The following is a 114,871-nucleotide window of genomic DNA, read 5'->3' on the forward strand; positions in this document are numbered from 1 at the left end:
TCCTCAAAGGTATCTCTGACCTGACCCGTTGGTCAGGAAGCGATCCGGGAGGTCCTTCCTTCCGGTCGTCACTAGTTACCACAGCCACAAAGCCCCCCGCCTATTTCTACAATTTATCTCTTAAAATTGCATTTTAAACCTAACCTTAACGACACTGCTAACCTTATGCCTAATCTTAAATTAAGACCGAAAACCACATAAATTATTATATATATATTTTTTTACCATATAGCCAATTTGAACATTGTGATTCTGGTAACTTTTGCAAACCCTAAAGGAAAACCCCAGATCACACGGATACTAGTGGTGGAGGCTCGTTTGAGGCAGGAGCGTCAACCTATTTTTACAGTCCGCAGGGATCATCTGCAAGATTTAGCAGCGGGACGATTTTTTGGTTGATGGTTGGTGACCAGAACATAATTTGTAGACTGCAAATTGACTGCAAGAAGCCCAAGCAGATATCATATTTGACAACAAAAAAATAGAATCATTTCAAACCTTGCTTACATTTATTTGAGATCAAGTCTCTCTTTATTATGTGTGGTAATTTGGGAACAGAATTCCAAAATTAAAATCACTTGAAGCTGATTTCCTGGTGTTTATAATATTGTATGTCCAACAATTAGAACAAATAATATTAGTATAACATTTGTAACAGAAATAATATAATATAAATCGGGCCGCGGGCCGCTATTTGGGGAACCTTGACTAGTAGAAGGCAAGTGATGGAGAGAAGGCCAGCCTCAGTTGGACCGATTGCGTTAGCTACCCACTCTGAGCCCATATGTATGTGTATTGATTCATTTGCAGACGTAAAACTTTAAGTCCGTTATATTCTTACTGACAGAAACAGTGTGGGTTCGCGTTAGCTAATTCATTATCGTGATGGATGCGCGAATATCAGGCGGGACTGGCGTTGGTACAGTCGCTAACGTTAGATCAAATTTGCCTAACGTTAGATCTAATTTGCAAGGACCCAGTTCAGGTAATGGGAGAAGGATGACGTCCAAAAAAACGCGTTCAAAAAAAGGGAAGAGAAGAAAGAGACGGAGGAATAAAAAGACAAAGACCAACAAAACCCCACCGTATTTACCACCGGAGGTAAGTTGGCTAGCTACTACTGTAGCAGATGTACAGCTACTGTTAGCTGGAGCTTGCTATCAAGTTCATGTTAGTTAGCTAGCTAGCGATGTTATCCAATGCTAGACTAGCCAGAACCTAGCTATTTCCAAATTCGGACATTATTTTAGCTAGCATCTGGCAGATGGTGTCGCCTGAGCTTTTCCATGGTAAGAAACTTTTTGGCTATATGTAACGTTGTTATAAGCAGGGAATGGACATTTGTTTGTTTGTTGACATCAACAGCTGGCGTTCGCACATAACAATGGTGTGACTAGCTGCAAGAGAGCAGCTTGGCAGCTCCATGATGTTGCAAGATACATTGTTCCCCTGGTGGTGCATAGATGTAAAATACTGTAGTGATAGCTTGCTGTGGTAGAAGTACATTAGTCAGGGGTGTGTGCTTGTCTGTCAAAATACAGTACAGGCACACATTTTCAAAACATGTCCATCCCTCTGTTTCTCTCAGGCTGAAGAGGGAAACATTGAATATAAGGTACTAGTATACATTCCTTTCTTTTTGCATGTCATCTTCCCTTTCACCTGTAGCTAGTAATCAAAAGTCAAAACACATCCATGTATATGCTCTCAAACACGAGGTTCACTTGTTGGTGGTGAAGTGCTGTCCCGTGCTCTACCTTCACTGCAGCTGAAGCTGGTGAACCCCACACAATACCGCTTTGAGCACCTGGCCACCCAGTTAAAATGGCGTCTTCAAGAGGGACGGGGCGAGGCGGTGTATCAGATTGGGGTGGAAGACAATGGCCTGCTTGTCGGACTGTCAGAGGGAGACATGAGAGCCTCGCTGAAGACCCTACGGAGGATGGCAGAGAAGTATGTCACTACCTGGTTTGCAAACAACACCAAAGGCACAATCTGGGATACTTTCTTCAGCTCCATGGTCATTTCAATTATACCCATTGAATCTTGAAGAAACTAGTTTATAAATGTCTAATTTGACAGTTTTCCATTGTTACTGTATTTAACAGTTGCCCCTCAGTTTGGTGGGTGTTGGTTAGAAATGTGCTATCTCTGCCTCACCAGGGTTGGTGCTGACATCACACTTCTACGAGAAAGAGAGGTGGATTACGACTCGGACAGAAACTGCCGGAAAATCGCAGAGGTTCTTGTCCGAAAAGTTCCAGACGACCAACAGGTGAGATTAAACAGCACCTTGTCTTATTTAAGAGACAGTTCACCCAAATTACAAATCTCAAAAGTAAAGCTAGCCTATGGACTACAGAGTGAATAGAGTAGAAGGGCTGACTGTGTGCTGAGACGTGATCCAGTTGTAACACTCCTGGCTCCTTGCACATATGCAACTCCCCACTGGAGTCTGTGGTTCCATTCACTTCTCACTGTCTCCTCCTCATCTATCTCCCATTGTTTATTTTCTGTCAGTCAATTAAGCATTAAAATGCAAAAATCCCTTGTTTTGCACTCAATCAATGGTCAATGGTAAGCTGTACATACAATGAAGGATTTCTGCCACGTCAATCTGCTGTAATTTCACTGCAGTGTCTCTTGTGTGTGTATGAGAGCAGTTCTTGGACCTGCGTGTGGCGGTACTGGGAAACGTGGACTCAGGGAAGTCCACACTGTTGGGCGTGCTGACGCAAGGCGAGCTGGACAACGGGCGAGGCCGGGCACGCCTCAACCTCTTCAGGCACCTTCATGAGATCCAAACGGGCAGGACATCAAGCATCAGCTTTGAGATTTTGGGCTTCAATAGCAAAGGGGAGGTGGGTAACAGCGTCTTATAGGTGACAAGATAAAGAAGGAAGGATAAACACGCATGAGTTTTCCCTTCCTTTGAGCAGAGACTATTAAAAAAAACAACGTATTCCTCAAAAACTACACTGATATAACAAAAAAGTGTAATAACACAAAAAACTGTGTAACAGCACACAAATGTTTTGAACACCTTCCATTTGTTACTAACCCATAAAAACAGTGTAACAACACACAAGTTAATTGAACTTCCTCTCATGTGGCTTTTGAAGGTGGTGAACTATAGTGACTCCCGTACAGCCGAGGAGATTTGTGAGAGCTCTTCTAAGATGATCACCTTCATTGACCTGGCCGGCCACCACAAGTACCTGAAAACCACCATCTTTGGCCTCACCAGCTACTGCCCAGACTTCGCCATGCTGGTGGTCAGCGCCAACACAGGCATAGGTAAGCCTCGTCACATAGCTATAATAACAGTGTAGATTGTGCCGGGCTTTTTAACTTCTACAGGATTTGTTTGGCCCAGAAAGCTATGAAAAGTGATGTGCGTTTGACTACTTACAGTATGTGACCACTGACTAGTGTTACAAAGAGGGTGTTAATTGCAAATGAGGTCCTTGTTGATTAGATGTTTTTCCATAAATCTTCTCCTGAACCATATGGTCTATTTACTAGAAACTCATGGACAACATTGACACCATTTTTTTCTACTCAAGTATAAATGACCAAAGTTACCAACATTTCTGAAGTCTGGTAACTTTGAGAAATTACTGGGAGTTTTGCGACCCTACCACTGACCCAACCAGATACGATTTTCTCCCCCTTAGCTGGCACCACCCGGGAGCACCTGGGCCTGGCCATGGCACTAAAGGTACCCATCTTTATCGTGGTCAGCAAGGTGGACCTGTGCGCCAAGGGCACAGTGGAGCGCACAGTACGCCAGCTGGAGCATGTCCTCAAGCTGCCTGGCTGTAACAAAGTGCCGATGGTGGTGGCCAGCCCGGATGACGCCGTCACAGCCGCCCAGCAGTTCGCTCAATCCTCCAGGTAGCTGCTGAAAAGGAGAAAAGACCTATAAGGAAACTAGAATTGTACGGCAACGTTGTTTGTATTGGTGGGTGGGAAATCAATACAGTTACATATTGGGATATTATTTTTGACGATATATCATATTGTTTTGACAATATCTCAATATTATTGTTTGCGATAGCTGCACCAAAACTCCAGTATTTTTCCTTTTTTGTTCTCCATCTTTTTAAATAGGGAGCCAATTTGTTTTAGCACTTTTATTTCCATGATTGATCAAAACTTGTTTTCTCATGGCTGTCGCTTGTCCCTCTGCAGGAGACATATGGTGAGAAATATGTTTGGAACATCGAATCACAATAAAATTGCTGCATCACATCGCAATACATATAGAATTGTGAGAATCGCAAAACATATCGTATCGGCACCAAAGTATCATGATAATATCATATTGTGAGGTCCCTGGCAATTCCCAGGCCTAGTTGGGTGTATACACCCATTTAAGCATCAAGGGACTAACTATCTTAGTGGGCAGAATTTGGCATGGGACATCATAATGATGCAATTTTCCCAGGTGTAAACACATTTTATGGAAGTCAGATAATCAGGTGAGAAGTTTTTTAGACATCTTTTGAGCAACCATTAACATATGTCTATCTGGTTGTTATTTGGTTATCTGACCAGATAAAATCCAAAATATGACATTTTTATGACTTGATGTAGCCATGAAAAACATGTCTTTACCTGGTTGTAATCTGGTTATCAGATGTCTCCTCAACCAGATAACCAGTTGACACCCAGAGAATGACGTTACAATTACCCAAGCCAATTTCTTTACACTGAATGACACCATTATGACGCCTTTTCTGACGTTATGCTTAGGTTATATACTGGTTGTAAAAGTCATGTCCACTCTTTATGCCGTAGCATCACACCCATCTTCACCCTGTCCAGCGTGTCTGGAGAGAGTCTGGACCTGCTTAAGGTCTTCTTCAACATCCTGCCTCCTCTCAGCAACAGCAAGGAGCAAGAGGAGCTCATGCAGCAACTCACTGAGTTCCAGGTACTACACCCAGACACATTAACGGATACAATTATTGTGTGAATGATGTGTGTGCATGGACATTGTGTGTGTCCACGCACACTCACAACTAACACAATATTACACATGCACACGCGTTTGTGCACAAACAACTAATATATTACCCACATACACACACTCTTTACAAACCCATCCGAACGCATACATGCATTCATGCACACGCATAACAGAACATACACCCACACATACATTGCATACATACGAGATGTGAACATGCACTTTCACACATTCAGATTCACACCCTTATTCTGCATCAACGCTTGCAAAATAGACGTCCTAATTCCTCTGCTTGTGAATATAGGTAGATGAGATATATACCGTGCCAGATGTGGGGACAGTGGTGGGAGGAACTCTCTACAGGTCAGTTGGCCATAAGTCATATTGATACTCATGAATGAATGATAATGGATTGATTTAGCACTGTTCTAGGGATTGTTCACCCAAATTACAAAATGACATATTGGTCTCCTTACCCTGTAAGCTGTCTATGGACAAGGTCTGACAGCAATCCTGCTTTGGGTTAGTTTCCCTGGCACTGTTTCCAAGTGCTAACGTTTTAGCATTTGTAGCACAAATCCCATTCATGTCATGTTACCGATTATTATTCATTTTTCGTGCATCATGTTCACATCTATAGGTGACTTTGTTGGGCTTTTTTAAAAAGATACTTTTAGAGGATTTGCTCAATTAAGCTTTTAGCTAATCAAAAACCAATAGAAGTCGATGTACTGCAAATGGTATAACCCTGAAGCGCTGTTAAAAATGATTTGCCCTGGAGAGTTCCACTTTGACATATAATGTTTTTCCTCCCGTTGTCCCGCTGACAGTGGGGTGTGTCGCGAGGGGGAGAGGCTGGTGGTTGGCCCGACGGACGAGGGCCGTTTCCTGAGGCTGAAGGTGGGCAGCATCCATAGGAACCGCTCGGCCTGCAGGGTGCTGAGAGCCGGCCAAGCCGCCACACTGGCCCTCGGCAACTTTGACCGCTCGCTGCTCCGCAAGGTCAGAGGGTTCAGCCACAACACACCCGCACCATATGTGCCCAGTTGTGAATTTTCACGACTTTTATCAATAAGATACTAGAGTTTCCCCTCCCATTTTCTATTTTCTGCCAATCTCATCCCTTAATCTGACTGAACATTGCAGGGTCACATTTGGAAACAAGACGACTGCACAAACTGCTCATGGTTATGATACTGTCATATGTCCTCTGTTTTGTGTGTTACATGTGAAATCTCAAGTATAGGTAGGAGGTCTGTGTAGCCTACTATATTTTTGTTCTATCTCTCTTCTATAAATAAAGTTATTATTTTAAATTGATAGCTGTCAGTGAAAAACACATTTTGGTCCTTGAAACAATCTGACACAATGTCCATGCACACTCATAATACAATATAATACACACGTACACTCACAAACAACTCACAAATCATATGTAGTCTAAATGCAGTGTACTGTTTTCTAAAATCACTTCCACAATGGTTGTTCCTTTCCCATCTCCCAAAGTACTTATTGGTGAGTGTGTGTGTGTGTGTGTGTTGAATAGGGTATGGTGATGGTCAGCCCGAAGATGAACCCCACCATCTGCTGGCAGTTTGAGGCGGCCATCGTCCTTCTCTTCCACGCCAAAACATTCCGTCGGGGCTTCCAAGTGACCGTGCACGTGGGGAACGTAAGACAGACGGCCACCGTGGAGTGCCTGCATGGAAAGGTTAGTTTAGTAATAATAATTATAAACTGGGTAGTTAGAGTCCTGAATGCTGATTGACTGATTGGCTGACAGCCATGGTATATCAGACTGTATACCACGGGTATGACAAAACATTTATTTAAACTGCTCTAATTACATTGGTAACCAATATATAATAGCAATAAGGCACCTCAGGGGTTTGTGGTATATGGCCAATATACCAACGGCTACGGCCTGTATCCAGGCACTACGCATTGCGTCATGCGTAAGAACTGGCCTTAGCCGTGGTATATTGGCCCTATACCACACCCCCTCGGGCCTTACTGTTTAAATATACCACTGGTATGATGCAAAACTAGTGGTTTACTGTTCTAATTACCTCAGTAACCTATTTATAATAACAGTAAGGCACCTCAGGGGTTTGTGGTATATGGCCAATATACCACGGTTAAGGGCTATATCCAGGCACTCTGCCTTGCGTTGTACATAAGAACAGCTCTTAGCCGTGATATAAGAACAGCCCTTAGCCGTGATATACTGGCCATATACCACACCCCCTCGGGCCTTATTGCTTAAGTATACGCTCCTTTTTCTTTTATACAGCATCCTTCATACATTGTAGTATTTAGACATTTGTACAAGGTCAATATTTTTTTATACCAGAAATGAAACCTTGTGCAATGTTCAGATAGAGATTTTATTATATAGTACAAACATGCCACTCTGCCATGTAGAGGAAGAGGAATCAGGTCAGCGCTATCAGCAACGTCTACCTACTGATTGTGGCCCTGCTGCTTTATGAGTCAACACAAACCGTTTGGTGTGCCCTTCCCTGTTTTCACCACCAGGAGGAGCTGCGCACAGGAGAGAGGGCCGTGGTCTGCTTCCGCTTCATCAAACACCCAGAGTACCTCCGCATGGGCGCCAAGCTGCTCTTCAGGGAGGGCGTGACCAAGGGCATCGGCCACGTCACCAGCCTCCTGCCCGACTCGCATGACCAAAACCAGATCCACGACCAGAACCAGAGGGAGATAGAGAAATAGAGGAGGAGGAGAAAGGAGGGAAGGAGAGGAAATTACTAACTCTCCTGAACATGCGCCCCCCCCCCCCCCCCCTGGACGATGTGGAACATACTCAGCATACCCATCCTTTGGAGGTTTAAAGGGATAGTCGACTTACCTAAGGCAGGGTTTCCCAAACTCGGTCCTGCCCCCCCGCCCGGGTGCACGCAAAGGTTTTTGCCCTAGCAATACACAGCTGATTCAATTAAACAACTCATCATCAAGCTTTGGTTATTTGAATCAGCTGTGTGGTGTTAGAGCAAAAAACAAAGCGTACACCGGTGGGGGGAGTTTGGGAAACCCTGACCTAAGGTGTTGTCGTTTTTAAGTTTGTTATTTAGCAATGTGCAGAATGGCTAGCATTTTTGGAGCATGTAGCGATGCTAGTGTAAATAGGTTGTATCAGTTAGCATTGCTTTCAAAAGCATGTGGAAAGCAGGGAAGTCGACCAGTGGTGATCCTGTCTGCAAAAGGAAGAGCTCTTCTACCATGCTTTTGAATGCAAGTTTCCTTCCATACTTTTTCTAAAATATTGTGGTTTACTCTCTGCACTTCATTCGTCTTGATTAGTATTAAGGAAAAGTAGACTACGTGCTGCCCATTTTGGCGACGCAAATAAGTGGCGACCGTAAATGCTGCCATGCTAATTTTCTAAATGTTAAATTCAACTAAGTCTGTGTAGGGCAGCAATAATGTGTGAGGGTTGAGAATGAGCAGAGTCGAGATGCTTGGCGTAGTCAAGTGAATGTTGCATTGCAAACCCGTTCTGAAAGAAATGTAGGGGCAAGTATCAAGTGATGTTTTCCATAGTAGAGACGCCGCTTTTGTTACCCTGTTATGTCAACCCATTGAACCCAATGCTGTCTATGTCATAGCTTCAGGCTTGTCTGTGTACAAGGCAGCTTTGTGCAGCTAGATACCCATGTGGAGTCTGCATGCTTAATAGGGACTTGTGAAAATCTAAATATCAGACTAAATGGACTCCTAAATGACAAATATTTATTGAACTCTAGACTTTATCTCTCACCCTTTACGAGGTTGTGTGCAATTATAACTAAAGCATTGAATGTAATGTACATCCACTTCTAAATACCATTTTGAAGCACAAACATTTTTGTGAGAGTTGTCGATTTTGCACTTTGTATTTTTGGAATAGCTTCTGCATGTTTGAGTCCGCCAGAGGTTCCCGGACTACGTCCCGTAGAGCTGTAAGGTGCTCTGTAGTGAAACACGGGATTCAATTTATCATGGTGTTGATGCATAGAGGTCTCGGTGACCACTGCTATATGCTGCTTATTCAAGTATCAGCTGATCTTTACATGTTTGCGGTCATAAGAAATATACAGAAAGCATGCAGAGCGCTTTTCTTTTAGATGATATAATAAATATAATATTACAGGTATTAGCTTCTTTGGTTGAGACACGTGGCAAGTTTGCAGTATGTGTATGCATTGCATCAAGGTTGTGTAAATACTATTAAAACATGTTTTATCGTGACACCTTCCCCCATAAAAAACATCAAAAGACAAGTATTTTTTGCATATTTTTATTGACTTTAAAAGCTGAACTTATTTGGCTTGATGGTCAACACAGGTTGTTCACAGAACACATTTAATGTGCATTTTGCAGCTTAGCTAAAAGCAACGTTTTGAAATGTCACTGGTTTAAATGACTCAATTCCATTCATAAAATGTGTTTACACTTTTATAAATGACTTTCATGAATAAGCTAAAGATGTATAAATAGTTAAAGGGTCTACATACTATTAATATGACTATTTACATGAATTATTAGGCATTTATAAAGGATTATAATGGCTTAATCATGAAAGTTATAACGTGTAACCCAAAAAAATGCTGGTCATATTCTGTCTGGTCCACGTGCAGGGCGGCACAACCGTTCCTGGAGAGCTACGCTCATGTATGTTTGTTTTCGCTCCAACCGCAGTTGTAACTAACCAGCTTCAGCTTATCAACCACCTAATTGTTATGAATAGGATGGGCTAGATTATGGTTGGATCAAAAACACACAGGACAGTACCTCTCCGGGAATAACATTGAGCAGCCCTTTAAGATATGAAGGATTGGATAAGGAGATGATGTTGAGCAAAGGCCCTTGAAGCTTGTGCTTTTTAACATTCATTACTAGCACAGCATGCCAGGCTACATACAGTACTCACACACACAAAATGTTTGACAAAAATATTGAAAAATAGACATTCATAGGAAAACAAAGTAACTCCACCACAACATTAGAGAGCTTCAAATCCAGGTGGGACTACGGTACCTTTAGAAAGTGATCACACCCCTTGACTTTTTCCACATTGTTGTGTTACAACTTGAATTTAAAATGGATTAAACAGATTGTGTCGCACACACGTCAAAGTGGATATTATTTTAATGACAAATGAAATACAAATGAAAAGCTTTTCAGCTTTTGAGTCAATAAGTATTCAACCCCTTTGTTTGGGCAAGCCTAAATAAGCAGATTTTTTTTTGTGGCAAAGAAATTAACTTTATGTACTGAATACAAATCGTTAGGTTTGGCAAAAATCCAGCACCTCACTGAATGCCACTTCATATTTTCAAGCATGGTGGTGGCTGCATCATGTTATAGGTATGCTTGTCATCGGCAAAGACTAGGGAGTTTTTTGGGATAAAAATAAACAGAATAGAGCTAAGCACAGACAAAATCCTAGAGGAAACCCTGGTTGAGTCTGCTTTCCAACAGACATTGGGAGACAAATTCACCTTTTAACATGACAAAAAAACTCAAATACAAGGCCAAATATACACTGGAGTTGGTTACGAAGACATCAAATGTTCCTGAGTGGCCTAGTTACAGTTTTGACATAAATCGGATTCAAAATATGTGGCAAGAATTGATAATGGCGATCTACAAATGATCAACCAACGTGACAGTGCTTGAAGAATTTTTAAAATAATAAATGTGCAAATATTGTACAACCCAGGTGTGCAAAGCTCTTAGAGAGAGACTTACCCAGAAAAACTCAGATGTAATCGCTGCCAAAAGGTGATTCTTTCATGTATTGACTCAGTGGTGTGAATACTTATGTTAATTTGATATTTCTGTATTTCATTTTCAATACAAAACATTTTCTCACTATGGGGTATTGTGTGTAGATGGGGTGAGAAATAAACAAATGTAATCAATTTTGAATTCAGGCTGTAACACAATGTGGAATAAGTCAAGGGGTATGAATACTTTCTGAAGGCACTGTATACCCACAGCAAGATTGTTTGTGATAACCTGATAGTAAGATTATGGAAAATGCCATGACGTAGAAAAAGCTTTACATTTCCAACTGCCACAGTTACAAACCCTAACAAATTGATTCTGCTCAGAAAATCACACGTCTACAAAAAAACACTGTCCAGAAGTGTCCATTACAAATGTTGCACGGTGTATACATTCCTGCAGTGAAAAGGAAACAGCATGACCATGTGTATATTATCCATACATGGGTTGAAAACCATTTAGCATGATATGGTCCTTCACAGACAGGTCCAAAAGATTGAAGTGTAATGCTTGACTTTGACATCCAAATGACCAGAAGCGTGAAATGTAGTGCTGGACTATTGAAGTTCTTCATTCTCCTTTCTAAAGTAACTTCTTGTTCTTCAACTTCTTCAAGTTGGAGTTGTTGTCAGCGAGTAGGGTGGAACGTGAGCCGATATAATTTAAGCCAAGCTCCTCTGCCGTGGCTTGATCCTCAGATACAGCTAAGAAGAAGAAAATACCATTTTTAAAGATCATACAACTATGGTAAGCAGGGGGCTGAGATTCTCATTTAGATGGTCTCAATTTAGATTCAGCATTATTACATAATATTCTTAAGTGACAGTATTTCCCCCACTAGTTAAAGAAATCTATTAATTCTTGCCAGATAAAGGATTATCTCCGTTATGTGAAATGGCAGAAAAGGTTTTGTCAAGGGGGTTACGCAAGGAGCTGGAAGGTCTTCACAAAGCATGCGGGACTAAGAAATGTTAGGTCTTCACCAGTCTTCTAATCAGAGAAGTTGACCCTGAAGGGTAATTTCATCCCCAAATAGATTGAAAGTTATACTTTTCCCCAGGGGCACAACTTCAGTTTTAGAAGTGGGGGTGACATAATTATTATTATAAATATTTTTTCGTATTGGATAAACACACCAAATAGCCTACTGGACCGCTCAGTGAAAGTTGCATCCCTGCTTTTCACTGAACATATTCTTTGACCCCCCCAGCACCGGGGCCAGGATTCACAACATCTCAGAGTAGGACTTTTGATATTTAATTTGCCATAATGGAAAACTTTAAGCGCCCAGGTGTTTATTTGCTTACAAACGCAGAGCTCACACTGTTATAATCAGGTTTCCAGGTCTACAAGTTGATAAAAAAAAGCTACTGTCATTAATAAGTTCACCGGCAGTCCTGTTTGCTAATTAAAACACATACATTTAGAACACACTGCAAATGTTAGGCTACAAAAGCAGCAAAGTGGATTGTGGTACAGTTAGAGGTTGGAAGTTGGATATACAGTACCAGTCAAAAGTTTAGACACACCTACTCATTCCAGGGTTTTTCTTTATTTTTTACTATTTTCTACATTGTAGAATAATAGTGAAGAAATCAAAACTATGAAATAACACATATGGAATCATGTAGTAACCAACAGAGTGTTTGAGATTCTTCAAAGTAGCCACTCTTTGCCTTGATGACAGCTTTGCACACTCTTGGCATTCTCTCAACCAGCTTCAAGAGTTAGTCACCTGGAATGCATTTCAATTAACAGGTGTGCCTTGTTAAAAGTGAATTTGAGGAATTTATTTTCTTCTTAATGCATTTGAGCCAATCAGCTGTGTTGTGACAAGGGTGTGGTGGTATACAGAAGACAGCCCTATTTGGTAAAAGACAAGGCCATATTATGGCAAGAACAGCTCAAATAAGCAAACAGAAAAGACAGTCCATCATTACTTTAAATTTCAAGAATTTTGAAAGTTTCTTCAAGTGCAGTCGCAAAACCCATCAAGCACTATGATGAAACTGACTCATGAGGACCGCCACAGGAAAGGAAGACCCAGAGTTACCTCCGCTGCAGAGGATAAGTTCAGAGTTACCCACCTCCGAAATTGCAGCCCAAATAAATGCTTCAGAGTTCAAGTAACAGACACAGCTCAACATCAACTGTTCAGAGGAATCTGTGTGAGTCAGGCCTTTATGGTCAAATTGCTGCAAATAAACCATTACTAAAGGACAGCAATAATAAGAGACTTGCTTGGGCCAAGAAACATAAGCAATGGACATTAGACCGGTGGAAAACTGTCCTTTGGTTTGATGAGTCCAAATGTGAGATTTTTGGTTCCAACTGCCCTGTCTTTGTGAGATGCAGAGTAGGTGAACGGGTAGTCTCCACATGTGTGGTTCCCACTGTGAAGCATGAGGGAGGAGGTGTGATGGTGACACTGTCTGATTTATTTAGAATTCAAGGCACACTTTACCAGCATGGCTATCACAGCATTCTGCATCGATACTCCATCCCATCTGGTTTGCGCTTAGTGGGACTATTATTTGTTTTACAACAGGACAATGACCCAACGCACCTACAGGCTGTGTAAGGGCTATTTGACCAAGAAGGAGCATTATGGAGGGCTGGGAACTCCTTCAAGACCGTTGGGAAAACATTCCAGGTGAAGCTGGTTGAGAGAATGCCAAGACTGTGCAAAGCTGTCATTAATTCAAATGGTGGCTACTTTGAAGAATCTCTAATATACAATAAACTTTTTGGGTTACTACACGATTCCATATATGTTATTTCATAGTTTTGATGTCTTCACTCTTATTCAACAATGTAGGAAATAGTACAAATAAAGAAAAACCCTTGAATGAGTAGGTGTGTCCAAACTTTTGACTGGTACTGTATCTGTCTAACTAGCCCCATAGAGCCGAATGTCTCTTGAATATCCAACCTCTATCTAGGTCGTCATTCTAAATAAGAATTTGTTCTTAACTGACTTGCCTAGTTAAATAAAGGTTCAACTAAAAACAACCCGGTGGTCAGTTTTTTTCGCTGGCTAACAGACAGAATTATTGCACTTTGACAGGTTGGGATCAATCATCCAGCACAAGGTAGAGAGAGAGGTTTGAAAAACAATTCTGAACTCTTTGGTAGAGATGCTGTGAAAACCCAGTGGAGCAGTGCGAGAGAATGCGTGCATGCATAACCTACTGGTAAATTACCCTGTTTTGACCCTACATTTAATAGAGACTGGCATTTATTTTGCGATGCCCGGCCATTAGAAGAGACAGGCGTTTGTTGGAGACCCTGAGTTTAATGGAAGTTTTACGGTATATGGACAGATCCTAGATCAGCATTCCTCCTTTTAGACGCTTTGTGGAAATGGCCCCTGGTCAAAACCAATGGATATGTGTATGTCCACTTTTCCTAAACTAAACCACTGCTCTGAATACAATATGGAGCTGCAGCCTCCAGACAGACACTACTGCTGAATTCCAAAATTGACTACTCTTCACCCTGCCATATTTCTACACCGATCCCATCATTTCAGATCTACAGGAGTGCCTAGGACTTAGGAACTAGGGATGGAGCACATGTGTGGCCAGGCTAGTGTCCCCCCTCTCTCCTGCTCACCCCTAGCAGGTTCCTTGGAATGTAGCCCTCTCTGTCTCCGCAGCGGGCCCACCACCACTCCATCTCGTCCTTGTCCTCGCGCCGCAGAACAGTCATGCAGTCGCCTTCCTGGAAGGCCAGCTCGTCGTCGTCCTCGGCCTCGTAGTCCCACAGGGCGTACACCACCCCACGGTTCATGATGCCTATCTTCTCCTGTACACCTGCATCAACACAAAATCCCACCCACCTTGTCAGGAACAAGCTGTTCAAATTCAATATCCGCTAAAGCATGTTATGGAAGGACGAACGTCAGTTAGAGTAGGTGAGGGTAGCTACATTTTGTAAACAAGCAGAGGGGTCGAGTGCAAAACGGAAAAAGAATAAATAGGCGCACAGTGTTTTGAGCAAATAATGTTTGTGCTTTGCCTCCAGTCAGAGTACACCAGCGGTCTCACCGTAGAGGAACTGGGAGCACTGTGCGTAGCCCTCCTCCATCTCCTCGCACTTGTCTGCCGCTGTCTGCATGTCACTGTAGGTGGTGGCGAACACAGCAGCCCCGGACTCCACCAGGAACTTACACACCTGCACGTTGTTACAGGAGGCCGCGCAGTGCAGCGGAGTCCTGGGAGAGAGACACGGAGAGGAGAGGTGGGGACAGAGGGAGGGAGGTAGAGAGGAGGGTAGAGGGAGAAAGAGATAAGAGGGAACAAGGTGGGAGAGTTGGAGGATATGAGAGCAAGATGATGGGTGAGGGAGAGTGGGGGAGTGAAGGAGGGGAGAAATGAAAAGAGAATAACCGGGGGTGACAACAGCTTTGATAAAGCTACTGTAAAGTCACATTGGCTACTGTAAAGTGACAACAACCACTGTAAAGTTACTGTAAAGAGACAACAGCAACTGTAACGTGACAATGGCCACTGTAAAGTGACAATGACTCACCAGCCATCGCTGTCGGCGGCGTTGGCGTTCACGCCAAACTGCACCAGGAACTTGACGATCTCGGTGTGGCCGGCGCAGACTGCGTTGTGCAGGGCTGTGATGCCCTCGTCATTGGGCAGGCTGGGGTCATCCACCTATAAGGCACAAAGTTAATATGCTTCAAGACATTTCCTAGACAAGGTCAGTTATCTGTCTTTACCCCTTACGGTTGATGTTAGGATTTGGGGAGGGATTAGCTAATCTTAAATATGTGCCTAAGTGCAACATGGTTGAGGTTAGGATTTGGGTATGTTTTAGCAGGTCCTATAAATGTGCTTAAGGGCAACTTCTAAGCTAAGCGTTTTGATGGACGTAGACCAGCGTTTGTAGTTGCATAAGCCTTCGCTTATGGGACGTCTGCTTGGAAGAGTCGTCTGAGGTATTGACATTGAAATTAGGAGGGCTAATGATGTAAAACTCACATCACCGAGTTCGAATCCGGCCAACAATCCTTTGACTCCCCACCCTACTTTTCTTCTCAACACTATACTATCTCTTCAATTAAAAGGAGTGGGACTACTCACGTCATAGATGACCCTCTGCACCAGATCATACTCGCCCTCCAGTGATGAGTCCAGCAGCAGGGCCAGGGGGTTGAACTTCACCCGCATGCCGTGGTCGATGCGCTCCGAGTCGACCTTCCGCAGGTTGGTCCTCTTGCCCTGCAGGAGGAGAGGAGCGAGGGCTGTCGGTGTTTCACAATATGATGCGGTGACATCTGTTAGCTATGGTCATCGAAATTGCTAAAAGGTTTTAAAATGAATTATAATAAAATGTAACACTTGGACGAAGATCCTCTAAACTTTGTTGAATTTGTATTATCCATCAGATATTGACTGAATTAAAACACATAAATCATTTTACTGGCTCGGACAAATAATGAAGGCAGTTCAGTTATTCAATTTGTCCAATATACATTTTGTATCAGGTATTTATTTTTGGATGTGTTAAGAAAATTAATGATATGTGCATAATTTGAATAAATACACTGGGTGTACTTGCATATATGCAACATTAACATAAAGGGGTGGAACAGGGCTGAAACCACCAAACACTTGCTCAGTCTAGCCTACCTGCACTGTCTAGACTGCTTCATTAATTACTGTGGTCACGTACTCTTGCATAGTTCAACAAGTCTGTCAATAGCAGGATACCCTCGTATAAAAAAAAAAATCAACATGCTTGGCTTTAGAATGCACCCATCTAAACATACTTTACATTGCTTGCGAGATCGGACATAATATCACTACAATCCAAATATTCATTTTCGGAAGTTGCTTTCGTTTCAGTGCATCTTATTTGTTATCATTTTAACTTTCTTTTTGACCTCCCAACTGCATTAAATGATTACTTTTCAATTCCACAAAAAATGAACACCCATCCAAATAAAGTCATATTTATTTACTCTTTATTGTGATGTAAGTGTTGAGACGGTGTGTAAATCCCAGATGAAGCTTTAGTGTTCTTATAGAGTCAACAGAAAGACAGTGTATTCCACTGAGCCCATTTCAGCCATTACCGGGGTGTGTTTGACAGGTCATTACAAACATTTCCACGGTCGTAATGCTAAGAGAAAAAAAAACTACAGGCACAAGCATGAGTATGAAAGAGTTGCAGGAGTAAAATGAAAACAATAAATCCAACGGGATTTAAGTGACAAGTAGGGCTGTGGCGGTCACGAAATGTTGACAGTTATTGTCATGCAAATGTCTGCAGGTCTCACGGTAATTGATAGTTAATTAACAAGTTTAGCATCTCCAGGCCTCCAAGTATACAAGCCGCTGATGTGGCTTATGAAGAAAATGTATTTCAGAAGAACAGAATGAGTTGGTCTATGCATGTTATCTGGCTATGCGACATAGGCTGTCATTTAGAAAACAAGATATGCTTATAATTCCCATGCTATTATTTTACACAGTATTACATGATTTTATAGTAAGAAGAATAACATTTACAGTGCCGTCAGAAAGTATTCAGACCCCTTGACTTTTTCCACATTCTGTGGAATATATATGTATTTTTTAATAAATTAGCAAGAATGTCTAAAAAAACGTTTTTTGCATTGTCATTTTGGGGTAGTGTGTGTAGATTGAAAAAAAATCTATTTTAGAATAAGGCTGAAACTTAAAATAAATAAAATAGAAATTATATTTTTCATTTTCCGCGCATATGAAGTGGCTATGTTGAGCGTAGAAGTGAATATGCACTAGATTTAGAGTTATTTGATAACTTTAGTTGTGAATGATACAAACCTTAATGTCTTAGAAATCAAAACATAGATGGGCTGCATGATAGGCATATGATGATTTGAAAAAGTTGCAAATAAAGCTTACGCTCTGTTCTTTGCCTCAGACTGCACATGCTGTTCTCTCATCAAATGATCATATTTTCACCCACCAGACTATTCTCAATTTAATCTCGTCTTTACTAATACAGTACCAGTCAAGAAAGTTGACACACCTACTCATTCCAGAGTTCCTTTATATTATTACTATTTTCTACATTTTAGATTAATAGTGAATACATCAAAACTATGTAGTACGTAGTAACCAAAAAAGTGTTTGAGATTCTTCAAAGTAGTCACCCTTTGCCTTGACAGCTTTGCACTCATTCTCTCAACCAGCTTCATGAGATAGTCACCTGGAATGCATTTCAATTAACAAGTGTGCCTTATTAAAAGTTAATTTGTGGTATCTATTTCCTCCTTAAAGCGTATGAGCTGTTAGAATCTGGGTTAAACTTGGAACATTGTTATACTAGAGACATGATACATCAGGAGTAATACTATAGTATCTGAGGAGTGATATAGACTGTTTTTTTACATCAGATGTTAATGGTTATCTGTAGGAGGCAGATGGCTTTGGAATGTGCTGGGTAGAGGGGAGGCAGTCACGGGAGTGCTATAGGTGATACGGGTGGAGAGCTTTGGATTAGGCATCAAGGGGGTTGAAGTCAGGTCACCATAAGTGAGGAGGAGCGGTTTATTACCCCCATCACTTTGTCTTCCTGTCGAACCATAACAGATGTAAGGGTTGGAGAGAAAGAGTGCATCTAAATTTAAATATATATATATACATACACACACACACACACACACACACACACACACACACAGTCCATATTTATGCAAGAACAAATAAGCAAAGAGAAATCATTACTTTAAATGTCAATAACTTTGAAAGTTCATGAAGGTAGAATAATAGTGAAGACATGAAGGTCAGTCAATGAGGAACATTTCTATTTGTTTAACACTTTTTTGGTCACTGCATGATTTCATAGTTATGATGTCTTCCCTATTATTCTACAATGTAGAAAATAGTTTAAAAGGCTTCTCTGGATTTATGGTGGAGCATGTGCTTAATATGAGCAGCTGAAAATAAATATAGTAGCAGCTGGGAACCTCCTATTTTTAGTGGCAACCATCAAAACTCTGCTTTCACACAGGACTGCATATAGAAAAGTCTGGGCTTATAACACTTATTTCAGTCCACGCATCAAACACTATTTGAGGAGCATGCAGCCTCTCGCTGCGCAACAGGTAATATTCCACCCAAACTCCGTATGCCATGACCTCTCCAACCCTGTTCCTTCATTTGGGAAACCAATTGGAAACCGATTAAAAGATCGTAACACGTTTTCACACTAAACACATTTCTGTTGACAGCCCTCTGCACGCTTGAGAAAGGAATGAGGTGGGGGGTGGGGGGTGGCTTGGGTTCAAGTCATTAAAACTCGTTTTTCAACCACTCCACAAATATCTTGTCAACAAACTATAGTTTTGGCAAGTCAGTTAGGACATCTACTTTGTGCATGACAAGTCATTTTTTCAACAATTGTTTACAGACAGATTATTTCACTTATAATTCACTGTATTCACTTCCGACTTCAACTGTACATAAGCTCTAATAAGCGTACGGGGGATTTGAATTCATCATCACCTCAGAAAGAGCTGTCGATTTTGTTGTGTTAGGCTTTGAAACAATATCCAGAATGACCATGTTTTCCAGTCAATTTGACCGGTTGTTGAACTCCTTCAAATTGATCATCACAGTGAGGTGAATTTTAAAAGCATGATACTGTTTTGATGATAAGTGTTTGATGTGATTTTCCATTGATGTCAGAGTGGTTAGAGGAACATAGCGCTGAGTACCAGGCCATTATGACTTGATGGTCGTTAGGGAGTTGGGTACTACCAACGCATGTCCAGAGTGCATTACCATGACTCAACGGTCACATGGAATTTTACTGCCATCATGACTGCCGGTGTGGAGGTAATATGGTCACCGCAACAGCCCTAGTGACAAGTGGATATTACACCCTTCAAACACAGATGGCTGAAAAAGACAGATCCTCAGGTGGGTGTATACAGTTGAAGTCGGACGTTTACATACACCTTAGGCAAATACATTTAAACTCAGTATTTCACAATTCCTGACATGTAATCCTTGTAAAAAATTACCCGTCTTAGGTCAGTTAGGATCACCACTTTATTTTAAGAATGTGAAATGTCTTAATAATAGCAGAGAGAATGATTTATTTCAGCTTTTATTTCTTTCATCACATTCCCAGTGGGTCAGAAGTTTATATACAGTCAATTAGTATTTGGTAGCAGTGCCTTTAAATTGTTTAACTTGGGTCAAACATTTTGGGTAGCCTTCCACAAGCTTCCCACAATAAGTTGGGTGAATTTTGGCCCATTCCTCCTGACAGAGCTGGTGTAACTGAGTCAGGTTTGTAGGCCTCCTTGCTCGCACACGCTTTTTCAGTTCTGCCCACAAATTCTCTATAGGATTGAGGTCAGGGCTTTGTGATGACAACTTCAATACCTTGACCTTGTTGTCCTTAAGCCATTTTGCCACAACTTTGGAAGTATGCTTGGGGTCATTGTACATTTGGAAGACCCATTTGCGAATCTTTAACTTCCCTACTGATGTCTTGAGATGTTGTTTCAATATATCCACATAATTTTCCTCCCCTCATGATGCCATCTATTTTGTGAAGTGCACCAGTCCCTCCTGCAGCAAAGCACTCCCAGAACATGATGCTGCCACCCCCGTGTGCTTCACGGTTGGGATGGTGTTCTTTGGCTTGCAAGCCTCCCCCTTTTCCTCCAAACATAACAATGGCCATTATGGCCAAACAGTTCTATTTTTCTTTCATCAGACCAGAGGACATTTCTCCAAATCTTTGTCCCCATGTGCAGTTGCAAACCGTAGTCTGGCAGTTTTATGCGGTTTTGGAGCAGTGGCTTCTTCCTTGCTGAGCGGCCATTCAGGTTGTGTCGATATAGAACTTGTTTTACTGTGGATATAGATACTTTTGTACCTGTTTCCTCCGGCATTTTCACCAGGTACTTTGCTGTTGTTCTGGCATAGATTTGCACCAAAGTACATTCATCTCTAGTAGACAGAACACGTCTCCTTCCTGAGCGGTATGACGGCTGCGCGGTCCCATGTTGTTTATACTTGCATACTATTGTTTGTACAGATGAACGTGGTACCTTCAGGTGTTTGGAAATTTCTCCCAAGGATGAACCAGACTTGTGCAGGTCTACAATTTTGTCAAGCGAAGAGGCACCGAGTTTGAAGGTAGGCCTTGAAATACATCCACAGGTACACCTCCAATTGACTCAAATTATGTCAATTAACCTATCAGAAGCTTCTAAAGCCATGACATAATTGTCTGGAATTTTCCAAGCTGTTTAAAGGCACAGTCAACCTAGTGTATGTAAACTTCTGACCCACTGGACTTGTGATACAGTGAATTATAAGTGAAATAATCTGTCTGTAAACAATTGTTGGCAAAATGACTTGTGTCATGCACAAAGTAGATGTCCTAACCGACTTGCCAAAACTATAGTTTGTTAACAAGAAATTTGTGGAGTGGTTGAAAAACAAGTTTTAATGACTAATCTAAGTGTATGTAAACTTCCGACTTCAACTGTTTGTTATACATGTCACACAAACAATACATCAATTGAAATGGTTTCCCCAATACCAAATATCTCACCATCCATGTACCCGAAATATCTACACCAGCACATCTTTTAGTATGTTTGGCTAAAATATGAATTCATACTATGTAGTATGCTAGTATGGGGCATTTGGACACAGTGTGTGGGTGTGGCTACATACCGGTGGCAGAGTGACTTGTCCCGTGACCTCCGGAGCCTGCATGCTGAGGGTGTCCTCCCCCAGGTCCTGCTCCCCTGCGCTGGGGTATGGAGGGGGTGGGTAGGGTGGGTACTCCTCCAGGTAGGCTTCTGTCTGATGGGGGGGCGGGGGGCAGGGCTCTGGCTCTTCCTCCTCCAGCGACTGGGGCAGTGTGTGGCTGGAGGAGGAAGAGGGCTCTGGGATGGGCGAGCGGGGCGGCTGAGGTGGAGGCACTTGTGCGTCTTTCTCTGTCTCGGCGAGGGACGCTGCGGCGGCAAAAACTTGGGACATAACCGTGCGATCTCGGGATCCAACGGCACTGGCGCCCTCCTTCCATGTTCCTCCACCTTCACCCTCGTAGGGAGACGCCACAACAGTCTCCATGGCTGCCAGTGTGGTCTTCTGGTAGAGCAGCTTCTGGATGTTGGGCCCCGCGGGGCCCTCAGGCTCTGTAATGGAGCTGCGCTTCTTGAGGGGCCGCGGGGCATGGTGCAGCCGGCGGCGCAGGGCCTCCAGGTCGGCGTCGCTAGGGTGCCGGTGGGGGTGCGAGATGAAGGGGAGGAGCTTGGTGGGGCTGAGGGGACGAGGGGCCCGCTCTGTCTCCTGGCCCCCCTGGCTCTCAGGGGCCGGAGGCGCCAGACCGGGACCCCCCTGGTCCACTTCGAAATCGCCGGCCCCCGAATAGATGGAGTCCTGAAGGAGCAACTGCTGCCCCCCACTGCCTGGGATGACTGGCTTTCCATACACTATCAGAGAAAGAGTGAATGGTCAATGCGTGTGAATGGGATCAAGCAAGCTGCTTCATAGCAATAAAACAATCGAGCACGCTAACACAATCCCCATTACATCTTTTAAAAGAGTAAGGCTGTAAGTAGGGACATTTAAGGCAGGTATTTTGCAAAACAGAAAATGCAGAATGATTTTAACAAATTACTCAGTTTAGTAACCGAGTAAAGATCCAGGAGTCACAGGAGTAGCCAAGACACTACAGTAGCCCATGGCTCCTTCTCTCACCTCTGGGCTGCGTGCGTGTCAGAGTGCCCCCGCCTGTCCTGGGCTGTTGGGTGTACATGGAGTAGATGGAGGAGGCCGCCACCGTCTGTGGCTTCTGGAGGACAGGCACGGCCACTGTGGACTCTGGAGGATCGGGGGTGAAGGGGCGCACCGTGGCCGCCGGAGGAGCCTCCTGCTTGGGGGGCAGAGGCAGGGTGTGGCTGTGGATGGGGATGGGAGGAGGTGCACACAGATGGAGGGAGGCGGATGGTTTTGCCTTGCCCGGGAAGGTGCCCGTGCTGTAGGGCGGTTTGCCAAAGGTCGGGGGCTTGGTAGGGATAGGAGGTGGCACCTTGCCCAGAGCCTTACCACCAGCCTATTGAGTCAAGAAGACCGTAACATACATAGTATGATGAAAATGAAATGCATAGTAATATCACTGCAACAAATGTCAGTTAACAGCAGTTTTTATCCAATGCAACTGCCAGTTCATACACATATCCGGTATTACATATGTGGGCCATAAAGGAATCAAATCTCCAACTAAAAAACAATTCAACCCTGTATATCAAAATACATTGAAGCTGCTTCATTGACTAATCAGGCATTTTTGGAAAAAGCTAAACAATGGAGAGTGGAATAATCTATATCTCTCTGACCACATTCTCTGTGGGTCTGTGATCATTTCTAGCAAGAAAGGAAGTCCGGTAGGGAGAAACATAGCAAGGGAGCATCTTTTAAGTATAGTGTATGACCCTTGAGCCTCTGTGGATACTGTATGGGCTCCCGAGTGGCGCAGCGATCTAAGGCACTGCATCTCAGTGCAAGAGGTGTCACTACAGTCCCTGGTTCCAGGCTGTATCACATCCGGCCATGATTGGGAGTCCAATAGGGTGGCGCACAACTGACCCAACGTTGTCTGGGGTTTGGCCGGGGTAGGCCATCATTGTAAATAAGAATCTTGTTCTTAACGGACTTGCCTAGTTATATATAAAATAAAATAAATGTTCCTAAAAATGCTTCTGAAAATCAGTGCAGTACCTGGGCATCCCTCAAGAGGTCCTCGCTGCTCTGATTGTTCCGTGAGGGGACGGGAGGCGGGGCGTCAAACATAGAAATGTGACGCCCCTTTTGGTCCTTGAGGGTCTCGGCATCTCCTGCAACCACAGAGGAAACCACATCCGAACATTATCTGAACCATATGACATTTACATGATCAAAACCATATAACATCCATTCCATATTAGAACATTATACAAACCATATGACATCCACATAAGAACGTTAACCGAACATTATCAAGATGCTAAGAATCAAATACACATCACAATCACTGTAACCAGTCTTTATTTTGAATATATTCCCAGCATCAGTTTAATAAAACACTATGCTACATCTCAGGGGGTGACCTGACATTCATTTCGAAATAATATGGCCTTTGAAAGAATTCCCTTCTTTAATTCAATATTGCCCATTCTTTTCTATTCGGATTTGTTCATTCATGCAGTGGAACTGACCCCAACCCTGGTTCCTAGCCAAGTCTAAGGAAGATACCTGAGCCCTGTGAGGAGAGGCTGGACATGCGAGGCAGAGTAGAGGACATGCCATGATGACTGCCGCTGGACTCCGCACTGGAGCTGGACCAGTCGGACAGCTTGGACATCTTGGATGACTGGAAACCTGTCAGAGCGTGGAGAAGTGTTAACACTTGAATTGCAAAAGGCAAATAGATGTACACAATCTACTACTGCACAGTTACACACACTAACACACAGCCAACGCATTCACTTGCACAAACACACAAAATCGCAATTGAACACACAAAGTAAAATCATCCATAACGAAACAACGTTTTTACCTGAGTAGGGTTTAAGCGGTCTAGGAGGGGCCTTCATGGAGGAGTCTGGCATTGGTAAGGTGGTGGTGCCGTCGGGGTAGGCAGGCTTGATCAGGAGCTCCTGTCGGCTGGGCACCGGAGGCCCTGGGGCCGCGGTGGAGGACAGGATGTAAGGGCCCACGGCCGCCACCCTGGAGGGGCCACACGGCTGCAGGGCCTGGCTCTTTGTGGGGACCTGGAGAATGTTTGGGTAACACTTTATCTAAAGTTAGCAGGTATGATGCTTTATTAGTATGAGCCTTAATAATATCCTATTATGAGTCTTATAATATGTAATGTTACCCTATGTAGGCCAGGGATGGGTGGCCCACGGTTTTGTAGGCCCGCGGATCATTTTCCATTAAAAAAAGATATATATTATAATAATAACAATAATAATAACAAAAACAACGTTTTTAGGAACTCAGTCGGGGTCTCATCTTACTGCTGAGAGTTAAGGGGGCTGCTAAAACGTTTTACTTGCATGGCGAGAGGGGGCAACAAAATTTCACTTAAGTGCCCCCAAAAGTATGGATTTGGGTACTCGACACTTGAGCCACTGTGGACCCTCGTGATAAGTTTGGATTTTCTGTGGCCCCCACCCCCATAAAAGTTGCCCATCCCTGATGTAGGGACGCAGGAGTAAAAGATTCCTCCTGCACACATCACATTGATCTCGTGGACTGCTCGGTCTATGTATTGGTGATACATTTCCCTGGCCCCACTCCTCAGCTTAGTTCCAATAAACGTGGAGCTGATGTGGTCTGTTGAACACAGCATTAAGGGAACAATAAAGCTTTTGAACTTTTAACCTCGTCTTGACTCACGGGCAGGTTCTCCTTCTGCTGTAGCGCTGCCTTCTTCTTCCACAGGCGTTCGCGGAGTTCGGCCACTCGCTTGTCCATGGTGGCCACCTCCAGGTTGCGCTTGCTCAGGCTCTCACGCTGCTGTTGCAGCTTGGCACTCTGGTCCTGGTTCAGTTTATTCCTCAGCTTAAATCGAGAGGAGAAGAGAGAAAGAGCTAGATTCAGCTTTGTGTGTGTATAGAGCTTTTCCCACTACTGAGCCGAACTAAGCCGAGGAAAACCAAGCTCTACTGAGTTCTGAGAAAATCTCTAAGAAAACTTCAGAGACAGCAGTTTTATTCTGGGGTATACACTATATATACAAAAGTATGTGGACACCCGTTCAAATTAGCGGTTCAGGCAATTTCAGCCACACCCGTTGCTGACAGGTCTATAAAAGCGAGCACACATGCCATGCAATCTCCATAGACAAACATTGGCAGTGGAATGGCCTTATTGAAGAGCTCAGTGACTTTCAACGTGAAACCATAATAGGATGCCACCTTTCCAAAAAGTGATTGTCAAATTTCTGCACTGCTAGAGCTTCCCTGGTCAACTGTAAGTGATGTTATTGCAAAGTGGTAATGTCTAGGAGCAACAACGGCTCAGCTTCGAAGTGGTAGGCCACACAAGCTCACAGAACGGGACCACCGAGTGCTGAAGCACGTAGTGCGTAAAAATCAATTGTCCTTGGTTCCAACACTCACTACCAAGTTCCAAACTGCCTCTGGAAGCAACGTCAGCACAATAACTGCTCGTTGGGAGCTTCATGAAATGGGTTTCCATGGCCAAGCAGTCACACACAAGCTTAAGATCACCATGCGCAATGCCAAGCATCGGCTGGAGTAGTATAAAGCTCCCTGCCATTGGTATCTGGAGCTGTGTAAACGCATTCTCTGGAGTGATGAATCACGCTTCACCATCTGGCAGTCCGATCAATGAATCTTGGTTTGGCAGATGCCAGGAGAACGCTACCTGCCCGAATGCATAGTGCCAACTGTAAAGTTTGGTGGAGGAGGAATAATGGTCTGGGGCTCTTTTTCATGGTTCGGGCTAGACCCCTTATTTCCAGTGAAGGGAAATCTTAACACTACAGCATACAATGACATTCTAGACGATTCTGTACTTCCAACTTTGCGGCAACAGTTTGGGGAAGGCCCTTTCCTGTTTCAGCATGACAACGCCCCCATGAACAATGCAAGGACCATACAGAAATGGTTGGTCGAGATTGGTGTGGAAGAACTTGACTGGCCTGCACAGAGCCCTGACCTCAACTCCATCGAACACCTATGGGAATTGGAATGCCAACTGCGAGCCAGGCCTAATCGCCCAACATCAGTGCCTGACCTCACTAATGCTGAAATCAGTGCCTGAACTCGTGGCTAAATGGAAGCAAGTCCCCACAGCAATCTAACATCTAGTTGAAAGCCTTCACAGAAGAATGGAGGCTGTTATAGCAGCAAAGGGGGGACCCAACCCCATATTAATGACCATGATTTTGGAATTAGATGTTCGACAAGCAGGTGTCCGCATTCTTTTGGTCATATAGTGTATGTTTCTCGTCCCGCTGTGTTCATGATGTATTTTTGCAGAGTCTACCTGTAAATGCCGCAAAAAGAAACTTGTGTGGAAGCAGGCTAATATGATCTTTTCTTACCTGCAGCTCCTTGTAAAGACGCTCCAGCTCGCCGGCGGAGCTCGGCCCGTCATGAGAAGACTCCACCTTGACGCTTTTCACGGTCTCCAGCTGCCTGCTCAGCTCCTCCACTCTGGAGACGGCCACCAGGAGCTCACGCTGCTTACTCTGAAACAGCCCGTTCATCTGCTCTATCTCCTCCACTATATGGCCAGGCACACACACACACACACACACACGCAAATCAACAAACACACGCAAGCATGCACATACACAGACAGAAGGACACGCATGTTAGTCAAACTTGAAAAGTAACATTTAGAGAATGCTAATGATGTGTTAGTTCAAACCAAAATCGAAATGTTCCGTTAACTTCAAGATTTTATCTTAAACATGTTCTGCGAACGTCTGGTATGGCACATTTTCTTTTAAATGATTGAGAAATGTTTTAGCTAACATTTCCCCCCAAAATTGCACCTTCAGGTTCAATAGTTTTTTGATGTCCAAATAAATAACCTTAATACACAACGTTCCCATAACTGTCTGGTGTACATTCTCGGAATACACAGAAAACTGGACAAAAAAAATATTCTGGAAACTAAAACCTGGAATCTTCTTTTGACCCAAAAGTAGTTAGCTGGGTGTACGCTGTAGGCCAAAGCCAACCATCTAAAACAGTGGCATTTCGTGTGAAGCAATGTCGAGTGTGTCAAGTTGGGGGAAAAAAACCTCTTCATCGAGTGTCCTCGACTCCTCCCCCCTTGGCACTAACCCAGTTTGCTGTTGCTTTGCCGTTTCTGCTCCACTTGACCCTTGAGGGCCCGCACCCGCCGCAGCTTGGTCTCCTGGTTCTCAGCGTTCTCACGGAGCTGACGTAGTCTCTCCTGCTCTGACGCCTGCTGCTGCCGCTGCTCTTGCAGCCTCAGGTAGCGCAGACGCTGCTCCTAGCCGACCAAACAAGAAAACACTTACAAGTTCAGATTCAAGTTTTTAATAATACCCACGGTGTATTAAAGTAGTCAAAGTAGTAGTATTTGGTCCCATATCCCTGGCACACAATGACCACATCAAGTTTGTGACTATATACAAACTCAGCATTTGCAGTTTGTTTTTGGGTGACTTTTGTATCATGTCTTGCCCAATAGTAACTAAATACGGAATATTGTATTGTCATTCTGGAGTCACTTTTAGTGCATGCGAGAATAGAAGATGTTTCTGAACACCTATACAGTCACATGGAGAAGCACAAAGATGATAGCCCCCTCGCTCTGGATAAGAGCGTTAGCTTAATGACTTAAATGCTAACCTTCGCTGTTACCGGTAATGGCGAGAGGTTAGCATTCTCTATTGTAGCCTTTGTAAACTTCTAACTCAGTGTAAGAGGTCACACAGACGTTCCAATGTCTTTAAAGAAAAATACTTGCCTTTATTATTAGAGCTTAATAAAGAGAAGGCGGAGGGGACCGTGTGAAGAACTGTCTAGGAGGAAACCTCGAGAGGAACCAGACGCTAGAGCAAGGCTATTCAAGTGGAAGCCTATGTCAAGCTAATAAGCATTGGTAAGAAAGGGAAAGAAACAACTTATTTTTTTATTTTTTTATTGGACATTGTCTCATCTAGAGCCCTGCCATACAGGCCTATCTGCCTCACGCTGGTCTCGGCATGAGACGAGGTAAAGAATGACATGTCTTGACCTTATTTAGTGGCGGTGCTTCTCTGCCAAACGAGTCAATGGGCTTGTTTGACATCGACTGCACGGATCTACAAATCCCCTTACATCATAAATAATTACTGATGATTATTTATAGCCAAGTCGGTCAGTCAAAATTTACCCACAACGTATCATGCTCTCCAACATGGCCAATGTCTTGCCCTACCTTTGAGGCCAGGAGCTGCTGCTGCGAATTGATCTGCTGCTGTTGCCGTGACGCCATCTCCTGCAGCTCCGAGAGGGTGATGTCCATGCGAGGTGGTGCCACCTGGGGGGGGGGGTAAATAATGACAAAGAACCTGTCACACCACACCATTAAACCACCAGCTTCCACCTTCCTTCATTGTAATGTTGTACAATTGTTTCACTCACCCCATTTTCCATGCATCGGTCCACAGGGACCATGACCATGTTCCTTTTGGCTGAGTGATCGGAAACCCTTGATCCACCTATACAAGACAAAATACAGCTGTCTTGGGAGTGTGTGTGTGTGTGTTTCTATCTAACTGTTGGAGAGGGACATGCATTTGCTTCACAACTGATCATGGGAAGTGTAGAAAGAGGTGAGAAGCTAATTGCTATTTTGGGAAAATTCCACATCCGGGGGGGGAGATCTCTGTTAAAAAGGGGACTCCAATTTGTTTGTGTACTACAGTCTGTTTATGACCAAAGACGGAACAAACATGACCCGGAAAACCGACACAAGACCCCCGAGCACTGCGCCATGAATACGGGTCATACTCTGAAGATACAGGATGAAAAGGACAAGTATGAGTTGTAGAACTGCTCATTATGTAATAACTGGTGGAGCAGCCAAAAGAACCAGGCCTCGTCCACACAGTTGCTCTTCCCGTGCCAGTGTCTGACGGTTATGCAATGCTGTTTTGCGAACAGCTTATATGGGTAACCAAAAAAAGTCAGAACAACAAGGCCGATCCCTTTAATAAGCTCTTTGGGGGTCCACAACTCAGGCTTATTAGTTATACAACCCAAATCCTACACCTTATACGGTAATAACAGCACAAGCAAAACAGGGAGCCGAGCCAGACTGGTTGTAATTGACTACAATCGTGTCCCGAGAACAAATAATAAAGCCTTTGTGCTGTGATATCCCTTGCACTGCTCTGTTGCGTAATACGGCTTAGTCCTGCGTAGGGGGCCCGTCATTCCAAGCAACTAGAAACCCAAACACATGGACCTACACAAGGTTCTCAAATGAACAGAGAGCCTTGGGTTAAGAAAGAAAGGGCTTTCTGTTGTTTTCAAGTGACATAAAGGACTAAGTTATGAAGGGGCATCACATAGTGGTACCATTGAAAAGAACATGACCTTGGCTAATCGTCTCATGAAAACGCAACGCAGATATTTGAGGAGAAATAACAAGCACAAAACCTAGATCACAGCAATGAAAGTAAAGTGTATTGTTCCCTTTGGGCTCACTTTAACCATGAGGATGGACGTATTCATGACACCAATTCTGTTGCAAAGCGGTTCTTAAATGGAAGCAAACGGAGAGGGACCTACCTGAATTTGGCCAATAAAAACATGTTTTACTCTGTTTGCTTCCGTTTGGTTCTTAAAATGGTAAATGGTTTCCATAATGAATACACACCAGCTGAGAGGGCGGTTAATGGTTAGCATGCTCTCTCAGACTACAAGGTGCAGTTGTTTAAAAAGGTGCTTACACATGTGGAATCTAGGTGAATTGCAACAGCACTAGGCTGCATTCAAAACAAATGTCCCCCCTCACCCGTAACATGGCGGAGACTCACGCTTGAGCCGTTTACTTTCGGCCGTGGTCCACCAGCATCAAACAGCTATAAAAACTATAATTTTTTTGTTATGAAATATATTTCACAGCGATGTAGATGGTACAATGATTCCCTACACTATTCAGTGCTTGTTTTCTCACAAACTGAAATTGAGTGAACAGTGTCGAATTTTGGCACCCAGGAATTGACAGAGCAATTCCCTACATTGGCCGCTTGACCTGATTTCCGCTAAACACAGCCACAAAATCAAAACAGCTTTCCCATTTTGACAACAGATCCCTGTCCCTGTCAGGAGAAATCAATAAGCGAATATCACAGCTAGGGTTGTAAAGGGTCGGAAACATTCCGGTAAATTTAGCCAATTTTGCTTAAATTCATCAAAAAGCTTATAACAGTGAACCTTTTTTGTGGGATACACATAAGGCAATACTAGGTATTGTGGCATAATTGGGTTAGACTTTCCCCAAGTCAATGGAATTTCAACCCTCTGCATGCACAGTGTATTCTTCAACCATATGTACAGCTGATTCTCAAGATCTTGCACACCAATTAGATGCTATTGATCCCACACTACTATACTGTCTGAGCCAAAGACTACTTGCTTTCTGGTAAGTTTTGATTACAATACTGGGTGGGGTGAATATATTTTATGACATACATGAATTTTTGTAAACTAGTAAATAGTTGCCTACAGCAAAGTGTGTAACAAATTGTCTAACATGTTAACAATTTCTGCTAGTTAGTTTCTGCTACCATGTGGGTTTTAGCTTGCTTGAGCCTGCTAACTGAGGAGTATTAATTCACCAGTATCTTACAAAGGAGTTGTTTAATCTAAGTGCTTCATTATTTATCTGTACCTGGAATTCTGTGTTTTTTTTAACTTGTTTTTATTCTCATCTTTACAGGAAAATGCCACAGGCACTATCTGATGTGTGGAGACATTTCACTGCAGCTAATGTAGAAGGAAAAGCTGTGTATTGTGCCAAATCATATGTGAAGAATGCAACACAGATGCAGAATCATCTGGCCAAGTGCATAAAGTTACCTCAGTGCTCACAACAAGCAACCTCTGACAAAAGTCCCTCTACTTCTATTCGAGGTGAAAATTATGAAATCAGACACCTTCTCGATAGCAACAGTTCACGGTCATCTTGGAATCAGAAGTTTTTAAGACTCAATGGAGGAACGTAGTCAGAGAAATGCTGTTTATGCAACTGGTTCATCTCTGATGCTCACAGGCAATGTGTATTGAAAGAGATTTCTGAATGTTCTTCGCCCAGCATACACCCCTCCAACCAGACATGCTTTATATACTCATTTGCTGGATACAGAGTTCAAGTGAAGGTCAAGCAAATCATGGAGAAAGAAGACTATTGCAATCATCTCTGATGGGTGGTCGAATGTTCGTGGGCAAGGAATAATTAACTACATAATCTCCACCCCTCAACCAGTATTCTACAAGAGCACAGACACAAGGGACAACAGACACACCGGTCTCTACATTGCAGATGAGCTGAGGGAAGTCATCAATGACCTTGGACCACAGAAAGTATTTGCACTGGTGACAGACAATGCTGCGAACATGAAGGCTACTTGGTCTAAAGTGGAGGAGTCCTACCCTCACATTACACCCATTGGCTGTGCTGCTCACGCATTGAATCTGCTCCTCAAGGACATCATGGCACTGAAAACAATGGATATACTCTACAAGAGAGCCAAGGAAATGGTTAGGTATGTGAAGGGTCATCAAGTTATAGCAGAAATCTACCTCACCAAGCAAAGTGAGAAGAATAAGAGCACCACATTGAAGGTGCCCAGCAACAGCCGTTGGGGTGGTGTTGTCATCATGTTTGACAGTCTCCTGGAGGGGAAGGAGTCTCTCCAAGAAATGGCCATATCACAGTCTGCCGATATGGACAGCCCCATCAAGAGGATCCTCCTGGATGATGTATTTTGGGAGAGAGTGGTAAGCAGCTTGAAACTCCTGGAACGTGTAGCAATAGCTATTGCATGGATTGAGAGTCAATGCCATCCTGTCTGATGTTTAAACTCTGCTTGCAGATGTAAGAGAAGAAATCCGTACTACCCTGCCCACTTCACTGTTGCTCCAAGCAGAGGAAACTGCAGTTCTGAAATACATCAAAAAGCGTGAAGACTTCTGCCTGAAGCCCATACACACTCCAGTGTACATGTTAGACCCAAGTATGCTGACAAGAGCATCCTGTCTGGTGCAGAGATCAACAAGGCCTATGGTGTCATCACTACTGTGTCTCGCCACTTTGGCCTGGATGAGGGCAAGGTTCTTGGCAGTCTGGCGAAGTAACACTTCCAAGCAAGGGCTTTGGGATGGAGATGGAATATGGTAGTTGTGACAACATCTCATCAGCCACCTGGTGGAACGGACATTGTGGATCTGATGCTGTTTCCCCTGTTGCCTCCATCATCCTCCAAATCCCACCAACAACAGCTGCCTCCGAGCACAACTGGTCCTTGTTTGGGAACACACACTCCAAAGCACGCAACAGGCAGACCAATACAAGGGTTGAAAAATTGGTGGCCATCCGGGCAAATTTGTAGCTTTTTGAGCCTGACAACGAGCCATCCTCAACAAGGTTAGAAAGTGACAGTGAAGATGAGGCCTCAGTGTCTGATGTTCATTGAGGAGGTCCAAAACATACAGATGTATGTTGAAAACTTTATGGGATCATTGGAGATCATTCAATGTTCCCTTTCTTTTGTTGTTCAGTGAAATCATGTGAAGACTCTATTCATTTAATTAACGTTCAATTCGTAACTAAATATTTTTTTTTTTATTTCTATTGGAAGGATGGAATAATTTGCAATTATTATAATATTTTTTTATTTTAATTTTACCCCTTTTTCTCCCCAATTTCATGGTATCCAATTGTTTTTAGTAGCTACAACTCCCGTACGGGCTCGGGAGAGACGAAGGTTGAAAGTCATGCGTCCTCCGATACACAACCCAACCAAGCCGCACGGCTTCTTAACACAGAGTGCATCCAACCCGGAAGCCAGCCGCAAAAATGTGTCGGAGGAAACACTGTGCACCTGGCAACCTTGGTTAGCGCGCACTGCGCCCGGCCCGCCACGGGAGTCACTGGTGCGTGTTGAGACAAGGATATCCCTACCGGCCAAGCCCTCCCTAACCCGGACGATGCTAGGCCAATTGTGCGTCACCCCACGGACCTCCCGGTCGGTTACGACAGAGCCTGGGCGCGAACCCAGAGTCTCCGATGGCACAGCTGGCGCTGCAGTACAGCGCCTTTAACCACTGTGCCACCCTGGAGGCCTGTAATTTGCAATTATGTCTACTTATGATGAGGTAAAAGGTTTATGTTTCTGTCTCCATATGATATGGTAAATATATCCCAATGCAAAAAAACATCTACATTTATATGGAATTAGTATTAAATTGCATATATTCCCGTTAATTCCCAAAGTTTCCACCTCTGAATATTCCCCAAAATATGCAACCCTAATCACAACACTGGCAGGTCAGTATACTGCGAAACTGTCATTTCACTATTACTGCAGATATATTATGTACATTTTCTGAAATTACAATGCAAAAATAAAATACAAATCCTATGTGTAGCACCTTTAAAGTGTGTTAAAGTGTTCCATATTCTACATCATATGGGGGGGGATTGTGTTATTACAACCAACAACCACAACAGACGCTGTGACAATAGTGCCACTGGGTTATGGTAAGTTCCTTTAAAATATACAAAATAGAGAAGAGAACGCAAAAGTAGCAAAAGAAGGATTAAGGACAGCTGAAGAATCTTTCTGCCAGGCATTTACATATGTCTTGGTATGTGTGGGCCATGTGGCACACAGGGTGGCATGGCATTGCTTAGGTTAGTCACAGACAGTGCCCGTGGCATATCATCATCACCACACACAGGCTGCATCATGAACTGCATCCTATTCCTTATAGTGCACAACATTGGCCAGGGCCCATAGGCCATGTGGGACGCAGTCAGTCAGAAAAATCCTGGGTGACCTTTGGGCCTGAGAGAATGCAGGCAAGACATAAAATGAGAGTGTACCCTGTTAAATAACGATGTCCCCAGCAGCCGCAAGAGATCAGAGATTTTAATTATCTCAGCAACGTTTAGAATGCTTGGCATTGTGCCATGGTCAAAACCACATGCGTCACCAAATAACAGGAATATATACAATCTTATCACATATTTTCTCTTTGTTATTTTGAGTTTTTACTTCACATGTGACATAGTTCAAATCCAATTGTGGCCATGTAGCAACTCTAATATGGTAACAATTGTATTGAAATTCATCATCCCAACAATGGGGACAACGAAATGTGTCTGCCAGTTAGAATAGTAGCCGGCTGTATTAACTTTGGCTCAAATGTAACGGAATATAGGACGAATAGAACATTGTGTACACCACACACATAACAGTCAGTAAACACACCTGACTACCCAGGCTTCCCTATTTTTCAGGCCACACTTGACACATTCAGTTACCACACTATTTAACATCCAGGGTACTGGTGGGGGATGGGCATTGATAAATGTGTGTTTGTGGCTCTCACCCGACTCTCTGCAGGGTGCCCGTTCGTGGCGCAGGAGGAAGCGAACCTCCCCCCTCTGCTGTCCCCAATGCTGGAGCACGTCCAGCATTCGCTCTCCGTCACTAATGGCGCGTTCTGGTGTGACAAAGAAAGATGCCTGAGTAAGCGGTTCTTGAGTCCAAGGCACGGTTCCATTTTGGTCCCTTGCCTCTTACCCTTCAGGTGTTCACATCTGACGGGATAGTGGTACTGCTTTCACCTATTACATCACTTTTAAGATTAGTGAACATCGAAGCTGTAGGGGCTAGAGAGTGAAATGGAACAGTTTTTGTTGGGGGGGGGGGGGGGGGGGGGGGTTACTCCTACCCACCACTGAAAACTTTGCCCTACGATTGGTTTCTTTCAGTTCAACACTGATGAGTGCAGCCCTCCTTAACATAAACCTAGAGTTAACACTGCCGTTAAAAGTTAGCCAGGATATGTCCTGGCTGGTCTAGCAGTAATACCACAGTCTCACACATGACTACGGTGAAGGGCCCATGCCCTTCTAGCACTCCTCTCCTACTTACTTCAATGTCTCATTTTTACTGCAGCAGACGGAGTAAGAACAGTTCTGAAACTCACCTGAACCTCGCCACATTTCAGCTAGGTAGCATTCTCCCTCCCCGGGCTCCTTGCACAGCTCCACCACATCACGACACAGGGTTTCCGGGGTAACGGGCACCTCTGTGAAATGCTGGTCGTTATTGCTGAGGTACACGGTGAGGAACATCTAAGACACAGTGAAAAATAGACCATTAGAACAGTGTTACTTGACATTGGTGCTATGTACAATATGATAGAATGAGAAACCCTGTTAAAAAGAACATCTGGGTCCAACCCCAGACAAATCTGGGTCCAACCCCAGACAAAGACTGAGCCAATTCAGAAAACCCATCGCAGTGGGGGACTCGCAAAAATAGTGAGAACAGAGTAAGTAGCACATTAGGTACCTGTTCTATTCGAAAACAAACAGATGGTCAATGTCTATTTTGGATCCAAAAATCTTACAGGGAGTCATTTGTCAGTGTGGTCTTTTTTCCTAATAGGGGCAATTCCACAGTAACGGAATTGGGCTGAGACTCATATTTTTTACTTAAAATGTACGCCAAACAAAAACCATTGATTTAAAAGTTTACAAACCATACAACTCTACGCACAATGACTACTTTTAAGAAATTACAATGAACATAAAAAATAAAACATTTACTGGAAGTTTGGTAACAGAATTTCAGTTAAATCTCCCTCAGTTTATGTGACCACATTTCCAAACACTTAAAAATCTGCTCCGAATTAAGATTCAGAGATAGCTGACATCCCATTCTTTCTGCAGACATGACATGACACCCTGAATTTGAAAAAAAATCTATTTTGGTTATTGAACGTGAAGTGGATTTACACCCGGTAACAGAATTGAGGCAACAGAATTTCATCATTGGTCCTTGATCTATACTACACAGAAATGCATAATTTTGGATATGAAGGTCATTCACCCTAAATACGTATACAAAGGTGCAATATCCTCGTTTGCATATGGAGGTATTATTCTACACACTGGCTATTATTTTATTGAGCTCCACCACCAAACAAGACCAAATGTGGTTGGTCTAGAACAAATCTGAACCAATCAAAGACGTCCATTTTTCACACGTTTGGACATCAAAGTACAGCACAGTAGAGATATGTAGAGTACAGTACACAGTAAATATAGTAGAGTATAGTACATTATAGGGTAATGTACTGTACCTTACTCTACTGAACTATATTCTACTTTTATTTACTGTGCTGAATTATTCTCTACTTTTGTTTACTGTACTGTGGTGTCCAAACGTATGAAACATGGGTGTCCGTGACCAAATAAAGAATTTAAAGAGATGGGGCTCATGGGGAGGTGTCAATAAGAGCCGGGAGAGGTTACGTTAGAGATAGAGAGTAGAGAGGTTGTCCTGACTTTTCTTTTTCTTTTTCTTTCTCTTTCTCTGACAACAGAAGGAGAAAGGAAAACATTTATCAGCTGAACATAGTACGCCAGCAAAATGGAGAACAGTAGCAACTGTTTGTGACTATTATGATTTCCCATTGTACCATTTCAAATGCAGACATTCCGTTACCAATCGTTCTGACATTCTGTTACCGATTTGGTAACAGATTTGAGTTTCAATCCCTTAATAATTCATGAAACAAATTCGATATCAGTAAAAACACTAATTAACTGGTGGGGCCTATTTAAAAAACAAAGCGTATGATTTCTTAATCTATCCCTGCTCATGAAGGAGAGAAATCAGAAAATATCTTAAAGATATGTGGGTTTTTGGAAACAGAATTTTAAGGCACATGGCAATGTTTCTTAAACTTACAGAAGACAGAAAAAGGTTATCCTAAACTATACTGAACAAAAATAAATGCAACATGTAAAGTGTTAGTCCCATGTTTCATGAGCAGAAATAAAAGATCCCAGAAATGTTCCATATGCACAAAAATATGTTCTCAAATTGTGTGTACAAATTTGTTTACATCCCTGTTAGTGAGCATTTCTCATTTGCCAATATAACCCATCCACCTGACAGGTATGACATATCAACAGGCTGATTAAACAGCATAATCATTACACAGGTGCACCTTGTGCTGGAGACAAAAGGCCACTAAAATGTACAGGTTAAACAACAGGTATTTCTGTCTGTAATAAAGCCTGTGCCCTCCCAGGCCCACCCATGGCTGTGCCCCTGCCCAGTCATGTGAAATCCATAGATTAGGTTCTAAGAAATGTATTTCAATTGACTGATTTCCTTTTATGAACTGTAACTAAGAAAATAGTTAAAATTGTCACCTGTTGCATTTTTTTTTGTGTTGATATCAGTTGGCAGGGGTCTAATTCAACATGATTGTGTTTTGATGTATTTCTAATACCTTTTAAGACTTTCTGGTAGATGTTTTCTAAGACCCCTTTTCCATCTGTCTGACAATTTGTTTATTCCTAATTTTGAGGATGGAAAATGGTTGAAACGCATATATGCCTTAATTTCTCAAAAATATAGACTTGTGGCTTTCATTTGTCAACCAATTTGACATGGTCCTATGAACTTCACATGTTGTGCTTATGGGTCCTTTTACATAGAAGTTACCACAGGGAATTCCACAAATAATAATGGCGTTGCTTCAACATCTGGAGTGAGCCAGCCCAAAGACAGAATGGGGACAGTCTGGGAACTACTCCAGAACCCCCTCTGGAATTATAAAGGAGCAAATGCAGTTCTGAAAATTTTTTCAAAGAGAAAACTGGGTCTCAAATTCCAATAGAGCCAAGCTCCAGTCTCTGAAAAGGAAAACATGATGAAGAGGCAACACTGTCAAGGACACTGGTCCTCAAGAAACGGGGGCAGGCTCTGTGAATTTGACCTTTCACAAGATTCTACATAGGTCAATGGTTTCATTTCAAATGCGCAAACGCTGCAGCCAGCCACTGTGACAACTGTATATGGGGGACATAAGGGTTATAGAGCCAAGTGCAAGTCAGCAATTTCTTCGCACCATAAATAGCAGGCCAAGCCAAACACGCTCCGCTGCCCAAAGGTATAGAGGATGCAAGAAGCGATCATTGACTTGTTGCTTCGTAGTGGTGGTCTGGCATGGGGCCTGAAAGGTCTATATCACTGAGGTAACAGATGGGCTTTAGACTGAAGATGCATCCCAAAATGGCACCCTTTTCCCTAGTGCATTACTTTTGACCAGGTCCATGAGGTGCCATGTGGGACACATCCTGAGAGTAACATGGAAGCTGTCCTGTAGACTCTGCCATTGCTGCAGCACTACGTTCCCACTAACAACCTACAGCACCTACCATTCCGGAAACCTCTGCCTAAAACCAGTTATAATTTGGAGAGAATCCATATAAAATCAGGAGATTTAGAACTTACTAAACTATCAATCTGATTGGTTTTCAAATTATTTGTCAAACTGAGCTGTCCACCAATTTCCTGAAATTTGTCAAAGGTGTTCAAGCCTGAACCCATTCATGATAAATCTATGATGTCAAGCACAGTTGGATTATGGAGAGAAACATAATTATGCCGAGGCAACAGTATAAAATAACAAAGCCTTCCACATCCGCCACAAACATCTGGCATTTAACAGAAGTGGCTGAGAGACACGTAACAATGCTAAACCATAATAATGCCGACTGATCCTACATTTGTGAAACCGTGGCACAAGCTTGCCAGCTGACACTCCACGCACCAATTCAAGTATCCGGTTTGAAGCAGCTGTGCACTAAAGGTTTAAAAAGAGGCTTTTTTTTTGTTCTCTTTTAAAATATGCTCTCAATCTGGGCACTGGATCAGACTACAGCTGGGGATATGACTGACTGCCTTTCTGTCCTAGTCACGCTAGGAGTACAAGAAATCCACAGACTGGCAATTAGAGTTAGGATAACATCATGGCCATGTGCCCTCTTAAAGGTAGACTCTGCCATATGACATCATCATGCAAAGCCAGAGGACTTCCTGTTTGCAGAAAACAAGATAATTCATGTCCGCAAAAAGACCACTTCCCAACTTCCCGGCCTCCCTTCAGACATGCACACATTGGGGAGTGGCAAATACCCATTGTGACGCACAGATGTTCCAAACTCAGTTTTAGACGAGACTGACTTTATGACCAAAATGTGCGTATTTACATTTTGTAGTCAATTTTGACACTAGAATAACTGTTTCTGACTCCTATCAATGCCACATAGGGGATTTGCAAGGGGATTCATTGCTTTTTAAAAGGCAGTCGCTCTTTAACAGTATATAGCTGAGTTGAATCCTATTTGTGTCTTTGTAAAGCTGCATAAAGAAACATTTGGATCCCAGCTTGTTCCTCTGTATACCACACTTCTCAACAGCAAATATATTTAAACTAACGCTGTTCATCAACCAAACCACACGTACACTAATGTACTAATTTATTGAGTGGTAATATGAAAACGTTGGACTAAATATACATCTTAAGGAAACCCATGCTTCAACCAGTACAGAAGTGGGGCATGGTGTCAGAGGTTGATAAAGTGAAGAGAAGTAGGCTGTCATTTTCTGTTTCACTGCACTGGGCCGTCATTTTATCACATAGGGCAAGGGCTATGGGAAGCAGTAGGCACATTGGGAGATCTGAGTGAGCCTTGAGGCCATCTAGGACAATCAGAGATGAAGTGCACCCTACTTGGTAAGGCTCATTAAAAAAAGTTGATGTCTAAAAAGGCCTAAAAATGCTGTGAAAATGCCCAAATATCATTAAATAATGAGCAAAAGATAATTATACTTTATTTACAACTACAATTCTGAAAAAAGGGGCCGTGAACATTGGGGGCTTATGCTAATTCCTTGGCATGTCCCTGTTTGCTTGGCACCACTCACTGAATGCATGGCTTTTGTAAGACTTGTCGAAAACAATTCGGCCGAATATCAAATTACATGCAAAGTAGCACACTTGTATTTCCATACACAAATGTATAGGGGAGCTATCATTGCTGGCTCTTGGCCTGCATCCGAAATTGCACCATATTCCCTATGTAGGGCAATACTTTTGACCAGGAACCATAGGGATCTGGTAAAAAGTAGTGCACTATGTAGGGAAAAGGTTACCATTTTGGATGCATCCTTGCAGTGGATGATCAAGCCTTTAACAGAACAGGGGAATGTTCTTTTCCCCTCAGAAATCTTTTCCCCTTTGCGAAATTATATAATTGTATACATTTGCTTAAAGAAAGAGATTTTGTATAACAAGTCTCAAAAAGGTAGGGGTTAAAATGATTGACACCCCTAAAGATTCTTAGAAATAAAGTAGTCAGAAGTGTAGTAGTACTTGGTCCCATATACCTAGCAAGTTATGACTACATAGAGCTTGTGACTCTTCAAAGTTTGTTTTGGTTTTGTTTCAGATTATTTTGTGGCCAATAGAAATGAATGGTGGGGCCTCCCAAGTGGCACAGCGGTCTAAGGTACTGCATCGCAGTGCTTGAGGCGTCACTACAGACCCGGCTTCGATCCCAGGCTGTGTCACAACCAGCTGTGACTGGGAGTCCCATATGGCATCGCACAATTGGCCCAGCGTCGTCTGGGTTAGGGGAGGGTTTGGCCGGGGGCGGCATTACTTGGCTCATCGCGCTCTAGCGACTCCTTGTGGCAGGCCGGGCGCCTGCAGGCTGACTTTGATCGTCAGCAGAGCTGTGTTTCCTCCGACACATTGGTGGAGCTGGCTTCCGGGTTAAGCGGGCGTGTGTTAAGGAGCGTGGTTTGGCAGACGCCTGACTTGACCTTCACCTCTACTGAGCCCGTTGGGTAGTTTCAGCAATGAGACAAGATCGTAATGAAATTGGGAGAAAAAAAGCTAAACAAAACATAGTCATTAATGTATTGTGTCATTTTAGAGTCACTTTTATTGTAAATAACAATATAATATGTTTCTAAACACTTTTACATTAGCGTGGATGCTACCATGATTCTGAATAATCAAATAAAATGTAAATCTTATTGGTCACACACACATGGTTAGCAGATGTTAACGCGAGCGTAGTGAAATGCTTGTGCTTCTAGTTCCAACGGTGCAGTAATATCTAACAAATAATCAAACAATTCCCAACTACCTACAGCTGAAGTCGGAAGTTTATATACCCCTTAGCCAAATACATTTAAACTTGGTTTCTCACAATTCCTGACATTTAATCCTAGTAAAAATTCCCTGTCTTAGGATCACCACTTTATTTAAAAATGTGGAACATCAGAATAATAGTACAGAGTGTGATTTATTTCGGCTTTAATTTCATTCATCACATTCCCAGTGGGTCAGAAGTTTACATACACTCAATTAGTATGTGGTAGCATTGCCTTTAAGTTGTTTAACTTGGGTCAAACATTCTGTGTAGCCTTCCACAAGCTTCCCACAATAAGTTGGGTGAATTTTGGCCCATTCCTCCTGACAGAGCTGGTGTAACTGAGTCAGGTTTGTAGGCCTCCTTGCTCACACATGATTTTTCAGTTCTGCCCACAAATTCTCTATAGGATTGAGGTCAGGGCTTTGTGATGACCACTCCAATACCTTGACCTTGTTGTTCTTAAGCCATTTTGCCACAACTTTGGAAGTATGCTTGGGGTCATTGTACATTTGAAAGACCCATTTGGGAAGCTAAAACTTCCTGACTGATGTCTTGAGATGTTGCTTCAATATATCCACATAATTTTCCTCCCCTCATGATGCCATCTATTTTGTGAAGTGCACCAGTCCCTCCTGCAGCAAAGCACCCCCACAACATGACGCTGCCACCCCCGTGCCTCGCGGTTGGGATGGTGTTATTTGGCTTGCAAGCCACCCCCTTTTTCCTCCAAACATAACAATGGCCATTATGGCCAAACAGTTCTATTTTTCTTTCATCAGACCAGAGGACATTTCTCCGAAAAGTACAATCTTTGTCCCCATGTGCAGTTGCAAACTGTAGTCTGGCTGTTTTATGGCGGTTTTGGAGCAGTGGCTTCTTCCTTGCTGAGCGGCCTTTCGGGTTATGTCGATATAGGATTTGTTTTACTGTGGATATAGATACTTTTGTACCTGTTTCCTCCAGCATCTTCACAAGGACATTTGCACTTTTCTCACCAAAGTACGTTCATCTCTAGGAGACAGAACCCGTCTCCTTCCTGAGCGGTATGACGGTTGCATGGTCCCATGGTGTTTATACTTGCGTGCTATTATTTGTACAGATGAACGTGGTACCTTCAGGCATTTGGAAATTGCTCCCAAGGGTGAACCAGACTTGTGGAGGTCCACAATTTTTTCTGGGGTCTTGGCTGATTTCTTTTGATTTTCCCACCATGGGAGGTGCAGTTGCCATACCAGGCTGTGATACAGCCCGACAGGATGCTCTCGATTGTGCATCTGTAAAAGTTTGTCAGGGTTTTGGATGACAAGCCAAATTTCTTCAGCCTCTTGAGGTTGAAGAGGCACTGTTGCACCTTCTTCACCACACTGTCTGTCTGTCTGTGATATATACGCCCAGGACCATAAAACTTTCCACCTTCTCCACTACTGACCCTTCGATGTGGATAGGGGGGAGCTCCCTCTGCTGTTTCCTGAAGTCCACGATCAACTCCTTTGTTTTGTTGACATTGAGTGAGAGGTTGTTTTGCTGAAACCACACTCCGAATGCCCTCACGTCATCCCTGTAGGCTGTCTCGTCATTGTTAGTGATCAAGCCCACTACTGTTGTGTCGTCAGCAAACTTGATGATTGAGTTAGAGGCGTGCATGGGCACGCAGTCGTGGGAGAACAGCGAGTACAGGAGAGGGTTGAGCACACACCCTTGCGGGGCCCCAGTGTTGAGGGTCAGTAAAGTGGAGATGTTGCTTCCTACCTTCACCACCTGGGGGCAGCCCATCAGACAGTCCACTGAAGTGGGTCTAGGGTAGCTGGTAAGGTGGAGGTGATACGATCATTGACTAGCCTCTCAAAGCACTTCATGATGACAGAAGTGAGGGCTTCGGGGCAGTAGTCATTTAGTTCAGTTAGCTTTGCCTTCTTGGGTACAGGAACAATGCTAGCCATCTTGAAACATATGGAGACAACAGACTGGGATAGGGAGCAATTAAATATGTCCGTAAACACACCAGCCAGCTGGTCTGCGCATGCTCTGAGGATGCGGATAGGAATACCGTCTGGGCCAGCAGCCCTGCGAGGGTTAACACATTTAAATCTATTTCTCATGTCAGCCACTGAGAAAAAGGGGGAGGGGGACACACGCAGTCTTTGTTAGCAAGCCACATCGGTGGCACTGTATTATCCTCAGAGCGGGCAAAGAAGGTGTTTAGTTTGTCTGGAAACGTGACGTCGGTATCCATGACGTGGCTGTTTTTGTAGTCTGTGATTTCGTGTAGACCCTGCCACATACGTCTCGTAACTGAGCCGTTGAATTGCGAAGGGATGCCTGTACCGGCATTTCGTTTGTTTGATTGCCTTGCGAAGGGAATAACTACACTGTTTATATTTAACCATATCCTCAGACCTCTTTCCATGGTTATACGTGATGGATCGCGCTTTCAGTTTTTCGTAAATGCCGCCATCCATCCACAGTTTCTGGTTAGGGTAGGTTTTAACGGTCACAGTGTGTACGACATCTCCAATGCAATTATTTATAGTGTATAAATCAATGTTGTTCTCCGAGGCCGACATATTCCAGTCCGCGTGATCAAAACAATCTTGGAGTGTGGCTTCCGATTGGTCAGACCAGCGTTGAATGGTTCTCATCACTGGTACATCCTGTTTGAGTTTCTACCTATAGGTAACATTGATCTCTAATTTGCTTTGGTAAAATTCCCAACTACAATAAATGCAGCCTCCAGCCCCTCTAATATTCTCACTCATCATTCATGATTTATTCAGGATTATGCATAATCATGGTAGCATCCACATTAATGCAGAAGTGTTTAGAAACATATTCTATTCTTATTTATAATAAGTGACAATACATTATTTTCCATTAATTCCTATTGGGCACAAACTAATCTGAAACACAACCAAAACAAACTGCAAATGCATCCAACATGTTTATAGTCACAAGCTTGATGTAGCCATTGCATGCTAGGAATATGGGACCAAATACTAAACTTTTGACTATTTGTATTTATAAGAATCTTTAGGGGTGTCAATAAACTTCACCCCTACCTAAAAAATAACGTATGACTTGTTAAACAAAATCACTTTCTCTAAGCAATTATATTAGTACAAATTATTTTATACAGTTATTATTGCTAAACTTTATCAAGGGTGTCAATAATTTTAGACCCCACTGTATATCTTGGAGAACCAGAAGTAGAATAGAATACTTTACTTCCTGTTAGAGAATTTGTCCTATAGGCTACACTGTATTCCAGGTAGCCCCCACATACTGATATTTCCAGTTTTCAGAATAAGACGTGTGCATAGGCAGTAGTTGTATTAATAAAGTCACGATGGAATTGAAAACAATCCATTCTAATTCTATGGATAGATTCTATATAAACACTTCTGGCAGGCGGCTTGATTGAATACAATTCCCCTGATTCACACAGGGGAAAGGCAGAGCACTTTGACTTTGCATGTGGGAGCAGCCCTAATAACACAACATCGCCCTTCTATTCAGACAGATCAGACAGCTTGGGGGTGAAGTTTCCCCTAAGTACATATGTAGGATCAGCATCCCCTCCCCCAATCCTAAAAATGCAAAACTGACCCATGATGAGTGTCTGGGGCAACTTAACACTATTCTGATCAGACATTGGCCTGCGAGGTCTAGTCTGTGGTAAAAAATAAAATAAAAATGTTTCACAGTGTGGGGCATCTAATGAGATCGGTGAGGCTAAGCTTCTCATTAATTGCGCATCAGTGTGACTGAGAACAAACGTCATTAGCAAAAGGGATTCTAATTGGTAGAGAATAAGGTGATGAGCTAAGTGCTATGAGATCTTTGGAAAGATTAGCTGTAATTGCAAATTGTTCCTCTGTTATTAGGCGACATAAACATAGGTGTCAGGCATTTGACCACGATGACTCGGACTAGAGAATCTATAATCTCTTAACAAAATTTAAACTAAAAGGTTGTGTATTTTATCATGTAATCATGAATAAATCACTGTTGATAGGGATAGACTAAATGAATCGTGGATGGTGGTCTTAATCCGAAATCTAATTACTGACAAAGCCCTTCTTGCGCCTGTAAATTTCTTCCCAAAAAACAACTTTGCCTTGAGGAAATCAAAATAACCTTTTTTTGTGACTTATTGTGCTGTGGTGCTATAAATGCTGAAGTGCTCAAAAGTAGGCATGGGAAGAGAACAAGTTGAAATGACACACGCAAGTTGTTATCGGACCAACTGACCATTTCATTTGGTTAAACAGGTTGAGTGAATTGTCGATATAGCATGACGGACACAAATTGAAAGCTAATTAATTGGAAATAGAGAGTTAAGTTTGCTGTGACGGCAGTTACAAGCTACAGGAGTAATCCAACCCACTGGAGTCATTCATTATTCATGCCAATAACAGCATACAACAAATGAGCATCTGTCAATACATGCATCATCGGGGCAAAGCCATCCTACGGAGTCCAACTTCAAAGAACTGTTGTGTTCCCTCTTGAAACAGGGACCTTTTCAGTTAAAGCGGTATCCTTTTCTCCATTCCATGTTTTAAAAAAGATATTAGCACTAACCCTTGACTTGTGGTTGTGTGGATCTTTAATAAAATGTTGGCAGATTGGGATAGGCTTGCGAGCCGCCACCGCCGGTCAGCTCCCACTGTTTTTAAGCTGCGGCCTGGACCCAGGCCATATGGCCAGGCTCACGTGACTTGACTATTGAATCAGCGTAGCAGTAGCAACCCTCCCCCTGTTCCCAACCCCCACTGTGCTGAGCTTTACTCTGGGAGCAGAAAAACAGTACTGGGTGAAAGCAAACACAACCCAGTCGCTGAAATGTTTACATTTTGACATAGGCATTTGGGACAATGGGAAATGTCATTGTATATCTCCACCACAGCCATGGAGCAGTACTTTTGAATAATCTCCTAATGAATTTAGAAATAGCCTAAATGTAGCAGCAGAAAGAGTGTGTGTCTGTGTGTGTCTGTCTGTCTGGTTGCTACTGGTCACAGTGGTAACAGTTGCAAAGGCACTCTGTAACCTCAGGTGTGAGATGAGTTTAACAATAGTAATCAATGATATTTGGAACAAGAAAACAAAGTTAGGTCTAGCCTATAAACTAATCTATTATTTACCCCTATTTGTACCACCCCTGACCATGCTAAATAATCACTTGAAGATAGGAGGTCCTTGCAAGTTGAGTAAAAATCTATTCTCCGTTCACATAACCACATGATGGAACAGCCTGAAATAGATTTAGCCTAAGCACCACATTTATGAGTTCCACCAGGGCTAACACTAAGTTTCCAGGATCTCAACCTATATAAAGAAACACAAGATGTTGGGCCAACACTATAGGGCTCCCAAGAGGAACAAACAGACATGCTGAGTTATATTTCGCTCACCGTCATTACAGTTTAACAATGCAGGGTCATTGTTCTTCAAATAGCTGTACTTCTTGTTTTGTGTCTACTTTCCAACCCATGTTTAACTAGCAAAATTACACAACTGATAAGGCAACTGTATTCGTCTTCACTAGGTTCAACTGTTGTCAAGATATGCCATCCACTCATTAGTCAAGATTGCTTTTAAAGATCAGTGTCTGGTTGAACAAGAAAGGGGAAAACGTTTAGATGTTGTTGAGGATGACATGTTGGCTCTAATTTACACATCACTCGGGTATATTGTTACACAGTAATAATCATGTACTCTACCATGTCCAAGGACTAGAAGGACAGTAAATCCTCACTTGGAAACACCGGACCTCAAGGGAGCCAAACAAGTGACACACTCAAGAGCTTAGATAATATCTGGATTTACCATTCTGCAGACCAGCTAATAATAGAATACCATTGTGCCCATTGTGTGTGGAACGCTGCACCCACCTCACGGAACATCTAAACATAGAAACCTATCCAGGTTACGACTGACAAAGATTAGAGCAATGCAGGAAAGCCTGTTCAAATTTGTACGAATGTTAGTTTGTATTTTGTTTCACATAGTACAGTTTTATAAACAAATTCAGTCACACTTTCTTGCAGCACACAAAGAGGATCTTGTAAGTCTCAAACCCAAGAGTGGTTTTTATTTTTATTTATTTAACTAGGAAAGTCGGTTAAAACACATTCTTATTTACTGGTTACAGCAGTCGTGCTCTGGGTGTGGGGTAAGATTTGAGGCTCACACTACCTCTCATATGACTATGCATTGTATACATTCTACTCTCGATGTAAGGGCCTGAGACTGCTATGAATGGGTGCACTCAACCAAAGTATGCATCATCTGCACCTAAACAGTTTGCACTCCAATGTGCATTTACCTGGAGTCAATGGCAAGTTTATAAATTGCCTGACTGGGCAGATGAGACAGTGGATTGCGCAGTCAGATGGAACCACCCGTTGTATAAAGAAAATCCCAATAAAGGTTACATTTTGTAAACTGGGATGTTCTATATGAATTCAATCACTTTTTGACAGCACCCCTTATGATTTGAACGAAACCTTCCATTCACATTTTCCCACGGTAGAAGTGGTCAAAAAGTGACTTTTTGGACATGAATGACAAAACATTCAGGCGATAGAGGCGCTCGAAATTGACCCATGTTGCATAATTTACCATGAGACATCCATATCTTTATCACTGAAAAATATCAACAATTGAGTTTGATATTATTTCAAAGCTTACCGATTTGTCAAACTATTGTTACATTTATTTTCATACATTTTTCAAAAAAATTGTCTTATTTGCTTTTTTACCTTTAAAACTAGAATCTGTAGTTGAAACGATAACAAAGCGGACACCCTGTCTCTGTTTTGGTGAAAAGCTAACAGATGGGCATGGAGAAATGATAGACAGAGATATGGATTCAAGGACTGACTATCCATGATATTGTGGCCTCCCGGGTGGCGCAGTGGTTAAGGGTGCTGTACTGCCAGTTGTACCACCAGGCTCTGTCGTAACCAGCCGCGACCGGGAGGTCCGTGGGGCGACGCACAACTGGCCTAGCACCGTCCGGGTTAGGGAGGGCTTGGCAGGTAGGGATATCCTTGACTCATCGCGCACCAGGGACCACGCATGCAGTGCACGCTAAGGGTTGAATGCACTCTGTGTTAAGAAGCATTGTGGCTTTGTTGGGTTGTGTATCGGAGGATGCATGACTTTCAACCTTTTGTCTCTCCCGAGCCCGTACGGGAGTTGTAGCGATGAGACAAGATAGTAGCTACTAACAATTCGATACCACGAAATTGGGGAGAAAAAAGGGGTCAAATTCAACAACAATAAATCCATAATAAAATGATAGTTTGATCACGACACGCAGGTTGTAGTATCAAAAGCTCTGAACCAATTATATTAATTTGGGGAAAGGTCGAAAAGCATTAAACATTGATGGCAATTTAGCTAGCTTGATTGGTGTTGCTAGCCAATTTGTTCTAGGATATAGACATTGAGTTGTTATTTTACCTGAAATGCACTCCGACAATTAATCCATAAAACGGTCAGCCGAATCGTTTCTAGTCATCTCTCCTATTTCCAGGATTTTTCTTCTTTGGACTTTATATGGCGATTGGCATCTAACTTCCATAGTATTACCACGACGACGACCGACCTCAGTTTGTCTTTCAATCACCCACGTGGGTATAACCAATGAGGAGATGGCACGTGGGTATATAAACCAACAAGGAGATGGGAGAGACAGGACTTGCACCACGTTCAGCGTCACAAATAGAACTGACTTCTATTTTAGCGCTTGGCAACGCAGACGCTCGTTGGCGCCCGCGAGCAGTGTGGGTGCATTGATTGAATAACATGTATGTGTACATTTATTATGCGACGCGAGCGGTGTGGTCAGCATGTAATGATGAATTATGACTTTCCATAAGTGAAATAGGCTATTCTCAATGGGCACAAACAGTTTAAATTTTTAGGTGCTTTTTTTCTCCCCAATTGGTAGTTACACTCTTGTCCCGTCGCTGCAACTCCCCTACAGACTCGGGAGAGGCTATGATCGAGAGCCATACTTCCTCCAAAACATGACCCTGCCAAGGCGCACTGCTAACTTAACCGGAAACCAGCCGCACCAGTGTCTTGGAGGAAACACCATCCAACAGCAGACCGAAGTCAGCTTGCAGGCACCGGCCCACCACAAGGTGTCACTAGAGAGCGATGGGACAAGGAAATCCTGCCCAGCCAAATCCTCCCCTAACCTGGGCCATTTGTGCACCACCCTATGGGACTCCCAGTCACGGCCGGTTGTGTGACAGCCTGGGATCAAACCTGGGGCTGTAGTGACCCCTCAAGCACTGTCTTAGACCACGGTGCCACTCGGGAGGCAGGTTTTTTATTTTGTCCATACACAAAAAGGCAATGGTCAAAAACATTATCACCATGTTATCAACAATGTTGTGTATGGACAGAATACACTTAGTTTTTGTCAGACAACCACAAACCTTTAAATTGGGATTTTACTTGTGTGTGGTCCATTGAAGTTTTTCTGGCTAAATAAGGTGTAGTAGCCTAACTGGCAGTTAACCTCATATGCATACTGCATAATTTTAAACCATTCTTTAATTTCTGAAATGTCATGAGGTATGATAAGGAAAGCAGAACCTGATAGCTAGACATTCAGAGAACACATGGAATTTCTGAACTACATTAGCATGAGCAACAATAGTGGTATCGGTGGTTCACCTTCAAAATAAAAGTCTGCCATTGAAACTGATGCAAACAGATGAAACTAGAGAAAATAAAGTCCCACAATAAGCGCTACGACACTAATATTTGTGCATACTCTTTAGAATTGTAATCTGTGGGTGTCACAGAGTAGGCTGGAACCCCATTTCATGAACCCAGGATCCATAGGTAAGGCTGTACATGTTCAATAAACAGATAGTAGGTTGACTGGTGAGATTGGAGTGGATTTTTCCTTCCAAACCACTCATTCCTTTAAATTTACAGTTTTCAAAAAACAAATCTGTGAAAACAATATTTTTGTGAACAAATGTCTAACTTTGGCATTATAGTAAGGTTGGTAGCAATAATGAAAATCATTAGTGGAAATCTGTGGCATCTCAAGTCGTTTATAAAATCCATAATGCAATGCTCTCTATGGGCTGACTGTCTGGCTAGATAGCTAACTAGCAAACGTAGCTACACACAATTAATACCAAAGAAATATCAGCATGTAAAGAAGCTAGTTCGCTGTAAAATTGCCTAAACAAACTGCACTATCAATTTAGGAGTCTACAATCTTAACCTGCAGATCGATGTGCCTCACAGAGTGGAGTTTGACATTCGCAACGGCAGATATACTTTGAGATGGGAAACGTTGCCCATGCTACGTCAATGGGCCGTGAGGTGCATTCTGGGCGATTCTGGGACAAGAAGCGCTCTCAGTCAAGGAATGAATGAGTCTATAGGCGGTAAAAACTCAAAAACTTAACATTAGCACGAATTTCATCAACAAGAAGTACAACACTACACATCTTTTCCGAGATATGAGATAATTAACTTGCTATCTGTAGTATCGTATAGCTTTGGAATCCAAACATTACAGCAGGTAGCCTAGTGATTAGAGCATTGGACCAGTAACTGAAAGGTTGCAAGATCGAATCCCTGAGCTGACAAGGTAAAAAAAAATCTGTATTTCTTCCCCTGAACAAGGCGGTTAACCCACTCTCGTCATTGTAAATAAGAATTTGTTCTTAACCAACTTGCCTGGTTAAATATTTAAAAAAATATGTATGCCCCCAGTGCAATTCTGAAGTCTAAACATCCGCAGTGCAATTTCAACTGATTTTTACTTTTGTGTCAAATGAACTAGTTATTGTATTTTGTTGAATTTATATAACACTCCATCTTTGTTTAGCAGTATCTAGTACAATGATTCCACAATGTTTATCGGTTTTCATCAGTTTCAATTGTGGTCTTTTATTTTGAAGGCAAACCTACGATTCCACTATTGTTAATCACCCTAATGTTGCATACAACACTCTGGTCAAGGAAGCCCATAATTGGCCAAGATGTGGGGTATTCAAACAATCCTGTCCTGTATTATTACCCTGGATTGGAAGACTGGGTTTACTGAAAGTCATTAATGCAGCCAGGGATTAATTGAAAAGTGAAGGCTACAAGCGCGGCAGGTAGTTTAGCGGTTAAGCGCGTTGGGACAGTAACCGAAACGTTGCTGGTTCGAATCCTGACATGACTAGGTCTAAAATCTGTCGACATTGCCTTGGTACTTAACCCTAATTGCTCCCATAAATCTGCTAAATGACAAAAATATACAGTATTTACAGAACCTGCTATTGTTTACACTGTATGCCACTGTTGCCAGCAACATGTTGATTGTCAGTGTGCTAAAAACCTACTCAGATTTTGTGTGGAGATCCTGCCTTTGTCTCAATATAATAGAGAACTAGATGCTATAGGCTGAGGAACTAGATAAAACATAGCCTAAGGAGAGAGGGCACATTCTAAACAATTCTGTCTTGTCTAATCAAAATATTAATCATAACATCAAAGGAACATGTAGTCTGTTAAAATAACTCACCGGCATCATATTGGCTCCGTATCGCATGCAACGTCGGCTATTGCTATCTTCGATTCGAGGATATCAAATCCCTCACGTATTCGATAACCCAACAGATCAGTGACATAAGATCAAGTTTATTCCTTTTTTCTGTCGCCCCCGTGTATTATACGCACGAGTGCCTCTCTAATTTACATTCTCCTGTTACACAATTATTGATGTCTTCTTTACTGGAGACCTGTTGCAGGGGTATTGTAACAATGCCCTTCTCAATGACAACGATCTATCTATCCCTTGAAATAATTTCTCAGGATTAGTCCGGTGGCCACCTGATCGAAATGGCCATTTGGCCCAACAAAGGTTTTGTACAAATGTGCAGCCGTGAATAATAGAACGGCAGAAATAGTCCACTGTTAAATCCAATTTTCAATCCATATTTAATCTATCTATTAAAGACTAACATTTTTAGACGAATGTGTATCTTTACGGGCATTTGCCCACTAGGAAAGCTATCAATTGAATTAACAAACGACTGCAACCCAACCCAAACTCGAGTGACGCGATCTGCGAATATAATAGTGCTGCGTTCATAACCAAGAGGGAAGGTGGTAATCATCAGTTGTGAAGCGGTAAATAGGAGTTGTGTGCGTTCACATGCGTTCAACTCGTTGAGAAATTAAAACTAGAGCTATCATGCACATTGGACTACAAAAAATATATGAACAGATTCGTTTTTATGAATACTAATTTGTTGTTGCATGTAACTGCCGAACATGCTATTATAGTGGCCCGGTCTTATTAAACTATCCGTAACATTGTAAACTTACAGTCAAATGAGTATGAAATGTTACGTTTGGTATATATGGTTATGTAAGACTTTTTGGGCGACCAAATTCCGATTTTTCACGTGGCAAATACTGTGAAATGTTTACTTACAAGCCCTTAACTCTTATTTTTCTTAAAACTGCATTGTTGGTTAAGAAAATATTCACTAAATATATATATATATTTTAAAGTAACACAATAAAATAACAATAACGAGGCGATATATACAGCGTCAATGTGCGGGGGTGACTATGCATAGATAATAAACAGCGAGTAGCAGCAGCGTAAAAAGAAAAAGGGGTGTCAATACAAATAGTCTCGGTAGCATTTGATTAGCTGTTAAGGAGTCTTATGGCTTGGGAGTAGAAGCTTCCAAAGAGCCTTTTGGACCTAGACTTGGCGCTCCGGTACCGCTAGCCGTGCGGTAGCAGAGAGAACAGTCTATGACTAGGGGGGCTGGAGTCATTGGCAATTATTAGGGCCTTCTTCTGACACCGCCTGGTATAAAGGTCCTGGATGGCAGGAAGCTTGGCCCCAGTGATGTACTGGTTTTGTACGCACTACCCTCTGTAGCACCTAGCGGTCTGATGCCAAGCAGTTGGCATAACAAACTGTGATGCAACCATGTTCTTGATGGTGCAGATGTCAAACTTTTTGAGAATCTGAGGACCCATGCCAGATCTTTTCAGTCTCCTGAGGGGGAATAGGCATTGTCGTGCCCTCTTCATGACTGTCTTGGTGTGTTTGGACCATGATAGTTTGTTGGTGATGTGGACTCCAAGTAACTTGAAGCTCTCGACCTTGCTCCACTACAGCCCAATCGATGAGAATGGGGGCGTGCTCGGCCTTCCTTTTCCTGTAATCCACAGTCGTCTCCTTTGTCTTGATAACGTTGAAGAGATTGTTGTCCTGGCACCATACTGCCAGGTCTCTGACCTCCTCCTTATAGGCTATCTAATAGTTGTCGGTGATCAGGCCTACCACCGTTGTGTTGTCAGAAAACGTAATGATGGTGCTCGTGTCGTGCTTGGCTACGCAGTCGTGGGTGAACAGGGAGTACAGGAGGGGACTAAGCACGCACTCCTGAGGGGCCCCTGTGTTGAGGATCAGCATGGCAGATGTGTTGTTGCCTACCCGTACCACCAGGGATGTCCCGTCAGAAAGTCCAGGATCCAATTGCAGTGGGAGGTGTTTAGTCTCAGGGTCCTTAGCTTAGTGATGAACTTTGAGGGCACTATGGTGTTGAATGCTGAGCTGTAGTCAATGAACAGAATTTTCACATAGGTGTTCCTTTTTTTCAAGTGGGAAAGGGCAGTGTGGAGTGCAGTAGAGATTGCGTCATCTGTGGATCTGTTGGATTTCTGAAAACTTTTGGTATTGTGCAAGTTTGAAACTGGGAATTTTTTTTTACCAAAAAAGGAACATAATGGCAAGGATAAAGGAGAACAAAAATAGGGAAACAGAGAGGAAAATAGGGGAGACTAGACCCACTCCAAATTGGAGTGGGTCTAGGGTTTCTGTGATGATGGCATTGATGTGAGCCATGACCAGCCTTTCAAAGTGCAACAGGTTGGTAGTCATTTGGGCAGGTTACCTTGGTGTTCTTGGGCACAGGGACTATGGTGGTCTGCTTGAAACATGTAGGTGTTACAGACTGGGTCAGGGACAGGTTGAAAATGTCAGTGATTGCATTTTTGGTCAACACATGCTCTGAGTACACATCCACGTAATATGAGTTATAGATCTGTCATTCTCATTGAAAGCAAGTCTAAGAAGAGGTAGATGGGTTTTAAGTGCGCTATTTCGATGCTTCCCGTTCATAATTTTTTTGTATCATTTACTTTCAGTTTTTATACACCAGCTTCAAAAAGCTGAAAATACTATATTTGGGGTTTTTGAAAATATATTTCAGTGGTTTAGATGTCAAAATGATTCTCTACATTGCTTGTTTTGTCACAAACTGAAATTAGAAGAACTATTAGAATTTTAGCATCCAGGTAAAGGCGGAGCGATTTCTGCATATTGCACCTTTAAGGCAAAAACTAAAGTAGGGTGGATGGGTAGGCGTATACCGAGAAAGTCTCGCAACCGTTCAAATATCATCACGGAAAACTTTAACATTTGAACTAATTAGCAACTTTGCAACAACTTTTTAGCTACTTAGCATGTTAGCTAACCCTTTAACCTAACTCGTAACCTTTTAACCTCTAGCCTAGCTAACGTTAGCCACCTAGCTAATGTTAGCATTAGCCACATCGGCCACCTAGCTAAGGTTATCAACAACAAATCAGAATTCCTAACATATATGTTTTGTGAAACGTAACATATCATATGAATTGTAATTTGTAATATATCATACGAAATTGATGATGGACATCCACAAATGAATAGATTACATACTAAACGTAACATATAATAATTGGAATGTTCCGGATTTACATGTACTACCCCTGAGTGCAGGTTGGTTATAGAGGTCCTTTTCCTTTGTCAACAACATCAGAGTTGAGCATGTTAATTTTTTATTTTATTTAACTAGGCATGTGATAGAAGTGGGTGCTTATGCCGCGTTCACATGCTAGTCGGAACTAGAAAACACGGACATTTCCGAGTTGCTAATTCGATGAAAGCAGCATATGTATAACTACAACCAGTTAGCAAATCGTAAATTTCAGCGTTTCCTAGTTCCGACTAGAATATGAGAGGCATAAGCATCCACCCACCCATTGGCGATGATAAACGAGTTTCCCAGTAATTACCAGTTGGAGGGCAGTTCAAATGGATTCATCCAATCATATGTTAAATACCAATTTCCCACAAAGTTGTGACCGCAGCTTAATCCCACCTGGCAACAATAAACTCCTCCTTGTTTCACCGTGCTGGGATGTGGCTTCTACCACCCCCCTGACAGCATGTTGAAAAGAGGGATGTCCACAGTAGCATCGAAATCCAGGTACAATGTAATGTAGTTTAGGGAGGTTCAATCAAAAAGGCTGGTCTGAATGCTTGCTTTAACTTAATACAGTTAGCACAATATAATTTACTTAGTTTCCTATTATACATGCACAGTGGGAATGTATATGCTAGAGGTTACAAACGTTATCAGCATAGAGCCCCAGTGGTGTCATAATACCCACAAAAGCTAGAGGTGAAACAGGGAAATGGTTCAACCATTGATTTTTTCCATAGGGGATTTTAGAGAAACTTAAAATAAGTGCTGTGTTTCGTGTAGGCTTACCCTGGCGTGTCGTTTTGATAACCATGGAAATGTCTCTCAGACAAGGTGATTTTTATGGATATGACTCACGCTGTGGTACTCTATAGTGTCATATCTCTCCCCTCGCTTAATGTCACGCGGCATTCGTGTGCTAGTTGGAACTAGGAAACTCTGAAATGGTTGGACTGGTTGGGCACGGCACGTATATACAGTACCAGTCAAAAGCACGTATATACAGTATATACAGTACCAGTCAAAAGCACGTATATACAGTACCAGTCAAAAGCACGTATATACAGTACCAGTCAAAAGTTTGGACACCTACTCATTCCATGGGTTCTCTTTATTTTTACTATTTTCTACATTGTAGAATAAGTGAACATCAAAACTATGAAATAACACATATGGAATCATGTAGTAAACAAAACAAAAAGTAAAAAATCAACATATTTTATATTTGAGATTATTCAAAGTAGCCACCCTTTGCCTTGATAACAAGCTTACCCATGTTCTCTTACTTGATGTCATCCACATCGTCTCGTTCATTTACAGTACACTGAACAGAAATATAAAACGCAACAACTTCAAAGATTTGAGTTCAAATCAAATTTTATTTGTCACATGCACAGAATGCAATAGGTGTAGGTAGACCTTACAGTGAAAAGCATTTGTAATGTAGTGAAGCCGTCTCTATAGCAAAGCAAAGGTCTCTCATAATCATGTGAAACGTCAATTGCTATGGAAATGCTGTGTAATGATGCAACTATGCTGGTGATACGATATAGATTACAATTATTATCCTGAATATTAAGGCAATACTCACTTCATGTTACACACATACACTCAGCCACAGAAATTGGCCCGGGTTATTATTTATTCAGACATCACACATTATATATTCTTACTCTTATCCAGAATTCATACACACTCTCACATCCAATATCACAACTACTACACACATAATATCTTGACTTAATTTTCTAACATCTGTGGCATTGGCTCACAGGCAAGGGAATAAAAATATATATATAGCTAGAACCTGTTTCTTGAATTCTAAACATCTGACATTTGAAATATCATACCTCTAATGGCAGTAACTTTACAAGCACTAATTATGGTAAATGTAGACTGAGAATAGTATCTAGTTATGGTAAGGTGTGAAATAAGTATAGCCAGTTATAATTGTAAGGGCTTAGCACATAAGAAAAAAGATCAGTCTTTACATAGCTAAAAGAAAAGGAATATAACATACTGTTTACATGAAACTCACTCTACATACTTAGATGAAGTTGCGTGGAAAAAGGAACAGGGTGGTGAACATTTTCTGTCATGGACAAAGGAGCTCAAAAGGTGTGATATTAATTAACAGAAATGTTGATCCGAATGTGCAAATAGTCAGGAATGATTCGCAAGGAAGGTGGATCCTTTTGAAAATTAAAGTGGATGAAAAATAGATTTGGCTCATTAATCTATATGGTCCAAATCAGGATGATCTATAATTCTTTGAAAATATTTACACCAAATCATTACGGTGGGAGACTCAATGGACCGTAAAGGAAATCACTGTACTAACTATCATCACCGTGCCCTCAAGGATATCACAAATATTATGGACACATTAGAAAGAGGGGATATTTGGAAACTAAGAAACCCTTACTTACCTAATGAGATACACATGGAGGAGACTTAATCAAGCTAGTCATCTTGACTACGTTCTTGTCTCTTTCGATTTTGCATCAATCAAACATTAAATTAGTATTGATAGGAGAGAGAATCGGATCATCATCTAATTGGCCTACACATAACTCTTACAATTTCCACGTGGATGGGGATATTGGAAATTTAATCAAAGTCTACTGGAGGACAATATGTTCTTAACTAAGACAAAATAATTTCTAACTGAATTTTTCCCAGTACAGTAGAGATTCAGCAAATCCACTTATTGTTTGGGATACCTTTAAAATTTACCTTCAGGAGGTCATTCCATTCAATATTCATCAATAATAAAAAAGCAGTTTCTGTCTAAAGAGACGAGACTAACAAGGGAAATACATTAACTAATAGTACAGGTACTGTAGATAGCAATAGAAATGATACTACAGCCAATTTAACAGGTGGAAATATTTGTATGACCATAACAAGATTCAACAACTGAGACAAACTGGACAAATTCCACAGACATGTGACTAACAGAAATTGAATAATATGTCCCGGCTCAGTCCGATGATGCTGTGACCCTCCACCTCCAAAATCGATTCCACTCCAGAGTACAGGCCTCGGTGTAGCACTAATTTCTTCGACGAAAAACTGCGACTCGTCAGTGAAGAGCACTTTTTGCCAGTCCTGTCTGTTCCTGCGACGGCGGGTTTGTGCCCATACGCGACGTTGTTGCCGGTTATGTCTGGTGAGCACCTGCCTACAACAGGCCTACAATCCCTCAGCCCAGCCTCTCTCAGCCTATTGCGGACAGTCTGAGCACTGATGGAGTGATTGTGTGTTCCTGGTGTAACTCGGACAGTTGTTGTTGCCATCCTGTACCTGTCCCGCAGGTGTGATATTCGGATGTACCGATCCTGTGCAGGTGGTGTTATACTTAGTCTGCCACTGCGAGGACAATCAGCTGTCCGTCCTGTCTCCCTGTAGCGCCGTCTCACAGTACGGACATTGCAATTTATTGTCCTGGCCACATCTGCAGTACTCATGCCTCCTTGCAGCATGCCTAAGGCACGTTCACGTAGATGAGTAGGGACCCTGGGCATCTTTCCTTTGGTGTTTTTTAGAGTCAGTAGAAAGGCCTCTTTTAATATTCTAAGTGTTCATAACTGTTACCTTAATTGCCTACCATCTGTAAGCTGTTAGTGTCTTAACGACCGTTCCACAGGTGCATGTTGTTTATGGTTCATTGAACAAGCATGGGAAAGTGTTTAAACCTTTTACAATGAAGATCTGTGAAGTTATTTGGATTTTTACAAATTATCTTTGAAAGACAGTGTCCTGAAAAACGAACTTCTCTTTTTTTGTTGAGTTATATACACATACAGTGGGGCAACAAAGTATTTAGTCAGCCACCAATTGTGCAAGTTCTCCCACTTAAAAATATGAGAGGCCTGTACCTGTATTAATGGCACCTGTTTGAACTGTCCACAACCTCAAACAGTCACACTCCAAACTCCACTAGGGCCAAGACCAAAGAGCCGTCAAAGGACACCAGAAACAAAATTGTAGACCTGCACCAGGCTGGGAAGACTGAATCTGCAATAGGTAAGCAGCTTGGTTTGAAGAAATCAACTGTGGGAGCAATTATTAGGAAATGGAAGACATACAAGACCACTGATAATCTCCCTCGATCTGGGGCTCCACGCAAGTTCTCACCCCATGGGGTCAAAATGATCACAAGAACGGTGAGCAAAAATCCCAGAACCACACGGGGGGACCTAGTGAATGACCTGCAGAGAGCTGGAACCAAAGTAACAAAGCCTACCATCAGAAACACACACCGCCAGGGACTCAAATCCTGCAGTGCCAGACGTGTCCCCCTGCTTAAGCCCGTACATGTCCAGGCCCATCTGAAGTTTGCTAGAGAGCATTTGGATGATCCAGAAGAAGATTGGGAGAATGTCATATGGTCAGATGAAACCAAAATATAACGTTTTGGTAAAAACTCAACTCGTCGTGTTTGGAGGACAAAGAATGCTGAGTTGCATCTAAAGAACACCATACCCACTGTGAAGCATGGGGGTGGAAACATCATGCTTTGGGGGTGTTTTTCTGCAAAGGGACCAGGACGTGATCCGTGTAAATGGAAGAATGAATGGGGCCATGTATCGTGAGATTTTGAGTGAAAACCTCCTTCCATCAGCAAGGGCATTGAAGATTAAACGTTGCTGGGTCTTTCAGCATGACAATGATCCCAAACACACCACCCGGGCAACGAAGGAGTGGCTTCGTAAGAAGCATTTCAAGGTCCTGGAGTGGCCTAGCCAGTCTCCAGATCTCAACCCCATAGAAAATCTTGGGAGGGAGTTGAAAGTCCGTGTTGCCCAGCAACAACCCCAAAACATCACTGCTCTAGAGGAGATCTGCATGGAGGAATGGGCCAAAATACCAGCAACAGTGTGTGAAAACCTTGTGAAGACTTACAGAAAACGTTTGACCTCTGTCATTGCCAACAAAGGGTATTTAACAAAGTATTGAGAAACTTTTGTTATTGACCAAATACTTATTTTCCACCATCAATTGCAAATAAATTCATAAAAAATCCTACAATGTGATTTTCTGGATTTTTTTTCTCATCGTGTCTGTCATAGTTGAAGTGTACCTATGATGAAAATTACAGGCCTCGCTCATCTTTTTGACTAAATACTTTTTTGCCCCACTGTATATACAAACACACACAAAGCTCTTATTAGCTTGTTTTAACTATTCCTATAGAAATGGTAGTCTGTCAGGTACTCAGCAGGAAGGTCTGATTTCACTATTATTAAAACAAGACCCAGGTGGCAAAAATAAAGATCCAGTCCATCTATAGAAACTGGAGGCCTCTTACACATCAATGTTGTGATGCAAAAATACTAGCGAAATGTATAGCACTCAGAATTGAAAAAGATTTTTACCAGGTATTGTTCATTGCTGATCAGGCAGTTTTTTTTTTACATTGACAATACATTGGAGATAATATACAACAACTACTAGAAATAATAGAACATGAAACATCTAAGAAGCCAGGCAAGGTATTTATAGCAGATTTTGAAAAGGCCTTTGATAAAGTAAGACTGGATTGTATTTATAAATGCCTGGATTTTTAAAATTCAGATGAGTCTCTTGTAAGATGGGTAAAAGTAGTGTATAGCAGCTACTTCTCAAAGTTTTGAATTGTCAAGAGGAGTTAAACTAGGGTGTCCGCTGTCACCATATGTATTCGTTATGGCCATTTAAAATGCAAGCTATTAAAATCAGATCAAATAACAGAGGATTAGAAATAAGAATGAAAAACAAAAGAGTCCATGTATGCCGATGACTCAAGTTTTATATTAAGTCCGCAAGCTAGATCCCTGCAATGACTCATTGAAGATCTAGATAAGTTTTAGTCCAGATAAGTTAAGTGTACAATAAATTCAAATCATTTGAGCAAAAAAAAATATTTTGCTTTATCTGAGATGCTAAACCAGGCAAGATAAAGCGTGCCTATCTATATAATAAATATGAACTGGGTGGGTAGAGATGATTAAATATAAAAGCACTAAACCACAATCTAAAAGCTTCACTTACAAGTTTTACTTGAACCCTAAATAGTTCAAGTAGATTACTATGAAAAGCTTATCCATAGTTTAAAAAATGCCTTTTGTGCAGATTGCCATTTCTCATTTTTGATTAATTGAAAATGTCATCCTTTCAAAGTGTCTCTTTTTCAAACAAGCATTGCAAAGCTGGTTACAATTTCAATTTCATCCCCCTGAAAAGATAGTTCTCACATCAAATATTATGGCTGAACTCAATTGTTTTGGTTGATAAAATACCTGTATTTATGGAAAAGGTTATTTTATTTTTAAATTATATTGTAAATTGGAATAGTAGAGTAATGTCTTTCATGGAGTTTTCAGAACTGTATGGGAAGGTCTGCTCAATCCAAGATTACAACCAATTGATTACAGCATTTCCCCCAAAAATTGAGGTGGCAGGGGGGAGGAGGTAGGGAAATGGTCTGTCTGCTCAATATAAATCATCAAAACTGTCAGAGGAATAAAAATATCATAAATAGGAAAGTATACCAGTTTCATTTGGGGACCAGGATTTTGACAGCTGTGCCATACAGACAGCAAAATAGCTGGGAAGAGATTTTTGATGTACCGACTTCATGGTACAGGGTGTATGAGTTGATACATAAAACTACAAGATTAGACACGTCATGCTTTTCAGTTACAATTATTATATAAATTCTTGCCAACAACAAAATGTTGAATATTTGGGGCATACAATCAATCGCAGCACCGCAGAGGATACAGAATCAATAGACCATTTGTTTTGGTATTATCCTCAAGTAGCCCGTTTCTGGTCTCAGGAATGGCCGAAAAAGCATAGCAATCTAAAATTGGCCCTAGAAATATCATTGTTGGGAGATCTGGAGAGACCTGGTCAGTCAATTACTAATACTCTTAGTAAAAGTATTTATCTTCAACGCGCAATCTGTAGATTTTATTCTATTACATAGATTCAAATTGTATGTTAAACATCACAGCATAGTTGAAATACATATGACGCGTAGAAATCAGAAGAGGTTGGCCAGCACAGATAGGTGGGATGGACTGAGGGAAGCCGAGGGTTGGGATGTGAATTTGGAGACAAGTGGTAGAGTTGCTGGGTGGGGGATAGAATGATGGCTAATTTAAATTTAAAAAATGGATGTTTGAATGACAGTGAGGGGCAACGTTGTTACACGTAAATGCCTGGTTGCCTGAGGCTGATGCCACGCAGGTTTTGTACGCGCGTACACATGCATATACACACACTTGGATTCAAACCCACACACACATGTAAATAAGGGGGGTTCAGGGTTTAGGAGCTCTCGGGGGAACTGTGGGGGATCTTGGAGGGCTGGTGGCCTGGCAGTTGGGAGCTTGGGCCAGTGGCTGATCGGTCGCTGGTTCGGGTCCCAGTTTTTGAACTTGAGCAGTTCCTTGGCCCAGGCTGCTTCTGTGGGTCGCTCTAGATGGCTGAATGTAATGTCAAATGTTGAGTGGCTTCACTGCTAGTAGATTATATGTTTTAATGTTCAATTATGTTTTTGGTTTTAATTATATAATAAAAAGTAAAACAAAATGTTGTCTAGTGTCAACCTTTCTTTTGCAGGAAGTGCACAGAGATACATCCAAATCTTTAGGTAATTAATTAATGCTTATATCGATCTGACAACATTCATTGTTACTCATCGTCACATTCTTTAACAGTCTGCATGCAAAGCATAGGCCTAGTGATTATATTATAGCTCATCGTAATATAACACTGCCGGTGTGTTACATGAATAAATTCTTCAATACAACAATTATATTTCCATGTTGAGTGCAAAAGCCTAAAGCTAACCAGATGGATAATTACACTTGAACTTGGATCTTCCGTTTCTACATTTCCTGACACTCCATTGCCGGCAAGCATGGATAGGTATTGTATAGCAATCAGTAAAACATGTATCCTGAAGTCTGCAGGCATAGCCTGAGTTTAAAAACTCTGATAAAGCCTTGCGTTCCTATTTATTTTATTTGTTTTGCGCCGTTAGCGGTAGGTGCACTTGATTCAGCAGCCCTAGTGCCGGGAAGGAAAAGTGGGCTACATTTATGCATGTAGGCCAACATTATAATGTAATCAAGTTCACTATGCCTACAGACTTTAGGATACATGTACTTGTTATTACTCATATTTGACCACAAAATGCTCTCAGCCCTCAGATGAAGTTGTTTCACCCCGTATGTTCTCTCGGTGCGGTCTTACTCCTGGTTCCCTATGGTTTACAACGTCTCTTGGGCCTTTTGTCCCTTCCCGCAACATATGTTTGGCTCATCTGGCTTTCCACACTTCTTGTTACTACCTTAACTCTCAAGCATCCTTAACAGGTTCTGCTGCACTATCATTATAGCTTGCAAAATTGTTTTGCAAGTTCCATTTCTTTCTGAGAAAGAGGCATACATAGTTCAAAATCTTGAATTTAAGGGGATACAGGTCATTTTAGATAGTTGGTACATAACCTTTAAATAATAGATCTAGTAAATAAGGGAAATATCACTTCTATGTGAAGGGTACAATTACATTTGTTAAAACAGCTGTATGACCATTTGCCACAACAGATGGTCTACAAAGTGGTGTAGACATAGTGTGGTAGAAAAAAATGTCTACACATGTAAAAACAGATCTAGGAAGTATCACATCAAATTGCTTCCAGTCACCCAAAAAAATTATATTTCATACATACAAAAATCTATCCACCCTATTATCCTGCGATTGTTGCAATTCCCCCCCTAAACTTTAGATTTCCTAAATGGATGATTATGGTTAAACAGTTTCCAGTAGAGTAAAACTTGTTGGTGAAAAGAAAGCTTAAAAGGCTATACAATTCTGAAAAGTGAAGTCTCAGCGCAAAACAAAATCTATACCTTAAAACATAATCTGAAAGTTAAAGTTAAATCTTCAAAAAGTTAAATTCTGGACTGTTGCCTCATTCATCTTAAATACAAAATGCTGGAATATAGAGCAAAAAAAAATGTCAATCTTAGCCTCAGTGTCAAAAAACATAGTCCATATAGATATGGTGAGGACTGTATATCTTGGCAAGCTCTCCGTTTGTGTATAAGACCAAAACAATGTCGCTGGTAGGAAGTAAAACTGAAGTGTGTCACTGCCTTGACTCAGTGAGCCTATTTGACATCTCTTTCTGTCCATTGAAGGTTTTCAATAACTTTTCAAGGAACTATCAGTGTGCTGACAGACATGATCTCGCGCAAAGATCGTAAGCTGTTGTTTGTGTACTTTTCCAATGTACCAGCCTCCTAGAGAGAGAGAAAAAGAGAGCGAGTGATAGAGAAAAGTAAGCCAAGTATCAACAACAGGTTGAGTTATGAGTACAACTTAGCTATTTAGCAAATATTAAAATGTTACGTAATTATGTTACGGGGGGAAAAAAAGCAAACCTGGCACAGTCGGGGCAGCATTGATGAAAGGTAATTGAACCCCATTGGCTCCTGGCTATACCATATTCTCTCACTGGTGAGGACCAACTTCTTAGGATGGAGGTAGAGGGAGGTGGCATCTGATGGGATCTTGCTCAGATACTTCTCCAAGGAGGCGATTGGACAGAGGTCACTACCAGGGTTCTGAAACATGATTCCACAGCGATTCTGCCAGTTCTGCTCTTCTGCATCTTTATGATTCTGTCTTTCCTCGCTGGAAGTCATCGTTGCATATTTTGCTCCGTTTTCATCGTACTTTATTACAAACGACTGTGGCGTTAGCCGCCTATTGCCCTCCTTTCCTCTGGGGCCAAAGTGTAACTGGATATCAAACCACACTTTGTTGACTAGCCCTCTTGGTGTGTAGGGGCTTAGCACAGGAGAGTTTTGAAGAATCTCAAGGTCTTGTGCTTTAATCACCTTAGGATGGGTAGTTTTGTCCCTGCCCTCTCGTCTGATTTTCTTTAGTACCCCAATAAATACATTATTAGAGGAGGTAAACTCACTGTCCTTCATCAAGCACCAGGCTCTGCTAAGGGGAGGGAGGTTAATGAATCTGTTCACGCCAGCCCGGATTCCGATATAGCTCGGGATACAATACTCCCCACCTTTACCCCTTCGAACAGAACAGTAAAAATCTCGCAAGAGCACATTCATTTCAGATTTCTCAATGGTTGAAAAATCCACTATCATCTGTTTCTCTGCCAGCCAGTCTTTGAAGCAGTTTATAGCCCACAAAGTTTGCTTGTTGGTTGCTTGTACAATGCTGCTCTTTTCTAGTTGATCTAATACTTCAGTGTCTACCTCTGCATGTCTTGACACCGTGGGCCTATCCGTATCCATGTTCAGACACTCTTCTATGAACAGATCAAATTAATCAAATGTTATGTTCGCAAATTCATCCATGAGATAACTCTGACAATGTTTTGTTAAGGCATCAGCATGCTTCAGTTCGGCTGGTGGCTAGGCGAACTAGAGTGCTCGCATACTCCCTTAAAATGACCTTTGCTTGAAAACCGAGAAAACACGGCAAAAGTACTGTTTGGCGACAGTACAGTTTGTCCATTTTGAGATGCCATAGCCAGTATACGCTTCCTCAAAACAGTCAGAGTGAATCTAAAATAACTCAAGAAATCTCATTCATTTTGATGTTTTTGCAGCGATCTTAGTCTCACAATTTGACATCTAACTAAGACGTTTGGTGCAGTATTTCTTAATGAAAAGTTTTGCATCAAAACGAGTCGTCTCTCGGTGAATGACTAAAGAAATACTTTATTGAAGAATCCCTATTGTTGACCAATCACCGAAGGGGCGTAGACTTCAGCTACAAACTTCGGCTTGCCTTAATTAAAAAAAATTAAAAAAGTGTGCCCCCGAACAGCTGAAAAAACCCTCACCGAAGTTCAAATCAAACAAAAATGTCAAACTCTTCTGAACTGTTTTGACTGGGAAGCATGCGGACGCCTTTACAATGTTGCAGAACGTAGAAAATGCACACAGTGATACCCTTTAGAGTGAAATCAATTACCTTTGTGTTTTTCTAGCTGATCTAATACTTCAGTGTCTACCTCTGCATGTCTTGACACCGTGGGCCTCTCCGTATCTATGTTCAGCCACTCTTCTATGAACAGATCAAATTAATCAAATGTTATGTTCACAAATTCATCCATGAAATAACTCTGACAATGTTTTGTTAAGGCATCAGCATGCTTCAGTTCGGCTGGTGGCTAGGCGAACTAGAGTGCTCGCATACTCCCTTAAAATGACCTTTGCTTGAAAACCGAGAAAACACGGCAAAAGTACTGTTTGGCGACAGTACAGTTTGTCCATTTTGAGATGCCATAGCCAGTATACGCTTCCTCAAAACAGTCAGAGTGAATCTAAAATAACTAAAGAAATCTCATTCATTTTGATGTTTTTGCAGAGATCTTAGTTAGATGTAAAATTGTGAGACTAAGACGTTTGGTGCAGTATTTCTTAATGAAAAGTTTTGCATCAAAACGAGTCGTCTCTCGGTGAATGACTAAAAAAATACTTTATTGAAGAATACCTATTATTGACCAATCACCGAAGGGGCGTAGACTTCAGCTACAAACTTCGGCTTGCCTTAATTAAATAAAAATAAAAAAGTGTGCCCCCGAACAGCTGAAAAAACCCTCACCGAAGTTGAAATCAAACAAAAATGTCAAACTCTTCCGAACTGTTTTGACTGGGAAGCATGCGGACGCCTTTACAATGTTGCAGAACGTAGAAAATGCACACAGTGATACCTTTTAGAGTGAAATCAATTACCTTTGTGTTTTTCTAGCTGATCTAATACTTCAGTGTCTACCTCTGCATGTCTTGACACCGTGGGCCTCTCCGTATCCATGTTCAGCACCTCTTCTACAAACAGATCAAATAAATAAAATGTTATGTTTGCATATTCATCTATTGGGTAGCCGTTACAATGTTAGTTGCGATGTTACAGAATGTAAATAATGCACAGTGATACCAAATATACTTTTAACTAACACAAGACTCTTCATCTGCGTTAGTTACAATGAGAGTAAATGAAGCACAGTGGGCAGAACAAGCAAGGAGATGGGCAGAGCTAAGCACGAGCTAGCAAGATACTATTAGCACAGTTTGTCATGTATTTGCATATTTCTGTTAGGGAAGTGTGTGTGTGTGTGCGCAAGAACTCAATTCGCCCTTGGACTCCTTCTAAACAACGTTTTTTGAAACTTTAGGAAAACCATCAAGTCTACAACATTTAGTGCAGGGGAGAGTGGGGTAAGTAGAGCCAAATCGATACTATGAGCCACCCTTGTTTCTAGGAAACCATACCAAAAAAACTAAATTGTCATCCTGTCATGGAGTCTGTCAGACAGCATCCCCTGAAAAAATCTGAATAAAGCAAATATTTTCAATCGAAATGAAAGGTTTTTAAAAAAGTGTGCACGGCCCTTTAATAGTCATGTATTAGCAGAGTGATATAGCAGTCTGCAGCGAGTGCAAAACAAATTCTGCGCTCAAGATACTGCATATTCTTCAACATATTGGTGGTGAGTGGAAGTTCTAAACGGATGCTTCAGATTTATACCACCAGTGACGTATCTGATATATTTTGTCTGTGGTGATACTTTTGAGAGTGAAAGTGATGAAGTAGCCTTGAGGTTATTCCATATGAACTTAATCACCTTTTTGTATTGAAATCAAACTTTATATGCACATGCTCATAGTAGAAATGATGAGGATGTGAATATTGGACCTGAATGACCAACCACAGTGGATAGAGGTGCTCAGTTTTCCCATTTTGGACACCCTAGTCTATCATGAAATACCCCTATCTCTGTCACTAATAAAGCTAATACGTTTGTTTTCAATATCATTTGAAAGCTTAAAAACACAGGACCGTAAAACTATTTAATATTGTTGTAAATGAAAATGTCAATTTTATAATCTACATGTCAAAGCTATATGATAGCAAATTATTGATACAATCCTTATTTTATGTTTCAGCTCCAGTTATAGTATTAATTGAATAATCCACTCAAAAAAAATTTGTTGCTTTTTTTCTTCTTCATTGGTGCACTGTTGATACAGTTCCAAATTGTTTTGCATGTCAGCAATCAAGTTGTCAAAATATAGCAAAGTGTGTTGTGCCACATCATCATGATGCATTTTACATCACCACAATACAAAACTGTACAAAACTGTAGATTTTGATTGTACAGAACCTTAAGCCTAAATCAATTTAAATATATTAGTTATACCTGTGGTTTTTATTCTCTTTTGTGCTTGAGTGGTTGCAGCTTCAGCTTCGATTAGATCTCCATCTGTGTGATAAATGGCACATGGGTGAGAACTGCAAATATACAATGTGACACTTCCCCCCCAAAAAAAAAAAAATAAATCGAGCCCCTTTCCTTATCCGGGACTAAAAAGCACTTTCATTAGAGATTCCCAAGGGAGCATGCTTTTTAGGCCCAGATTACTCTGTCAGGGTAACCGGCTCCTAATGCTTACCTCTCCACATTTTTCTTTTTGGCCTTTGCATTTCTTGGTCCTGGGGCTCAGAGGAGTCAGAGGTTTCATCCATTGGTGTAGGGGTTCCCACTGGATTGTTTTGTGTGGAGGGTTTGCCTGGCTGTATTGGTGAGGGGATTTTGGGCTGTATTGGTCTGGGGATTTTGGGCTGTATTGGTCTGGGGATTTTGGGCTGCATTGGTGTGGGGATTTTGGGCTGCATTGGTGTGGGGGTTACGTTCATGCAGATGGATGTGGGGATTCCGTTCAGGCAGATGTATGTGGGGATTCCATCTAGCTTGGTTGGTGTGGAGGGTTTGCCTGGGTCTGTTGGTGTGGGCAGTCCGTCTAGCTCGGCTGGTGCAGGGGTTCCCACTGAATTTATTGGTGAAGGGGTTCCAAATGTTTTGGTTGATGTGGAGTGTTTACCTGGCTTAGTTAGTGTGGTGATTTTGTTCAGGCTGATGGATGTGGGAATTCCGTCTGGCATAGTTGGTGCAGGGGTTCCTGATGGATTAATTGCTGTAGGAGTTCCCACTAGATTGGTTGGTGTAGGGATTCCCACTGGAATGGCTGGTGTGCAGGATTTGCCTGGCTCTGTTGGTGTGGGGATTAGGTTCAGTTGTAAAGATATGGGGATTCCGTCTAGATTGGTTGGTGCAGGGAATCCCACTGGATTGATAGTTGTAGGGGTTCCCACGGGATTGATAGTTGTAGGGGTTCCCACGGGATTGATAGTTGTAGGGGTTCCCACGGGATTGATTGTGTTGGGTATGCCCGTTTCTGTTGGTATTACGTTCAATTGGATGGAGATGGGTATTCTGTGTAGCTCTGTCGATGCCGAGGTTCCCACTGGATCGACAGTTGTAGGTGTTCCCTCTACCTCGGCTGGTGCGGGGGTCCCATCTGGCTCTGGAGACACTGGGGAGCACTGACATTGGGACTCGGTGCCGAGTGTGACTGCATTATAAAGAATGATAGTTATTCAAATAATCACTACAATGAGCATCAGAAGCTTTTATTTCCATGTCAAATAAAGAAACATGAGGTACACTACCGAGAAACCCAAAGCTCATCTTCAAGCTTAACTACAGTGAGATGGTTACAAAGACTAAACAAAACAGAGATCTGGAAAATACTGACTATACATGGGGTTCATTAATGCCATAAAAATGGTTTCTCTTCCCAGGTTCCTTTAATCTTTTCTTACCTCTTAATTTTTTACATTTTAAAAACATTGGACTCCACAATCATGTAATTTGCCTGGTGTAATAAATCCCATCGTATTTGTAAAGCTCACTTACAAAAGCCCAAGGAAAATGTCGGCCTAGGACTACCAATCTTTAAAACATTAATACTGGGCTGATACATTTCCCCGATAAATTGGACACTAGTGCCCCCCTGTGGCAAAATATTGATGTCAAGACCGCAACAAAATCCTCTCTTCCAAGCCATGCATTTTTTTTTTTTTAAACTAGGCAAGTCAGTTAAGAACAAATTCTTATTTAAAATGCCGGCCTACCCCAGCCAGACACCTCCCTTAACCCGGACGACGCTGGGCCAATTGTGCGCCGCCCTATGGGACTCCCAATCACGGCCAGTTGTGATACAGCCCGAGATTGAACCAAGAATCGAACCAGGGTCTGTAGTGATGCCTCTAGCACTAAGATGAAGTGCCTTAGACCGCTGCGCCACTCGGGAGCAAAGCAGAGTGCCTAAACAAACTGACAGGCAATACCTTTCGTTTGAGAAACGTATTAGGCACCATAAACACCTCTGTATACACATCAATATGTTTTTATTATTATTTTGTTCCATCCAGGTCTGATAAGGTATTTGTTGAGTGGGGGGAGAAGGGACTGGCCACATTATAACATATAGATAAACAATTTGCATCATTCAACCATTTACAGAACACATTTGAACTCTGCCATTTCTTATGCTATTTACACGTAAGACACTAAGGGAAGAATAAACATTTTGAAACTCTCCCCTCCCTGTACAACATTTATTTTATTACCCGCTAAAGTTCCCTCTCAACTCAAAACACCTCGTCTCACAGTCCGTCTCCTTTTTCTCGAACTATACGGAGGCCTCTACTAGTCACCCCAAGGAGACCTAGGGTAGCTAAAGAGTTAAATATTGAGATCTGTGGATCTGGGGAGAAGCCCTGTCTAGAATTTCACTCTTGTTCCATCAATGGCAGATATAAATTGATACAAAGTAGCGCATACTTTGCAAAACCAAAATACATAGAATTTATCCCCAGGTCTTCCCACTGTGTGACAGATGTAAAGCCTCAGAGGGTTCATGACTTTTGTGATATTCAGAAGGTATAGAAGAGGGCCATTGAACCGAACCTAACCCAGAACTTGCTCTCGTCGGCGGCTCAGAGACTGTTTTAAAATCATCCTACGGAGAAACAACAGGCTCTGATGTTTGGTATGGTGGCTGCCCCCCCCCCCCCCCCCCCAAAAAAAATCACAAAACGCAAGTCACCCACCCCCCCTTGCTTCCAAAGATGGCTATCAAAAATTATTAACACCAAAACATGGAAAATATTTGTTTTTACAAAGACTATTCCCCCAACAGATCTCTCAATAAACGTATGTAAATTGTAAAGTATTTTGTCTGTAATGTCTTTTTTGTTATGTGTTGGATCCCAGTAAGAACAGTTGTCCCCATTGGCGTCGGCTAATGGGGGGATCCTAATAAATCAAATCAAGATATAGTTTCTGTTTCTGGATAGATAATGGTTATTGTTGTTGTAACTGTCATAGTTGTCACTTAAAGAAAATATTCACAGATTTCTAACGTTATATCATCATATTGCATAGCTCAGATACACATGAAAACATGAAATGACCCCGGGAATTGATAAAACAGCATTCAGATGCACAAATACAAAATAACATTCAACATGGGTGAATCTTTCCTTGATGCAATATTCTACTTTATGTCTGGCAGCGGAGTTTGAGTAATAAATTGTCAAAGAAAATCCTTCTAAAATTACATATTTAAAAAATAAAAATAAACATGGAACATGAGGTACACTTACCATTCAGAAGACCTAAATAAATGTTTCTCAATGTTTCAATAGAGCCCGTTTCTTTTATGACTTGGGGGTGAGGGCAAAAGGAATCCATATCGATATGTTTTGTTCCCTGTCTCCTTTTTCCAAGCAGGAGAAGGGGAACAAATCCTAGAGTGTGTAATTTGTAGAGCTGAAACACAGAATCAGACATTCAGATTTAAAGTAATAGCTAGCCTAGAATTGAAAAAATATTATTATTATTGTTTAACATTTTTATATGGGGAGGGGGAACACTTACCAATACTTTTGTGGAAGTCAATATCTGAGAGCTATTATTATAGTGGGCGCAATCATTGTGTCCCCATTCGTAATCATACTTCTTCATTGCTTGTAACAACTTCTTCTCTTTTGGGTGGTTAAAGAAACAACTGTTGCAGGTCTTACTAAACACAGTGGTTTGTGTCTGACACTGTATACACAGTGATCCTGACATTTCATCCCTTTTAAAATCTGAAGAGAGAAATGATAAGCAGTTTAGTCATGCCCACTACCACAATTAGCTAGATAGAGTGACATCTAGCTAACAAGCCATGTAAATACTGTAAAAGGCAACACAGTAACTGGGCAGGGGGTTCTAACTTCAGTCCAGGGGAACGTCAGCTAATTAGCAAATATAAAACTACAAATTAGATAGCTGGGCAGAGCACTGTCATCCAATTGAACCAGGCAAAGGTACACATCACATAGGATAGGATATCCTAATAAATGGCAATGGAAAAAATGTCAAACAAACGAAAAAAAATGAAGAAGACTGCTAGCAGCCAGCAACATTTGGAGTCTATTCAGCAGTCATAACTGAAAAAAACCATTTTGCAACGGGAAACGTTTTGCAACAAAAACTAGAGTTTCTATTGGACGAATTCAGGTAGGCCCCTCCCGTTTGGTTCCTAGTGAAAACATTCCATGCTTTTGTAGCATAGCAACAAGGTCTTTGTTTTGAACAGTTCTAGGTCTAGCAAACGCGCTCTCCAGTGGGCAGATTAATAAAATAAAAAAGAATCTTCGTTTTTTTAAATTGTTATCTTTAAGGTAGATGTTGTTCACATTTCATAGTAGTACACATATGACCGTGCAATATGATGAATATAGTCACAGGTAAATGGATGGCCCGACGCCATTTTCCTGTGACTATATTATTGATATAGCACGGCCTGTCTTAACGTTACTGTTCTTCTAAAACCCTTTAGAACATGTATAAAACGCAACATAATCAATATTTCTTACCGTCTCGAAATGAAAATATAGTTAGTTACTAGCTCAGAGATCTAGGAGTTGACTTTGCCCCTCTACTGTTCTTGCTGAAATGATTCGAATTTTCTAAACGTTTACTGCCTGCTGCTGGTAGTAATAAAACAATGACTTCCGGTTTTGTGCCTTCAAAATAAAAGCGCTGCTTTGAATAAAAGTTTAAATTATATTTTAATTAGTACCGCTGTCTGAAATTGTTCAAATTCAATACGTTTTCCTCATTGGCCATTTTAACAAGCTACTGCTACAGGGCTACACAGTAAGTGAGCACGGTTACATGCACACCATAATATGTGCATGTGACTGTGGATAGTCAGATTAATATAGGGTAATATAGAGTAACATGGGGTAACTCCCCCGAGAAATTACCAATTGCTGACACACAAAAAAGCACATTTTGGTAAAAAAAAAAAATTGGTATGTGGATGATAGTTTGTTTGCCTAAACATTACCATGAAGGGAAATAAGTAGCTACAGCCCCCCCCCCCCCCCCCCCCCCCCCATAGATTAGTGTGTTCAAATCTATTTTATATATTTTTTGTAATTAACTCTTAAAAGCGAAAGTATAGGTCTCTTATTTTCATTAAAATAATTAAACAAAATGGAATAGCACATCTCACTAATACAGTGGTGATTTTAGCATGTAAATGTCGGTGGGGCAAAATCCCCTTTTTTTGATGCATGGCAGCAAAGCCACTAAACAACACAATATAGGAATTGCACTATAACAGTGACAAACGGTGCCCAGGGCCTACATAAAACTGTCCCAACAGCAGAGCTTTCTTTTCAGCACCATGGAATGAATCCTTATCATTGCTTGGTATAGCTGATATGGCTGACTTGTTTAAACAAATGTGGTTTCTACTGACAATTTAGATGTACCAACTATGGGCATAACGGGACAACGAGTGGATAAGAGGCAATCTGTAATTTCGATTAAAACATTAATGAGTGAGCTAGGATGGGCTTAGTCAATATAACTATTTTTTCAGCACTTTTGAAATGTACAGTGACAGAATTCAGAACATGGACCGTTCTTACAGTGTTCTCCCAGTACACCAAGTCAGAACCGTAGGATTAATAAAGGGGCCATACAAGCAGACAATGAAAGCTCTTACAATATTTGATGATTACATTTCTCTAAAACAGGCTAGAGGCTACATATGTTCCACCAAATCAGAACAATAGGCTAAGGTATGAGGGGGAAAGTGACCAACTTATTAGGTTGAGGCACATGGGCTACTAACAGCTTACTACACAAGATACACTTAGTATTACTTTTTTTCCAGCTACAGTATACACTACCAGTCAAAAGTTTTGGACCACTTACTCATTCAAGGGTTTTTCTTTATTTTTACTATTTTCTACATTGTAGAATAATAGTGAAGACATCAAAACTATGAAATAACACATATGGAATCACGTTGGCACCAAAAAAAGTGTTAAACAAATCAAAATATATTTTATATTTGAGATTCTTCAAATAGCTACCCTTTGCCTTGATGACAGCTTTGCACACTCTTGGCATTCCCTCAACCAGATTCACCTGGAATGCTTTTCCAAAAGTCTTAAAGGAGTTCCCACATATGCTGAGCACTTGCTGGCTGCTTTTCCTTCACTGGATTGACAGCATGGCCAATGTATTCAACCTTCTCTGGCACATGGTGTTGAGTGTTTATCCTTTTAAGCTTGGAAAAGAGACCCTTAAACCCAGACTTCGATCACACACCCACCCCACTGAATAGCATGCTAGTGATTGCTTTGCAACTCTTGCAGTTAGCCAATGATTCCTTCCAAACCACTCATTGTTGAATTTGCAATTTCCAACTTGTTGTGTAATGTTTATGTCCAATGGCAGATGAGCACTGATACGTTTTAGCTATAATTTATCTTCATATGACAAGGATTGAAAAGGATTTGCCAGTAGATTGTCGACGTGATTCGTGATGATGACTGCTTGTCTAGCTTGCTAGCTGAGATTTTGAAAGTATGATGTTGACATGATCAGTCCAATCAAGCTACGGTAGATAACGTGATTTGACGTAATTTTATCTGTGGCCAATGACCTTGAGCCTTCTTGGATGGGTCCTTCTAATGTAACACTATAGCAGCACTCAAGGCGCTTGAATTTTCGAGCTCTCCCCGTAGATTTTGCGGTGAAGTAGTGTCCCCATGAGTGACAGAACACTGAGCCAATCACAAAATAACTTTACCAACCCCTATGCTCTGTATTTTCCGCTGGCTACGCCACCACCACAGAAAGCACAGAGCTAGGCTGAAACACCTGCCTTTTGGAGCTGCCTTACTCAATCAAGAAAGCAAAAAAGAGACCATGTTTGTATGCAGCTTTAGTGACATTTTTTATTTTTTTACAATGTATATGTGACACGCATTAATGCCAGAATGACATGCAAAACAGGTAAGCCCCCCCTCCACCAAACAAAGGTCTGTTCTTATACCACAGCTAAGGGCTGTTCTTTGTGGTATCTGGCCAACATACCACAGCTAAGGGCTGTCTTGTTGGCCAGATACCACAAAGAACAGCCCTTAGCCGTGGTATATTGGCCACAGTGTTGTCCCGTCATTCAGGGCAGGTGGGGCAAAGCTGTCATAGAGGCAAAGGGTGGCTATTTGCAGAATCTCAAATATAAAATATGTTTTAATTTGTTTACCATTTTTTTAGTTACTACGTGATTCCATATGTGTTATTTCAGAGTTTTGATGTCTTCACTATTATTCTACATTGTAGAAAATAGTAAAAACAGGTGTTCTAAAACTTTTGACCGGTAGTGTATATATGAGTGAATTACATAACGTGTAAAACTTTAAAACTGCAACATTTTCTCTCTGCCTCATGCCAAAATGTATAGAATTGCATGAAATTAACTCTAAAACGTAAATTGTTTTCTTCTGAAAAACACAATACTGAGAAACACTTAGGCCCCCCAAAAACCTCTGACTGCATGTGTGGTTATAGAGCTCGTCAGCTTGTAGTCCTAAAAAAACAGAAATGAGTTATCAGGGTGTGACAAGCTCTCTTTCACCTTTCTTTGTGCTTGTCTCCACCCCCCTCCAGGTGTCGCCCATCTTCCTCATTATCCCCAGTGTATTTATACCTGTATTCTCTGTTTGTCTGTTGCCAGTTCGTTTTGTTTCATCAAGCCTGCCAGCAGTTTTCCCGTGCGCCTGTCGTGCTCTAGTTCTGTTCCCTAGTTTCTGACCATTCTGCCTGCCCTGATCCCGAGCCTGCCTGCCATTCTGTACCTGTCTGACTCTGACCCGTTTACGAACCTCTGCCTGTCCTGACCCCGAGCCTGCCTGCTGTTCTGTACCTTATTGACTCTGCCCTGGATTACGGACCTCTGCCTGCCTTGACCTGTCTTTTCCTGCCTCCTGTTTGGGGCAATAAACATCTGTGACTCTAGCTGTCTGCATCTAGGTCTTATCCTGAGTTCAGATATACCTCTGGTTCGTTCAGCTATTCATATGGGGAAAATTAATGGGGGAAAAAATAGGATTTTGGGATAAATGCCAAAAATAGGGTCTGTGGTTAACACAGGCTTAGGAGATCTGTGAGATGACATCAGTCAGTTAACATCACCTTTATGAATTATAATTATTAAGCCTTTAGGTGCTTTTTAAAATTTCATAAATGCTTCAAAATTAATAAAAAGTGACATTAGCTAATGAAGATTCTCATAAGACAAAACGTATAAGATCTCCTACGCCTGTATTTTCCACAGACCTTATTTTCAACGTTTATCAAAAAACCCTACAATAATAACATTAATTTCCCAATAGGCTTGTCCAACTAACCATGGAAGAGATAGTGCCTACAAAAAGACACCATTACTATTTCTCTCTATAGTTGTGGACATGCAGACCTGTGAGCCACTGCGGCCCCTCATGATAAATTCAGATTTTTTTGGGGCCCTCACCCCCATCAAAGTTTTCCATCCCTAAACTGTCCAGCAGAGGGCAGTGTATTGCTGCTTGCCTGTTTCCGGCCTCACTGAAAAATATTGCAAAACATATTTACTTGAACTGTGCAGATGCAAAGAAGGCAAGTGTCAAATGTCCCTACAGACACAGTTGGGGGCAGAATATTTTTTCACCCAAATAATAATACTAATAATTTATTCAACTTCTATAGCACTTTTCATTGCAAAAATTCTCAAAAGCGCTTGAAAAAGTGAAAAACAAACAAGAATCGAATAAAACTCCATGATAACAGTGACACTGAGACTCAGATTTTTCTCTTTAAAATGTATACAAAAAACAATGATTGCAAAGTTGAACAAACCATACAACTCTATGCACAATGACTACTTTTAACAATTTCCACTGAAAAGTGAAAATATTTACTGAAAATATTGCAAGACATATTTACTTGAAGAACTGTGCAGGTGCAAAGTTTGGTAACAGAAAGACAGCACAAACCGTCATTATGTTACCAATCTTTGCATCGGCACTGTTCTTCAAGTAAACATGTTGTGCAATATTTTCAGTAGGAATTGTTAAAAGTAGTCCTTGTGCATAGAGTTATATGGATTGTTTAACTTTGCAGTTATTTGTTTTGTTTAACATATACACTACCGTTCAAAAGTTTGGGGTCACTTAGAAATGTCCTTGTTTTTGAAAGAAAAACACTTTTTTCTCATCAAATTGATCAGAAATACAGTGTAGACATTGTTAATGTTGTAAACTACTTTTGTTGCTGGAAACGGCTGATCTTAATAGGCGTACAGAGGCCCATTATCAGCAACCATCACTCCTGTGTTCCAATGGCACGTTGTGTTAGCTAATCCAAGTTTATCATTTTAAGAAGGCTAATTGATCATTAGAAAACACTTTTGCAATTATGTTAGCACAGCTGAAAACTGGCCTTCTTTAGACTAGTTGAGTATCTGGAGCATCAGCATTTGTGGGTTCGATTGCAGGCTCAAAATGGCCAGAAACAAAGGACTGTCTTCCAAAACTCTGTTCTTGTTCTGAGAAATGAAGGATATTCCATGCGAGAAATTGCAAAGAAACTGGAGATCTCGTACAATGCTGTGTACTACTCCCTTCACAGAACAGTGCAAACTGGCTCTAACCAGAATATAAAGAGGAGTGGGAGGCCTCGGAGCAAGAAGACAAGTAAATTAGGGTGTCTAGTTTGAGAAACAGATGCCTCACAAGTCCTCAACTGGCAGCTTCATTAAATAGTACCCGCAAAACACCAGTCTCAACGTCAACAGTGAAGAGGAGACTCCGGGATGCTGGCCTTCTAGGCAGAGTTGCAAAGAAAAATCTATATCTCAGACTGGCCAATAAAAAGAAAATGTAGAAAATAACAGAAATTGGACAGAGGAGTGGCCAACACGGTCAGCAGATCTCAACCCTATTAAGCTGTTGTGGGAGCAGCTTGACCGTATGGTACGTAAGATGTGCCCATCAAGCCAGTCCAACTTGTCGCAAGTGCTTCAGGAAGCATGGGGTGAATGTCTTCAGATTATCTCAACAAATTGACAACTAGAATGCCAATGGTCTGTTAGGCTCTTAATTGCTGCAAATGGAGGATTCTTTGACAAATGCTAAGTTTGAAGGACACAATTAATATTTCTATTTTTTTTTAATCATTATTTATAACCTTGTCAACGTCTTGGCCATATTTCCTATTCATTTTGCAACTAAAAACTATAAACAAGGACATTTCTAAGTGACCCCAAACTTTTGAACGGTAGTGTATATTTAAGCAATAAGGCCCGAGGAGGTGTGGTATATGGCCAATATACCACGGGCTGTTCTTATGAACGACGTATCGCAGAGTGCCTGGACACAGCCCTTAGCCGTGGTATATTGGCCGTATGTCACTCCCTGACCATAGAGAGCTTTTATTCTCTATGTTGGTTAGGTCGGGGTGTGATTTAGGGTGGGTCATCTAGGCGTTTATATGTCGATGTTGGCCTGTTATGGTTCCCAATCAGAGGCAGCTGTTTATCGTTGTCTCTGATTGGGGATCATATTTAGGCAGCCATTTCCCCTTTGTGCTTTGTGGGATCTTGTGTTTGTGTAGCTGCCTGTGAGTAGTCCAGAATGTCACGTTTTGTTTGTGCTTGTTTAGTTTTGTTTGGTGAGTTTCTATTTATTAAAATATGTGGAACTCTACGCACACTGCGCCTTGGTCCATTCCTTATGACGCACGGGACACCGTATATCAAAACCCCCCGATGTGCCTCATTGCTATTATAAACTGGTTTCCTTCATAATTAGAGCAGTAAAAATAAACCTTTACAACATCAGTCGTAAAATGTCTATGCCCCAGTCAACTGTAAGTGCTGTTATTGTGAAGTGGAAATGACTAGGAGTAACAATTGCTGAGCCAAGTTCACAGAACGGGACTGCCGAGTGCTGAATCGCAACACTCACTACAGAGTTCCAAACTGCCTCTGGAAGCAAAGTCAGCACAACAACTGTTCGTCGGGAGTTTCATGAAATGGGTTTCCATGGCCGAGCAGCTGCACGAGCCTAAGATCACCTTGTGCAATGCCAAGCGTCAGCTGGAGTGGTGTAAAGCCATTGGACTCTGGAGCAGTGGAAATGCGTTTTCTGGAGTGATGAATCACACTTCACCATCTGGCAGTCCGACGGACGAATCTGAGAACGCTACATGTCTCTATGCATAGTTACAACTGTACAGTTTGGTGGGAGGATGAATAATGGTCTGGGGCTGTTTTTTATGGTTTGGGCTAGGCCCCTTAGTTTCAGTGAAGAGAAATCTTAAATATATATCGTACAATGACATTCTAGACGATTCTCCATTCAGAAATCGTTTGTTGAGATCGGTGTGGAAGAACTTGACTGGCCTGCACAGAGCTCTGACCTCAACCCCATCTAACACCTTTGGGAGGGATTGGAACGCCGACTGTGAGCCAGGCCTAATCGCCCAACATCAGTGCCCGACCACATTCCTTTTCTTGTGGAAGCAAGTCCCTGCAGCAATGTTCCAACATCTAGTGGAAAGCCTTCCCAGAAGAGTGGAGGCTGTTATAGCAGCAAAGGGGGACCAACTCCATATTAATGCCCATGATTTTGGAATGAGATGTTTGACGAGCAGGTGAGCACATACTTTTGGTCATGTAGTGTATTTTCCAACACATTTTGATGTTAAATTTTTCTTTGCATTCATAAACATTAGAAATGTTTTTTTACATAGTAAAATAGTAATTTCATTTTAATTATTAAAACATTTTTTGTTTCTGTGGGGTGTATAGGAACAAATACCACAACCGTCTGGCACCGAGCCAGTGATGGTAAAAAAGGTTGTTTATTTTAGACTGTCTTGCCTCAATTGTTTCTCCTAAATCAGAAGAGCCGAATCCCACCCTTGCGTGACAGGGCCGCTGGGGGCTCAAAAACATACACTCCCAAGAGAATACGCTCTTCCCCATGGCTGAGGGTCATCATGCTGTGACTCAGAGCCCCTGACCCTAAGTCCATTGTGTGTGTGTGTGTGTGTGTGTGTGTGTGTGTGTGTGTGTGTGTGTGTGTGTGTGTGTGTGTGTGTGTGTGTGTGTGTGTGTGTGTGTGTGTGTGTGTGTGTGTTGAGTGTAACAATAATGGTGAGGTCACCGCTGCTGTGGAGAGACTGTCCATTACAGTAGAGAACTTCATGGCCATGCGAGAAAGCCCACATAAAAAAATACTAGTTTACTATAGAATACTATAGTACTTACTATAGAATTAAACTGTAGAATCCTATACTCTACACTGTAGTATCCCTCGATCATGTAATGCTTACTATAGACTTTTGTAGTAAACTATAGAATACTACACTACACACTGTACTATTCCTTGATCATGTGTAGTACTTACTTTATAATTTTATAGAATACTAAACACTGTAGTATCCCTCAATTGTGTAGTGCTTACTATAATAAGTTGTAGCATACTATAGAATACTATATACTACACACTGTAACATTCCTTGATCACATAGTGCTTACTTTAGATTTTTTTAAATCGATTTACTACTGTCTTTGTTGATGCCGTTTTGATTTCAATGTGCTGTCCTTGGGGAGCTCATGTTGGGGATTTCCTCTGAGGTTCCCCCTCGTGTACTATAGAATTTTGTAGTATACTATACTTAACTTCACACTGTAGTATCCCTTGATTGATTGATTGATTTCATTTGACCATTTAAAAAATAATACATCCACATCTGGATAATACATTTAGAATATTTGTTGGGAATAACAATTTATTTCCATTGTGGTCCTAGTTTAAAACATGTTACACATTTACAGCTAACCCACATGTAAAAATAAATACTATAGTATACTATGGTCCAAATACCACAACCGTCTGGCAACCGTCTATTACTATATTTTTTATTATAGTATTCACTGTAGTGTTTTTGCAGACTTCACTGTAGTATTCACTGTAGTGTTTTTACTGACATGACTAGTATACTGTAGTATTTACTGTAGTGTTTTTGCGGCCATGACTGTAGTATATTGTACACCTACAGACCAGGGTTAGCTCAAATGACACAACTACCTGACTATGCCAGTTACTGTTAGATCAGTGGGAACACCTCAACTAGAACAGGTTGTGCCAGTGAATACTATAGTATAATACAGTAAATTCTGCAAAAAGTCTCCAGTGAATACCATAGTATAATACAGTCATGTCTGCAGAAACACTGCAATGAACACTATAGTATATTACAGTGAATACTGCAGTAAAGTCTGCAAAAACACTACAGTAAATACTACCAAGGTTATCGTTTTGTAATTTTCTATTCGTTTTTATTTCTCTTCATTTTTAGATTTTTGTTTGAAAATCAGTTTAGTTTCAGCTCGATTTCTGGTCTGCTTATTGCCCTCGCACCGACCAGAAAAGAATAGCCAGTGAGATGTTTTGCACTGGGGCACCCCATCCTCGGGGCGGGGGCAATAAGCAAACCATTGTGGGCCCGTTCAAAAAGATTTTTGCGGGTGTCTCGCTTTCTCTACTATCTCTGCCTCGGATTTCTTCCCTGTTGTTAGCTGGTGATCGCAAAGATGATCTACTATATTGACGATCGAACAATGAAAATGCTGTACATGTCTTCAAGGCAGGCGGGAGGAGACATGATCAGGTGGGACCATTCTAGCCAATGAGAGGGCAGATATGTGTGAACAATAGGCGCAATTAAGTTGTTTTTCTCAAAGTTGCAGAATACCACGTGTGTCCACTTATTTACATTTTAGTCATTTAGCAAACGCTCTTCTCCAGAGCGACAGTTGGGGCATTCATCTTAAGATAGCTAGGTGAGACAACCACATATCAGTAATAGTAAGTACATTTTACCTCAATAAAGTAGCTATCAGAAAAGTCAGAGCTAGTAAGGGGGGGGGGGGGGGGGGGGGGGGGGTGAGTGTTCGTTAATGAAAGACTTAAAAATATATATATTATATAGAATTTTTTATTTCGGGCCAAGAGACCATAGGTGGCAGAACGGAGTGCTCGGGTTGGGGTGTCGGGTTTGAGCATAGCCTAACGGTAGGGAGGGGCAGTTCTTCTTGCTGCTCAGTTATGGTGTCAAATCCGATCCAGAAGTTGAACGTGCACTAGATGGCGCGCGCCAGCAAGATGAAACATTGCGCGAGCAAACACTCAGTCGAGAGAGAGAGAAGAAACCCTACAAAAAGAAATTGAACTGTATTTTAATACGGTTAAATGCTATACTAACTGCTCGAGCTGGTCCCGCCTCAGTCAAGAGCGCAAATTACATTTGGGAGCTTGCAAGTGTGGCTTTGATTGAGCAGAAGATCATTGTCACAGAAAATGTCTTAAACAGTACATATAGAACTGTAAGCAATATGATTCAAACTTGTCCCCAAAAATTGGAACACATTACATTGTCCACCAGCTATAGTCACTTGTCATTGTCAAGCTCTCAATTTCTCAAATTGCTCTCTCTCAAGTCTTAGAACCTTTGGGTTTGGATTTCAGGCAGATGGTGGGAATACAGGCGTTTGCGTGTCTAGAAACCTACGATTAGTCACTTTTACTGGAGTGATGGACGAACAAAAAAAATCCTGCCATTGACCAGTCCAGTGTTGCGATTGGCTATTAATAAGAGCCTTCTGTGTTTCATGTTTATCTAGCTAGCCGGGTTGAGCAGTAAGCGCAGAACGACTTGTGAAACCCAGCAGCTTGATACTATACCTTGTGTTGAGTGGAATGTACTTGCTAAACTTAGCTAGCTTATTTGACTTGTTAGCCAGCAAAACGAAAAGTAGACAGTCAGCTCTAGAAAACACCATAAAACGAGTCCACTAATTGCAGGCAGGAGCCAATATTTAGGGGATGAAACCCACACGCAGTAAACTGGAGATTTTGAATTATATGAAGACACAAAAGGGAGAATCTGCTATCTGCTACCGTTAATCCAGTACATAACCAGTCCAAAATAAAAATATAAACTGACATATGATAAACGAGCTAAACACAGGTTGTCAGAATCATCTTCATTCACCTAATAAATTTGCATGTACAGGAATTTCACTGTGAAATGGTGCTGCCACAATAAACAGAATATACAGACGATAAACACAATATATATAGACAAAAAGTATATATAGATGCAGAATTTCCACAGAACCACATATGGTATGTGTATACACTATGAGCGGCAGGTAGCCTAGTGATTAAGAGTGTTGGTTAAGTAACCGAAAGGGCGTTGGGCCAGTAACCAAGCCAAATGTGAAACATCTGTCAAGCCCTTGAGCAAGGCACTTTACCCTAATTGCCCCTGTAAGTTGCTCTGGATAAGAGTGTCTGCTAAATTACAAAAAATGTAAACAAATAAGCTAAATTATGCATATAAGAGATGTGCAAAGAGCAATGTGCAGTTTTGGGATGATAGTGCAGGGTGCATAGTCTGTTGAAAATGCAGAGTGCAAATGTAACCGATTTGAAATGGCTAGCTAGTTAGCGGTGGTGCGCGCTAATAGTGTTTCAATCGGTGACGTCACTCGCTTTGAGACCTTGAAGTAGTGGTTACCCTTGCTTAGCAAGGGCCGTGGCTTTTGTGGAGCGATGTGTAACGATGCTTCGTGAGTGTCAGTTGTTGATGTGTGCAGAGGGTGCTTGGTTCGAGTCCGGCGAGGGGACGGACTAAATTTATACTGTTACATTGGTGCCATGACCCGGATCACTGGTTGCTGCGGAAAAGGTGGAGGTCAAAAGGGGGGTGAGTGTAACCGATATGAAATGGCTAGCTATTTATGATGACCCAGGATGCTCTCGATGGTGCAGCTGTAAAACTTTTTGAGGATCTGGGGACCCATCTTTTCAGTCTTCTGAGGGGGAAAAGATTTTGTCATGCCCTCTTCACGACTGTCTTGGTGTGTTTGGACCATGATAGTTTGTTAGTGATGTAGACACCTAGGAACTTGAAACTCTCTACCCGCTCCACTACAGCCCTGTCAATGTTAATGGGGGTCTGTTCGGCCCGCCTTTTCCTGTAGTCCACGATCAGCTCCTTTGTCTTGCTCACATTGAGGGACAGGTTGTTGTCCTGGCACCACACTGCCAGGTCTCTGACCTCCTCCCTATCTCATTGCTGTTGCTGATCAGGCCTACCACTGTTGTGTCATCAACAAACTTAATGATGGTGTTGGAGTCATGTTTGGCCATGCAGTCGTGGGTGAACAGGGTGTACAGGAGGCAACTAAGCACACACTCCCTGAGGAGCCCCAGTGTTGAGGATCAGCGTGACAGATGTGTTGTTGCCTACCCTTACCACCTTGGAGCGGCCTGTCAGGTAGTCCAGGATCCAGTTGCAGAGGGAGGTGTTTAGTCCCATGGTCCTTAGCTTAATGATGAGCTTTGTGGGCACTATGGTGTTGAATGCTGAGCTGAGGTCAATGAACAGCATTCTCACATAAGTGTTCCTTTTGTCCAGGTGGGAAAGGACAATGTGGAGTGCGATTGAGATTGTGTCATCTGTGGATCTGTTGGGGTGGTATGCGAATTGCAGTGGGTCTAGGGACATTATCATTATCTCGGCTCATCTTCATCCAGTTCGAAGTGAGTAATAACTGTTCTGATGTCCAGAAACTCTTTTCGGTCATAGGAGACGGTAGCAGCAACATTAGGTACAAAATAAGTTACGAACAATGCAAAAAAAATAAGACAAAAAATAGCACAGTTGGTTAGGAGCCTGTAGAACGGCAGCCATCCCCTCCATCGCCATTATCATTATCTCTGCTCAACTCCTCACTTCCTGTCGCATCCTTCACAAAATCCATCGGAGGGGGTCTTAGGCGAGGAACCTTGGGTCGTCTCCTACAATTGGGTTTTAGGAGGAGGCTTGATGGTCAGTCCTTGTATCCATAGCTCCGTCTATGAATTTGAGAGTGGTTACATTTCTCCAGACCTGTCCCCAGCTTTTTACGAAACAGGGGTGAGGAGAACGCTTTATTATTGTTTCAACTGCTGATTGTCACTTTAAGAAACACATCAATTAGCATACAAGTACGTTTAAGCATACATGACTGTTGGGCGTGCGGTGCCATACCTTTGGCTCCCAGGTGCAGCAGAGCTGACACACGAAAGATGAAGTTGCGGCAGATGTCTTGACCACCCTCTGGCTGTTCTATATACAGTGGTAGAGCTGGAATGTGTCCCAGGTACTGTTTGTGGCCACATCACCTCCCTCAGAACCAGTGAAGATCTCCAAGTTTTTACAGTCGGGCATTAGCATAATCTATAGAGAGGGCAGAACAATACAGGAGATGCAATTAGATTTAGTATGAGTAAAAGTCCAATATTACCATCCTTGTACAATCCATAGACATAGTTGAAAAGGTAAACTAAAGTATGGTACCTGAGTTTGAGGAAGGTGGAGCGATACGTACAGTATCAGTCAAAAGTTTGGACACCTACTCATTCCAGGGTTTTTCTTTATTTATACATTGTAGAATAATAGTGAAGACATCAACACTATAAATTAACACATATGGAATCATGTAGTAAACAAAAAAAGGTTAAACAAATCAAAATATATTTAGCCACCCTTTGTCTTGATGACAGAGCAAGATGGCGTCGACAGAGAGGGTCACCTCGCTTTTAGTCCTTAGGAAACTATGCAGTATTTCGTTTTTTTATGTATTATTTTCTTACATTGTTAGCCCAGAATATCTTAAGTGTTATTACATACAGCCGGGAAGAACTATTGGATATCAGAGCGACGTCAACTTACCAGCTCTACGATCAGGAATACGACTTTCCCGAAATGTATCCTTTGCTCAAACCAACCAAGGCATTCAAACTGATTCTAGAGGCTGACCCAAAACATTGTCACCGCAGAAGAGGTAGACGGAGCAGCCTTCTGGTCAGACTTCGGAGGTGCTCACACCACCCACTGCTTACGAGTATATTACCCGCTAATGTCCAGTCTCTAGATAACAAGATAGACGAAATTCGGGCAAGGGATGCTCTCCAGAAAGACATCCGGGATTGTAACATACTCGGTTTCACACAAACATGGCTCTCTGGAGATATGCTGTCCGGGAAGAAGAAGGGCGGGAGTGTATGTTTCATGATTAACGACTCATGGTCTAATTGTAACAACATACAGGAACTGAAGTCCTTCTGTTCACCTGACCTAAAATTCCTCACAATCAAATGCTAACCCTATAATCTCCTAAGAGAATTCTCATCGATTATTGTCACAGCCGTGTATATCCCCCCTCAAGCCAATACCACGACAGCCCTCAAGGAACTCCCCTGGACTCTATGCAAACTGGAAACCATATATCCTGAGGCTGCATTTATTGTTGCTGGGGATTTTAACAACGCATATTTGAGAACAAGGCTACCTAACTTCTATAAGCATATTGATTGTAGTACCCGGGCTGGCAAAACACTGGATCATTGCTACTCTTAACTTCCGCGATGCATACAAAGCCCTCCCCCGCCCTCCGTTCAGCAAATCTGACCACGACTCCATTTTTCTTCTCCCCTCCTATAGGCAGAAACTCAAACAGGATGTACCCGTGACAAGGACCATTCAATGCTGGTCTGACCAATCGGAATCCACACTTCAAGATTGTTTTGATCATGCAGACTGGGACACGTTCTGCGTAGCCTCAGAGAATAATATACATTTATACACTGATCCGGTGAGTGAGTTTATAAGGAAGTGCACAGGAGATGTTGTACCCACTGTGACTATTAAAACCTACCCTAACCAGAAACTGTGGCTAGATGGCTGCATTCACGCAAAACTTAAAGCGCGAACCACCTCATTTAACCATGGAAAGATGACAGGTAATATGGCCGAATACAAACAGTGTAGTTATTCCCTCCGCAAGGCAATCAAACAAGTGAAATGTCAGTATAGGGACAAAGTGGAGTCACAATTCAACGGCTCAGATTCAAGACGTATGTGACAGGGTATACAGACAATCACAGACTACAAAAAGAAAATCAGTAACATCACAGACACCGACATCTTGCTTCCAGACAAACTAAACACCTTCTTTGCCCGCTTTGAGGATAACACAGTGCCATCGCGTGTCCGCTACCAAGGACTGTGGGCTCTCCTTCTCCGTGGCCGATGTGAGTAAGACATTTAAACGTGTTAACCCTCGCAAGGCTGCTGGCCCAGACTAGCAGACTAGCTGGCTGGCGTGTTTATGGACATATTCAATCTCTCCCTATCCCAGTCTGCTGTCCCCACCCCAGTCTGCTGTCCTCACATGCTTCGCCCCCGTAGCACTCACTTCTGTCATCATGAAGTGCTTTTAGAGACTAGTCAAGGATCATATCACCTCCACCTTACCTGTCACCCTAGACCCACTGCAATTTGCATACCGCCCCAAAAGGTTCACAGACGATGCAATCGCCATCACAGTGCACACTGCCCTATCACATTTGGACAAGAGCAATACATATGTAAGAATGCTGTACATTGACTACAGCTCAGCATTCAGCACCATAGTACCCTCCAAGCTAATCATTAAGCTTGAGGTCCTGGGTCTCTACCCCGCCCGGTGCGATTGGGTCCTGGTCTTCCTGGCGGGCCTCCCCCAGGTGGTGAAGGTAGGAAACAAAATCTCCACTTCGCTGATCCTCAACACTGTGGCCCCACAAGGGTGTGTGCTCAGACCCCTCATGTACTCCCTGTTCACCAATGACTGCGTGGCCATGCACACATCCAACTCGATGATCAAGTTTACAGATGAAAAAAAACAGTAGTAAGCTTAATCACCAACAACGACAAGACAACCTTTTGGGAGGAGGTGAGGGCACTCGTAGTGTGGTCCACCGAAATGGTCCACTCACAAATAAAGTGTGGTGAAGAAGGCGCAACAGCGCCTCTTCAACCTCAGGAGGATGAAGAAATTTTACTTGTCACATAAAATCCTCAAACTTTTAAAGATGCACAATTGAGAGCATCCTGTCGGGCTATATCACAGCCTGGTACAGCAACTGCACCGCCCACAACCGCAGGGCTCTCCAGAGGATAGTGCAGGCTGCACAACGCATCACCGGGGGCAAACTACCTGCCCTCCAGGACACCTACAGCAGTCACAGGAAGGCCAAAAAGATCATCAAGGACAACAACCAACCGAGCCACTGCCTGTTCATCCCGCTACCCTCCAGAAGGCGAGTTCAGTACAGGTGCATCAAAGCTGGGACCGAGAGACTATCTCAAGGCCATCAGACTGTTATTAAACAGGCATCACTAACACAGAGAGGATGCTGCCTACATACAGACTTGAAATCATTGTCCACTCTAACGAATGGATCACTGGTCACTTTATTAATGCCACTTTAATAATGATGTTAACATATCTTGCATTACTCATTCCATATGTATATTTTGTATTTTATACCATCTATTGCATCTTGACTATGCCGCTCGGTCATTGCTCATCCATATATTTATATGTGCATATTCTTATTTCCATCCCTTTACTTCGATTTGTGTGTATTAGGTAGTTGTTGTGGAATTATTAGATTACTTATTGATATTGCTGCACTGTCGGAACTAGAAGCACAAGCTACACTCGCAAAAACATTTGCTAACCATGTGTATGTGACCAATACATTTCTGCACACTCTTGGCATTCTCTCAACCAGCTTCATGAGGTAGTCACCTGGAATGCATTTCAATTAACAGGTGTGCCTTGTTAAGTTAATTTGTGGAATTCCTTTCCTTCTTAATGTGTTTGAGCCAATCAATTGTGTTGTGACAAGGTAGGGGTGGTATACAGAAGATGGTCTTTTGCCAAATAGGGCTAACTCCATATTATGGCAAGAATAGCTCAAATAAGCAAATAGATTAATCAAATACCCCCCCCCCCCCCCATTTGTTTTGTACACTGCTGCTACTCGCTGTTTATTATCTATGCATAGTCGCTTCACGCCTACCTACATGTACAAATGACCTCAACTAACCTGTATATAGCCTCGTTATTGTTATGTGTTAATTTGTATTACTTTTTACTTTAGTTTATTTGGTAAATATTTTCTTAAATCTTCTTCAACTGCACTATTGGTTAAGGGCTTATAAGTAAGCATTTCATGGTAAGGTCTACACTTATCGTATTTGGCGCATGTGGCAAAGTTTGATTTGATTTGAGAAACGACAGTCATCATGACTTTTAAACATGAAGGTCAGTCAATCTGGAACATTTCAAGGTAGGATGTATACGAAGGGTATGGGGCAACAGAAGACGAACAGCAGAAAGGCTAATGACTTTGGAGATGGGAAACGGGCCGATAAACTGTCCGGAGAGTTTGCGAGATTCCACCCGGAGGGGCAGATCCCGGGTGGACAGCCATACCTTCTGCCGTAGCCGATACAGGGGATCCAGGGTCTGGTGGCGATCTGCTTGTTATCGATACCTGCAGGTGTTCTTGAGGAGGGCTGACCGGGCTCTCCTCCATGTACGACGACAATGGCAGAAAACATCTGGGCAGAAGGTATGCCAACCTTTTCTTCCTACTCGGGGAAGAGCGGGGGCTTATATCCCAGGAAACACTCAAAAGGTGATAGGCCCGTGGCAGAGCAGGGAAGGGTGTTGCGGGCGTATTCAACCCATACAAGCTGCTGGCTCCAGGTGGTGGGGTGGGCGGAGACCAGTCAGCACCGAGTAGTCTCTAGGTCCTGGTTGGCTCGCTTCGACTGGCCATTGGACTGGCGGTGGAATCCGGAGGACAGGCTGGCCAACGAACAAATGAGGGTGCAGAACACCTTCCAGAATTGGAACCAGAACTGAGGACCCCGGTCGGAGACCATTGGTATACCATGGATCCAGAAGCTGGGCTGTCTCTTTGGCAGAAGCTAGTTTGGGGAGAGGAATGAAGAGGGCAGCTTTGGAAAACCTATCCACCACGATCAGGATGGCGGTGTTGCCATCAGATGGGGAAAGACCATGACAAAGTCCAGGGAGATATGAGACCAGGGACGTTGAGGGACAGGTCGAGGTTGGAGGAGACCAGCTGGAGCTTGCAGAGTCTTGTTCTGTGCACAAACCGTGCAAGCGGCGACGAATGCGGACACGTCAGGGACCATGGTAGGCCACCAAAACCGCTGCCGTACAAGAGCCAGGGTCCGATGGAAACCCGGGTGGCAGGCAAGCCTGGAGGAGTGAGCCCACTCCAGGACTGTGGAGCGGACGGCCTCTGGAACGGTTATCAGGGCCCCCCCTGGGGTTCGGCTGGGAATGCTGTGCCTCAGGGACCTGCTTCCCTATTCCCCAGCTGAGTGCCGTCGCCAGGCACGAAATGGGAAGGATGGTCTCGGGTTCCGGGGTAGTAGTCGTGGGGCTGTAGCGGCGTGACAGTGCATCCTGCGTGACATTCTTGGATCCCGGCCGGTACGACAGGGAGAACTTGAACCGTGTGAACAACTGTGCTTGCCAGGAATTGAGGCAATTGGCAGAGCGGATACCCCAGGTTCGTGTGGTTGGTCCACACGATGAATGGATGTCCCCCCCTCCTCCAGCCAGTGCCTCCATTCCTCCAATGCCATCTTCACCACGAGAAGCTCACGATTCTCCACATCGTAGTTCTTCTCCGTGGAGTTGAGGTGATGGGAGAAGAAGGCACAGGGATGTAGCTTGAGGTCCAGGGCAGAATGCTGGGACAGGACAGCCCCCACTCCGACATCCGAAGCGTAATGAGCAGGTACTGGATAGCCTTGCTGTGGTTCCCTGACACCGGCCTATAGAGTGCCCGTCAGTGGGGATGCCCAGCTCGGAAGCCAGGGTAGAGTCCAAAAAGCTCTGATCTGCCCCAGAGTCGATGAGAACCCGGAGAGATTTCGACTGGTTTCCCCACAGCAGAATGACATGAAACGGAGTGCAAGTAAGGGAATAAGAAAAGTTGTCCATATGGCGCACCAGAGTACTCGCTCCTACCGGTTAGCATGGACACAAAACTCTTAGTGTTGAGCCTGTATAGCCGTTCCGCTGGAGACAACCCTTCTCTGCCTAGTTGCACAGGCTCGGGAAACTGTGACTCAGCCATCTTCAGCGACTCTGTGAACCTCAGGTACTCTCGGGTTCTCTCAGCAACGGGGCCGTTGGGGACGTCTGGGATGCCTCGGAGGTGAGGTGGAGTCCTTGGACGGGCGAGCCAAATCAAATTTCCTCTCCCTCTGTTGTTCCCGTAGGCACACATCGATCCTGATGGTCAAGGCGATGAGGGAATCGAAATCCATCGGCAATTCCTGGGCTGCAAGCTCGTTCTTGACCTCCTCCGAGACTCCATGTAGGAACATGTCAAACAGCACTTCCTGGTTCCAGGCACTCTCAGCTGCCAATGTGCGGAAATCCACTGCATATTCTGCCACACTGAGTCCTGCCGAAGCTGGAGTAGCTTCCAGGCAGCCTTTCTTCCGGAGAATGGTCAACTGGTCGATCTCCAAGGCATTCCTAGTCGATCACCAAACATTTATGTAAAAAACAAACAACGATGAATAAAGCCTTGCTTTCCTATTTTTTAAATAGTGGTAGGTGCACTTGATTCAGTAGCCCTAGTGCCGGGAAGGCAAAGTGTTCCCATTTTTAACCATTTAATATGTCTGAAGGTAGAACTCCCCCTACCCAGCAGGTACAGAGAGCAAATCAAGTGCACCTACAGGCCCTCTGCTGGCTAATCAGATAGCTCAGATCACAATGTATCCACAGCTTCCTAGAGCTGTAGACTCTAAAAATAAGGCTTGAGCGCACAGCAAAGTCGATAATGTGAGATTTCAAATGATTTAAAACCATGACTAGAGAGAGACTGAACAAATACAGCAAACACTGCTGTTTTTATGAGTAAGTTCATGTAAATAGTTTTTCAGCACTGTCAACACGTTGTTCAACACTTTTGTAAGCCATAAAATGCACTACAATCAGCACTGCAGCTGCAATGAATGAGTAGCCTATAGCAAAGTGTTTCGATATTGCGATGTTATTATTAGGTGCTTGTCTCTTTTATATTGAGTAATATTTCACTTTATCTGGACATCGGATTAACAACATGAATTGGTGCATGAGGCAGAAATAATGCAGTGCGATGTGAATTTCGCCATCAGCTGGAAGACAGTGTCCCCTTTTTCTATGAGGATGGAGGTAGAGCGAAGAGACTGAGTCGGGTGCAGCCTCGCCCCTGCTCTCTCCCTTCTCTCAAACTGGCCGTCAGATCAGTCCAGTAAAATAATACAAATAGCAAATGATTATGTTTATTCAGCTGTGCCTGAAAAGTAATACAACAAATTATCTATTACAAGTAAGATCATATAGGCTACCTACATTTTTTAAATAATCATTTCAAAATGATCTGAGAAGAACAACACTGGCAGGGAAATTCAAGCATAGCAGATATGCAGTGATAATGTATTGGGCATATAGCCTACTACAAACTTTATTGCTACAGAACTGTTTTTAATAGGTTAATTATGCATAGGCTAAAGTTACAAAAAATATCTAAGCAATAGATATTGGTTTGCATTTTGACTCAGAAAGTGATCTCGACTCAGAAAAGGTTGGTGACCACTGTTGTAGAGCATGAAAATGCAGGATCAAGTCACCTCTTTGATGTTTGCAGAGAACGACAGGGTGTTGTCCAGGGTCACACCAAGTTTCTTTGCACTCTGGGAGGGGAACATAGTGGAGTTGTCAACTGTGATGGAGAGGTCTTGGTGTGGGCAGGCCTTCCCCGGGAGGAAGAGCAGCTCCGTCTTGTCAAGGTTGAGCTTGAGGTGGTGGGCCCACATCTAAGCTGAGATATCTGCCAGGCACGCAGAGAAGCGTGTCGCCACCTGGGTGTCAGAAGGGGGAAGGAGAAAAGTAGAGTGTCATCGCATAGCATTGACTCATATCAAACATCTCCAATCGAAAATCAAATCAAGAGTCGGCTTTCTATTCCACAACAAAGCCTCCTTCACTCACGCCGCCAAGCTTACCCTAGTAAAACTGACTATCCTACCGATCCTCGACTTCGGCGATGTCATCTACAAAATGGCTTCCAACACTCTACTCAGCAAACTGGATGCAGTCTATCACAGTGCCATCCGTTTTGTCACTAAAGCACCTTATACCACCCACCACTGCGACTTGTATGCTCTAGTCGGCTGGCCCTCGCTACATATTCGTCGCCAGACCCACTGGCTCCAGGTCATCTACAAGTCCATGCTAGGTAAAGCTCCGCCTTATCTCAGCTCACTGGTCACGATGGCAACACCCATCCGTAGCACACGCTCCAGCAGGTGTATCTCACTGATCATCCCTAAAGCCAACACCTCATTTGGCCGCCTTTCGTTCCAGTACTCTGCTGCCTGTGACTGGAACGAATTGCAAAAATCGCTGAAGTTGGAGACTTTTATCTCCCTCACCAACTTCAAACATCAGCTATCTGAGCAGCTAACCGATCGCTGCAGCTGTACATAGTCTATTGGTAAATAGCCCACCCTTTTCACCTACCTCATCCCCATACGGTTTGTATTTATTTACTTTTCTGCTCTTTTGCACACCTATATCTCTACCTGTACATGACCATCTGATCATTTATCACTCCAGTGTTAATCTGCAAAATTGTAATTATTTGCCTACCTCCTCATGCCTTTTGCACACATTGTATATAGACCCCCCCTTTGTTTTCTACTGTGTTATTGACTTGTTAATTGTTTACTCCATGTGTAACTCTTTGTTGTATGCTCACACTGCTATGCTTTATCTTGGCCAGGTCGCAGTTGCAAATGAGAACTTGTTCTCAACTAGCCTACCTGGTTAAATAAAGGTGAAATAAAATAAAATAAAAAATAGGAGAGACAATGTAATGATATGACGGAGCCAAGTGACTTGATGTATAGAGAGAAGAGAAGGCCTAGAATCTAGCCCTGGGGACACCAGTAGTGAGAGTACCTGGTGCAGACACATATCCTCTTCATCACTTATATCAGTATGTTTGTAACATGCTAACCTTACTCTATTTGATCAAATAAGCCTTACGTAATTTCACACTCATGGAACTCCATGCAAAAAGGTCTGCTTATCTCAAGGGGAATGATTTTGGGCACAGGTAATAATCTTGCTTTGCCTCTTCCTCTCTGGTGATAGCTAGTGATAGTGATGCACAAACTAGGTCTATTAGCCATCAACTGGCAGCATTTACTCTCCAGAATCAGAAGTTTGAAAACCCCGTTACAAAAAAGTTAGAAAACCGCATTAGATTTAAAACTGAACATAATTTATTATATTTTTTATTTTCGTTAGATTTGCTGTCAAATATAATAGTTTTAGTATTGTTTTAGTTGTTCAAATGTTTTTTAGGTTACTGTCACGTTCGTCGTAAGGATCGGACCAAGGCGCAGCGTGAGTAGAGTTCCACGTAATTTTAATAAATCTAAACTCACTGAACAAAACAACAACCAAACGAAACGTGAAGTTACTGATGCGCACTAAGGCAACTATACATAGACAAGATCCCACAACACAAATGAGGAAAATGGCTACCTAAATATGATCCCCAATCAGAGACAACGATAAACAGCTGTCTCTGATTGGGAACCATATCAGGCCAACAGGCATACCCACCCTATTCACCCTATTCACACCCTGGCCTAACCAAAATATATAGAAAAACAGATATCTAAGGTCAGGGCGTGACAGTTACAAAATTGTTTTTTCCAATTTTTGTTTTAATTTACTATAATAACCTTGTATACTAACTACAGTCATGTCCACAAAATCACTACAGTAAATATTACAGTAAAGTCCACAAAAACACTACAGTGAAAACTATAGTATACTACAGTCAGGGTTGGATAGGTTAGTTTCTAAATGTAATCCGTTACAGTTACCTGTCCAAAATTGTAATCAGTAACGGAACTTTTGGATTACCCAAACTCAGTAATGTGATCTGATTACATTGAGTTACTTTTAGATTAGATTTTTCACTGTCTGTCCCCTGGTTTAAAAAACAATAATTGATAGGCAGCTTAAACTTCTTGAATTCAACCATTATCAAATATACAATACCTTTCAAAAGTTTGGGGTCACTTTTTTTGTCCATTTAAAATAACATCAAATTGATCAGAAATACAGTGTAGACATTGTTAATGTTGTAAATTACTTTTGTAGCTGGAAGCGGCAGATTTTTTATGAAATATCTACATAGGCGTACAGAGGCCCATTATCAGCAACCATCACTCCTGTGTTCCAATGGCATGTTTTGTTAGCTAATCCAAGTTTATCATTTTAAATGGCTAATTGATCATTAGAACATAATTTTGCAATTATTTTAGCACAGCAGAAAACTGTAGTCCTGATTAAAGAAGCAATATAACTGGCCTTCTTTAGACTAGTTGAGTATCTGGAGCATCAGCATTTGTGGGTTCGATTACAGGCTCAAAATGGCCAGAAACAAAGTACTTTCTTCTGAAACTCGTAGACTATTTTTGTTCAGAGAAATGAAGGATATTCCATGCGAGAAATTGCCAAGAAACTGAAGATCTCGTACAACGCTGTGTAAGACTCCCTTCACAGAACAGTGTAAACTGTCTCTAACCAGAATAGAAAGAGGAGTGGGAGGCCCCGGTGCACAACTGAGCAAGAGGACAAGTACATTAGAGTGTCTAGTTTGAAAAACAGACACCTCACAAGTCCTAAACTGACAGCTTCATTAAAAAGTACCCGCAAAACACCAGTCTCAATGTCAACAGTAAAGAGACGACTCTGGGATGCTGGCCTTCTAGGCAGAGTTGCAAAGAAAAAGCCAGATCTCAAACTGGCCAATAAAAATAAAATATTAAGATGGTCAAAAGAACACAGACACTGAACAGAGGAAGATTGGAAAATAGTATTATGGACAAACGAAGTTTGAGGTGTTCGGATCACAAAGAAGAACATTTGTGAGACGCAGAAAAAATGAAAAGATGCTGGAGGAGTGCTTGACACCATTTGTCAAGCATGGTCCAATGTGATGTTCTGGGGGTGCTTTGGTGGTGGTAAAGTGGGAGGTTTGTACAGGGTAAAAGGGATCTTGAAAAAGGAAGGTTATCACTCTATTTTGCAACGCCATGCCATACCCTGTGGACTGCGTTTAATTGGAGCCAATTTCCTCCTACAACAGGACAATGACCCAAAGCACAGCTCCAAACTATGCAAGAACTATTTAGGGAAGAAGCAGTCAACTGGTATTCTGTCTATAATGGAGTGGTCAGCACAGTCATCGGATCTCAACCCTATTGAGCTGTTGTGGAGCAGCTTAACCGTATCGTACGTAAGAAGTGCCCATCAAACCAATCCAACTTGTGGGAGGTGCTTCAGGAAGCATGGGGTGAATCTCTTCAGATTACCTCAACAAATTGACAACTAGAATGCCAAAGGTCTGTAAGGATGTAATTGCTGCAAATGGAGGATTCTTTGACGAAAGCAAAGTTAGAAGGACACAATTATTATTTAAATTAAAAATCATTATTTATAACCTTGTCAATATCTTGACTATATTTCCTATTCATTTGCAACTAACTTCATGCATGTTTTAATGGAAAACAAGGACATTTCTAAGTGACCCCAAACTTTTGAATGGTAGTGTACATTTAGGATTTGTGAACAGCCATCCACAACAACCACAATCTGTAAGGCGCAAATAGCTAAATGAGAGAGCAGCAGTGTCATTCATATCAATGCGCTTTGTAGATATCAATAATAAGGGATATCCGTATCGCCGTAAACTACACAACTGCTATCATCGTTACCTCCAAGCGTTTATTCAAATGGGATAATCTTTGGATGCCAACAGCAATCACACCATTGGAAGACATAGCTTGGACTGTAGCCTACAAAAGCCTATTCCTGCTCTTTACAGTATACTACAGTCATGTACGCTAAAACACTACAGTGAATACTATAGTATATTACAGTCATGTCTGCTAAAACAGTAAACAATATATATATATATATATATATATATATATATATATATATATATATATATATATATATATATATATATATAGTAATATAGTAATACTACATTATTTAGATCATAGTAAACTATAGTATATTTTAATGGGGGTAGTCAATTACTATCTGCCGCTTGTCTTTACACAGTGTCCAAAAGTGGCAGGAATTCTCTCTTTCAATACGTTTTGATTGTGTGTTGCCTTCCATTGGCGTTGTAGCAATGCCAACGCTAACTTGTTATGTTCAATATTGGTGTAAAAAACACAGAAGTCCAATTGATGATTTAACCATTTGAAGTCTAATGTTTCAAAGAAAACCTGCAAGTCCGGTGGTAGTGACCCGAATTTACAGATTACAGAGAGGAATTTTTAACAAAACAGTTGTTAACCCTTGATGAAGCATCTTAATCAGACTAACTGGACAATGAGTCTCAGGGAGAGACGAGAGAAACAGAGTAGTTCGTCCCAAATTGCACTCTATTCCCTGGCCCTGGTGAAAAGTAGTACACTATCTAGGGAATAGGATTCCATTTAGGTCATAGTCAGAAGAAGAAGCGTGCTACATGTGCCGCCTAATCTGGCCCAGACAAAGTAATTTCACTAATTACCAAAAGGGCACTAAGCAAACACAAGGAAATAAGAACGAATTGGCTGTCTCCCGCAGATTACCCCGCGAGGGGTCCTGTCTAATTTGGAGGAGACTAAGGTATTGTCGCTGGCCCGGGCTAACACGTACGGGGCAGAGCGACCCCAATAAACACACACACACGCAACCCTGCCTTCCACCCCACAATCCCCAACCAGCTTGGCGGCAGATGGTGGAGTGTGCGCAGCGTGTAACCCCCCCCCCCCTTCTCTTTTGTGCTCCTCACCGTGCTCAGGGGTCCTCCAACAACAGCCAACACCCCCTTCCCTACCCTGCCTCTATCTCTGTAGCCATTGTTGCATGGGCTACTAAAAAGGGGTGCAGTCAGGTGTCCTAATGCGCCTGTCAAGGGGGGAAATCGAGGAAGCCGTTTATATGCGTTCCGGGCGGTGGTGTTGTGTCACGTCCACCAGCGGCCCCCTGCTCTGTTCTTCAACCTCTCTGTCCCTGTTTCACTTTAAAGCGATAGTTCACTGAATTTACAAAATTACTTATTTGTTTCCTCTCCCTGAAAGCAGTCTATATACAGACATGGACACAACGCAATCACCTTGAGTTTGTTTACCTAGAGACAGTCACCAACTGCTAACTTTAGCATTTTGTAACCAAAAACGATTGGAAGTCAATGTTCCCGATATTGGCATGTTTTACATTTCATGCCGAGGGTCATCCCAAAATCTCCAAAAGGGATTGTGTAGCTGGCACTTTTCAGTTGCTCTGTGGTGCGACAGAAGTAGTTGTTGGGTTTGGGGTTGGAAAGACCTATTTACCTGATGTGTGTCCCAAAATATTTCACCAGTTTACCTGAAAATCCCCAACATAGCCAAAGCAATGATATACAGCTTGCTTTCCTAAAAGCTGAAAATCAAATGTTGGTGATTGTCCAAGAAAAACACTAGGCTATACCAACTGAGCACAAAAACACACAAAGCGCTTAAAATGCCAATCCAAAATATAAGACTACGGTTACCTTTCAAATGATATCGAGAGCAGTGACCATCACCTTATAGGATGTATGAGACGGACAAATGCAGTCATGTACCACCATGTCACATCTACAATATAGACTATGGCCCTTTAAAAGGGGAACCATTATCATTGTGCTCTCACACTATTACTTTTTCTTCATCAAAATGGCATTAATGTTTGCAGTAACTCCAAATATTGTTAGTATCATGTCCTGAAATGACAGCATTTCATCTGTACATCAGAGGCACTATTTCCAGATTCCTCCATACATCAAAATACGACACAGAGCAAACATGGTGACCAAAATAAAATGGCGGAATGCAGCATTTGTTTTGCACTGTCACGACTGTTATGTAACAGCCAGGGGACTTGGAGGTCCCTGCGGTGATTTCCATATGACCCAGGGTGGGGTCCCTGGGGATCCCCGGCACACGTGCCCTCTCAGTGGACGACCCTTGGGTCCTGGGGGCAGGGCCAAGAGCGCTGGGGGTCACCGGACAACTGGGACCCTCAGCTGGGGGAGAGGGAGTTAGGATAGGATGAAGGGCCAAAATGTGAAGGGGTCAGTTCTCAAAGTGGATTACATTTACATCCTATTACCATGCAAGGGGACTGGTTATTTGATGCTATTGCCAGATTCGCCCGACCACACAGTGTTGTGGTCAGTGATGTAGTGGTAAAAACAATTGGTTGTGCAAAATCAAAAAGGTGCATAAACAGAGTTTATATGAGTTTACCCTCCACTACACCACTGATGATGATGAACACATTTGATAAATCTGCCCACTGGGCACATCAGGTCATTTCAACGTGGATAATTGTGTAATATTTGGTTGAGAAGTTGATCAATGATATTACAACCTATATTCACCCACTCAAAAAGATAGTTGCATTTCCAATGTGTTATCATAATGCTTTCAACCATCTAAAAGCATAACCAAATTCCAAAAATATTTCTGATTTTTGGTTTAGTTGTCACCCAAATGTCCGTCACTGCAGTTCCAACCATTTAAAAGCACAGTGAAGTTAAAACGGGAATACAATGTCAGATATTTTAATTATTTATACAACAGATTACTGTGTTAGCATTGTGCTTCATCTAATAGTAGAACCAACCCACTGAGCACAGACGTCAGTTCAACGTCTAGCTTTCATTAACATTTGGTTGAGTTTTCAACTAATGTGAATTCAACATGAAATCAACAAAGAAAATTCACCCTGTTATTGAATTTAGGTTAAAAGTTGGTTTAAAAAAAATACAAAATCCCCTTACGTTGATGACTTTTAGCAAATCTAATCAGTTTTCCACGTTGATTCAGCGTCATATCCACATTTGAAGGATATCTTTATTTTGCTTGGATAAGTTCTGTGCTACTGACTCAGTCTGACTTTAATTCCAGTTTGTTTACAAATTAATAATTCACGATAAAGAAAGTTAAAGAAAGTTAAAGAATAGGACTAAATCAAATCAAACTTTAAATGCACTTTAAAAGGTCCAATGTAGCTGTTTTGATCTCAATACCAAATAATTTCAGGGGTAAAACTTAAGTACCTTACTGTGATTGTTTTCAATTAAAATGGTCGAAAAGAAACAAAAACATATTTTTAGCAAAGAGCAATTTCTCAAACAAAAATTTAGTTAGGACAGTCTGGGAGTAGTCTGATTGAGGAGGAGAAATGAAAACTAGCTAATATTGGCAAAGAGGTTTGGAACTTTCTTATTGGTCTATTAACTAATTTAGCACCTGGTGATGTCACCAGGCAGTCCATCCCACCAAAACAGGCTGAGGTTTCAGGCAGTCTTTTCAAACAGCTCTTACACGAAAAGGGCGTTATCATAATTTTCACAATTTCACAGTATTATTCCAAACTCATAGTGTGGAAATACACTGCTCAAAAAAATAAAGGGAACACTAAAATAACACATCCTAGATCTGAAAGAATTAAATATTCTTATTAAATACTTTTTTCTTTACATAGTTGAATGTGCTGACAACAAAATCACACAAAAATGATCAATGGAAATAAAATGTATCAACCCATGGAGGTCTGGATTTGGAGTCACACTCAAAATTTAACACTACAGGCTGATCCAACTTTGATGTAATGTCCTTAAAACAAGTCGAAATGAGGCTCAGTAGTGTGTGTGGCCTCCACGTGCCTGTATGACCTCCCTACAACGCCTGGGCATGCTCCTGATGAGGTGGCGGATGGTCTCCTGAAGGATCTCCTCCCAGACCTGGACTAAAGCATCCGTCAACTCCTGGACAGTCGGTGGTGCAACGTGGCGTTGGTGGATGGAGCGAGACATGATGTCCCAGATGTGCTCAATTGGATTCAGGTCTGGGGAACGAGCGGGCCAGTCCATAGCATCCTCTTCCTCTTGCAGGAACTGCTGACACACTCCAGCCACATGAGGTCTAGCATTGTCTTGCATTAAGAGGAACCCAGGGCCAACCGCACCAGCATATGGTCTCACAAGGGGTCTGAGGATCTCATCTCGGTACCTAATGGCAGTCAGGCTACCTCTGGCGAGCACATGGAGGGCTGTGTGGCCCCCAAAGAAATGCCACCCCCACACCATGACTGACCACCGCCAAACCGGTCATGCTGGAGGATGTTGCAGGCAGCAGAACATTCTCCACGGCGTCTCCAGACTCGGTCACGTCTGTCACATGTGCTCAGTGTGAACCTGCTTTCATCTGTGAAGAGCACCGGGTGAATTGGCGAATTTGCCAATCTTGGTGTTCTCTGGCAAATGCCAAACGTCCTGCACGGTGTTGGGCTGTAAGCACAACCCCCACCTGTGGACATCGGGCCCTCATGGAGTCTATTTCTGACCGTTTGAGCAGACACATGCACATTTGTGGCCTGCTGGAGGTAATTTTGCAGGGCTCTGGCAGTGCTCCTCCTGCTCCTCCTTGCACAAAGGCGGAGGTAGCGGTCCTGCTGCTGAGATGTTGCCCTCCTACGACCTCCCCCACGTCTCCTGATGTACTGGCCTGTCTCCTGATAGCGCCTCCATGCTCTGGACACTACACTGGCAGACACAGCAAACCTTTTTGCCACAGCTCGCATTGATGTGCCATCCTGGATGAGCTGCACTACCTGAGCCACTTGTGTGGGCTGTAGACTCCGTCTCATGCTACCACTAGAGTGAAAGCACCGCCAGCATTCAAAAGTGACCAAAACATCAGCCAGGAAGCATAGGAACTGAGAAGTGGTCTGTGGTCACCACCTGCAGAACCACTCCTTTATTGGGGGTGTCTTGCTAATTGCCTATAATTTTCTATTCAATTTGCACAACAGCATGTGAAATTTATTGTCAATCAGTGTTGCTTCCTAAGTGGACATTTTGATTTCACAGAAGTGTGATTGACTTGGAGTTACATTGTGTTGTTTAAGTGTTCCCTTTATTTTTTTGCGCAGTGTATATACAAAGCACAGAAAATCACGGTTTTGACTTGCACTGGGCCTTTTAAATAAAGTTTGATGATTGATAAAGTATGGTCAAATGTAATTTGCTCTGTTAATAAACCTACCCTTTGGAATGGCTTCAATAGCAACAGTGAATCTATTCCGTGTTTAAGTGGAGCTCTCACGTCGAGCATTCTCACGATAGCACATCGGTAAAAGTCAGTAAAAAAATATCATAGATGAGCAGGGCTTGTTTAAAACCTTGGATGGGAGACCAAAGGGTAGCTGTAGATAGATCACTTCTCAAGTAGGAGCTGTTGCCCAACCTTTAGTTTTTTTTCTGCTAGTGTATATACAGATCAAATCTGATGTTTTTAAGGTCCAAATTTGACATAGGTTTGTTTATGTTGACATTTGGTTACCATGATGATATAATCCTGTGGTTGAAAATGTCACCCTCAAAACAACAGTTTACAATAATTACTTTTTCCAATCGAATGTATTTTCTACGTAGATTCCAAGTCAAGTTGATTCAACCAGTTTGTGCCCTGCAGGTGGGCCCTGTTTGAATACTTTAAAGGGGGGCTGAACTGACCGATTTTGCCTGGGCTTTTCTGCTACTCATTATGAAAAACAAGATATTGCTCCTTGGGGGTGCGGTTTGACGTGGGTGTGTTATGTCAGTTAGGATTTATTTCTGGGGACACGTCTACAACCATTCCTTGAGGAAATCACTGATTTTATACAATAATATTAGTGAAAGATTTTTTAGGGAGACCATGTTTTTTACCTATCGACTCACGTACAGGTCAGTTCTGCAACAACTCCAAATAGTGTTTGTCTTCTTTGGTTAAGTTCAATTACAACATCTCTTTAGGTTAGGACTGTTGTCTACTCTGGTAGCTTTTATAATGATGCCAGTGGAGTTCTTAAGGTGCCCCGTGGTTACAGTACTCATCTTATAGTACTTTGAAGAAAAATGAATGTTTTCTCTCTTGCGTCCCATCCATTCTGTAATTTTGTAATCATGTATTTTTTTTTGTGTCCCTCTCACACTATGGACTCTTCAGAGAGAAGAGGAGAGATGAAAAGAAAGCGGGGGGAAATCAATACCCATCCTGCGGCATGTATCCAATAAAGCAGGAGAAAGATTAATGTAAGGATAGATCAGTTGGGCCTGGGTGCAAGGAGGGAGAGAGAAAGAGAGAAAAGAGAGGGAGTGGAGACCTTGCATGAAGTGACATTTCAAATTATACAAATGATCTCTTCCTCTTTTTTAACTGGCATTCACAGCCACATGCACACATGTGCGTGCACACACACACACACCGAAATGCCTCCATACATACATAGTACTGTACTGACTAGATACACTATGTCCATTCAGAGGGTGGCCAAGGAACAGATATTAATGAGAGAGCGCCAATAATAGAGAAAGGGATAGGGCTGATATTAGCAGGCTTTCTGCCCAGACAGTAGTCACTAGTCACTACCTCCCAGCCCTCCTGCCATTTCACCCTCTCAGGAGTTGGAGGGAGATGAGAGGAGGAGGCTGCTCTCAGTCGCTGCTGCACTATAACACACAGACAGGCAATGGGTTTCAGCCAATGGAGGAGATAGGAGGAGGAGGGGGGAGCTTACGGTACTGCCCACCACTCCCTCTCAGCCAAGCTGCCAGTAGAGAAGAAGCATCAAGGACCGCGGCTGGAAGACTTCTTGTTTTCTCCCTTCTTTTCTCTGTATATCTTGTCCTCTCTCGTCCTCTCTCATCCTCCCTTCCTCTCGCTACCTCCCCCTCTCTCTATCCCTCCCTCTCTCAATCTCTCTCTCGTTGTCTGAATCAGTGTTGCCATGGAGTACTGGAGCAATACACCTGTCCGGGCTGTTGCCACACCACTCCACTGCAATGCATGCAAGAGGTACCCCCTTTCTTTCTCAATTTTTTTCCTCCTCCATCTCTCCCTCTTTCCATCTCTATTCTCCCCACTTTCTTTCATCTCGTAAATGTTTGCTAATTTAATGGAAACTTTTCAATGATATACTGTATGAATGGCTGGCATGTGGTATTGCTTACCTCATGCCAAAAGGTTAACTGAAGTAGTTGTGATTCTCTCTTTAATTGATAATCCCCCAACAATATAGTTCATTAGTGTGTCAATCTGATTTGTGTATATATTTTTTTAGGTTTACATGGGTTCTTTTTCAAATCAATATGAACACTTCTAATTGCAGCCAGTTACAATTGTAAAATGACACATATTTGAATCTTCATAGTCTTAGTCATGCCTTGATATTACAATTATTTGACTTGTGAAGATAATTCCAGTTCTCTTTGGCTGTAATATATACTGTAATACTAGGTCAAATGAAAATGTACTGAATCTCGCTGATGTAATACTATACGTAAATCAAAGTAACGAACAACTTACAAAATATTAACCCGTTCATATAACATAAAGTGGTCAAATGTCGCAAATGTGACACTAAAGCATTTTATTTGACAGCAGACTTTGACTTACAATACGTTATTTACTGATGAATATGGCATCTACCTCCTTCCTGCTAAATTGGCACAACAATTTACAACGTGGTCAAGATGTTCAGGCTACCCCCTGAATTCGCTACAGTACCTCATTTCACATAAATCAATGGGTTGGTTTAATATGCTTTGAAATGATTGGATGATTATATGCACAATGCATGAGAGAGGTGTTATGGATGTAGTCCTTCAAAAAAGATGGAACAAGTCAATTATTATCTTTTCCAACCAGCATAAACATACATTTACCAAATTAGCATGGATGAAAAAAAGTTGTAATTGTGTCAGTGGGGTAAAACATTTTTGGCTAAACTAGAGCTATAGCAAAAGCCAGGCGTCACACCCCATTTTTTTTAAAGCTATAGTGTTCCTATTTTGGCCATACAGAGTACAAAGGTTCAGATAGAATGGAATACTTGGAAAATCTTTTCACCAACCTACCATTCCAGTTTGAACTGAGGTAAGAGAAATGGATGCTGTTCCAGTTATAGAGGTCTAACAGATGGAAATGCCTATTGTCTGCCATTCATCAAAGTATTATAACATACATGCAGATGCTTTTATCCAGAGCGACTTACAGTAGTGCGTGCATACGTTTAAGTATGGGAGGCCTTGGTGGGAATCAAACCAACAGTCCTGTTTTTGAAAGTGCCGTGCTCTACCAACTGAGCCACACAGGACCACATAGTAAATGCAGTATCTTGGGCACAAGAAACCGTTGCCCGCTTGAGCAGAGCAGACAAGTTGACTATTGAGGGGATACAAGCTCATTGAGACTGAAGGGACCAGAGTAAAACTGAAAAATCGAAATGCCAACTGAAAAAATGTAATTGATAGTTTCAGTTGGAAGTGATAGTGAATCTGTTATGGTTAATGCCTGGTGCCTCAAATAGTGATATAGGCAGGCCTCTTTCTAATGACCATGACAGGCACCACAGAATCCGTTTCGGAGGAAATACAGCAACAGAATGGACCAGCTTTTCAAGATCTGGCCCAGGGTTTGTAGTTCGGCTGTGTTGTTTAAGGGGCCATTTGCTCCACTAGGAGCTATGGCAGTTACAGGCTGATTTACAGTGAGTTACAGGCTGATTTACAGTGAGTTACAGGCTGATTTACAGTGAGTTACAGGCGGATTTACAGTGAGTTACAGGCTGATTTAAAGTGAGTTACAGGCTGATTTAAAGTGAGTTACAGTGCAGTGAAGCATGCAGAGGCACAAACAGGACCGGAGGATAGGATTGCAGTCAATCTCTTGGCACACAATGTTTTATTTTAACCTGACGGGAATGTGTTGATCAGTATGGCTTAAGCCTTTGTTTTGTGGGAAGAGACAGTGCCTGCAATGACCTAGAGTGGAAAGGAACAACCCAGGCCCTACTCAGCAGGCTGAAGGTGTTGGTCGAATTCAGAGCTTAAAGTGAAATGAAAAAAAGTGCTCGTACTCATTTTAGGTTAATGTTTTAGAGCAATATTCTATAAGAGATCTTGACAGTCTCAATCTCACCATAAAAAAAACTACACGGCACACTTCTTCACCAACCAATTAAAGGGAGAGCAAACAGCTCAAACATCGTGCCCTAACACCTGGGTGTCGTCCGCCTATTTCCAGTTCCTTGTATTGACCAGTTAATAGCTGTGGAGTGTGTGTGTGTGTTTGGTCAACAGAAGGCCACTGATACCAGGCCTGTGGTCATCTTTCAATTCTACTGCCTTTCAAGCCAAAGGTCACCAGGGGTCACAGAGAGGCAGAGGCTAATTAGTTTAACCCCCAAGAGGGCAAGGTCACCCAAAAAAGGATTGGAGCGGGGGTCCCTCAATCAATCATTCTATCCAGCCCTCCATTTCGCCATCAATCCTTATCACACAACCCGCGTGTGCTGCTGCCACCGATTCCTAATTGGTGATGCGATTGTGTTTCTGTAGTGTTATGATAACATTTCTTACTCAATGAAATGATATACTTTCATACTGAATGTTCGTGAAAGTGCCATGCGGTTCTTATTGTGGTTTCTGTCATATGACCACTTTTTCCATAGGATGACCTCCTGTATCTTGTATCCTTAAAAGTGAAATCAGCTACATCAATTGTTTTAACTTAAATGAATGATATGTACCCATTGATTCTTGAAGAATATAACATAAATGCCTCATAAGCTAAGTTCAACTGTCGTAACCCATCAGCACACAAAATATAAGCTTTATTTAATCCAATGTTTGTCAACAAAGTAAATGTAAACAAACACTATATAGCTTCAAAACATGGTTAAAATATAATTTTGATATCATGGATGGTCATCCATAGCTCTGTCTATGAATTTGAGTGGTTATAATTCTCTAGCCCCATCCCTCAGCTTTTTACCGGGGCGGGGAGTCTGCTTTGTTATTGTTTCTACTGCCGATTACCACTTTAATTTAAATGGTCCCGAGACTAAATGGAAGCTTATTAATACAAATATTGAACATTAACACAATAGTTTACCTCATAACCTCATAGGTTAAAAACTGTTTGTTTCTTTATTCTGAGCACCAATAATAGGCCATAGGGGTGTGGTGTTATTCAACATAATCATAAAAATGGCGGCTTGTCTTCCTTCCTTACTGCAGTTTGCTGTGATGTGGCCTGTTTTTCATACTAGAAAGTAAACACGATCAGCAATATTCGGTGGCCTCGCAGATAATACTAGACACCTATAATAATGCACTCCTGATAGGTAGACTAGGTGGCACATCGGATGATGTAAGTGCTTGCTTGTTCAGCACAGTTCACCAGTACCAATACAGAGAGTTGTTTTTACTTGTATCTGATACATGGATGTACCGGTTTAGTACATCCCTTCACATTAGTACCAAGCCATTGCATAAAGCAGGGGGGCCATGTGACAGCAATTTTCATTGGGAGATGGATATCTAAAGTTACTAGTTTTCAATGAAAGATTTCTTTTCACGTCATTGATTGACAATATTGCCCCAAAAATTGCCTATGTATCATATTTGCCAATATGCGTATGATAGATGGCGAATAGAAAGGGTAGAAAGGGTTGTAAGTTGTATCTCAGCAGAGTTGTGCTACGTAGGGCCTTGTGAATAATGTCAGGTGTTTGAGGAGGGGACAGAACTTGGGGACAGAACTCAGTATCTGATAGACATGAAACAAACCGTTTGAGTTGAAAGGCCGAGGTGTGGGAAGGTCGCCGGCTGTATGGCCATCGCTGATAAGGGTTTGTACTTAGAAAGCAAGACATTCTGTCGCCCTTTGATCAAACCAAAGTTAATCAGTGACGGAGAAAATAAATGGTGTTTGACAAAAATCATATCCATGTATGTTTTTTTTTTTTCATTATAATAGGTGAGTGCTCACATTTGTCCTATTTCACACATGTACAACTGTGTATTATATGCATGTGAATTAGAAATGTTTTTTTTTTTTGCATATCCCACTCTCCCCCTGAGAGTGGTGTCACGGTCAGGGATAAGCCATTATTGACAGCGACCCTGCAGCAATTAGGATTAAGTGCCTTGCTCAAGGACACATCGACAGATTTTTCACCTGGTCGGCGATTCAAGCCAGAGACCTTTCGGTTATTGGCCCAAAGCACCTAACCTCTAGGCTACCTGCCTTACGCAGTTATTTTGCAGGCGTACATCTTATCTGGTATTTTATTAGGATCACCATTAGCTGTTGCAAAAGTAGCAGTTACTCTTCCTGGAGTCCACACAAAACATGAAACATAATACAGATTGATATAATACAGAACATCAATAGACAAGAACAGCTCAAGGACAGATCTACATACATTAAAATGAGTTTACATGCCTTTATCTGCATAACAATTGAGATCGATAGATTTACATCTATAAATGAGCACTGGTCTACAGGAATGAGGCAAAAAATGACATCACAGTCCACCATACATGGTCTATATGAAGCGGATGGCTAAGTATATTGCCCTGCCTTACTGAGACCTTGAGGTACTGTAGCCTTGGATCCAGAAATGCCTTTGCTTTCTTTGAATCAGTGGTATTGATGGTGCTTCTTGAGTATGTTTTGTTACGGTGCATAGGGCTGTGAGTTAGCGACCTGGATGGGGCGGTATTTCTACTCCGTCACATAGACAGAAGCAAATTAGTTATTTTGATTGACAACATATCCTTACAGTGATAATGTGATAGCAACAGTGATAATGTGATAGCAACAGTGATAATGCTGTGTGTGGACCAGCCTTTTGATACTATTTTTTAACGCTACTTTGATTGTTACAATGCAGCGCTGTAGTGCCATTCAGGCAGTTGTATGGGACAAACTATACATTTTATATATACTCTACATGGTCAAAAGTAGGTGGACACCCGTTCAAGTTAGTGGAATCGGCTATTTTAGCAACACCCGTTGCTGACAGAGGTATAAAATCGAGCACACAGCCATGCAATCGCCATAGACAAACATTGGCCCATTCTGAAGAGCTCAGTGACTTTCAATGTGGCATCGTCATAGGATGCCAACTTCCAACAAGTCAGTTCGTCAAATGTCTTCCCTGCTAGAGCTGCCTGGTCAACTGTAAGAGCTGTTATTGTGAAGTGGAAACATCTAGGAGCAACATCAGCTCAGCCGCGAAGTGATAAGCCACACAAGCTCACAGAACAGGGCCGCTGAGTGCTGAAGCGCTTAGAAATCGTCTGTCCTCGGTTACAACTCTCTCACTAAGTTCCAAACTGCATCTGGAAGCAACGTCAGCAGAAGAACTGTTCTTTAGGAGCTTTATGAAATGTTTTTTTTATGTCCGAGCAGCCGCACGCACACAAGCCTAAGTTCACTATGCGCAATGCCAAGCATTGGCTGGAGTGGTGTAAAGCTCGCCGCCATTAGTCTCTGGAGCAGTGGAAATGCGTTCTCTGGAGTGATGAATCACGCTTCACCATCTGGCAGTCTGATGGACTAATCTGGATTTGGCGAATGCCAGGAGAACGCTACCTGCCGAAATGCGTAATGTCCACTGTAAAGTTTGGTGGAGGAGGAATAATGGTTCAAGCTCCTTAGTTCCAATGAAGGGAAATCTTAATGCTACAGCATACAATGACATTCTAGATGATTCTGTGCTTCCAACTTTGTGGCACCAGTTCTGGGAAGGCCTTTTCCTGTTCCAGCGTGACAATGTCCCTGTGCACAAAGCAAGGTCCATACATAAATTGTTTGTTGAGATCGGTGTGGAAGAACTTGACTGGCCTGCACAGAGCTCTGACCTCAACCCCATCAAACACCTTTGGAACGTCGACTGCAAGCCAGACCTAATCGCCCAACATCAGTGCCCAACCTCACTAATGCTCATGTGGCTGAATGAAAGCAAGTCTCCGCAGCAATGTTCCAACATCTAGTGGAAAGCCTTCCCAGATGAGTGGAGGATGTTATAACAGCAAAGGGGGGGGACCAACTCCATATTAATGCCCGTGATTTTGGAATGAGATGTTCGACGAGCAGGTGTCCACATACTTTTGGTCATGCAGTGTGTATATATATATATACAGTGCCTTGCGAAAGTATTCGGCCCCCTTGAACTTTGCGACCTTTTGCCACATTTCAGGCTTCAAACATAAAGATATAAAACTGTATTTTTTTGTGAAGAATCAACAACAAGTGGGACACAATCATGAAGTGGAACGACATTTATTGGATATTTCAAACTTTTTTAACCAATCAAAAACTGAAACATTGGGCGTGCAAAATTATTCAGCCCCCTTAAGTTAATACTTTGTAGCGCCACCTTTTACTGCGATTACAGCTGTAAGTCGCTTGGGGTATGTCTCTATCAGTTTTGCACATCGAGAGACTGAAATTTTTTCCCATTCCTCCTTGCAAAACAGCTCGAGCTCAGTGAGGTTGGATGGAGAGCATTTGTGAACAGCAGTTTTCAGTTCTTTCCACAGATTCTCGATTGGATTCAGGTCTGGACTTTGACTTGGCCATTCTAACACCTGGATATGTTTATTTTTGAACCATTCCATTGTAGATTTTGCTTTATGTTTTGGATCATTGTCTTGTTGGAAGACAAATCTCCGTCCCAGTCTCAGGTCTTTTGCAGACTCCATCAGGTTTTCTTCCAGAATGGTCCTGTATTTGGCTCCATCCATCTTCCCATCAATTTTAACCATCTTCCCTGTCCCTGCTGAAGAAAAGCAGGCCCAAACCATGATGCTGCCACCACCATGTTTGACAGTGGGGATGGTGTGTTCAGGGTGATGAGCTGTGTTGCTTTTACGCCAAACATAACGTTTTGCATTGTTGCCAAAAAGTTCAATTTTGGTTTCATCTGACCAGAGCACCTTCTTCCACATGTTTGGTGTATCTCCCAGGTGGCTTGTGGCAAACTTTAAACGACACTTTTTATGGATATCTTTAAGAAATGGCTTTCTTCTTGCCACTCTTCCATAAAGGCCAGATTTGTGCAATATACGACTGATTGTTGTCCTATGGACAGAGTCTCCCACCTCAGCTGTAGATCTCTGCAGTTCATCCAGAGTGATCATGGGCCTCTTGGCTGCATCTCTGATCAGTCTTCTCCTTGTATGAGCTGAAAGTTTAGAGGGACGGCCAGGTCTGGGTAGATTTGCAGTGGTCTGATACTCCTTCCATTTCAATATTATCGCTTGCACAGTGCTCCTTGGGATGTTTAAAGCTTGGGAAATCTTTTTGTATCCAAATGCGGCTTTAAACTTCTTCACAACAGTATCTCGGACCTGCCTGGTGTGTTCCTGGTTCTTCATGATGCTCTCTGCTCTTTTAACGGACCTCTGAGACTATCACAGTGCAGGTGCATTTATACGGAGACTTGATTACACACAGGTGGATTGTATTTATCATCATTAGTCATTTAGGTCAACATTGGATCATTCAGAGATCCTCACTGAACTTCTGGAGAGAGTTTGCTGCACTGAAAGTAAAGGGGCTGAATAATTTTGCACGCCCAATTTTTCAGTTTTTGATTTGTTAAAAGAGTTTGAAATATCCAATAAATGTCGTTCCACTTCATGATTGTGTCCCACTTGTTGTTGATTCTTCACAAAAAATACAGTTTTATATCTTTATGTTTGAAGCCTGAAATGTGGCAAAAGGTCGCAAAGTTCAAGGGGGCCGAATACTTTCGCAAGGCACTGTATATATATATATATATCAGAGGAGGAAGGAGAGGACCATACTCCTCAGTGAATTTCATAATAATAAAAATAGGTGAAACATACTTTTTTTTAGATAAAACTATACTAAATATATTTACGTCACGACATAATTGATTGAAACACATTGTTTTGCAATGAAGGTCTACAGTAGCCTCAGCAGCACTCTGTAGGGTAGCACCATGATGTAGCCAGAGGACAGCTAGCTTCCGTCCTCCTCTGGGTACATTAACTTCATGGTTTTAAGCCCGTTCCATAGACTTACAGAATAATTATGACAACTTCCGGATGACATCCCTCAACCTGTCAGAGCTCTTGCAGCATGAACTGACATGTTGTCCACCCAATAATCAAAGGATCAGAGAATGAATCTAGTACTGAAAGCATAAGCTGTAGCTAGCTAGCACTGCAGTGCATCAAATGTGGTCAGTAATTGACTCAAAGAGAGAGAAAGACAATAGTTGAACAGTTTTGAACAAATCTATTTCTTAAAAAATGGAGGCGGAAGAGAGCTAATTATATTTGGTATTTTTTAATTTTTAATTTTACTTTCACTCGCTTAGCTGGCAAATGCAGTTAGCTAGTTTAGCCTACTCAAATACCCGGCTAAAACATCGGGAGGCTGGTGTAACTGCTAAACTGCTTACTGACTGTACTACATGATTGTAGCAGATTTACTAACGCGTTAGTTCTATTAGCTATGTTGACTATGATGTTACTTTAGCTCATATGTTGATAACAATGTAGGCTGTGTGTAGCAATTATGATATGAAGGTTCGGCTTGGAAAGGTTATTTCACCTGGTCACAGACAGCTGATGTGTTGTGCATTGAATATAAAGCAGAGGGAAAAGGTGAGTGCAAGATGCGGGAAGGAATACAACAACTTGTTTGTATGTTGCTGTGAAAGTGAACTGTTTGCATGTGATCAGGGGTGCATTCATTCTGCCTATTCTGTTGAAAAACATTTCTTAAACAGAAGCAAATTGAGCGAAAGGGGGATAAACATAACTGAATTTGTCCAATAGAAGCTCTCGTTTGCAACTGTTGGACTAATGATTACACCCACGATCAGCTAGATTCAGGCAAGAGTGCGCAAGGTGGTATTGAATGGGTCACTGTCTGTCGCCTCAAATCTTTATCTTGACCTGTGTGCACCTACGTTGTAAACTTTCATTCATAGGCTGGGTTGTAGCAACCTCATGATAGGTATAAGGAAAATTAAAGTATCATGTAGTAGCCTAATCCTATCGATGTTACATTTAACTGGGATGAATGGAATATGAATGACAGTCATCCAATATGGTGTAATAGAAATAAGGCCATGCTTATAAAAATGTTAAAAATAATCGTCCTCCCTCATCTTAATTGGCACCAACCGCCTTCAGAAATGTCAGACCCGTTCACTTCTTCCACATTGTTACGTTACAGCCTTATTCTAAAAAAAGGATTAAATAAAAATAAATCTTCAGCAATCTACACACAATACCCCATAATAACAAAGTGAAAACAGATTTTTTGAAGTTTTTGCAAATGTATTAAGAAATAAAAAACAGAAATACCTTATTTACATAAGTAGTCAAACCCTTTGGTATGAGACTCTAAATTGAGCTCAGGTGCATCCTGTTTCCGTTCATCATCCTTGAGTTTATTTGTGGTAAATGCAATTGATTGGACATGATTTGGAAAGGCACACCTCTTTATATAAGGTCCCACAATTGACAGTGCATGTCAGAGCAAAAACCAAGCCATGAGGTCGGAAGAATTGTACGTAGAGCTCCGAGACAGCATTGTGTCGAAGCACAGATCTGGGGAAGGGTACAAAAAAATGTCTGCAGCATTGAAGGTCCCCAAGAACACACTGGCCTCCATCAAATGGAAGAAGTTTGGCACCCCCAAGACTCTTCCTCCACCAATCAGGCCTTTATGGCAGAGTGGCCAGATGGAAGCCCCTCCTCAGTAAAAGGCACATGACAGTAGGGCTGGGCGACATGGCCAAAATATCATATCATGGTATTTTAAAAAATGTTGACGTATTTTATGTTTTTGATTAATAAAAGGTCTAAATTTGCTTTATGAGTAGTGCGTGACCCTAGGATGGCAACACATATATTCTAAATTATTTCAATGGGTCTATCTCCATTCGTATTGTTTTATACCAGTGGTCAACAACCAGTCGATCGCGATCCAAAGCATTTCTAGTCGATCGCCAAACATTTCTGTAAAAAACCACGATAAAGCTATTTGTTCCGATTTTTTTTATTCGTCTCGGGCTGTTGGTGGTAGGTGCAGCCAATCCAGCCCTGGGCGCCGGGTATGCAAACTGTTGCCATTTCTTGTGTCTGAAGGTACAAACTCTGCCTTCCCTGTGGGCCTGGAGAGGAAATCAAAGTGCACTATGCTTTCGCTGGCCAATCAGATTGCTCAGATGACCGAGTCTGCAGTAACGTAGCAGGCATAAAAGAAAGCTACGCAAAATTGATACAGTGAGATTTCAAAA

The 114,871-nt window shown here is 42.1% G+C and overlaps 3 protein-coding genes across 5 annotated transcripts; 1 reads left to right on the forward strand and 2 right to left on the reverse strand.

Annotated features, from left to right (window-relative positions):
- The first annotated feature begins 269 nt into the window (after window positions 1-269).
- gtpbp2b (GTP binding protein 2b) lies at window positions 270-9,255 on the forward strand. Its single transcript, XM_020482435.2, has 12 exons — window positions 270-1,101; window positions 1,589-1,615; window positions 1,769-1,953; window positions 2,164-2,275; window positions 2,664-2,861; window positions 3,123-3,297; window positions 3,678-3,897; window positions 4,804-4,939; window positions 5,280-5,338; window positions 5,806-5,977; window positions 6,522-6,686; window positions 7,514-9,255. The coding sequence occupies exons 1-12, from the start codon at window positions 886-888 to the stop codon at window positions 7,706-7,708; spliced, it is 1,860 nt and encodes a 619-aa protein (XP_020338024.1). The 5' UTR covers window positions 270-885; the 3' UTR covers window positions 7,709-9,255.
- A 1-nt stretch (window position 9,256) lies between these two features.
- On the reverse strand, window positions 9,257-52,740 carry LOC109890487 (apoptosis-stimulating of p53 protein 2). Of its 2 annotated transcripts, none has more exons than XM_020482427.2 (18): window positions 52,109-52,740; window positions 35,508-35,655; window positions 34,905-35,018; window positions 28,923-28,999; window positions 28,717-28,818; window positions 27,612-27,783; window positions 26,861-27,042; window positions 25,186-25,350; window positions 24,341-24,554; window positions 24,037-24,162; window positions 23,524-23,639; window positions 22,504-22,858; window positions 21,472-22,235; window positions 15,862-15,999; window positions 15,299-15,432; window positions 14,815-14,981; window positions 14,381-14,580; window positions 9,257-11,469 (listed from the first exon to the last, which is right to left on the reverse strand). In XM_020482427.2, exons 1-18 carry the CDS (start codon window positions 52,133-52,135, stop codon window positions 11,428-11,430), a joined length of 3,243 nt encoding a protein of 1,080 aa, XP_020338016.1. In that variant the 5' UTR covers window positions 52,136-52,740; the 3' UTR covers window positions 9,257-11,427. The 2 variants fall into 2 exon arrangements, with proteins under 2 accessions (XP_020338016.1, XP_031683978.1); XM_031828118.1 differs by having other exon boundaries at window positions 25,171-25,350; window positions 52,109-52,659.
- Window positions 52,741-62,871: 10,131 nt separating this feature from the next.
- On the reverse strand, window positions 62,872-73,291 carry LOC109890478 (transcription elongation regulator 1). Of its 2 annotated transcripts, XM_031828141.1 has the most exons (9): window positions 73,170-73,291; window positions 72,184-72,395; window positions 71,910-72,075; window positions 68,852-69,811; window positions 68,599-68,661; window positions 67,133-67,225; window positions 66,369-66,461; window positions 64,802-65,697; window positions 62,872-64,660 (listed from the first exon to the last, which is right to left on the reverse strand). In XM_031828141.1, exons 2-9 carry the CDS (start codon window positions 72,376-72,378, stop codon window positions 64,574-64,576), a joined length of 2,553 nt encoding a protein of 850 aa, XP_031684001.1. In that variant the 5' UTR covers window positions 72,379-72,395; window positions 73,170-73,291; the 3' UTR covers window positions 62,872-64,573. The 2 variants fall into 2 exon arrangements, with proteins under 2 accessions (XP_031684001.1, XP_031684009.1); XM_031828149.1 differs by lacking the exon at window positions 66,369-66,461.
- Between the last annotated feature and the right edge of the window lie 41,580 nt (window positions 73,292-114,871).

This window comes from Oncorhynchus kisutch, linkage group LG1, assembly GCF_002021735.2.
Source record: "Oncorhynchus kisutch isolate 150728-3 linkage group LG1, Okis_V2, whole genome shotgun sequence".
Classification (NCBI taxonomy): domain Eukaryota; kingdom Metazoa; phylum Chordata; class Actinopteri; order Salmoniformes; family Salmonidae; genus Oncorhynchus; species Oncorhynchus kisutch.

Bases quoted from the DNA above. Each gene is read 5' to 3' on its own strand.
- LOC109890478 (XM_031828141.1), bottom strand. From the start codon at position 72,378: ATGTCAGGATCACTGTGTATACAGTGTCAGACACAAACCACTGTGTTT. The intron at 69,812-71,909 runs GTAAGTGTACCT...TTTATAATGCAG, and splicing joins TTATTTAGGTCTTCTGAATG to TCACACTCGGCACCGAGTCC. The intron at 64,661-64,801 runs GTTTGCTTTTTT...CTCTCTCTCTAG, and splicing joins TGCTGCCCCGACTGTGCCAG to GAGGCTGGTACATTGGAAAA.
- LOC109890487 (XM_031828118.1), bottom strand. From the start codon at position 52,135: ATGCGATACGGAGCCAATATGATGCCG. The intron at 35,019-35,507 runs GTGAGTTTCAGA...TTGTCACACCAG, and splicing joins TGAAATGTGGCGAGGTTCAG to AACGCGCCATTAGTGACGGA. The intron at 28,819-28,922 runs GTGAGTGAAACA...CCCCCCCCCCAG, and splicing joins ACCGATGCATGGAAAATGGG to GTGGCACCACCTCGCATGGA.
- gtpbp2b (XM_020482435.2), top strand. From the start codon at position 886: ATGGATGCGCGAATATCAGGCGGGACTGGCGTTGGTACAGTCGCTAAC. The intron at 1,102-1,588 runs GTAAGTTGGCTA...TGTTTCTCTCAG, and splicing joins CACCGTATTTACCACCGGAG to GCTGAAGAGGGAAACATTGA. The intron at 2,862-3,122 runs GTGGGTAACAGC...TGGCTTTTGAAG, and splicing joins GCTTCAATAGCAAAGGGGAG to GTGGTGAACTATAGTGACTC.